At 35.6% G+C, this 119,633-nt stretch overlaps 3 protein-coding genes across 3 annotated transcripts; 1 reads left to right on the top strand and 2 right to left on the bottom strand.

Moving 5' to 3' along the window:
* Positions 1-6,807: 6,807 nt before the first annotated feature.
* On the top strand, positions 6,808-9,788 carry LOC102805998 (epithelial sodium channel subunit gamma-like). Its single transcript, XM_006814554.2, has 4 exons — positions 6,808-6,993; positions 7,121-7,272; positions 7,735-7,823; positions 9,610-9,788. Exons 1-4 carry the CDS (start codon positions 6,808-6,810, stop codon positions 9,786-9,788), a joined length of 606 nt encoding a protein of 201 aa, XP_006814617.2.
* A 22,689-nt stretch (positions 9,789-32,477) lies between these two features.
* LOC144351787 (uncharacterized) lies at positions 32,478-81,135 on the bottom strand. The gene is made up of 4 exons (XM_085507319.1): positions 80,440-81,135; positions 34,704-35,123; positions 32,822-34,451; positions 32,478-32,542 (listed from the first exon to the last, which is right to left on the bottom strand). Exons 1-4 carry the CDS (start codon positions 81,133-81,135, stop codon positions 32,478-32,480), a joined length of 2,811 nt encoding a protein of 936 aa, XP_085363445.1.
* A 40-nt stretch (positions 81,136-81,175) lies between these two features.
* Positions 81,176-109,451, bottom strand: LOC146735013 (uncharacterized). Its single transcript, XM_085507318.1, has 3 exons — positions 109,416-109,451; positions 107,817-109,065; positions 81,176-81,309 (listed from the first exon to the last, which is right to left on the bottom strand). The coding sequence occupies exons 1-3, from the start codon at positions 109,449-109,451 to the stop codon at positions 81,176-81,178; spliced, it is 1,419 nt and encodes a 472-aa protein (XP_085363444.1).
* Between the last annotated feature and the right edge of the window lie 10,182 nt (positions 109,452-119,633).

The following is a 119,633-nucleotide window of genomic DNA, read 5'->3' as shown; positions in this document are numbered from 1 at the left end:
GCACACTTGCAATTTGAAACTGTAGTAAACACGGTTGGCCGAATCGTCCGAATCGCACGGTCCCGTGTCCTCGACCTATAGACCTCTACACGATACCGTGCGGGATCGCATAGGCTAATTGCGTATCTTAAGCAGTGAGATCTGATTGAGCGCGCCTCGAAACAAGACGCCCAATCAGTTTGGACGTACCAAATTATAAAACAAAATTACACTTCCTGTTTTTGTCGCGTTGGAGACATCCTTCCCACACAAAACTGCGTCGATTGCCTGTACCTGACGAGGCTTGAGGCCACTAACAACGAAAACCTTCGCAATTTTATCATCACAAATATCACGATTCATGGGCGCCGCCATTTTGTTCAAAATGAAACGCCAAAGAGGGATTTGTAACACGCAAACTGATTGGACAATGATTAGTCGCAACTGACTACTGGGGGCGCTGTTAGAATATGCATATTTGATGATCGTTCTGCCAAGGTCTGTTTAGAGGCTTGGCCGAATAATTTTAGACCTTGGCTAGCGAAGATGGATTGGCCTTGACAATTACGCTGCACAAGATCGCAAGGCTGGCCAAAGGCAATGGGACGAATTGACTGTGAATCCTGCTAATAGAAACAGATATTTGCTACTTGCGACTTACGATTTGTGACTCCATCATAAGGATTAAAAACAAAATACTTGTTGATATATGATTTATATTCGATAAAAGTCAAACTAAATCTTACCGTTAGGATATTTAATTGGCGGCAGCATGTAAAGATCATAATGTCCTTCTTTTCTATATTTCACCCCTATAGTTGGCATGTCTTTCAATCTTTTAGCATCTTCTGGTGTAAGCTCTGCAAAGGCCTGAGTCTTAGAATATAATGTAACGTCTAACTCCTTGCCAGGTGGTAACAAATGTTTGATTGATGTGAAGGCACCTGTAGTTAACAGCACTTTCCTAGCACGCATGATGTTGCCTTTGTCTGAATCAACTTCATCACATTGCCGACAGTTGATTGGTTACATTCGGTCACATTATTAATGATGTCGTCAATGATGTCACATCCTTGCTGTCGAGCAGCAGTTTGCTGTGATAATACCTGTTTCCTTCCACTGACATATCCAACGAGTTTTACCTCAAGTATGGCCTCGTCGTGTGGGCGTATTGACAAAATAATCATACCGCTCAGCAAGTTTACTTTTATCCAGAATGTCTAATTTCTTTCCAAATCTCTCTGCAATGTTTTTCATAACTGAAATGTAGTGATGTTTATCTTTCACATTAATCGTCATATAGCCAACATCTGTGAAAAAGCGTGTACCTGCAATAAACAATCCTATCAAATCAAACATTGTTTGCCTACAAGAATATGTAATTGTTGCTAAACATTAAACTGTGACTTGTATCAAGTATACTGTGTCTACTAATAAAGCAATATACTATTCAAAATACAAACCAACTTCAACCTGTTTCCTGCATTAAATTAACATAAAATATTATATATAAAATATCTTTAATTAATTAGATATGTTGTACGTAATATTTTCACATATTCAATATATTGTTACATATGTTATTCAAACAGGCTAAATGGTGTTGACGTGGCTGTTCTTATTATGATATTATCATTGCTAGATACATCAGGACATCATGACGAAACAAAATAAATAGCAAGACATACCAGTTTTTTGTTGAATTCCCTCATATCGTGAAATTGATCTGTTACATAACACAGCCCACAATAAATCTGGCGTCATTGTTTTTACTAAACGTCCTTCATCATAATGAGAAGAAAAGATTGTGCGTTCGGGGTTTTCCGCGAGATTCTAAAATGAAATGAATCATTTCAACTCAACGTGCGTCTATTGCTATACTTCATATAACATGATTGGCCCATTTCCACCAATCAGACAGCAGGATGTTAATGTCAACGTAATTTGAAATGTCAACGTCGTCATTTAGAACGGGAATTTGTAGCAAGGAACTGCATAAAACTTTTGTAGCAAACGTCTCATTGATTATATGTAGAATAGAATCTGTAAATAGAGATGATAAAAGTATTCCTGCGTAAAGTGAATGCAATACTATTTGATGTTTACTGAACAGAAAACATATATAAACATACCGAGTTTTACTCTACTGTAAAGTGCTTGATATTCACATATATTCGTTATTTTCACTGTTTGGGGGGAAACGAAAATTGTCCTATATCATTGGAAAATAAGTTCCGCACAAAACAGCAAAAGGAATTCCAGACAAACACACACAATTTCTGTGGCGAGATTGATAATGAAATAAATAATCAACATGATTTCAGATATGTTAGAAGCCCGTGACCTTTGTATAGGTTGCTTATAATTCAATAACCACGGTATGATGAATAGATAACATACGACAGTGAATATGTAATAGGGCGAATACATATCATGATATGGCAAATGAATATCAAAGTATGGTGATGCAATGCATGTCATGATGTGGTGAAAATATACCTTCATATGGTGAATGCACACCACAATATATAGATCAGATACGATATGAATGGATATCATGAAATGCTGTATGAACATTAATATGGGGTGAATGCACATCAGAATATGGTGAATAATGTGATATATGGTGAATTGGTATATGGTGAACTATTTTTGTGTATCAAATGAATTGATACCATACATCATATGTCGGATGATATATATATGTAATTTGATACTAAATGAGGTGGATATCATGATATAGTAAAGGTATATCATGAGATGGTGAATCGATATATATGTAATAACTCAAAATCTTGTATGGGTTGATTGTCATTCATTACCTTGTGTTTTTAACATTGCTACATCAGTGGTTATATGTGTGACAATGAAAACGGTAATGGATATATCAGAATATGATGATTGTACCTCATAATATGGTGAAGGAATATAATACAGTAACAGCGAATGGATAAATGACATCAAAGTATGGTAATGGGATGGATTTCATGACATGGTGAACATATACCACGATATGATGACAATAAACTATGTATCAGATGAAGAGATAACATAATGATACTTCACGAATAAACGAGGAAGCCTGCATTGGAAATAATGGCCTTCCAACCCTAAGCTGTTGACTTCAATTGGTGAAATTGAGAACTGAATAATAGATTGGTTTTACCCAGTAATGAATTGGTTTGTTAATAGAATTGAATGATAAACCAATATTGTGAATGGAAATCATGTGTCTGAATTGCTAAACCAATATTGGGAATGGATATGATATATTGGTAAATTAGTATAACAAGATGTGAAAAGATATGATATGGTGAAGGCAGACATCAAATTAAAACCTTTGATCTCCCATTTGTGCTCAGTACATAGGTTTATAAAAACAACTTACCTGAGGTTCTTTGGGTCCAATTAAGCATATTTTAGCAGATGGTGATATAATAGCTGCAGCAGAACCGATAAGACCAGCTCCAACAATACACAAGTCATATACTACACTAACCATGATTGTGAATCAGAACTCATTGAAAACTGGAAAATACAATTGAATAACACATCTGTATCTCATTATTGAAACCATTGCACATTCAAGACTAGTGTATATTTTTTGGAAATTCAAATTTATATATAATATATAATTTATATATATTTATATATAGAAAATAACTGTTAAGACCTTAGGGCCTTCTATGCGCCATTTGCATATTTATGAGTAAATGGTTTAATTGAGGGCGCTCTCCTCATAACAATAAATTCGTTTAGCAATATTTGATTTCACCCATGTGTCCGTCATATGTTATTATATATAAAGTGATAATTAACGACAGCGGGATGATGTTCTTCACACACATCACACAACACAATTTCCAATTTAATGTTAATAAACAATGTATATTACCCGCATATATTGTATAATACAGCCATATCGAACATTTATGGACTTAATTTGACGATCAAAAATCGCCTGTTTGTTACCTACGACCAAGAAGCCGCAAGAAATGACATTAATGAAACAATAAAAAGATAGACAAGGAATGGTCAGCAACCTATATACAATTTTGAAGACTGAAAGGTCCAGACATTGTTATTCTTGTTACTGGTTACCACACACAATAGTTAAAATTATTAAAATAATCAAAATAAAACCATAACATGTGTGACAATGTTAAAAATAAACAACAAATAAACAAAATTTGGAAATAAATTTGTAATGCAAGACGACAGTCAATACACAAACATAGTACTGTCCTACTTTATCTCTAATTGTTACGTGAACAAACTGAACGCCACATACCTGGTCCAGTTGCACAGACCAGGTGGGACACTACTGGCAATATTTTCTACGCTGCTTTCAACTAACTCACCAAAACCCACCTAATAGTATATACATGTACTACCATAGTATATATAATATTATACCATATGGCAATGAAACTAAAAATTCGCATTCCAGCTCAGCAGCCAATCAGCGACGGTCAAACGCTCAGATGACAATTTCGGTTTCAAATACCCCGGCTTAGTGTTCTATGTTCTTAGCGTGATTAGGTGTTCGCATGCAAGCGATTTTTCCACACAAAAACGACAAATTAGGCCGAATGTTGTTATCGGTTGGCTTAATATAATCCCAACGGACCGTATTTTTGTGAAAGATTGGTATTTGTGTCCTGATTTGTAGGAATCTGAAAAACGCGTTTCACAACTTGTATCTTATTTAGTTGTATGCGTCATTCAAGATGGCGGCCCCCATTTAGTAAATATTGTATTTATTTTATTATCACAGCCTTTTTTACAACAGTAATGTTAAACATGTAAAATCAAATGTCATTATTAATTTAGTTCTGCATGTTGTGAAATTATGTAATCTTATTAATTTATTTTCTGTGAAATGTCAATAATACATTTGATCTGTGTTAGTTTTAGAACGAATCAACTCGGAGAAAAGATACGTATTCACAAAAACATGGACACGTTAAACCAAAGTAAGCCGGTAGAGGGCGTTGTATTCTTCAAAGGTCGCCTGACATGTTTAAAGTAGTTATAATAGATCTTTGTTTGCGCCGATTTTCACACAAAATCATGGTCGGGAATGCTTTTTTCGTGATGAAGAAGAAGCTTATTCAACAATACCTCGCTGTGACGTTCACAATGAGATCGCCTGCACTCTGAACAAATCATATTACTACGTGACTATGGCGGGGAGGGGGTAGTAGAAACCAGAGTGTATGCATGAGTAAACTTGTACCGCTTTTTTGGAAACTGTAGCTGTTACTTTACCTCAAACTGAGCACTCACTGTAACCGGCATTGGCGACTACCCCCCCCCCCCAAGTGGTCGTTTCGCTCCGTCCTGGATTTACCGGTAGTATATGTTGTCATAGTTGAATTCGAACTTGTATTTTTAACCTGTGGCTTATGATGTGTTGTCAATTTGCCAATAACCGAAACACTGTTGTAGTACAAATTCCGGTAAAATACAAGTAGTCCTTAGAGATGAGACGAGTAACGAAAATTACACTTAATATACACTTGGTTATATATCCTGACAACGACGGCAACAGCGCGCGTGTTTGAAAGGAACGAAGGGCTGTACTTTTGATTTATACTGCCGGGTAAAAAGTCGGCTGAGGGAATCGAACCCACAAACTCCATGACTCGAGGGGATTAAGTAATGTGCTTGGCCTTGGAGTAATGAACTCACCCATATAAATAACAGTGAAATACTAGTAAAATATACAGGTTTTACAGACAATTATATAAACAAGTATAGCTGGTTCAGTTTGTGTCACAAACTGATGTGTGTACATTTGTGTGAATGATTGTGTTATTAAAATAGAATATTGAATTAGAAAATAAAACGAAATAAATAAGCGATTTAATAGAATGTCGCGCAAAGTTATGATCGTGTTTCTCGAACGAAGTCTTGAATAATAATAATGAGAAGCGTCTTACCAAAATTTCAATCTTTTGAAAAGCTGGGATAATGTGTCTAGTTTTTTCGATTTTTGAAAAATGAATAAAAAAATAAAAAAAATCCCCTTCTTGCTACTTTAAACCATGGTTCATTTTACAAGCTGTGCACATGATCCGTTTGCACAATGTGATTAGCGTGTTTGTCATTAACCTTATTTATTCAAAATGTATTTATTGAAAACTATGCAGCATTGATGACGAGACCACTCTTTAAGTGAAGCCATTTTCGTTGAAGTCTCTGCAGAAGACGAAAATTCACAAGTAAAAAGTTCAAATTACAGACACATATTCAAAGCAACTAGATTAGACTAACACAGAACCATACGGTATGGTCGAATTGTGGGTTTACATTATTTCAATTTCGAACAATTTCTGACAGGAAATGCGTATTTCACAACATATTGTCACACGTCATCTGAGTTACGAGCTTGGAAACTAAAAGCCGACAATTCATGACCTACACAAGAGACACAATTCCAGTTCGTATTAAACCCCAATTAATTAAAGCATAAACTCGTTTTCTAAGGCATGCCCCATACAGAGTCCCTCACCCCAATCGCATCATACACAACCCATGCTCATTGTTATGGTAATTATAAACATTGTTGCTTTTTTCAGTCATAGAAGATGTTATTGCCGTGGACAAAACTTCACAATTTGTTTGCTGATTTGAAAAAGTATATTACATCAAGGCTGTAGCGGTAGATTTCGGGGAGAGAACAACCGCTCACGGTGTTGGTCAATTCACCGCAGCGACGTCGTTGGTTGTACGATTAATCTAGCACGTCATATGTTTCCTTATGTGGGGAATATTTCTTTGGCAGGGCTCGCTCGAAGTGAAAAATACTTTAATTAGGATGTGATGTACAATATCGCTGTGGTTTTTAGAGGACTTCCATTTCCAGCTGTCATGATATGTAACTTAAATCCGTTACGGCAATCCAAGCTTGGTGACCTGGGAACGGAATATTTAGAGATATTGAGATTTTTAGATTTTGATACCACGGATGACAGCCAATCTTCAGAATTTGACTGGAATGTCAAAATTGTGAGTAATGTCATTGATTGTATATATACCTTAGTCATAGTGGGATGGCGGTGATGTAGACATATTAGTAAGTAGGTTGCCCGTTATAATTGCGTCTCTGGCTAATAACGTATTTTCTCCATGACAGCCTGTTGATGGCGACTGGGACGACGATTCAAATTTCTTCGATGGGTTCGAGGACGAGTACGCAGCCGAGATGAATATTACCAGAATCATGTCAATACTAGATCCAAGTCTAAGAAAATCAGTCGGTCACCAATCCAAAGATTTCATTCAAGGGTATATTTTTAATGGCGGAAAGTGCTCAACTGCATACGTATTTATTACATAATATGCGGCCCGTGTTCCTAAGATGGTTACATGCTATATCATATATGATATAGGTACCTGCACGTTTAATTGTGGCTTCTCGTATTTAAAATGCACAGTAAGTTAAAATCCAACAGTATATGTGAGCAACCTGAACAACAGTGTATTGGACAGCAGCAGCGGTAAATTATGGTAAACCAGCTTAGTGTTATTGGCTACCCTAGGCAAGTTTTGCAAAGATAATATTGATAATTTGTACATTACACGCGTCTCCAGACTCGCGATGAACATGCAACAAACACTTTTTGTCTTTGATTGGTAATAATTAATATAGTTTGCTATTGGTATTTGATTGAGTTCGCCAAAATTGCCACGCAAATTGACATTGTGATCGCATTCATTGACATATTATGTACAATATTTTATTTACAGTAACTTTACGTCAGTACTCAATTCCAAATATGTTAATTGTATTGACGACAGTGAGATCCTCTCGACCGTCCGTTCTGGTCCTACAAGGGGTACATTGTATGTATTCGCTTGAACAAAATATTTCCTACCATACTACGTGTAAAGGAGTTCCAGTCCATTAGATCAAACTATTTTTGGAGTATCAAGGTAGGCCTGCTACAGACACTCGTGTCTTCCCCTGAATATTTACCCAAGCTTCTTTCGTGCATAGATACATCTACATACCTATAAAATATCATTGCAGATCCTTTTAAAGTGCACCAGTCCTTGGACTAATGAAATACGTCATCCACTAGTCCATAATTAACTAATTTATATGTTTTTATTCACATTATGGAGAAAAACAAAATATTTACTTATATTCGAATCTGCACATATAAACGCAGTCCCAGATCCTGCACTATCACCGATTCAACTAATTTTACTATAATAGCAGAATCCATGGCCTGTGTTTTGAGTGGGTAGCCAACAACTGAATGCAAATAACGCCAACTGCCAACAAATGACGCAGCGGATTAATACATGCGTGTACGTAACGTTTATTACGATATTGCACAGGGAGATTGGTCGTACTAAGTGAACGTGCTGCGTAGTGACTCCACGTTATATGTTATATAAATAGCAATGAATATAACTAACATTTGAAGAAAAGGCACTGCGGCATTTGGAAAAATCGTTATAGTTGAAAAAATACCCATTAGATCAGCGGTACTGTCGACAGTCTAGAATAAACCAGTTACTCGATTTCCTTCAGTGCCTCTAGTATGGCGTTTCTATCTATTAGTTGTGCGAGTGCTATCAGTTGCCCCAAAATTACCTGTAAGCTGTATTGCCCCTAGCAGTCTGCCTGTTTACATGTAGTTTCTGTCGGATATGTGTTGTAACAGCCGATGCTTTTGAGTGCTTTGATGCACTGAAGCCAAATACCGTTCACTTTTCAATGGATATTTACTAACGATCAATGTAACCCAACATTCATTCAAGTGATGACAGAATACCTAGGCAATGGATGGTCAGCCATACTTACTCTCGACTTTTGCCAGAGACCAAACATTTTGTTGCATTAAATCAAAGTCCCTCCGAGGGATTGTGATTAAATTAAGGTCCAGCTATATTGTAAGCGGTCTTGGGCGTCATACATTGAATGTCATGAATCATTTTTTATGCGGATTTATAAAAAAAAAATATGGAAGAAAGAACCTAGCGCTTGATTCAAATCCAAAGGATAGACTTTCATTAGCTACTAGTATATAAGCCGTTTGGTAACGCACATTACTAATGAATGGGTTTCATTCAATCATTGGCCGAGATACTGCTATGCACCCGTTAACCACTCCCCCACCCCCGCGATTGTTAGTTATTTCAAATATTTATGTTTCCATGGAATTCACTGCATTAAGAGTGTATAATAAATCATATAGATTATGATTACATGTATAATAATAGTAACTCTGATATTAATATAGAGAAATTCATGTAAATGCTTTGCAGTATTACCCCTGGTTAATTGGTTATATTACCGTCCCTCAACACGGGACGGTGGTTATATGAATCGTTGAAGTCTCGGAGAACATTCAATTTGAGGTGCTCAAGGTACATCGGGGCTCAACACACCTGTAATAATCACTCCCACGTCAGTTACCCATATATTTCTTTGAAGAGAAGCACAGAAGGAATCGAGTGCTCAACAACATAGAACTGACAATATCCAAAACATCAACGTTCTAGCCGCTGTTTCGGGATACTCCCTATGAATTATCCAATGCTGGAATACATTGTTGTCGACAAGTGAGTTTTAAATTATTGTTATTGTCTTGTAACTTCTTATTTCTCTAGGTCTGACTTTGACGTTATTTATAGAACAGGACGAGTATTTGACTGATTATACCGAAAACGCCAGAGCAGTTATTTTCGTCCATCCACATTCAATTGCCGCATTTCCCGAAGAGCAGGGTATTGAAGTCCCACCAGGATTCTCAACGTCAATAGGAGTGAGACTGGTGAGTGTACTTTAATGATATTAACAGCCAATTCCGTGTTTAGTTTTGGTTCCTGTTGGTTTGCATTTGTTGAGCATTTTTTTTATGGGGGGGGGGGGGAGGTCCAAACTTTAAAATCGCCAGACTAAGTTAATGATTTTTTTATATTATACAAAAACAAATTGAATACATTTTTCAACGGGGGTCCGGACCCCAAGAACCCCCCCCCCCATCCCCCAAGATGTTCTCACAAATGTTCTCACTCTTGCCAACATCCGAAAACTACCGATTAATACTCTTATATTCACAATCGACGAGACAACAGTTCCATGCGACGTATACAGCGCGCGTGAAAACACTGTTTGATGACATGAAACTCAAAGATGTGTTGCAGGACGACTGTGATGAATGTGTTCACGCATTCTTTTGATAATTGATAATTTGCATAACCATCCACTGACAAAGAATTTTGCTAATGCTCATAATTAAAATGGCTGTAACACTCCGAAATTTAAACCTATTACTGTTTTGTAAAATATTAAATATAGTGCATAACACGGAAATTCATCACCATGACTGCCTTATTTAGTCTTGCTAAGCATTCGAAAGAGAAAATATTTGTACCTGTTTTCAATATTTTGAAATCGTTTTTGAGTATGTTCCACTATTCACAAAGCTGCAGTAATTTCAACAATCTGTAGCGAAGACTGTTTGACCTTAACCAAAGACATCTTTTTCTAATGTCTTTGCTTTAACATAACTGGATGGAATCAATGTCGCCAACATTGCCAACATTACAACCATCTCAATGAGTATCCAAGTTCACGGCGGATAAAGAGCCCTAGGGTTCCTGGTGGAAATTTGCAATAACCATTTATTATGATACGTTTAGACACGTTTTAAGCATTCAGATTACAAGCTATGATACTATTTTGAAAGTTCGTCGCGTCTCTCCCGGTAAAGGAGATACTCCCATAGTTGAAGTATATCATTTGCACAGCCGAGCTGAACTTTTTAACTCCCATCTTTTAGATTGTTGGCCATTTTAGTAACACAAATGATCATTTCCACCCCAAAATCCAGGGGAGAACCGCACCGGGCGTCCGCCGATAGTTTTGCCACTCACGCGATTCTTCAGCACGCGATAGCGTAATTGAAGGTAGAATTGTAAATCCTGGCAAAACTATTTTGACTTTTGACCACACTGAAATCTGTTGAAAAGCGAAAAAATAATTTCACCATAGAAACTGAAACCAGGGTAATTTTACTGTTTCTTTAAATCTATGTAGTTTTCTTTATATTTCTTGTTACCACGGGACCGTGCGTTATTTATTATGGTAACCCGTATTTGTGACGTCATGGAAAAGTTTTGGTCTCATGATTGACGCCTGTTGAGACGCGCTGCAGTGATTGGCGCGTCCCAGGATGTCACGCCACTCCGCGCGCAAGAGAAGAAGAGGCAGGACAGAGACAAAGATGGCAGCAGCCGAAAGCGGGATTGTGTTGAAACCGTGAACACGAACGTGTTCCGGAAAGCATCAAGTCGGCCTACGAAAAGCTAGGAAAGAACTGAGTTCAGGGTGTTGCAGCCCACGGACGAGTTTATGTTACTCCCGTAAGAAATCAAAGTGACTGTCGAACTTGCTTTGCACCAAATTTGTGGATGTACAGCGTTGGACTGTTTCGTCGATGACCGTATTGATGCGACCCAGGAACTGAACGATAGGCGGTGAGTGATCTTTTGCAACGTATGGCTCAAGGAACTTGCCGTACATCAGATCGTAGAGCCTAGAATCATCGGGAGTAGTTGTGATTTCCTGAGGGTGACCGTGTTCTCTGGCGACGCCATTGCGTCATCGCTGATTATACTTGCCTCGTGGTCAGCGAATTGTAGGGACTGTACAGAACGTTGCGAACTGGTTGGCGATTTTGTTGACATAAGTTTATTATTGTATTACGTATCATTTTATGAGAACTGACGATAGCGGTAAAGCTATTGTGTTCTCGCTGTAAAATTTCTGTAAAGCACGTATTTGACAACATGCACAAATAAATTGTTACCGTGGTTATGAATTGGGTATTGTGCAGAGATGTTTCATTCAAGTTGTACGTGTGTATCAATGTCTTACATTGTGAAGCATTATATGTATGTATCCCAATTTAAAAGGTGATTAAATTCGTTTTCATCTCAATGTGTCAAAGTGATGAAAAGTGATTTGTCCTACACATAGCAATAAACACTAGTTCATTCAACGGAGCTATTCGTCGAAAAATCTGATTCAAAATGAATTTCTTCAGGCACATTTTATAGCGGACTAGAGCCAGAGATTTAAGATGTTAAGATTTTGTTGTTTTATAATTTGGGATATGTTCATTTTTAAGAAAGTGAGAAGAAAATCTCTGTCAATGTATTCAGGATAATAGAGCCAGGAGAAAATTTTCATAGAAATTTCAAATATGTTTGTGATGTTGCGTTTTTGCGTTCATTTCATATATTACAGGCGTCTCAGTTCATGTTTACAACAAGCTCTGATCGATACGTGTTTGTGCTATGAACCAATGTTACCACATTCAGCCGATGTCGAAATGTGCAGCAAGGTATCCGGTGGTAGTAAGTAAATCTAATATTTGCGAGCTCTTACGTCACGTCGCATTTCTGTCCATCATACTTGTTCAGTCTCGTTCGTCATTCAATACTCACTAAAAAGTCCACATCGAATCGTCAAACATAATGTCATGTGCACCAGCAACGCTCAAATGCTCTGTCATAAACAATTATATTTGTCAACATTTAATATTAAGTGTACCATACTCTGGGGGTCGCATACGCGGCCATTGCGTCCTAGGCAACCGTGACAATAACAACACACGCTAATTCACTGGTATACATGTTAGACCAAGAACAAAAAATATGTGTTCCTGTAGCGCGTGGACGCCAGTCCAGAAGGGCTGCCTAAAACTCTTTTTAGCGTATATTTCAACTAACACAAACCAATCTTGGAAATTGCAGCAACGTGTCAAGCAGGTGTCACGAACCAACACACCAGAAATCAGCTAGGCTGCACGGATACATGTCCTCCTTCTTGCAAGTAAGTATATGATCCCGATAACAGACACTACATGTACGAGTATGTATATCAGCTCTACTACGTCATTGCAGTGCGTCATCATTTAAGTACATTGCGTGTTCGACATGATTTCATATTTTGATAGAATGCTGCTCTTGTGTTTTTGACATATTTTACCGTATATATAATCAGTGGCAGTATTTTGCGCAATAATTATTTGTTTTAGTATTCGTGGACTTTAACAGTGGTATCCATAGGCCACAGTGAAAACATGTAAAACTCATTTTAAATAATGTCATTTTTATAATACTTCTAGACTTAAAGTACACTGCAATATGCTATGTATCATTTGTTTGCCCTATGTCATCGATAAACAATTTAATTATTGAGACGTTTCCTACCCATGGATAACAAATTGAATGTTTAAATTTCACAAAACATACAAATCATGTTATTTTCACTCCTTTGTTTACATAAATTTTATCCGAGCCGAATAGTACCCCTTAGTTTTATCATTTTCTCAATCCATGAAATGTCACATATGTGGAAAAGAACATTATTTTTAAAATAATTAACTTTTGAGCAGTGTTTCCTGCACTAAGATCGTTTGTGGGAATTCGACTTATCCAATATATAAGAGCGAACTAATTGTATCACGTTTTGTTGTTGATATAGACGAGATATGTTGTCGAGATATTTTGTTAAAAGAAAAACTGTCGAAAAAAATTACTATTTTGGATCTGTTGCCACAGAAACCCATGTTAAAGTATTATTTTATAAAAAGTTGGGATCGATTTGACTCAAGGTACCTTCAGTTTTTTCAAACTTATTTTTCATAGCATCGTAAATTCAGAAAATCTGTTGTACATAACTACATTTCAAAAAAGTTATTTAAAAAAATACTAAAAAAGCGGATTGCTGAGCAACTTAGGTGGTTAACAAAAAAAGTAGGTACACCCGAATATTCAAAGTCTTGTCACGCTACATCGAGCGAATAGCCATTTATCAATGATCATTATTTACAGTACAATAATACAATGTATAAATAACTACCAAGTGCCCTGTAACCGGCGCACAAAGCCTTGTAGAAAACACCAGAGCTAAAAAAATACAATGAAGGAATAAAAAAAGCCTGGAAATCTACACTCGTCACATGCTGAATGCGCCTGAGGGAGGGTGCCGGGTTTCAACCTAATACATTCTAATTTATCAAAAAATAAAACGTGCTTGCCGAGAGCTCTTGAAATGATACACATTTGCCGAGCTGTTGGCAGTGACGTGGAAACGCCTACACTGACCAAGTCGCACAATACACTACCACAAGCCAATGCGGTATGCCAAATGCGCCCTCTAACAGGTGCCATCAAAACATCTATTTCTGGCTTACGTTGTACCGCAAGAAATACCATTAAGCATCGAGTGAGGTAGATTCTTTTATTGGTGTCATTTGTGTGTTCTAAAAGTGCAAAGGCCACATCGACTTGGTCTTCTATTTATTTTCTCCTCTATTGATGGTTTCCCATATTCCAATACCCGAGACTTTGGGCAGACATCAACTTACACTACACTACATCTTCCCCAGAATCAAAGTTGTTAGCTGAAATGCTTCCATAGAGTGATAGATCGATTGGTTGTCTAAAGTTTTCTGGGCTTAATGTTAGTGTTGAGGAGTAGGTATGAGCAGGGTTTGAGCGCATTACGATGGACTGCTGGCCCTTTGTTATGTGACTAAGGCCGTTTCTTAAGACAAGTACTCGCCTGGAAGTAGTTGATTTGAGTTTGTTTTGAGGTTGTAGTTCTTCTTCTGCCTTAGTCTATCTGGCTTAACCTGTTCGAGTGTTGCTTGTATAAAGTCAGAACGTTTCATTTGACTTTGATAATTAGATACGAACCCTACTGGAAGACGAGGATTGTGATCGAACATTTGGAAGAAATGTGCATACCCTACATACTCGTGAATTGTGCAATTATCTAGAATTGTCCTTGATATTGATCCAGACATCAAAGGCTTCATCAAAATCGAAACTGTATGTCAGGCCCCTTTACAGAAGTCATGGCAAGATCATTAACATAACGAACTATTGATAAATTTGTATGTATTGTTTTAATTAAATTGTACTAAGAAGATCCCTCTCACAACGGACAGTTGAAACTGGACAGGCATATGTTGTGGACCTAGCACACAGAAGGAATCCATCAGTCTACCATCAGGAAACCACTCTTGAAGGTGTTTGAAAATTTCATTTTGAATTTGACAGTGTCTCTGATTTCCAGTGATGTAAACAACGACTTTCCTTCAATTTGTGGCTCACCAGGAATAGAATCTTAAGTTGTTTGAATGTTCTGCTAGGTCATTCTATTTTGCACTTTTTCTGACTTTCCGGAAGTAAGCACATTTATCAGGTTGGCATCGTAACAAAATTTGCAATTAAATAACCCGTTCGTTTTGTCATGCAGTAGACAAGGAGATTCTTCAATCCACCCTCATTGGATAGATCGCAATACATTTCTATTATATTCTTTATTGTGTTTCTGTAATCTAGAACAATTTCTGATTCATCTTCAACAGAATTTCTACACACAACAAATAAAAATAAACCGAGTGTCTAGCAGACGTTTTTGCCTTTTGCTGCCATTGCTGATATGACGACGTCGATTTTAATTCTACTAACGTAACGTCACAACTCTCATGAGACATTACACGAGAACATGACATTTAAACAGAACTCTCGCTCTCTCTCCCCCCCCCCCTCTGCGTGCGTGTGTCTGTTCACCGATATCTAATGAAAATGAAACTTACACCCAGTATATTAATTATTCACTATGTATAATGGGTTCATTTGGTCACATTAATATGCATAAGTGTAATATCTCAAGCACTGTTACAGATAAGGACATGCAACTAGTGCTATAATGGAGACATAACTAATATCTCAGACAAAAGGCAAGTCTGTCGTCATAATAAGACATAATTTTTGCATGAGATTAATACAATTATTGCTTCATGTAAATTGGAGATTAACATTGGAAGTTCTAATATAGTATAACAGCATTCCTTAATTGCACTTCCTGTCTCCAATACTCAATAGGATTTTGGAAGCTTTCTTTGATTATTATTTATTGGCTTCTCTAAAATTTTGTTCACCAGGTTCGTCTTCTAATTCAGACTTTAATTAATGAAAACAAAAACTGTTGAACTGATGGTGCACAATCTGATTAAAATCTGATGTATTGTACGGCGTATATTTTATTTTATATATTTATTTTCCTTTTACAGTTTCAAAACAAAATTTTGTTTATTTTTGTTATGTACTTGTGATTGATATATTTCGTTATATTCGAACATATAGCAAATGATCAGAAAACATTTGTTTTGCTCCAATATTCAGCGTGGACACTATGTGCTGCTGGCCGTTATACAATTTAAAATCAGTTTGAGATTTAATTGTGTATTGTTTACTATAGCTGTTTACAGTTTTCTAATCATTGTGATTTACTTAGTTTTTGTTTCTATTCTAGTTAATTATGCTTAATTATTAGTGTTAGGTGTAATTTTGAAGCGATGACCGAATAAACGAACCTTGACTGGCGAAGATGCATCAAAAAGTGTACAAATTTGTTGGAAATGAAAAAAAAAATATTCAATGTAATGAAAAAAATGTAAAATGCCGTGGAATCTCTTTCGTAAATAAAAAATATACTAGTAATTTTCTATTAATTTATTATGAGTCATAAATTGATTGCCCGTAGTGTATTGCTAAACTGAAAAAACGAATTTCAAAAATGTTAATACCAAAGCGAGAAACTGACACTTTCTCGCAGCTCATCTACATTTAATATAACCCACACCTATTCCCTGGCCAACCTTCATGATTGCGATGAAATGATTGACTTCACAATGAAACAGACATTACACACCAAGATATTTATCCTGTACATTGTAACTGCTTATTAATTATTTACTCCAAAAAGTACGCCGTCGGCCAATATAGTAGGCCAGATGTGATTGGCTGTAGCTTATACGAGATTCGAACGTTATTTATATAGGCATTGGATCAGATCCCAGTTGGCTTTGACGATGAAAACCTTTCCAAAAATTGTCTGCAAATAAATAATAAATTTAAATAAAATGAAATAAAGAAAAGGAAAATGTATATTAAAAAGAAATAATTAAACATAAATTTAAAAAAAAAAAAAACAGTCTTATTTTAATCAGATTGCCTAACAGTATTGCTTATTATTAATAAGAATATATGTAAACTTCAAGTTTGTTTTATCATGAATACATTTGTTACGTACAAATGGACCAAGTTTTCCAGAACACAAGTTGACCTATCATGGTGTCCTTTGACCTGATAGGTAGACAGAGACAGTTTCTGAGCATTCATATGAAAATTTGTGCTTACAACTGGTTTTTAATTCGTGTCGAAAACGTGCACAGAATGGTTGCAAAACGCCGCACCATTATTATCAAAGTTGAAGTGTGAATCATTGAAAACTATGTTGTTTAACAGTTCTTTCACAATGAATTTATCCTGTATTTCTGTATAAACTGTCTCTAACAATTCATTTATTATCGACAGACGTATTATTCCATGTTAAAATATTCCAGGTGTGATCCTGATAAAAGAAAACACGGAAACAATATTAGAATACGAAACTGAATACAAAGAAAGCCTATGTCGATACAGCGCTCAAATTTATCCGTAATTGGAATATTCACTAGTGTGATGGTGCTGTTTCGGGTTCTTTGTTGAACCCTTCATCATTGGAAAAGTACTTGACCAAATCGTTTAATTTATTTAGCTTTCAGAATGTTCGACGTTATTACTTTCATTATACAATTTAGTATAAAAATCGATTAATTCCAAGTTTATGGACCAAATTCGTTGTAACTATGGTATCGTTACCGATAAATTTATGATAGTATTGCTCGTTGTTTAGTTGACGAAGGCTTTCATATATATAGTCAGTTGTTTTCATGATTGCAATGCCAAAACCTTTGTCAAATGGTATTATTACAATTGTGTTATCATGATGTAGTCTATTTATCGATGCTCTTTCGGTAAAAGTCATGTTTTGTTTGGGTTTATTGGTAGTTATATCTCAACTTTGATTGCCTCAATGTAATTTTGGTGTCTGGTGGGTTCCACGTTGATTTCATTTTGAAAGGATGTTGTTGAGATTGTTTATTACGCATTAAATTAAATATTTGATACGCATTCTCCTAGACAGCATATATAGACATGTCTCTGAGCAAAGTGTGATAGGTTGGCTTAGGTGGGAGTTGGTATAAATCTGAGTCCGTTGCCAAGAGCAATGACCTCTGTTGTGGTTAGAATTTTACTCGAAATTCCGAATAAAATTTGAAACCGTGAGAAGTGTCTATTGCGTTTTGTGTTATTGATTGTACGGACACAGTCCATAGTAATAATGGTAGTTCTCTTTTGGGAGGATGTGGTGGCCTTGAAAAGGGCCGCTTGGTTTGTGTGCCGAAGCACTGATTTATTTAAGGCTAGAAGTACGTTTCCTGCCCTTTCGGGATTCCTGCACTCATTTCCTCGATTGTTTGGGGAATTGCCTTAGTTTTCAAACAGCCAGAGCCTGATGTTTTTTTCCAGCCAGGCATTTAATATCGTCCTTCTCCCCCTTTACCAGAATCATCTGGATTTCTTTTAGGTGGGTCGTTAAATAAATATCAAGTAGTTTAGTGTACTGTTTAAAAGCCTGGTTTGTAAGATCGTGATTTGAAAGAAAGAAAACATCCAGGAGATGGACTGATAGCAAAACCCTTCCACGATGTTAATGAGAGCTATTGTACAAGTCAGCCGACAAGTCATCTGCTTTACTTAAAACGGAGGGTCGTCACCTGCGCATGAGCCTTTGCATTTTTAGCGTGTGTTATCGTCGCTTGGGACTCAACAACCCTCCCACTTTAAAATACAGGAAAAAAGTAAATAAAAGAGTTGGCAGAGCCATCTCGATGCTGGAAAAATAAGAGTATTTAAAGGTGTGTTTTGGAGCGATGGATTGGGGAACAGGCAGAAAAGCAATTTCAAAGACTTTGACTTTGTTTTAATGAAAACTTGAAGTATACATGAGGGTACGTATTATTATTTATTTATTTTAGAAACTCAATTTTTTACTGAAGGAATTAAACTAAATTAAATAATCATGTTAGAAATGACTACTGTTTAACTCAGGACGTTTAATTGTACTTAGCGTATGTTACTATGACAATCAACAAATTCAAGAAAAACTGTCGACAATGACTAAATGCATGGTCACAGCCAAATCGCTGTTTAATTAAAATATCAAAGAAAACAGAGAACTCTAAAACATGAAGAGAAACACGAACCATGTAGGCATGTAGGCCAGGCATTACGGCAGCCATGTTTGTTTCACCTCAACTTGAATCAATACAGTATTACCCACGATGCACTGTTCAAATAAGCGTGGGTATGTGGAAGTTCATAGCCACGCGTACTGCGGTCAAGAACGAGGTAAGAAACTACGTGACGAGACCATCCCGATTTGCCGACGATTTCCGGGTTCAGGTGCGTTTCATACAAGAAGATCCATACAAACTACACCGCCGAGTGCAGTAGACATAATCCCGATGGCAATATGAAGTTCAAAGGAAGCTAATACAGTTGATTTATAACAGACGAAGTAAATGGAAATCACTTTTCAGTCCTGTTGAGGCACAAGCGTATTTAAATGAGTTGATAAACAAGAGACGATGGCAGCTCCACGTTGTGGCAGATTTAATACACACTACTACAGTTCGGCTAAAGTTTACAAACACCACGGTCAGTCACACAAAATCCCCCAAATTCAAAATGGATTTTTAAATGCACCGGGGAATACGAGACAAACAATTGTGCATACTTAGATGACGAAAAAAAACAAGGTGAAAATGACAATTTAAGCCTTGCTTACAGATTTTACGGGGCAGATTTACATAATACTACAGTTCGATAACATGGCCAGTCACATAAATCCATCAAAAGGGAACTGCAAGTCGTATAATGCCAAAACATTACCATGATTTCACAACTTTCAAAATACGTTCGCTTTTATCGATGTCCACTGTACAACAGTTTAATGTCTTCCAGTTCGCAAGAACACAAAGCCTAAACTATCAGAAATTCGTAACACATAATTCGAGTGATGGTATAACAAAATAACTCATCATTTGTAAATTCAATCCATCGAAAAAGTATAAAAAACATTTTTATAAACAATTTTTATTATATAAGTACACTTTGAAAAGAAACAAGATTCATAAACATAATCTATTTGAATAAATTCTCACCACAAATTACACAATAATTATTTTGTAATGGAGTTTCTTCACAGCACAAACTATTGGAATCATGCACACGTGTGAGTACTTCAGTAATACATTTTATAGCTACGCCCAAAATAGTCCATCATTTATTGCGCAACTGTGACCACACGACATCATTCTGTTAACGTCCACACAATTTCATAAAATCTCCATGCAATTTTTGACCTTTACACTACAATTTATTCCAGAAAAACAATTTTCTTGGTACATTCCTACATTCTTGCATACTAATGGGGGATTCAGAAACATTCCAAGCTGAACAATTTTCTTGGACTAATAACAAAACTGTCCAATCCTTTCCCAGCAAAAAACAACTGTTGAGTGCAAAAAAAAGAATCTAGAGACAAGGTCTGCCAAAAAAAATTGCATACATACATCAGATAGGGGAAAAATGTAGGCATCTTTTCAATCTTCCTGCCCCCCCCCCCAGGATATCAACAGGGTCGCATTTTAAAAAGGTAAAATTAGTATCAGTAGTTTACCTTATTCAATTCTTCAATAACTAGCCCAATTGCTTCGATATCGATTGGATGGACCTCTGTCAGATTTTTACTTTTTTTGACAATAATTTAATAATTTATTTGATGATACATTTTCATAAATATTTACAAATATCCCTAAATAAACGTATGTCTCCATGAAACCCGGTGTACTGCTGAAGTAATTATATATGTCATCATTTTGAAGCAGTGTACCGTTATGACAATAATTTCTTTCATTTTTTTTCATGCAAGAATTTTGACATTAATTTGACTTAATGCAATTGTTTTTAATTTAAACAGAATACATATACATGTCCTTCTCAATATGGACAAGGACTGTAGTACACTACATAAATATTACACAGAATACATGTACATGTCCACCATAATATGAACACAGACTGTAGTACACTACATAAATATTACACGGAATACATGTACATTCCCATCATAATATGGACACAGACTGTAGTACACTACATAAATATTACACAGAATACATGTACATGTCCATCATAATATTGATACAGAATGTAGTACACTACACAAGTATTACACAGAATACATGTACATGTCCATCATAATATGAACACAGACTGTAGTACACGACATAAATATTACACGGAATACATGTACATGTCCATCATAATATGGAAACAGACTGTAGTACACTACATAGATATTACACAGAATACATGTACATGTCCATCATAATATGGACACAGACTGTAGTACACTACATAAATATTACACAGAATACTTGTACATGTCCATCATAATATGGACACAGACTGTAGTACACTACATAAATATTACACAGAATACTTGTACATGTCCATCATAATATGGACACAGACTGTAGTACACTACATAAATATTACACGGAATACATGTACATGTCCATCATAATATGGACACAGACTGTAGTACACTACATAGATATTACACGGAATACATGTACATGTCCATCATAATATGAACACAGACTGTAGTACACTACATAGATATTACACGGAATACATGTACATGTCCATCATAATATGGACACAGACTGTAGTACACTACATAGATATTACACGGAATACATGTACATGTCCATCATAATATGGACACAGACTGTAGTACACTACATAAATATTACACGGAATACATGTACATGTCCTTCTCAATATAGACACAGACTGTAGTACACTACATAGATATTACACGGAATACATGTACATGTCCACCATAATATGGACACAGACTGTAGTACACTACATAAATATTACACGGAATACATGTACATGTCCACCATAATATGGACACAGACTGTAGTACACTACATAAATATTACACGGAATACATGTACATGTCCACCATAACATGGACACAGACTGTAGTACACTACATAACTATTACACGGAATACATGTACATGTCCTTCTCAATATGGACACAGACTGTAGTACACTACATAGATATTACACGGAATACATGTACATGTCCACCATAATATGGACACAGACTGTAGTACACTACATAAATATTACAAGGAATACATGTACGTGTCCTTCTCAATATGGACACAGACTGTAGTACACTACATAGATATTACACGGAATACATGTACATGTCCACCATAATATGGACACAGACTGTAGTACACTACATAAATATTACACGGAATACATGTACATGTCCACCATAATATGGACACAGACTGTAGAACACTACATAAATATTACACGGAATACATGTACATCATAATATTGATACAGAATGTAGTACACTACATAAGTATTACACAGAATACATGTACATGTCCATCATAATATGGACACAGACTGTAGTACACTACATAAATATTACACGGAATACATGTACATGTCCACCATAATATGGACACAGACTGTAGTACACTACATAAATATTACACGGAATACATGTACATGTCCAGCATATCATGGACACAGACTGTAGTACACTACATAAATATTACACGGAATACATGTACATGTCCATCATAATATGGACACAGACTGTAGTACACTACATAAATATTACACGGAATACATGTACATTGTACATGTCCATCATAATATGGACACAGACTGTAGTACACTACATAAATATTACACAGAATACTTGTACATGTCCATCATAATATGGACACAGACTGTAGTACACTACATAAATATTACACATAATACATGTACATGTCCATCATAATATGGACACAGACTGTAGTACACTCCATAAATATTACACAGAATACATGTACATGTCCATCATAATATGGACACAGACTGTAGTACACTACATAAATATTACACGGAATACATGTACATTGTACATGTCCATCATAATATGGACACAGACTGTAGTACACTACATAAATATTACACAGAATACTTGTACATGTCCATCATAATATGGACACAGACTGTAGTACACTACATAAATATTACACATAATACATGTACATGTCCATCATAATATGGACACAGACTGTAGTACACTACATAAATATTACACGGAATACATGTACATGTCCACCATAACATGGACACAGACTGTAGTACACTACATAACTATTACACGGAATACATGTACATGTCCTTCTCAATATGGACACAGACTGTAGTACACTACATAGATATTACACGGAATACATGTACATGTCCACCATAATATGGACACAGACTGTAGTACACTACATAAATATTACAAGGAATACATGTACATGTCCTTCTCAATATGGACACAGACTGTAGTACACTACATAGATATTACACGGAATACATGTACATGTCCACCATAATATGGACACAGACTGTAGTACACTACATAAATATTACACGGAATACATGTACATGTCCACCATAATATGGACACAGACTGTAGAACACTACATAAATATTACACGGAATACATGTACATCATAATATTGATACAGAATGTAGTACACTACATAAGTATTACACAGAATACATGTACATGTCCATCATAATATGGACACAGACTGTAGTACACTACATAAATATTACACGGAATACATGTACATGTCCACCATAATATGGACACAGACTGTAGTACACTACATAAATATTACACGGAATACATGTACATGTCCAGCATATCATGGACACAGACTGTAGTACACTACATAAATATTACACGGAATACATGTACATGTCCATCATAATATGGACACAGACTGTAGTACACTACATAAATATTACACGGAATACATGTACATTGTACATGTCCATCATAATATGGACACAGACTGTAGTACACTACATAAATATTACACAGAATACTTGTACATGTCCATCATAATATGGACACAGACTGTAGTACACTACATAAATATTACACATAATACATGTACATGTCCATCATAATATGGACACAGACTGTAGTACACTCCATAAATATTACACAGAATACATGTACATGTCCATCATAATATGGACACAGACTGTAGTACACTACATAAATATTACACGGAATACATGTACATTGTACATGTCCATCATAATATGGACACAGACTGTAGTACACTACATAAATATTACACAGAATACTTGTACATGTCCATCATAATATGGACACAGACTGTAGTACACTACATAAATATTACACATAATACATGTACATGTCCATCATAATATGGACACAGACTGTAGTACACTACATAAATATTACACGAAATACATGTACATGTCCTTCTCAATATGGACACAGATTGTAGTACACTACATAAATATAACACAGAATACATGTACATGTCCATCATAATACGGACACAGTCTGTAGTACACTACATAAATATTACACGAAATACATGTATATGTCCATCATAATATGGACACAGACTGTAGTACACTACATAAATATTATACGGAATACGTATGTCCATCATAATATGGACACAGACTGTAGAACACTACATAAATATTACACGGAATACATGTACATGTCCATCATAATATGGACACAGACTGTAGTACACTACATAAATATTACACAGAATACATGTACATGTCCACCATAATATGGACACAGACTGTAGTACACTACATAAATATTACACAGAATACATGTACATGTCCACCATAATATGGACACAGACTGTAGTACACTACATAAATATTATACAGAATACATGTACACCATAATATGGACACAGACTGTAGTACACTACATAGATATTACACTGAATACATGTACATGTCCATCATAATATGGACACAGACTGTAGTACACTACATAAATATTACACGGAATACATGTACATGTCCACCATAATATGGACACAGACTGTAGTACACTACATAAATATTACATAGAATACATGTACATGTCCATCATAATATGGACACAGACTGTAGTACATTACATAAATATTATACGGAATACATGTACATGTCCACCATAATATGGACACAGACTGTAGTACACTACATAAATATTACACGGAATACATGTACATGTCCTTCTCAATATGGACACAGACTGTAGTACACTACATACATATTACACAGAATACTTGTACATGTCCATCATAATATGGACACAGACTGTAGTACACTACATAAATATTACACGGAATACATGTACATGTCCATCATAATATGGACACAGACTGTAGTGCACTACATAAATATTATACAGAATACATGTACACCATAATATGGACACAGACTGTAGTACACTACATAGATATTACACTGAATACATGTACATGTCCATCATAATATGGACACAGACTGTAGTACACTACATAAATATTACACGGAATACATGTACATGTCCACCATAATATGGACACAGACTGTAGTACACTACATAAATATTACATAGAATACATGTACATGTCCATCATAATATGGACACAGACTGTAGTACATTACATAAATATTATACGGAATACATGTACATGTCCACCATAATATGGACACAGACTGTAGTACACTACATAAATATTACACGGAATACATGTACATGTCCTTCTCAATATGGACACAGACTGTAGTACACTACATAGATATTACATAGAATACATGTACATGTCCATCATAATACGGACACAGACTGTAGTACACTCCATATATATTACACAGAATACATGTACATGTCCATCATAATATGGACACAGACTGTAGTACACTACATAAATATTACACAGAATACATGTACATGTCCATCATAATATGGACGCAGACTGTAGTACACTACATAAATATTACACGGAATACATGTACATGTCCATCATAATATGGACACAGACTGTAGTACACTACATATATATTACACAGAATACATGTACATGTCCATCATAATATGGACACAGACTGTAGTACACTACATAAATATTACACGGAATACATGTACATGTCCATCATAATATGGACACAGACTGTAGTACACTACATAAATATTACACAGAATACATGTACATGTACATGTCCATCATAATATGAACACAGACTGTAGTACACTACATAAATATTACACGGAATACATGTACATGTCCATCATAATATGGACGCAGACTGTAGTACACTCCATAAATATTACACAGAATACTTGTACATGTCCATCATAATATGGACACAGACTGTAGTACACTACATAAATATTACACAGAATACATGTCCACCATAATATGGACACAGACTGTAGTACACTGCATAAATTTACACAGAATACATGTACATGTCCACCATAATATGAACACAGACTGTAGTGCACTACATAAGTATTACACGGAATACATGTACATGTCCATCATAATATTGACACAGACTGTAGAACACTACATAAATATTACACGGAATACATGTACATGTCCATCATAATATGGACACAGACTGTAGTACACTACATAAATATTACACAGAATACATGTACATGTCCACCATAATATGGACACAGACTGTAGTACACTACATAAATATTACACAGAATACATGTACATGTCCACCATAATATGGACACAGACTGTAGTACACTACATAAATATTACACAGAATACATGTACATGTCCACCATAATATGGACACAGACTGTAGTACACTACATAAATATTATACAGAATACATGTACACCATAATATGGACACAGACTGTAGTACACTACATAGATATTACACTGAATACATGTACATGTCCATCATAATATGGACACAGACTGTAGTACACTACATAAATATTACACGGAATACATGTACATGTCCACCATAATATGGACACAGACTGTAGTACACTACATAAATATTACATAGAATACATGTACATGTCCATCATAATATGGACACAGACTGTAGTACATTACATAAATATTATACGGAATACATGTACATGTCCACCATAATATGGACACAGACTGTAGTACACTACATACATATTACACAGAATACTTGTACATGTCCATCATAATATGGACACAGACTGTAGTACACTACATAAATATTACACGGAATACATGTACATGTCCATCATAATATGGACACAGACTGTAGTGCACTACATAAATATTATACAGAATACATGTACACCATAATATGGACACAGACTGTAGTACACTACATAGATATTACACTGAATACATGTACATGTCCATCATAATATGGACACAGACTGTAGTACACTACATAAATATTACACGGAATACATGTACATGTCCACCATAATATGGACACAGACTGTAGTACACTACATAAATATTACATAGAATACATGTACATGTCCATCATAATATGGACACAGACTGTAGTACATTACATAAATATTATACGGAATACATGTACATGTCCACCATAATATGGACACAGACTGTAGTACACTACATAAATATTACACGGAATACATGTACATGTCCTTCTCAATATGGACACAGACTGTAGTACACTACATAGATATTACATAGAATACATGTACATGTCCATCATAATACGGACACAGACTGTAGTACACTCCATATATATTACACAGAATACATGTACATGTCCATCATAATATGGACACAGACTGTAGTACACTACATAAATATTACACAGAATACATGTACATGTCCATCATAATATGGACGCAGACTGTAGTACACTACATAAATATTACACGGAATACATGTACATGTCCATCATAATATGGACACAGACTGTAGTACACTACATATATATTACACAGAATACATGTACATGTCCATCATAATATGGACACAGACTGTAGTACACTACATAAATATTACACGGAATACATGTACATGTCCATCATAATATGGACACAGACTGTAGTACACTACATAAATATTACACAGAATACATGTACATGTACATGTCCATCATAATATGAACACAGACTGTAGTACACTACATAAACATTACACGCAATACATGTACATGTCCATCATAATATGGACGCAGACTGTAGTACACTCCATAAATATTACACAGAATACTTGTACATGTCCATCATAATATGGACACAGACTGTAGTACACTACATAAATATTACACAGAATACATGTCCACCATAATATGGACACAGACTGTAGTACACTACATAAATATTACACGGAATACATGTACATGTCCATCATAATATGGACACAGACTGTAGTACACTACATATATATTACGCAGAATACATGTACATGTCCATCATAATATGGACACAGACTGTAGTACACTACATAAATATTACACGGAATACATGTACATGTCCATCATAATATGGACACAGACTGTAGTACACTACATAAATATTACACAGAATACATGTACATGTACATGTCCATCATAATATGAACACAGACTGTAGTACACTACATAAATATTACACGGAATACATGTACATGTCCATCATAATATGGACGCAGACTGTAGTACACTCCATAAATATTACACAGAATACTTGTACATGTCCATCATAATATGGACACAGACTGTAGTACACTACATAAATATTACACAGAATACATGTCCACCATAATATGGACACAGACTGTAGTACACTGCATAAATTTACACAGAATACATGTACATGTCCACCATAATATGAACACAGACTGTAGTGCACTACATAAGTATTACACGGAATACATGTACATGTCCATCATAATATTGACACAGACTGTAGAACACTACATAAATATTACACGGAATACATGTACATGTCCATCATAATATGGACACAGACTGTAGTACACTACATAAATATTACACAGAATACATGTACATGTCCACCATAATATGGACACAGACTGTAGTACACTACATAAATATTACACAGAATACATGTACATGTCCACCATAATATGGACACAGACTGTAGTACACTACATAAATATTACACAGAATACATGTACATGTCCACCATAATATGGACACAGACTGTAGTACACTACATAGATATTACACTGAATACATGTACATGTCCATCATAATATGGACACAGACTGTAGTACACTACATAAATATTACACGGAATACATGTACATGTCCACCATAATATGGACACAGACTGTAGTACACTACATAAATATTACATAGAATACATGTACATGTCCATCATAATATGGACACAGACTGTAGTACATTACATAAATATTATACGGAATACATGTACATGTCCACCATAATATGGACACAGACTGTAGTACACTACATACATATTACACAGAATACTTGTACATGTCCATCATAATATGGACACAGACTGTAGTACACTACATAAATATTACACGGAATACATGTACATGTCCATCATAATATGGACACAGACTGTAGTGCACTACATAAATATTATACAGAATACATGTACACCATAATATGGACACAGACTGTAGTACACTACATAGATATTACACTGAATACATGTACATGTCCATCATAATATGGACACAGACTGTAGTACACTACATAAATATTACACGGAATACATGTACATGTCCACCATAATATGGACACAGACTGTAGTACACTACATAAATATTACATAGAATACATGTACATGTCCATCATAATATGGACACAGACTGTAGTACATTACATAAATATTATACGGAATACATGTACATGTCCACCATAATATGGACACAGACTGTAGTACACTACATAAATATTACACGGAATACATGTACATGTCCTTCTCAATATGGACACAGACTGTAGTACACTACATAGATATTACATAGAATACATGTACATGTCCATCATAATACGGACACAGACTGTAGTACACTCCATATATATTACACAGAATACATGTACATGTCCATCATAATATGGACGCAGACTGTAGTACACTACATAAATATTACACGGAATACATGTACATGTCCATCATAATATGGACACAGACTGTAGTACACTACATATATATTACACAGAATACATGTACATGTCCATCATAATATGGACACAGACTGTAGTACACTACATAAATATTACACGGAATACATGTACATGTCCATCATAATATGGACACAGACTGTAGTACACTACATAAATATTACACAGAATACATGTACATGTACATGTCCATCATAATATGAACACAGACTGTAGTACACTACATAAACATTACACGCAATACATGTACATGTCCATCATAATATGGACGCAGACTGTAGTACACTCCATAAATATTACACAGAATACTTGTACATGTCCATCATAATATGGACACAGACTGTAGTACACTACATAAATATTACACAGAATACATGTCCACCATAATATGGACACAGACTGTAGTACACTGCATAAATTTACACAGAATACATGTACATGTCCACCATAATATGAACACAGACTGTAGTGCACTACATAAGTATTACACGGAATACATGTACATGTCCATCATAATATTGACACAGACTGTAGTACACTACATAGATATTACATAGAATACATGTACATGTCCATCATAATACGGACACAGTCTGTAGTACACTACATAGATATTACACGGAATACATGTACATGTCCATCATAATATGGACACAGACTGTAGTACACTATATCAATATTTCACGGAATACATGTACATGTCCTTCTCAATATGAACACAGACTGTAGTACACTCCATATATATTACACAGAATACATGTACATGTCCATCATAATATGGACACAGACTGTAGTACACTACATAAATATTACACAGAATACATGTACATGTCCATCATAATATGGACGCAGACTGTAGTACACTACATACATATTACACGGAATACATGTACATGTCCATCATAATATGGACACAGACTGTAGTACACTACATAAATATTACACAGAATACATGTACATGTCCATCATAATATGAACACAGACTGTAGTACACTACATAAATATTACACGGAATACATGTACATGTCCATCATAATATGGACACAGACTGTAGTACACTACATAAATATTACACAGAATACATGTACATGTCCCGCATAATATGAACACAGACTGTAGTACACTACATAAATATTACACGGAATACATGTACATGTCCATCATAATATGGACGCAGACTGTAGTACACTACATAAATATTACACAGAATACTTGTACATGTCCATCATAATATGGACACAGACTGTAGTACACTACATAAATATTACACAGAATACATGTACATGTCCACCATAATATGGACACAGACTGTAGTACACTGCATAAATTTACACAGAATACATGTACATGTCCACCATAATATGAACACAGACTGTAGTGTACTACATAAGTATTACACGGAATACATGTACATGTCCATCATAATATTGACACAGACTGTAGTACACTACATAGTTATTACATAGAATACATGTACATGTCCATCATAATACGGACACAGTCTGTAGTACACTACATAAATATTACACAGAATACTTGTACATGTCCATCATAATATGGACACAGACTGTAGTACACTACATAAATATTACACAGAATACATGTCCACCATAATATGGACACAGACTGTAGTACACTGCATAAATTTACACAGAATACATGTACATGTCCACCATAATATGAACACAGACTGTAGTGCACTACATAAGTATTACACGGAATACATGTACATGTCCATCATAATATTGACACAGACTGTAGTACACTACATAGATATTACATAGAATACATGTACATGTCCATCATAATACGGACACAGTCTGTAGTACACTACATAGATATTACACGGAATACATGTACATGTCCATCATAATATGGACACAGACTGTAGTACACTACATAAATATTACACGGAATACATGTACATGTCCTTCTCAATATGGACACAGACTGTAGTACACTACATAGATATTACATAGAATACATGTACATGTCCATCATAATACGGACACAGACTGTAGTACACTCCATAAATATTACACAGAATACATGTACATGTCCATGATAATATGGACACAGACTGTAGTACACTACATAAATATTACACAGAATACATGTACATGTCCATCATAATATGGACGCAGACTGTAGTACACTACATACATATTACACGGAATAAATGTACATGTCCATCATAATATGGACACAGACTGTAGTACACTACATAAATATTACACAGAATACATGTACATGTCCATCATAATGTGAACACAGACTGTAGTACACTACATAAATATTACACAGAATACATGTACATGTCCATCATAATATGAACACAGACTGTAGTACACTACATAAATATTACACAGAATACATGTACATGTCCACCATAATATGGACACAGACTGTAGTACACTGCATAAATTTACACAGAATACATGTACATGTCCACCATAATATGAACACAGACTGTAGTGTACTACATAAGTATTACACGGAATACATGTCCATGTCCATCATAATACGGACACAGTCTGTAGTACACTACATAGATATTACACGGAATACATGTACATGTCCATCATAATATGGACACAGACTGTAGTACACTACATAAGTATTACACAGAATACATGTACATGCCCATCATAATATGGACACAGACTGTAGCACACTACATAAATATAACACGGAATACATGTACATGTCCATCAATCCTTGTTTTTTCTAACTTCCTAATATTGTGACGTTGCTGAACAATATGCACTTTCATGTGTTTTTTCAGACTGCATTTGTTTTTATAAAACTTGTTGCATTCTTTACATTGGTATGATTGCTGACCAGTATGCATTCTCGTGTGTGTTTTCAGATCGCCTTTCTGGGTAAAACACTTGTTGCATTCTTTACATTGGTATGGTTGCTCACCAGTATGTACTCTCATGTGTGTTTTCAGATCGCCTTTCTGGGTAAAACACTTGTTGCATTCTTTACATTGGTATGGTTGTTCACCAGTATGTATTCTCATGTGTGTTTTCAGAGTGCCTTTTGTGGAAAAACACTTGTTGCATTCTTTACATTCGCACGGTTTCCCACCACTATGCACTCTCATGTGTGTTTTTAGATTTCCTTTCTGGGTAAAACACTTGTTGCATTCTTTACATTGGTATGGTTGCTCACCAGTATGTACTCTCATGTGTGTTTTCAGATCGCCTTTCTGGGTAAAACACTTGTTGCATTCTTTACATTGGTATGGTTGTTCACCAGTATGTATTCTCATGTGTGTTTTCAGAGTGCCTTTTGTGGAAAAACACTTGTTGCATTCTTTACATTCGCACGGTTTCCCACCACTATGCACTCTCATGTGTGTTTTTAGATTTCCTTTCTGGGTAAAACACTTGTTGCATTCTTTACATTGGTATGGTTGCTCACCAGTATGTACTCTCATGTGTGTTTTCAGATCGCCTTTCTGGGTAAAACACTTGTTGCATTCTTTACATTGGTATTGTTGTTCACCAGTATGTATTCTCATGTGTGTTTTCAGAGTGCCTTTCGTGGAAAAACACTTGTTGCATTCTTTACATTGGTATGGTTGTTCACCAGTATGTATTCTCATGTGTGTTTTCAGAGTGCCTTTCATGGAAAAACACTTGTTGCATTCTTTACATTCGCATGGTTTCCAAGCTCTATGCCTTCTCATGTGTGTTTTCATATTTCTTTTCTCGGTAAAACACTTGTTGCATTCTTTACATTTGTATGGTTTCTCCCCAGTATGCACTCTAAGGTGTGTTTTCAGGTGGCCCTTTTGAGTAAAACACTTGTTGCATTCTTTACATTGGTATGGTTTTTCACCAGTATGCACACTCATGTGTGTTTTCAGACTGCCTTTCTTGGAAAAACACTTGTTGCATTTCTTACATTGGTATGGCTGCTCACCAGTATGCACTCTCATGTGTGTTTTCAGATTGGTTTTCCAGGTAAAACGTTTATCACAAACTTTACATTGATATGGTTGCTCACCAGTATACACTCTTATGTGTGTTTTCAGGTGGCCTTTCTCGTTAAAACACTTGTTGCATTCTTTACATTGGTTGGGTTGCTCACCAGTATGCACTCTCATGTGTCTTTTCAGGATGCCTTTCCCGGTAAAACATTGTTTGCATTCGTTACGTTGATATGGTTGCTGACCAGTATGCACTCTCATATGTCTTTTCAGATTGCTTTTCATGGTAAAACGCTTGTTGCATTCTTTACCTTGGTATGGTTGCTCCCCAGTATGCATTCTCATGTGTATTTTTATGTGGCCTTTCTGGGTAAAACACTTGTTGCATTCTTTATATTGGTATGGTTGCTCACCAGTATGTACTCTCATGTGTGTTTTCAGATCGCCTCTCTGGGTAAAACACTTGTTGCATTCTTTACATTGGTATGGTTGCTCACCAGTATGTATTCTCATGTCTGTTTTCAGAGTACCTTTTGTGGAAAAACACTTGTTGCATTCTTTACATTCGCATGATTTCCCACCACTATGCACTTTCATGTGTGTTTTCAGATTTCCTTTCTCGGTAAAACACTTGTTACATTCTGTATATTGGTATGATTGCAGACCTCTTTGCACTCTCTTGTGTGTTTTCAGAGTACCTTTCTTGGAAAAACACTTGTTGCATTCTTTACATTCGTATGGTTTCCAAGCACTATGCCTTCTCATGTGTGTTTTCATATTTCTTTTCTCGGTAAAACACTTGTTGCATTCTTTACATTTGTATGGTTTCTCCCCAGTATGCACTCTAAGGTGTGTTTTCAGGTGGCCCTTCTGAGTAAAACACTTGTTGCATTCTTTACATTGGTATGGTTTCTCACCAGTATGCACACTCATGTGTGTTTTCAGACTGCCTTTTATGGTAAAACACTTGTTGCATTCTTTACATTGGTAAGGTTGCTCACCTGTATGCACCCTCATGTGTGTTTTCAGAGTGCCTTTCTTGGAAAAACACTTGATGCATTTTTTACATTGGTATGGTTGCTCACCAGTATGCACTCTCATGTGTGTTTTCAGGTGGCCTTTCTTGATAAAACACTTGTTGCATTCTTTACATTGGTTGGGTTGCTCACCAGTATGCACTCTCATGTTTCTTTTCAGAGTGCCTTCCTCGGTAAAACATTGTTTGCATTCTTTACGTTGATATGGTTGCTCACCAGTATGCATTCTCATGTGTCTTTTCAGGTGGCCTTTCTCGGTAAAACACTTGTTGCATTCTTTACATTGTTTTGGTAGCTCACCAGTATGCATTATCATGTGTTTTTTCAGGTGGCCTTTCTCGGTAAAACACTTGTTGCATCTTTACATTGGTATGGTTGCTCAGTATGCAGACTGTCGTCACTCTGGTATTATTCCTTGTTTGACATATTCCTGGTACTCAACTGTTCACTGAAAATAATAATACATTTCATTTTCTCAGTTTGTATCATATGTCAACTACAACTAAGTGGGTTGAATACGGTCAAATACAATTACTAAAATTGCCAGGTATTTAGCATTTCCAAAATAATGTATAATGAGTGCTTATAGGACGAATTGCATTATTTCAGTACGTTGATCTAAGCATATAGCAGTCATGCTGGGTTCTCATTGAATTGTTCTAAGTTTTAGCAAAATTCACACTTCAGAAAGTAAAGTAAAGTTAAACATTTTACATTTACATGTACACACTATGTTAATTCCACCAATTTATTTCCAGATTTTTAGTAAATTGTGAACAAACAGTGAAACTGTTTATGATGAAATTAATGTCATAATGGTTAAAAACTCAATATAATGAATGTTATTATTTTGAAACCATTGGATAAAATTTTTGAGTAGTGTTTGTGGTGGTTTCACTGGACTTTCAGTTCAGTACAAATGTGTGAGACAAATGTCTAACATCACATCAAGTATACCACCTTATAAACTAAGTAACTGTATGTGATCTCTAATAAACCTTGGTAAGCATTTTCAAAGTCCACGCATGTTATCAATATGGCTCCAAACACAGCATTTGTTAAAAAATAGCCATCAGCAAGCCATTTTTTTGAATCAAATCTAATGACATGCAAAATATGTCCATGTGAAATTTTAGGTCCATAATGGCAGAAATGCTTTTAATTTTGATGAATTTTTAGTAATAAAATGGCCCCCATTCAGCCATTTTGAATTAGATTATGAAACAAATGCACTTACATAAACCCGGTATATGTATAAATGATCTGATATGCGTTTGTGAAGTTTGAATGAAAATAGCATGGAGATGAAATTATAAGTTCTCGTGTCCAGACAGGGTCTAACTAGACTGAATCACTAGAAATGCTGGAATCCACTATAACATAATTTATTTTTCTATTTATTAATAAACCAATGAAATGCTTTAATATTTAATTGAATAAAATATATAAATGGTAGTAAACCTACTATAACTTGATCCCGACTTCTACATGGCATGGAGACGAAATACCAAAAACAAAACAAACTTTGACAAGGTCAAAACTACCACTAATTGGCTAAATGATGCATTTAGTGATTGCCAAGGTTTTGGTAGGCCTGCTTCAAGGTAGGCAAATCTGACTTTGGCTAAGTAAAGTTTGATAGCTGCGTTACTCAAAATGTCACTAATAGCAAAAGTCCTCTGAAATTGTTGGCAAACAGGACAGAGAACATTGAACATTGTGTATTTTAACAAATCTAACACGTGTTTTAAATCTGTCCTGTAATTCTGTCTAGTCTTGGGTGCAATTGCTAATTCCAGAGAGATTTCATTTCTTGGTCTGATTGTGGACAATGTGATATCTCATTTTGCGTTTGGAAAGTATATCTGCAATTTAATTCTGTTTGCCCGGAAGGGAGGCTGCTGACACAATTTTATTGTGCATAGCTGTAACACTCAGGCGCATCAATGAGTATCTGAAAATATGTTGCCCAAGTAATTTCACTGTTGAAGAACATATGAATCCTATTCCAAACTTGTAGAAAATGTTACCACAGTACAAGTTCAAAATGACAGTCCTGGTTTAAGGAAATATGGGGGTGCAGTTTTGATACTTACACTGATAAATACTGCAAATATTATCCAAGGTTTTGTGTTAGCATGATAAATGTTGTCAACATTTGAAGCACACAAAAGGGAGTCTTCGCAGAGAGCCTGTTCTGTATTTATTTATTTATTTATGTGTGTGTGTGTATTCCACTGATATCTCAAGAACAGTATGTTGTTTTTAATGAAACATGGTGCATATATACGCTTGGCTAATCCGCAGATTTGATGTTTTGGTTGAAACCATGCATATTCATTACCTAATTTGCACGATAATTAGCTAATTTTTGGCTATTCCATGACTCTTCTATTGATATCCACAGAGCCATTCATTGGATATGGATGAAACTTGGTACATGTATGCTCTGGACTAATGCACAGATTTGACAAGTTTTGGGTAAAAATCCATGTGAATAATCAACCTAATTTACATAATAATTAGTCAATTGTCGGCTTTTCCACCGATATCTCAGGTACTAATTATCACATTTCACAATGAAACTTACATAGATACATAGGACAATACACAGACAAATATGTGAAATATTGATTACCTAATTTACATAATAATTTTTCAGCTTTTGATATTTCAAGTACTTCATTACTTCATTACTTTTTAATGAAATCGGTACATAGATGCTCTAGAACAATCTGATTAATTTTGGTTAAAATGTGTGCATATTAATCAACTGATTTGAATAATTAGTTAAATTTTGGCTTTTACACTGATCAAAATACTAATCTCAAATACTAATGACCCCATTTTAGTGAGTGGTTCTTGAGAAAAATTTTAAAAATGCTAAAATTGGCTAATTGTTAGGGAAATTAATTGCACAGGTTTAAACCAAAAAATAGTGAGGCCTGCCCAATATCCCCGGGCATCTTTGTAGCAAGTTTCATTATAATATTATAATTGGTTCTTGAGATATCAGTGGAACAGTCACACACACACATATATACAGACACAGTAACTGCAAAGTCTCCCATTAAGTGCTTCGCACAATGGAGTAAAAAAGATGTTAGGAGAGAATCTAGTTTTAGGTTCGGATAGTTACCTCGGCATGGGGTGGGTCGGTGGATCAGTGGGGGTGTACCCTGTTTCTGATTTTGCGAATGGGGGGTCACCCTGTTTTTGATATCAGAACAAAAGATAAAAAAAAATAATCGTACAAATGTGTTCTCAATGATAACTATTACCTATATTGCCTATCAATTTTTTGATGCAAAAAAAAGTTAAAGGCTAAATGAGTCGAAGTTGCCAAATAACTAACAGATTGTGGAATGCGTCTTGAACTAAAATTATACTGTCAATGTGCTGCTGATATCAAACTGTTTTATTTAAAATCTGAAGTCACCATTGTATAAGACTGGATTTATCCAATTATAACAGGAGACGGAAAGACAATACAGCAATTAGTACAAAGAGCTGTGACAGCAAATCCAAAAATTTAAATTTGTGAAAATGCTTATATATAATTAAAATAAATAATGAAAAAATAAATAAATAGTTTTTTTTTTACTTTTAAATATATTTTGCTCTGTAATACACCAAAATCAAATACAAATTTAAGCAAAAATCAAAGTTTCCTTTGTTTTCATAAACACAGAATGTGCTTTGGGTGTAAAGCATTCCTGGTCTATAAGATATGAAAGATATTTTAAATTTCAATTAGTTTTCAAAGACTTCAAACTATAATGATGGGCTGGATCACCCACTTTTCTTTTATTTGATAGGGGTGGGTAAACTGAGATTTATAGCTGACAAAATGGAATCTGCCGGCCCTCTTAGGCCGAAGTAACTGACCAATCCCGTATGTTCACTGTTTACAAAGGCCTACATGTATTACCGATATTCGATAAATTGAGTCATGTACTTGAAGGAGGAAAGTGTCGTGAACTGAACTAAGTTGCGATTTAAATTCAACATACATACATGCTGGTTGGTTTTATCGCAGTTCTTCTGAATGTGACTTTATGAACAACGTACTATTCTCCCTAGAATACAAACATCATGGTGGTACCGCCACAGTGCTTTCGTTTGTCCTCAGACTAATATATAGAATATTAATATGAGGTTTGATCATCATGCCGGTCTTACTATGCCACAGTCTGTCACGGTGATATTGGATTCTGTTTGGATGGTATTTTACAGTTCTCAATAGAAAGAAAACTTCCAAAATATTTGTACGTGCACACGATCCAAACAGTGTGAACATGGACGTAACTTGATAGTACTTCCATGGTGTGATGTTACAGTAGCGCAAGGCAAGTCTAACGACGCCACAGTCTGTCACTGTGTCATTGACGACTTTGAAATTGATAGTTGCTAATAACTTGTGTGAATTTGTAACACTTTATCCTGAAAATATAACAGTTTCCGAAGTCAGTAATTTTACGCGTTGTATAATTAAGTGAATTGAGATAATTATGCAAAAGTTGTGCAAATTGTTACAACCATCTTGGTTTAAACATAGAGAGTATAGTAGATATACTGTCTATGGTTTAAATTTCCCCAGAATCGCCATGCTTGCTTGACAACGCCACGCTCAAAGTCATTACCGCCATGATCGATTTTTGCTTCTTTTCTAGTGTTCGCAGCTGTTGTTCATGGGGCCGTTTTAGGTCTTATGTTTTTCATAACATGGACGTAAGAACTAACTAGAGTAAGAAAAGCACTTAAGCACAGTCACAAAACATGAAAAGAACAAGATCATGTCACACAATCAGTAAATTAAAAAAAAAACTTACCGGTCACTAAATAAGAGCTAGAGAAAAAACGGAGTTATAAAAGAAGCAGACTTGTTAACCAGGAACTGTTACTGATGGGATACAAGCACACAGAAATCCAGTTTGTAAGATGGTTTACAACATTAATCTAAACAATTTGGGTTATGCCATTTATTTATAGGAGTTAGTTCATCCCACCCCGCCTTGGGCTCGTCGAAATTATCGAATGTTTATATTAACTAAACATGAGTAAACAAAATTGAACAATTATTCCATTTAAGTCGACAGTTATTAATTAATTCGGCAAGTCCAAAGGAAGGTAATTCTCATTTTCACATACAGTTACCCTTCATACCCTCTGCTATGAATGGTATGTCCCAGGCTAGACTGTGCGAGCATCGTGGAATGGGGCCATTGGTGACCCGTACTGCTTTGAAAGATGTAAATGTACCAGTTACACGCCTTACAGTTCCTTGGATAATTAGATATTAGTAGAATAGTAATTAATAGAATCACAAGCTGGTTGGCTGGTTGGCTGATTGGCGATCCGCTTCGCTCAACAACAACATGTTTTCGGCCCTTACGTTCAAAAGTCTCCCCTGTATATTTGTTATATCTTAATTACTCACTAATTTATGACTCTTACATTCATATTTTAGCAGGAAGTTGTTTAACTTTATATTATCAACAGATACTGTTGGCGTTTCCTTATTTTTGCGAGACTCTTTAAGTATCTTTTTCGTCAGAAACCCCGTTCTACTTCTTCAAACGTGCGAAAAAAACCGTCGATAATTGACTACTAGTAGGAGGAGTATGAAAATGGCATCATAGGAAAACTTTAAATTTGTCTACCGGAAATCAATGGCCGTTCTGTTGCTGTTGAACCGTCCCGCGAATCTTCCACATAGATTGCTATCTTACATCACTGCGACTAAAAGGTGGGTAGTTATTGCATTCAATTGGCACGGATCTAGAAGCCGTACCTACACACGAATTGGTGACGTCACAAAATACATGACCTTCAGTCGGGGTCGTTTCCTCGGTATATACGAATTGGTATATACAAATTACAATAAAGATACTTAAGACATTACACATAAGGTAAAACAAATCACGTGACAATATAATGATAATAACGGTAATAAATCCTAGCTTAAGGTAGCGAGACTATTATTTGCATACTTTTTTTCATCTTCTAATTGTGACCAAATGACTACAAATAGACCCAGGAAAGTATATATTTTTAGAATCGCCAGACTTCAAGCTTTTCAAAGGTGTGTTTGTCATGCCCGTATCTGCATTCTACGACGCGTTACTCAACCAAAGGTGAAAAATTACTTTTTCTGTAAAAAAAATAATTACGCATTTATGCTGGCGATAACAAGTATTTTTTTTCACTTTTCCTAGTTGTTTAATAGTCTGGTAATTTGAATGTGTCTGGTCAGTTTTATTCAAGCAACACGTTTTAAAAAATAGTGTGCTGAATTTCAATTACTGTTTTAGTCGCATTGCTCCCAACTCAAACCACAATTCGTTGGTAAATAATCAATGAAATAGTTTGTCTGGACACATTCAAGTTCCTCTCACTGTCACCTTAAAGCTGTGAAAATTTGGTGTTAATCCGACGATAATAAGTATACGTTATTTTTTGTTAAAGACCTTGTATTTTGAAAAACATAAACTCCTAGAAAACGTCAATGAAGTAACAGCAAAGATTTTCAAGCTTGTTTATCGGCACAATCAATTTGTTTTCCCATCAAGGTCTTTTTTAACATGTGTAGGGACATCCAGATGTGTAAGGCTATTGGAAACCAAAAAAATAAAGAAATGGGATAGCTATAATTGGATAAATTCGGCATATGAAAACACCAAAATCAATGATTTTTTTCAGTGGCTGTGTGACCTTGTGTCTGACACATTCATATGCAAATAACTAATCTGTGAAACAAATAGGGGCGGAGACAAACCACTCAAATGTTTGGAAACACTCATTGTGTGTCAGATAGCTACTGATAACACATCCTAACATTGCTTTGTCTTGAGTTTATCTTTGAAACTTATAGGCACACAGATTAAACCTGTGTTGTTGATTTTGGAAAACACTAGTGAGGCTGCCTTGCTTCCCTTCAGAAAATCTACATTTTAACCAACTTACATGACATTCTATGTTATGTTGACTTTATCACGTGAAAGTTTATAGTGCATTTCATAAATTAATAAATAAATGTGAAAATCGTAATTTTCAACACAAATAATGGTCTCGCTACCTTAACAGTTGAACAGAAGGCCCATATAGTCAGTCGGGTCACGACGAGGGCCACGCACTCTGTTCCAAAATGGCCGTCTTGTTGAAACTGGGTCATGGCGTGACGGGTGAGGAAGACATCATTAAACACTCTCAAAATCACAATAAAACGGGGAAGTGGTTGCATATTACGGCGTAGCCAACATGGGAAATAAAAAAACGCCCAATACAAACGACATGGGTTCGAATCGCACTAGATACACACTCACCAGAACTGAAGCAATCAGAAACCAGCAATCGTTTTGGCTTTTCCGTTCAACTCATCGGAACACTGGAGTAGTTAGAAAAATGAATACCACTCAACGACCAATGTCGTGGCGTGGTACACAAGCGTGCCATCAAAATAAAAAAAAATTAGCCTGAAAAGACAGTGGGTTCGAGTCCCGCTCAGAGCTACCGTAAAAACGTAAATGAACTGAAATCTCTCAAACCGTAAACAAGTAAGCAAAGAACGTCGCGAAAAAATAATAAACCTAACAAAACTCCACCATACAAAACTGAAAGAATAAATAATAAAATAACTTACGTCTTAAACTGGACGACGCGCAATTTGTTCAACAGTTTCCAGATTGTGACAAGAGATAAACAAGACCCAAGTCAAGGTAAGTTTTGTTAAAGTGTCGATGGCCGCGTTCACTATATTACGAAAACAATTCAGGCAACAGACGAATATCTTCTGTGGTGTTGTGGAATTTATACTGTGTCTGCGGAATTGTTGATTGAGGGTTCGAAGCCAGCAGTTAACATTTTGTTAGAAAGTTTCACAATTTAATCAAATATCTACCAGTATATTTATTTCATTATTTTAACAACTTTCAATAGTAGAAGTTGGTCAAACACGAGTTCTTACACCTAAATAAGTATCAAATATTTGTCGACACATTTATTCTCTCAATTTAACAATTTGTAATTTGTGGAAGTAAATTAAATGCGACTTTTCTAAACCAAAATAAGTCTAAAATATTTGTCCACACATTTAGTCTCTCAATTTAACAACTTGTAATTGCGAGAATTAATCAAACGCGAGCTGTCTACACCAAAATAAGTCTAAAATATTTGTCCGCACATTTATTCTCTCAATTTAACAACTTGTAATGGTGTAAAATAATTAAACGAGAACTGTCTACACCAAAATAAGTCTAAAATATTTGTCCACACATTTATTCTCTCAATTTAACAACTTGTAATTGTGGGAATTAATCAAACGCGAGCTGTCTACACCAAAATAAGTCTAAAATATTTGTCCGCACATTTATTCTTTCAATTTAACAACTTGTAATGGTGTAAAATAATTGAACGATGGCTATCTACACCAAAATAAGTCTAAAATATTTGTCTGCACATTTATTCTCTCAATTTACCAACTTCTAATGGTGTAAAATAATTAAACGAGAACTGTCTACACCAAAATAAGTCTAAAATATTTGTCCACACATTTATTCTCTCAATTTAACAACTTGTAATTGTGGGAATTAATCAAACGCGAGCTGTCTACACCAAAATAAGTCTAAAATATTTGTCTGCACATTTATTCTCTCAATTTAACAACTTCTAATGGTGTAAAATAATTAAATGAGAGCTGTCTACACCAAAATAAGTCTAAAAAATTTGTCCACACATTTATTCTCTCAATTTAACAACTTGTAATTGTGGGAATTAATCAAACGCGAGCTGTCTACACCAAAATAAGTCTAACATATTTGTCTGCACATTTATTCTCTCAATTTAACAACTTGTAATGGTGTAAAATAATTGAACGATGGCTGTCTACACCAAAATAAGTCTAAAATATTTGTCTGCACATTTATTCTCTCAATTTAACAACTTCTAATGGTGTAAAATAATTAAATGAGAGCTGTCTACACCAAAATAAGTCTAAAATATGTGTCCACACATTTATTCTCTCAATTTAACAACTTGTAATTGTGGGAATTAATCAAACGCGAGCTGTCTACACCAAAATAAGTCTAAAATATTTGTCTGCACATTTATTCTCTCAATTTAACAACTTCTAATGGTGTAAAATAATTAAATGAGAGCTGTCTACACCAAAATAAGTCTAAAATATTTGTCCGCACATTTATTCTATCAATTTAACAACTTGTAATTGTGGGAATTAATTAAACGAGAGTTATCTACACCAAAATTAATCTCAAATATTTGTCCACACATTTATTGTGACAATTTAACCACTTGTTAATAGTGGGAATTACTTAAACGCGACTTGTTTAATCAGTTGACATCAATGCAACTTACCCGCAGACAGTGCACAACAGAGTATCATTATTGAGCAATTATAAACAGGAACGTGTCTTGGCATTAGGGTTAGGGTCGGGTCAGGTATGGGCAACGGAATTATTAACAGTAACGTGTCTTGGCATTAGGGTTAGGGTCGGGTCAGGTATGGGCAACACAGATGGCAAACACCCACTTGGCAAAATGTACACGAACGGGTTATGCCATGTATATAGTTTACACAAGTAAAAACACAAAATTGCCGATTTTTGGGACAATTGTAACTCAATTCTAGAAATATGTTTTATTTCTATATATATATATATATATATATATATATATATATATATATATATATATATATATATATATATATACACACACACTACACACTATATACTCTTATCAAATGCAAACACAACCAGTCATTCCATCGTGGTCTTGTGGGTCAGTTCTCTACATAGTGATCAGGAGGACCCGGGTTCAATTCCCTTGCCTGCCCATCTTTTTCTCGCAAACACTATTTGGCAACAAGTAACCTGTAGAATACTGTGTGGGTAATATTTTTTATATTGATTTTTGTTGCATTTGCAGCAAATAGTTACCAAACAATGAGAAATCTATAGGATTGAATATACCCCACAGGTGGCTTCACGTGCATTGTTCATAGTTCATATGGTGCTTACACCAGGATTTAATTACAGCACCTAGGCGGTATGTGGTTACAGCTTAATGTTCGAGTAATCGCAAGAAATTGACATGACAATAGAAATTCATTAAAGACTGCCACTCCCATGCAATTAACAGCGAGTGAAATTCCTGGGATTGAAACATATATTTTGAAGTCACTGATGTAGGCAACGAATAACTGCAAGTTGACATAAAGACGAGGTAGTTTATTTAATCAGTGGTCAACTAGAGGCTGAAATTATAATTAATTTGTTTATTTCAATTTCTCCTGACGTCAAATAGAATACACTGGTGAAACACGGTAGTAACTGTGGGTGAAAGGATGTTTTGGGGTGTAGTTTACATTGTATATGGAGTGGTAGGGTCGGGTGTAATGTGTTCATTTCCAACTATTATGAAGTCACGTAGAATTTCACTTAATTTATTTTTGCTGACATGTTTTCAAGCATTACATGTGAATCTAATTTTCACTGCGCTGTGTCTCAATATAGTATGAGGGAAATGGCATATTCACTGGAATTTATTTCAGGGGAAAAATGTTTTCAGTGATAATGAAGTATTATGACAGATACCCTCCCCGTGGCTTTCATTGCGTGTGGAAGTTATTTTCACGAGTGATGCGGTGTATCCTGCTGCCGTACTTTCACGAGCGAAGCCACGGGGAGGGTGTGGGGTTCTGTTATTATACACATGTCCCATATTTGATTATTTCATATTAAAAAAAGAACGTGCAACAAACCGGGATAGAAATTTAGATCGGGGAACCCAATTGCCATTAATATGCTCCAAGACAGTGCTGCGACTTAGCAACGCTTGTCAGTGTAGAACGCGTGTCGCTGTACGTGTGAAAATAAAATAATCAGACGTCTAATTTAAGTCATTGTCCGAATAAATAACTCGTGGATGTTTAAGCGCGGTGGTCGTAGCACAGCGCGTGTTCGAATTTCATGTAAATAAACAATGTATTTTACACGCGTTGTATACGTCGCTGTGAGTCCCATATCGAACAGGACGCGACACGACGACTGTCGCCCTTTAGTTGGGACCACGACAGAACCAGAACTTAAACTGGGCGACTACGATACACGGTTGATGTTGAAGTTAAAAGTTCCTCCACAGATCTGTACATTGGCAAACATGCCGTGCAACTGCGGTACTCCACTGACGGAATGACTTTCGTTGAAATCGGTCGTCGCTGACTCGTGAGCTGCACACTACAACCTCGTTTGGGATGTTGCTTGCTTGTCGTGGATAGACTGAGTCTTGGTTACCGGTTAAATTTTGCTAATTTGGCGTTGGTAATCTTTATTTGGAACTGAGTAACGCCGCAACGTCGCCAGCAGAAATCTCATGGTATATCGATGTTGATGGTTGCGGCTCCATATTAATCGGAGATTTTACTGCGGGTCCAGGCAGCGGGTGGATCTTCCGAGAGCCCTTCAAGATTTATAAAACTCAGATTCCAGGTGGTCAACAAACATTAAGTTCTCCCAATCCTAGTATTCTATGTGATGTACATCTAACATGCCAAAAATGCTGGTGAACAATTTGAACCTGACAAAAATACTTGAAATAGATACCAGGAAGGGGAGGGGGGGTAAAAGAAAAGTTATATAACATTTGTATTAAAATACACAAGTTTGTCCAACTCCCTGTGATACAACACCTCAGACATAGCTCATTGTACTCGGCTGGAGTGTGGGCAAAAAGTTACTATTTGAATTTTTGATATCTTTTTTCATTAATGAGAAAGTTGACCCCGAAGTTAGAGTAATTGTTCAGCAGGAATGGCTTTTTAACTCTTCTGTGATTTTTTTTTTGGCTTGGCTGATTTTGTCACGGTTCATACTTGACAGGCAGGTCGTACCATCACTAATTGGAAAAACAATCCTGACCCACCGCTACCATGGCAACAGCCAAAGTCTTGTAATAGCAGTGCCCAAATGATCATGCCTTTTATTTTGGCTACGTTGCGCACTGGTAAGAGATCACCGGCGCCGACATTGTTACCACTGTCAACGTAATCCCAACGCAGCTTTGAACTTTGAATAAAATGTAAATGCTGCTTCCAATCTAGAAAATACTATCGCAAAACGATTGGAAATTATACATTTAACGGCTGAATACGTCCTAACAATAAAATAAAGTGACTTCTAATGACTGCCATGTTATTTTGCAAACCTCGTATAAGGTGCCCGGTTTTAGTTATAAACAGACGTTAGCTTCACGTTCATGTCCCTTCCATGATAACAGCCGAAAACATATTGCTTGTTTTTTACCGGTTTTCATTGGCAACCGAAGTATTTTTATTTTGTAAACAAATTTTCGTCTGCTATTTTTATTCAGTTCAAATCGTTCAGCAAAATTTTTGGCATATTAGGTGTACATCACATGGAATACTACGATTGAGAGAACTTGATGTATGTTGACTGATTTTTATCATAGTACGAAGTACCAGGAAGTTACTCAGTTCCAAATAAAGATTACCAACGTCAAATGAGCAACATTTGACTGGTAATCAAGATTCATGTAATCCATGGCTAACAAGCAACATCACAAGCGAAGTTGTAGCATGCAGTAAGTCATCCCGTCAGTGGAGTACCGCAGTAACACGACATGTTTGCCATCAGCATTGTATTCAAACGAATCACGTGGTGTGCCGTTCTCGTTCAAACCCGGGATTCGATCAATAGGAGAGTCCCATTAAAAAAACACATTGCAAATCATGCAAGTTCAACATTTTCAAACCAATATACTAAAACAAAAATGCTCAGAGATGTAAATGAAGGATAGATATTACTTTTCACTATACACATCTCTGTTGATACTATCCCTCACATATTGTACTCCCAATTACTCCTGCGTAAAATGGACTAGCCTCTTCTTGTTGACATTCAGACTAAAATCACGTGACAGGCTGTTAAAATTGGCTGTTGCATACTCTTTCGCCGGTCTGGAAAATGTGTTTAATTAACTCACATTCAAGCAACAATGCAGATTTTCCAGTGGGAGTGAGACTATTCAAACTCTGCCACTAAAAAATAGGGGTGTTTTCAGCAAAAAACGAATAACCCTGGAATACACACAATATACTGAATTTCGGAACAAATTGTGCATTACTTACAGCAGCAGAATACCACAGAAATATCAGACGAAACATGAAAACACTATATATTGTATTTCAGCCTGGACCCTCTATATTGCAATTCAAGGAATTAACCCCATATGTGCATCCATTTCCCACCTTGGTATCATCCACCCCTGAAAACAAACTCTTAATACCACGCTGAAGCGTTTGGTAATAAAGCTAAATATGACAACAAATTATTCAATTTGCATGACTACCCACTTAGCTCAATTGATTTGTACTATGTCAGCAATGTGAGCGATCGCTGGTTCGAATCCAGTATGTTTAGTTAGATTTTTGAATGCTAGTGAAGACAGTGCGCTGGGAACTCAAAGATCGCAAGTTCGAATCATGGATTGGACACTCCTACAAAAGACATGAAAGACGTTAAAAACATGAACAGCTGATTCAAAAACTCAAGTCAGAAAAACAGAACACAAGAATACTACCTCACATGGAAGCCAGTCGAAGTTGACGAAGAACGAACACAGTTGACAGCTGTAGTGCAACAACAGACACGAGGAGCATGGCTGCTCTCCAAATGGGTCCCTTCTTTTGTATCGACCCCCTAATGATTACTGATCCCCCTTTCTAACTCTTCCGCCAAAAATAATATATCGCCCCTTTTAAAATGTATTGACCCACAAATTAATGAATATTCATGAGCACAGAAACTTTACGTCATGAATAAATTAGCATAATTTAAAAAATTGCATAAAGTGTAGGTATGTCTTCTGGAGTCCTGCCCATTCAATTTGTTAACAAACATGTACAAATACTCAATAATGGGAGGTGGGTGTTTCATGATTGTAATCGCTTCGTGGACAGTTGTCGCTGACGCTGGTTCCAGTGCCAAAGACAGAGTGCTCGTTTACTAGTGCAGTGATGTGATGGTGTGAGCTGCAGTCCGGGCGCTATGAATTGGGAGATACAATGTAATCAGCAATCATAACTAGCATATAAATTGTTCATGTTGCTTCTAAAATATGCCAGTACTATTCGAAAATATTGGGTACGTTCAGTGAAGTGAGTGACTCAGGCCGACAAACAGCTTGTCGCAGTTTAGTCGGTCACCACTTATGCTGATCATGGAAGTAAAAAACATCTCCAGTGTTTTTGTAATTTTGGTAATGTGTTTTAAGATATCTGATTTTTTGACTCCCATGTGCGAAGCACAAAATGGGAGTCTTTGCAGTTAGTGTGTCTGTATGTGTGTGTGTGTGTATGTGTGTCCGACTGTTCCACTGCTATCTCAAGAACCATACATCGGTTTTTGATGAAACTTGGTGCATAGATGCTCTGGGCCAATGCGCAGATTTGATTAGGTTTTGGTAAAAATCCATGCTCGTTAATTACCTAATTTGCATGATAATTAGCTAATTTTTAGCTGTTCTATGACTGTTCCACTGATATCTAAAGAACCACTCATTGGATTTTGATGAAACTTGGTACATAGATGCTCTGAACATATGTGCAGATTTGATTAATTTTTGGTAAAAATCCGTGCATATTAATTACCTAATTTACATGATAATTAGCTATTTTTTAGTGGTTCCATGACTGTTCCACTGATATCTAAACAACCACTCATTGGATTTTGATGAAACTTGGTACATAGATGCTCTGAACTAATGCTAGGTTTTGATTAGTTTTTGGTAATAATCCGTGGATACTAATTACCTAATTTGCATAATGATTAGTCAATTTTCGGTTTTTCCACTGATATCTCAAGTACTAATCATCACATTTCAAATGAAACTTGGTACATAGATGTCATACGACACTGCACAGACCTGATAGTTTTTATGGTAATATCAGTACATATTAATTACCTAATTTGCATAATTAATTAATTTTCAGCATTTGATATAAGTAGTTAGCATTACATTTCAATGAAACTTGGTACTTACATACTCAAGGACTATGCAGAGATTGATTGTTTTCGATAAATATTTGTGCATATTAATCACCTAATTTGCATAATTAGTTAATTTTCAGCTTTTCCATGGGTATCTCAAGTACTAATCATCGCATTTCAATGAAACTTGGTACATAGATCCTTTAGGACTATGCAGAGACCTGATTAGTTTTAGGGTAAATAATTGTGCATATTAATTACCTAATTTGCATAATTAATTTTCAGCTTTTCTACTGATATCTAAAGTACTAATCATTTACATTTCAATGAATCTAGAATTATGCAGACCCAATTAGTTTCCTGTAAATATTTGTGCATATTAATCACCTAATTTGCATAATTAACCAACTTTCACACTGATATCTCAGGTACTATACATCACATATCAATGAATGTACATGGATGCTGTAGGACAATAGACAGACCTGAATAATTGTGGGTTACAATCTGTACATATTAATTACCTAATTTGCATAATTAACCAATTTTAAGCTTTCACACTGATATCTAAAGTACCGTAAAAACTCCAAAATTTCGACCGGTTTTAAATAATTGGCGTTAGAAATGTGACATGTTTTTAGAGTCGTGGCCGAGTTGTAACTCAAAATCTAAACAAAGTCATCAATTATGACATCAGTATTATGACAAGCAAAACAAAACATCAAGACGCGCAGAAGAGGTCAGCACAAAACTAATAGGTCAAAAGACAAAGCTGTCTCGCACTACCTAGGAAAACTTGCGAATGTTCGAAGTACAGGTACCCATTGGACAAAAGATACATGGAAGTTTAGCAAACTATCTCCCCGACCCAGTGCAATGTATCCGGTTAGAATCAAAGCTCACGTGTCCCTTATTTGAGGGACCAAATTCTGCCGTAAATTCGCCCTTGGATTAAAAAATAAAATGGGATTTAAGAAAATAAAATGGGACTTTTAAGGTGTATTTTGGCGTCATTTTTCGGACATTTCAATCAATCCTGCCGGCTAAAATAGAGTAAAAGTTTTACCGTAGTCATTGACGTTTGTCTATTCAAGAGTACACGTGTATGATTTTTATCGTGACTAGCGTGAGCGGGTAAGCTTCCTTTCGAGAATGAGCTGTTATCACTGTGAACAATGTTAAATTATTCTTCAGATGACCAGTTTATTTTTTAAAAACAACTAATTTTTTTATTTAAAAAAAAATCATGCCGTTTTCGCATCAAAATCCAAGCCAAAATATCGTACTACAACATCAATCTCTTCGCATTGCGTTCAATAACATTAACATATTTAAATAAGCTATGGTAATTTGAACACGTTGGCATCATCCAGCTTTTTGATTGGTTAATTAGCGATTTGACCTATTTGACCTAAGAGAACATGGCGGATATCCTACAGCATCAAACGTTTATACGAGACCGGAATCATTCGCTTACGATGAAACTTAGTTGACTTTTATTTGTATTTCATAACCATTCAACAAATTTATTTTGTGTACATTATTATAATCACTACTGAGTACAGTAATAATCAACAATTCAGAAACGCAGCATGCCGAGATTTTTGTGTTCGTTTTTATTTGAAACTTCGTTTATTTAGAACATATTTTCGTTACCAATAAAATAAAAATCTCTCAGTCAATCAGAAACCCGGATTCATGCCTTCGAGGAAGGTCCCGTTTGAACGCTCACATCGTTTTTTTTTTCGTTTGGGGGAAAACTAAAACTGGTCGCAATTTTCGAATAAGAATGAGTCGGCAATTTTTAGTGGAGTCGAAAATTTGGAGGTAAATAAAACACCGAAACCCGGCAAATAAATAGGCGAACGAATTTTTAGAGGGGTCGAAATTTTGGAGTTTTCACGGTACTAATTATTCCATTTCAATGAAACTTAGTACAAAGATGCTCTAGGACAATGTACAAACCTAATTAGTTTGGGGTAAAAATCTGTTCATATTAATTCCCTAATAAGCATAATAATTCATAATTTTTTGGTTCTAATCACATTTCAATTAAACTTGGAGACATAGATTTTCTGTTACATTGCGCAGACCTCATTAGTTTTACACTCAAATCTGGTCATATTAATTTTCTGATTTGCATAATTAGTTTTCAGCTAAGTAATTTCGAATTATATTTAATGTGTCTCCAATACTCTCAGCACATGGGAGTTCTTTCTAAGCTTTCTTTGATTAAAATATGCCTGTGCGTCGTACAGCTCCGAACACGAAAATTAGAAGCAGACTGGTAACGCAAGCCCCATCAAGTCATTCCATGTGTGCCTCCAATTGATCGAATGTACAATGATATGCATTATTAACTTCTCAAGATAAATTGATACACTGAAATACCCCTACCCAAAGGAGGGCAAGTATGTTTGAGTTACAAACTTTGAGTTATAAACAAGTCTTATCATAATTTAAAGGTCACTCTGACCTTATTCAAAATTATTTAATTTGTACCCCATAAAAGTATATACTGAACATTACCATATGTTTTGTGTTGTTGATGTAACATTTTCCGTCTGCATTTGATCAAGATCTAAAGAAAAAATATGTTTACTATGAATTTATTATTTTATTCTGTTTTAAAAAGAATGAGAACCTGTTTGTAAATTTTAGATGATAAATTTAATTTAAGAAAAAACACAAACTGTACACACTTTATTCTTTTATCCAAGATTTTGTATGATCATATTTTTATAATTTATACTATTTTGAAGTAGTGTTTTTGAGTGAACTTAAAAAACATTTTTTAGACAAATTTAGAAACAATACAGCAAACGAAACACAGGCGTAACACATATTTACAACAGCATAGTATACAAAACAGAAAATTTTGTATTTAAGTTAAACAATTCTCACATGTTGCGCATCTCCATGCCTGTCATAAAAGTGGTATCTCCCAAGTGCCCGCGGCCTTTGATCTGATTGAGTTTTGTCTAAACAATCATGTACATTTCATGATCGAACTGACCGCTTTTATCGAAGGTTCTAACCGGCAAATCTGCACGTCTGTGTTTCCGTTACTGATTTATCTGCATGATTGGTTGGAACTCCATTGACAATCCCTTTTCACAATGTTTGGTCCAGCATAGTGGTTACAAGTGTACGAACAGTCATATCTCTGCCATTCCTATGCCAATCTTCTCCAAACTGGGTATGATTAGTGTACTTATGGGTCCGGTGCTGACAACATATAGTGTGTGTGCTAATTTGCATATTTGTAAATTGTAATGCTTATGGATGAAGTCATATCTCTGGCATGGCTGATATTCTTCAAACTTAGCCTGATTAATGTAATTATTGATCCGGTGGTGACAATATATAGTGTGTGTGCTAATTTGCATATCTGAATATTATTTGCGTATACATGTACTAATGTTTGTGGACAAAGTCGTATCTGGTGCTTCTATGTTGATCTTCTCCAAACTTGATATGGTTAGTGTACTTATGGTTCCGGTTCTGACAACATATTGTGTGTGTGCTAATTTGCATACGTTTGCATATATTAATGCTTATAGACCAAATTGTGTCTGGCATTGGGCATTCCAGTTTATATCTGCACCCCCCTGTTGATGAGCTTGTGTGTTTACTTCATACAGGGTATAATTTCCATGGGTGTATAAGTCATACAAAGTTTTATTTCCAAATCACCATTCACCATACAGTGATGGAAATCCAAAACTATAGTTCCTACTTATGGTGTTGATGAGTTCCTTTGTGCCACCATACAGAGTAGGATTTCCAAATATAACTCTCATCATATGCTAATTTACTAAGTTCAAAATTTTATATTTGATAATGGAAATCCAAACTAGTCCTGATTCACGGTATTGATGAGCTCATTCGTGCCACTATCCTTATCTAATTTCAGTAATAACTATTTCATACTGGCCCGATTTTTTTACCATATACAGTCAGAATTCCAATTTTTTTTTATCATACAGTCTTGGAAATCCAACCTCATCAACCGGTATGTGGCTAGATAAACTAGGCCATATTTTATTTAGTAGCCATAACTGCCTGGATTTCCAGGATTTTTTTCCATACTTGTCAGGATTTCCAGATTGGAATTCCGGGGTATTTCCCCCATCATACAGTGCTGGAAATCCGACCTCATCAACAGGGGGGTGCAGATATAAACTGGAATGGCCCATTTCTATGCTGACTTTTTCCAAACTGTATTGAATGTCACGCTTATTTTTAAAAATGTTGCTCTCAATTTACAAATTCTCTCCATTCACACTAAAGCTTTTCAGTGTTTAACTTTAATTGCAAGAACAAAGAGTTCAACAATTTCTAGCAACTACATACAGATTTGTTCAGTGTAATCAACCAGATTTAAAAATAGCATACACTGCCTTATAGTCACTGTAATAGCAGTGTAAGGTACCCAAAGCTGTAACTGCTAGTGAATGATTCCAATTTTCCATGAACAGCTTGGGAGTCAACCATCTCTGATGGTTTTCTTGTTTTATTTACATATTAAGACATTTGAACAAAGTGATTTATTGAACTTAACACACAAAATCACCATTACCTGTAAATAGCATTTTATCTATTTGGAAACTGTACATGTATAACTAACCGGATGCAACACATACATGTGCGGTCTGAAGGGATTTAAATTTTGAGCAGTCTGTATGAAAAGGGGGGATGATTTTTAGCATCGCTGTCGACTTTGTCGAGCGGAGCTTATCAAATGAGTGATTGTCCGTCTTCGTCCGTCCGTCGTTCTTGTCAATGTTTTACTTTTTCGACTTCTTTTTGAAAACTACAAGCCTGAATGCTTTGATACTTGGTGTATATGTACCTTGGGTAGATCTCTCTCCGATTTGTTCATTTTGTATTGATATCTTCAATTTTCTAATTTTGGTGAATATTTTTGCCATTTTTGGTAAAAAGTGATATTTTCGACTTCTTGTTAAAAACCACAAGTCCAATTGCTTTGATATTACATATATAGGTACTACATGTGGACCTCTCTCAGATTTGTTCATTTTGTAATGATATCTTTAATTCTCTAATTTTGGTGAATATTTTTGTCAATTTTTGGTAAAAAGTTATATTTTCGGCTTCTTGTTAAAAACCACAAGTCTAATTGCTTTGATATTACATATATAGGCACTACATGTGGACCACTCTCAAATTTGTTCATTTCATGATGACACTTCAATTCTCTAATTTTGATGAATATTTTTATCATTTTTAGTAAAAGTGATATTTTCGACCTCTTGTTAAAAACCACAATCATATATGGTGAAAAATTATATTTTTGAATTCTTGTTGAAAACAAGTCCCATTGCATTGATACTATGCATATTGTTCATTTTCTAATGATATCTTCTGTTCTTTAATTGAAATGTGCATTGCTAACAGCGGAGCTATCTCAACCGAGAGGCTGCTTGTTAAAAACTTCTATCTGAAAAGGGGTTTAGTTTTCTCACTTACAAATGTATTACTACAGCTGCTAACAATATTGTATAATTTTATCTTACCACTTTGTTGTAAATTCATATTTTACCCCATTTATGCATTTTATCGTTTTTTCGGACTGCTATGTTTTTAGTCCCCGTTTGGACGAAGTCTGAAAACGGGGACTTATAATTCGGTCTCCGTCCGTGCGTCTGTGCGTCTGTGCGTCCGTGCGTCCGTCCAGAGTCATATCTCAGAATCCCTTGGACCGATTCCGTTCATTCTTTGTATGTGCCTAGTACTTTATGTGGGACATATGCACATGCAGTTGTTTAGCGATTCAATTCAAAATGGCTGACTGGCAGCCATCTTGTTTTTTGAAAATGTTGTAGTTTGGACATGCTTTGTCAGTTGTCATTCAAACTTGGTACATAGATTATACATATTAGGATACATGTCCATGACGATTTATTTCGCAATTGGATCAAAGATTGTCGACTGGCAGGCATCTTGTTTTTTTTATGCGGTATCTTGGACGTGCTCTGTCAGTTCAAATTCATTCATTCAAATTTCGCACATACATGTACTTCATACATGTTATGATGTATGTCCATGACAATTTTTTTCAAAATCTGGTAAAGGATGGCCGATTGACAGCCGTCTGACTTTTTGGCCTTACTACTATATTTCCACAATTTATGTACCATTTTCATTCGTATTTGGCATACATCATACATATCAAGTGTGTTTCATAACCAGATCAAAGATGGCCGAATAACGGCTGTTTTTATTTTTGGCCATATTACTACTACACGGAACACTTGTTTTGATGTAAATAATCAATCTGTTGCATACGCCACTTGGAACTCAAGTTTCAAGGATACACTCGCGACAACCCCTCCGCTTTAATATGACAAGCACAAAGAGAACTTTGAAAAATTTAACGGGGACTGTGTCATTTTCAATGACTTGTTTTTAATTGTAATTTTATCATTTTATTTTATACCCTATTTATGCATTTCTTTATTGTGTTCTCGTCATTTTTGCAGTGGATTGTTCAATTTTATGTTAAATTTTATATATATATGCTGTGCATGAAAAACCATTTATGGATGTACTGTTTTAAATGAATAAATTACAAATTACAATTACAAATTTTGACCTCAAAACAAATCGATTTGTCCATGGTGTCAGCGATTATTTCCCCCAGCACATTCATCATCCCTATCCAACCAGATCTGGTGCTACTGGTAACTTCCCTTACATGTGTTTAACCATTACACAGCATAGTTTTCAATACGCCACTATTATACATCTGAACTCTGCCCCCCCCCCCCCAACCCTAAAAAGCATGGGCAGTAGAAGCATTTTCAAACAAGAGCTGAAGAAAATGCTTCTCAGTGAGTGATATTTATCTATGTACATAGAGCATATTCATTTTAAAAGTATGCAAATTTGAATACTCTTATTAAATAATTTTAATATCATTCATTCATTGTGATGATTGATTATACTATTTACTGGTTGATCTCATTTATTTAATTCATTACTTTTGTTTGTTTACTGTGACTTTTATGACGACTTAATTTTTTTATTTAATATTAAGGGCCATGGTCTAGACTAGTCCAAATGGACTATTTCCTTGGTCCCCACCAGTATTATATTGTCCCGTACATGAACATGTAAATATTTTGTTTGTATACTGGTGAAATAAATAAATATAAATATAAATCTAGAACCAGTGATCATATTCAGACAAAACTCGACAATCGGATAGTATGGGACAAACGAAAGGTTTTGTTACAACTCTGTGCATATTTAATCAGGAAAATTTGCATTATAATGAATTTTTCTGGTGCTAATATCTCAAAACAAAACCAGAACACTGAAAAATATATTTCTAATAACCGGATGAAATCACAGATAATTTAAGGCACTTATATAAGATCTAACTAGTTGTTGGTGTTAATCTGTGCATAATTAATTCACTTTAACTTATAACTTTTTTTGTATGAATAAATTCTTGTTCCAATTGTACCTTGATAACTAATCTTAATATTTTGGTAGTAAATATGCAGTAACCGTATGTCAACAAGCTATTCTGATATCTGCATTAGGAGCATATATATTGCATGTTTTATATTATATATTTACTTCTCAAGAAAGCTGGCCCAAAATAAAATGTTGTAGTATATTTCTGTACGGTTTAAATTAAGGTTTATTGTACATTTCTTTTTATTCACAGGATAAATGCAGTACACCAATTAACTAAGAAGTTGTAATGAACCTTGCATACATGCAACCTGATATTATTGTTTTGTTTTGCAAATGTGTGTTTAATATTAACTTGAATAAATGATTTTCTCAAATGATACATTTTAGGTGTTTATTTTGTCTACTTCACGAATAGTTCAATAATTTATAAAATATGATGTTCAAAAGTGCTCTCAATAAATGTCTAGTAATATTAATTATAAATAAATGGAAGTTCAAAAGTATCCTATTTACGTTCAAAAGTATACTCGTAATATCGTAATGTTATGTAATAGAAGATTTCAATAAATGTCTACTAATATTAATTATAAATAAATGGAAGTTCAAAAGTATCCTATTTACATTCAAAAGTATACTCGTAATATCGTAATGTTATGTAATAGAAGATTTCAAAAAATGTCTACTAATATTAATTATAAATAAATGGAAGTTCAAAAGTATCCTATATACGTTCAAAAGTATACTCGTAATATCGTAGTGTTATGTAATAGAAGATTTCAATAAATGTCTACTAATATTAATTATAAATAAATGGAAGTTCAAAAGTATCCTATTTACATTCAAAAGTATACTCGTAATATCGTAATGTTATGTAATAGAAGATTTCAATAAATGTCTACTAATATTAGTTATACATAAATGGAAGTTCAAAAGTATCCTATTAACGTTCAAAAGTATACTCGTAATATCGTAATGTTATGTAATAGAAGATTTCAAAACATTTCTACTAATATTAATTTTATAAATAAATGGAAGTTCAAAAGTATCCTATTTACGTTCAAAAGTATACTCGTAATATCGTAATGTTATGTAATAGAAGATTTCAATAAATGTCTACTAATATTAATTATAAATAAATGGAAGTTCAAAAGTATCCTATTTACATTCAAAAGTATACTGGTAATATCTTACAGTTGTGAAATAAAAGATTTCAATAAATGTCTACTAATATTAATTATAAACAAATGGAAGTCACGCGCAAAAAACTGTACCACGCTTGTCAAATTTGGGTCAAATATACAGTACGCTACTATCTTGCCACAGTGGAGTGTTCGGTGACCATTGAATTAGCCCGTGATTCATATTTTATGTGTATTAATTTATTCATCAATTTTCGTGACTGACAGTACTGCCCAAATTTTAGCCAAAAAAACGCAACTGGTGAAACGGAAGAGCATTGCCAGGCGATGGACGCGGGGCTCTTTGGCGACGACCGCATAGAGATCAAAATACGCGTTCTATTTTTACGCATTAAATATGGCTCTTCCATTTCGCCCCCTCCGGAATGTTCTACTTTCACAGCCTAATCGCAGGTTTTTCGAAAAACGTCGAAAAAAAACAAGAATTAGTAGAAATGTTCCTGTTTTGGGCGGATTATTGATGGAGAATAATGTCTTTATTACAAAAATGCTGAAAAACCGTGAGTTGTTGCCTTAGTTATTTTTTTATTGGCGAAAAACTGCGAACTCGGCAAATTTGGTTGCACAACTTCCCTTTATCATATACACCCAGCGACACCGATAAAACTGGTAGGAGGTAATACATTTGGGGCGAAAGTATTCAAAAATCAGTTTTTGGATGTTTCAATGGCAATGGTGGGCCAGGATTGTTTTCCAATTAGTGACGGCACGACCTACCTGTGAAGTATGAACAAAACCGGCCGAGCCGAAACAATCACAGAGGAGTTAAAAGCCGTTGCTGGTGAAAAGTTACCCCAACTTTAGGGTCAAATTTCTCGGTAATGAAAACAGATATCAAAAATTCAAATGGTAACTTTGTGCCCACACTCAAGCTGAGTAGAATGAGCTATGTCTGAAGTGTTTTATCCCAAATTTGTAGGAGGAGATACATTTGGCGCGAAGCTATCCAAAAATCAGTTTTTTGGCTGTTGCTATGGCAACGGTGGGCCAAAAAAAATTTTCAGATTTTTCCTTATAACTAGGGTTAAGGTGTGACCTACCTGCCAAGTTTGAACGAAATCGGCCAAGCCGAAAAAATCACAGAAGAAATAATAGTGAACACTGGAAATGTACACACACAGACACACACACACACAAAACGACAAAAGTGATTATAAGGGCAATCCTAGCGGAGCGGATCGCCAATAATCCTCAACGAACCTTAGCAACCATGGCTAAGATGAGAATAAATAGTGACCGGAATAAACAAATCTCATTAGCGCACATTCGTAAGTAGTTTCCGTGCTAAGCGTGTGATGGCGCTGTTTATTATGTTTCAACGCAAAGGCGGCCATAGTAATCCCCTGGCTGAACGTCAAATGGAGTTGAAATTGAAACATATACTGGTAACTTCAAACGGATTCTGTTTGGATGTCCGTAGCAAGTAGAATAGTGTACAGAAGAGTGTGCTTTGAGACGGCTGAGTCAAACTAGACGATGGATGCACTATTAAAAAGGACGACGGAAGAAGGACTTGGCAAGACAAGTGCGCTAGGTAAAATATTGAGTCCATAATACTGGTACGAGCGCAGGGACTCAGGAACTATAATCATCTGTACGCAGTTCCTATGAGCTAGCTCATATTTTTTTAAACTAAAAAAAAAACAGTCAAACAGAATGAAAAATAAAATCTGAAAAAAATACCAGCTTGAAGAATACTGGTTGCTATTTCAAATTTCGCCAAAGCCATACCTATATTTGGTACTCACTAAAACGAAGAACCGCGAAGGACCGAAGGACTTAAACGGGTGTAATGACTATAAAACGCTGATACAAATAACGTTGTTATACGTTGCATTTGTTCACAAATTATGCAGTGGCGATTAAATGTACAAAAACACCTGAATAAATACATTACATGATACATATAAGAGCAAAGGACCACAATTGTATTATAAATATGAGCGAAGGACCTCGTTTTTATTGTAAATATGACCGAATGACCACGTTTATATTACAAATATGAGCGAAGGACCACGATTACGTGATGAATATGAGCGAAGGACCTCGTTTATATTATAAATATGAGCGAAGGACCACGTTTATATTATAAATATGATCGAAGGACCATGAGTACGTTATAAATATGAGCGAGAGGCTACGATTATATTATAAATATGAGCGAAGGACCATTATTAAGTGATAAATATGAGCTACTATGTCAAACAACTATTGACTTCATGATTAGTTCGAAAGATAATCTTCAGGTTAGGTTTGGATGCAATCAATTTAATGGTCAAAGATTGATTATATGTAACAAGTTATTTCTCGAAAATGTCCACAAATGTGCACGTGCGAGAGGCGTTGTTTAACTGTGTTTATTGGCTATGTCATGCAAATGTTAACAATTGCCTTGTTGCATAGAACACTAGACCATACGCACTTTTATATATTTATATGCAGGAAATCGTGAATGCAGATTTACAGGATATGGGAATGAATTGGCAACAATATATTAACGAAATGCGAAAGCCCGGTGCGTGGGTGACCATATAATGCTCACTGTAGTAGCAATAATGTTGAAAATAAAGTTTAAGATCGTTGCACCAAACTTTACCCGAAAGATATCTCCACCAGAAACCATGATAAAACTATGTATATGGGATATATTCCCCCATTTACATTTCATTTATTTATTCATTACATTTATAGTATATTCCAATATTTTTCAAAACGTATTGGTGTTGATTCATATTTTGTATTGTTTCAGTAGATAAATTCACCACTCATAGATACAATCTACGAAAGGATCCACCAAAGGTGAGACTATCATCTTCTTAAAACTTCATACATTTATATTTCCTATGCTCCTAATAAAATGTAATCACTCCGTGTTGTACTTTACTTTCGTAATAGAAACGATTTTCTATGAGATGATCGAGAGACACTGGAAAAAAACGGGAAAGCGACAAAAAGAAAAATATTTTTAAAAGTATATGTTGCCAATCAATATTAGGTTATGAGAGCTTTATGTTATCGAAATTCGTTAATATTACTTCGGGACACTGATTTCAATAAAACACAACTGATTGAATGAATTATGTGGTGTCTCTAACATTATTTTCAATCATATTATTTTCAGTGTCCCTGGAAATGTCATCGTCATTGGAGAGGATGGTTGAATGTAGGTTCTGGACAAGGTCAAACGTTTGGCGAGTTGCAGTATGTATGTTTGTATTACACTTTTATGTATTGAATGTGAGATCACCGAGAACAAACGTTCCTCCAAGCATTTGTTCACGTTCGAGTCATGGGAAGTAATAATGCGAAACAATTATGTGGTAATCAAATGGTATGTTATTGTTATGATAAAGGATACATCAGGATAAAGGATAGATCAGCCACACATACTAACTTTTATTTATTTATTTTGATAATATTATAATAATAATTGCATGTACATTTAAATTTCAGATTACTCCTGTATGTCGGCCGACAACTAGAAAATTTTTCAAGCGGGTGAATTAATTGATGAGGTATAGTATAACCCATATATCGTCAATCTGAGAGGTTTATGAATGTAATCATTTATTTGATAATAATCATATATATGTCCATTAGATACATCATTTTTTGTCCTGCAGATTATTAATGCGTATACAAAATTGTTAAGGAAATCATTACCGGATGAGGTAAAGTGAAACATATTAAACACCTCTAGTTCAGAGCTCACATTATAGATTGGTATCGATTATTTTGCATCGCTATTTTAGTTATTTAGTTCCTTTATTGAACAGCAACAATTGTATTGTAGATCGCAAACGAAATAGGTGTTAGTAGCACGTTTTTGTTACCCACAGTCGTATCCAACATGGCCTATGATAGCTATATAACACAGGTGAGGGACATTACGTAAAATTCTTTGTTATTTGTGGGTGGTACCGTATTTTAAATCACGTCATTGACAATGTTTTACGACAGGGTTACATCCGTGGTGCAGTCTGTGATTTCTTACAGTTAATGTTGTTAAATGTAACTTTGCATAATCGGAAAGAATACATTGGATACACTGGATACAAGCCGTACGTTTCTCGCTCAGGTTTTTAAAATATACATGCCAATTGTTTTTGAATTCATATGCAATGTTTTGTATAAGAAAAATACTATTATTACATGATGTTGACAAATCTTTAGCTCCGGGTATGTTAAAAATATAAGATAATATATCATCTTAACAAATAATGTAGCTTTAATATTAATAAAGTGTTTTTGTTTGAAAATGTGAAAACAATTATTAATAATATAAAAGACTATTCATACAAAACTTTGGTAATTTTGAATACAAATTATAATATAGTCGTAGCAAATTGTATTTCAGATTATTTTGAAATGGAATTTCCACGTTTATTGGGTATTGTGGTTTGTGCGTGGTTTCGATACTACTTCCATCTGTATTTTGTGACAATATGATTATTACTACAATTTCTAATGGAAGCAGGTGTTTTTCCACGGGTGGGTGATGGATTTTTGACTCACAAATCTATTGTTTTTACGCATATATAGGCAATATTCCAACAAAATGTACGAGGTTGAATAAGTTCTCTTTTCAGGTTATTATTATTATTATTATTATTATTATTATTATTATTATTATTATTATTATGTTCTGTTTTATTTGTCAGCATTATTTTTGTATAAAATGTGTTGTTATTCCTTATCTTTATTCCCACATCCACTCAAACAAATACAAATTATCACGATCCACTAACTCGTTTTTATCTTACCAAGCAATTTAATTTACCACTGAATGTTTTGGTTTGCGCAAAATACGTATGTGCGAGCACAACAAGTAACCAGAAAGGTCAACTAGTGTTCGTAATTTGTTCATTGCTATCGCTTGTAGATAATAATAAACCAATAAACAGGATAATCACTAACGGACTAAGATGCCATTCTACATCTCACTGTTACGCGTGAAGAATCAGTAGAACTGTCAGTCTGGTAAACTAGGCTACAACTAAATGACCGCCCGTGTCTGGCAAACCATTTAGTTCCTTACACCTAAACATAGAGTAATCCGATGTTGTTGTATATTGGATATGTGATGAACGCATGTGATGATAATGACCATTCCAGTCCAAAATATTCCAATTAGCCCAATACACTTTTATTTTATTATTCACAATATAGAGTACGACTATTATTACATCATATAAGTACCAAGATTTGGGTGTGGTTAATGTCAAACCAATTATTTTAGCAATTATTTCAAGCTATGTTATCACGCAGAAGAAGTCCCTGAAGTTCACTGAGCTTCGAGCTTTCACATTTCTAATTTCACTTCGATTGATAAATACAATTCGTAGTATTTGACAACTCCAGTCAACTTATATTCACGAGTTGATTCTAAATGTTGTCGTAATATCTTAACTCTAATATTTTGCATTCTGTATTTTATCACTAGAAATGATTAACGTATTTCTAATTCAGACGGTGTTTAACAGGTAAACATATACAATTTTGCGGCTATACTGTGATTGTGGGAAACAAATTGTTAAATGAAAGTCATTTGTTTATATATATCATTATTCACAACATTTTAAAATCCATCATTATTTGTTATAATAATATATTCACATATACCTATTATTTCACGTTATATTCCAGTTTGATACCCCACATAGACAAAGTATTGGAATGTACTGGGACGGTGAATTGTAATACACATTTAACTAGACATATCAAGGATTTAGAAGAATACAATCAGAACTATAACCGTAAAAGAAACAAAATCACAATAATGTATGGAGTGAAGTATATCTCAAGTAACTATTTTAACACGAACGATATCCAAATAATTTTCAGAAAAATATTTGTTTTAAATTGGCGAAACGTTCGTAACTTATTTTAATGTTTGGGGATCTACGAACATAGTCAAAAAAGCATCTTTCCAACTTTTGAAATAACAATCTCTCTCTTTTTTCCAATGAACAACGTTATTTCATCAGCAATTTGGGAAATAAACCTATTCTCCCAAATAGTATGCATATTTTGTTTAATTAATAATTTCTTAATAGCTAAAGCAAAAGATGGCTTTCCTATCAGTGCAAATTTTTCAGGCTTTGTAAACGATTAGATGACATTTTTAGAATACATTTCCAAAATTTAATACGGATTAGATTTCTGCCAATACTAAATGTTCACCCATAATCGCATTGTTGGTTGTATTTTGCCCCACACCTAATATATATTTACACCACTTTAACTGAACATATTCAATTGGTTTACAATACCGATTTCATATAACTGCCGCTCCATAGTTTAACATTCGTTCACTTTTAGAGTCAAATATTTTTTGTAGTAATTTTGGGGACATTTCGTTACCAATTCCTTTCCTGGCCACGTACGCTGCCCTTGAAGCATTTCCGGCCAACATTGCACATGCCAACTTAAATGAACCATTTTCGGCAAAGACAACACCTAGATATGTATAATTTACAGCAATATCAATTGGATTTCCAAATAGATTAAAATCTAAGTTATCGTCATCACGGTCAACAATATCCTTATTGTAGATAATAATTTCAGTTTTAGTGATGTTTACAAACATTTTCCACGTATAACAATAAAATTCGAATCTGGCAAGTAACAACAGTAAACCCGAAGCACTATCATAAGACATACATAAGACATGTTAGTGGATAATCACCCAAATCAACCCCATTAAACGGTGTTGTACCCCAATCTCAGATGTATAAGTTTTTGTATAACCATGCGATAATTTTACACAATATTTAACCATATTGTACATACTTTGCAAAAGTCAGCCGCTCTTATTCATAATATGATCGTGGTTCGTCGCTCATATTTGTCACGTAATCATGGTCATTCGCTCATATTCACAATAAAAACGAGGTCCTTCGCTCTTATTTTTAATATAAACATGGTCCTCCACTCATATTTATAATGTAATCATGGTCCTTCACTCATATTTAAAATGTACTCATGGTCCTTCGCTCATATTTATATTTATCACGCAATAATGGTCCTTTGCTCATATTTATCACATAATCACAGTCCTTCGCTCATACTTATAATATAATCATAGTCCTTCGCTCTCATTTATAATATAAATGTGGTCCTTCGTTTATATTTATCACGTAACCATGGTCCTTTGCTCATATTTATAATACAAACGTGGTCCTTCGCTCATATTTATCACGTAACCATGGTCCTTTGCTCATATTTATCCCATAATCGTGGTCCTTTGCTCATATTTATAACATAAACGTGGTCCTTCGCTCATATTTATCACGTAATCATGGTCCTTCGCTAATATTTGTAATATAATCGTGGTGTTTCACTCATATTTATTATATAAAATTAATGTGGTCCTTTACTCATATTTATCATATAAAAATGGTTCTTCGCTCATATTTAAAATATAAACATGGTCCTTCGCTCATATTTATGACGTAATGATGGTCCTTTGCTCATATTTATCATATAACTGTGGTCCTTTGCTCATATTTGCCACGTATTCATGGTCCTTCGCTCATATTGATAATATAGTCGTGGTCTTCGCTTTTATTTATAATATAAATGTGGTCCTTCGCTCATATTTATAATATAAACATGGTCCTTCGATCATATTTATAATATAAACACGATCCTTCACTCATATTTATAATATAAACATGATCCTTCGCTCTTATTTAAAATATATACGTGGTACTCGCTCCTATTAGCCAAGTAATCATGGTCATTCTGTCATATTTACAATATAATCGTCGTCCTTAGATCATATTTACAATATAATAATGGACCTTCGGTCATATTTATAATATAAATGTGGTCCTTCTGCTCATATTTATAATACAAACGTGGTTCTTCGCTTATATTTATCACGTAAACATGGTCCTTCGCTCATATTTATAATATAAATGTGGTCTTTCATTCATATTAGCCACGTAATAATGGTCCTTCGCTCATATTTATAATATAAATGTGGTCCTTCGCTCATATTTATAATATAGTCGTGGTCCTTCGGTCATGTTTATAATATAAACGTGGTCCTTCGCTCTCATTTATAATATAAATGTGGTCCTTCGCTCATATTTATGATATAAACGTGGTCCTTCGCTCATATTTATAATATAAACGTCGTCCTTCGCTCATATTTATAATATAAATGTGGTCCTTCGCTCATATTTATCACGTAACCATGGTCCTTTGCTCATATTTATCACATTATCGTGGTCCTTTGCTCATATTTATAATATAAACGTGGTCCTTTGCTCATATTTATAATATAAACGTGGTCCTCATGATTCTTCGCTTATATTGATAATATAATCGTGGTCATTTGCCCTTATTTATGATATAAACGTGGTCCGTCGCTCATATTTATCGCGTAATCATGGTCCTTCGCTAATATTTGTAATATAATCGTGGTGTTTCACTCATATTTATTATATAAATGTGGTCCTTTACTCATATTTATCACATAATAATGGTCCTTCGCTCATATTCAATACATAAACATGGTCCTTCGCTCATATTTATGACGTAATGATGGTCCTTTGCTCATATTTATCACATAATCGTGGTCCTTCGCTCATATTTATAATATAAACGTGGTCCTTCGCTCTTATACACAATTTAATCGTGGTTCTTCGCTCATATTTATTATATAAATGTGGTCCTTTACTCATATTTATCACATAATAATGGTCCTTCGCTCATATGTATAATATAATCATGGACATTCGCTCATATTTATAATATAGTCGTGGTCCTTCGCTCTTATTTATAATATAAATGTGGTCCTTCGCTCATATTTATAATACAAACGTGGTCCTTCGCTTATATTTATCACGAAACCATGGTCCTTCTCTCATATTTATAATATAAACGTGGTCTTTCACTCATATTAGCCACGTAATAATGGTCCTTCGCTCTTATTTATAATATAAACATGGTCCTTCGCTCTTATTTAAAATATAAACGAGGTCCTTCGCTCATGTTAGCCACGCAATCATGGTCATTCTGTCATATTTACAATATAATCGTGGTCCTTCGGTCATGTTTATAATATAATCATGGACCTTTGCTCATATTTATAATATAAACGTGGTCGTTCGGCTCATATTTATAATATAAACATGGTCCTTCGCTCTTATTTAAAATATATACGTGGTCCTTTGCTCATATTAGCCACGTAATCATGGTCATTCGCTCATATTCACAATAAAAACGAGGTCCTTCGCTCTTATTTTTAATATAAACATGGTCCTTCGCTCATATTTAAAATGTACTCATGGTCCTTCGCTCATATTTATATTTATCACGTAATAATGGTCCTTCGCTCATATTTATCACATAATCACAGTCCTTCGCTCATATTTATAATATAAACATGGACCTTCGCTCATATTTATAATATAAACATTGTCCTTCGCTCTTATTTAAAATATAAATGTGGTCCTTCGCTCATATTAGCCACGTAATCATGGTCATTCTGTCATATTTACAATATAATCGTCGTCCTTCGGTCATATTTATAATATAATCATGGACCTTCGGTCATATTTATAATATAAATGTGGTCCTTCGCTCATATTAGCCACGTAATCATGGTCATTCTGTCATATTTACAATATAATCGTCGTCCTTCGGTCATATTTATAATATAATCATGGACCTTCGCTCATATTTATAATATAAACATGGTCCTTCGCTCTTAATTAAAATATATACGTGGTCCTTCGCTCATATTAGCCACGTAATCATGGTCATTCGCTCATATTCACAATAAAAACGAGGTCCTTCTCTCTTATTTTTAATATAAACATGGTCCTTCGCTCATATTTATAATATAATCATGGACATTCGCTCATATTTATAATATAGTCGTGGTCCTTTGGACATGTTTATATTATAAACGTGGTCCTTCGCTCTTATTTAATATAAATGTGGTCCTTCGCTCATATTTATAATACAAACACGGTCCTTCGCTTATATTTATCATGTAACCATTGTCCTTCGCTCATATTTATAATATAAACCTGGTCCTTCGGCCATATTAGCCACGTAATAATGGTCCTTCGCTCATATTTATAATATAAACGTGGTCCGTCGCTCATATTTATAATATAAACGTGGTCCTTCGCTCATATTTATCACGAAATCTAGCCCTTCGCTCATATTTATCATGTATCCATGGTCCTTCGCTCATATTTATAATATAAACGTGGTCCTTCGCTCATATTTATCACGTAATCATGGACCTTCGCTCATATTTATCACGTAATCTAGCCCTTCGCACATATTTATCACGTATCCATGGTCCTTCGCTCATATTTATAATATAAGCGTGGTCCTTCGCTCATATTTATCACGTAATCATGGTCCTTCGCTCATATTTATAATACACTGTGCATCCAAATCTACTGTGCATCAACCTTTACTGTGCATCAATTTCTACTGTGCATCAACCTTGACTGTGCATCAACCTCTACTGTGCATCGATCTCTACTGTGCATCAACCTCCACTGTACATCAACCTCTACTGTGCATCACCCTCTACTGTGCGTCACCCTCTACTGTGCACCACCCTCTACTTGCATCAACATCTACTGTGCATCAACCTCTACTGTGCATCAATCTATAATGTGCATCACCCTCTATTGTGCATCAACCTCTCTTATGCATCACCCTCTACTGTGCATCAATCTCCACTGTGCATCAAACTCTTCTGTGCATCAATCTCGTCTGTGCATCAACTTCTACTGTACATCAACCTCTACTGTGGATCTATCTCTACTGTGTATAAACCTCTACTGTGCATCAACCTCTACTGTACATCAATCTCTACTGTGCCATTTTTTGCTCAGATTGTCAGAAGAATTAATTAATTAATTGATTGAATGATATTTTTATCTCTCATTCAACAGCAATGCCCACTAGACTAGTGTAGAAAGACCAGAAACAAGACATACTGAAACCGATGACTGTCAATGATGAGAAATGTTTCCAGTTATCCAGTAAGTGGGGGTATTGAGAGTATAACAAGAGTTAATCTAAGCATAGTGGCAATTAGCTCTGTGTACAGGTCTGTGAATGTGGATGCGCTCCTATTCATCGGGACCTTATCTGCGCCCAAATATGTGTTGGGGTGGCGTTAGAAGCCCAATGTAAATATCACTCCTACACAGCCATGTACGCAGGGCTAAGTGGCAATGCGATAGACACAAGTCATGTATTCTCTGCTCAGAATGCTGGTGACGATTGTGGTGCGAAAGACTTCACTCGAGCACAAGGACCCATTTCCTGAGAGGCAAGCTATGCTAGTTTTGCAAGGGGAAACAATAAAATGGTATCATCTCCTTCATCATCATCATCATCTACACAACATGAACATGAACACACTGAATTAGAGCCAATGCTTAGGAAGTGGAAATGGGATAAATTATCAGTTTTTAAATACCATGATAGATTAGCATCAAAAGATATACAGAATACAATTAAAGAGTTTAATAACACAATTTTAATTCATAGTGATGTAAATATAGCATCCCAGAAATTTAATCAGCTACTAGAAAGTTCAGCTTCAGGTATTTTTAATAAAACCAATCCCAATAAAAATATTCACAAAAACAAACAAAAAAAGAATCCCCGATGGTTTGATAAACAATGCAACCAGAGTAAACGTGATTTAATGGCTTGTGCAAAGTTGATAAATAAATTTCCATTTGATATGAAACTAAGACAAACTTTTTATTCTAAAAAGAAAAGATTTAAGAAACTTATAAAACAGAAGAAAAACAAAATCCAAGAAAATTATCTTAATAAACTCTTCAACAAAGAAATTCAAAAGAATTTTGGAAAATTATTAAACATATGAAAAATACAGATCAAAATAGTGATAATCCAATTTCAGCAACTAAATGGATGGAGTATTATGCACTAAACACTAAACAATAAAAATAGATGATAATAGTTTCCAGGAAAATATAATGAAAGAATTATTGTGAAAATCCAAAAAAGCACCAGGCTTGGATGGTTTCTGTTTAGAACTATTAAAATACAGCTCAAACTATTTAATTAATTCACTTACCAAATTGTTTAACTTAGTTTTGAGTAGCTCAGTTTTCCCAGATATTTGGAATTTAAGTTGCGTTACTCATCTTTATAAAAAAGGAGACAAATTAGACCCTCAAAATTACAGGGGAATATCAGTTTCAAGTTGTATTGGTAAAGTCTTCTGTTCCATCATAAATAAACGCATAAACTGTTTCATTGAAGAAAATAAAATACTTAAAAACAACCAGGCCGGCTTCAGAAAAAAACACAGAACAACTGATCAAATTTTTTGTACTAAAAATTCAAAAACACATTAAAAATAAACAAAAACTCTATGTTTGTTTTGTAGATTTTGCCAAAGCATTCGACACGGTATAGAGAGTAGGGCTATTCTATAAACTATTAAAAAATAACATTAATGGCAAGATTTACAAAATAATAAAAAACATGTATTCAAAAACAAAAGCTTGCATTAATATAAATAATTATATAACCAAAGAATTCACTATTAATAGAGGAGTAAAACAGGGATGTCTAATTAGCCCAACACTTTTCAACATTTTTATTAATAATTTAAAGGATAGTTTGGATAATGCTAATACTGAACCACCACTCCTGAATAATAACACTGTTAACTCTATTTTATATGCAGATGATTTAGCCCTCACTTCTACTACCCAGGCTGGTCTACAGACATCATTAAATACACTAAATGAATATTGCAATAAGTGGAAATTGAGTGTGAACCTTTCAAAAACTTAAGTTGTTATCTTCGGTTCATCAACATTTAGAAAAAAATACCAATTCAATTTTGGAAATGATAACATTCAAATAACAAACAGTTATACATATCTAGGAATCACAATAAAATCAAATGGGAGTTTTGCTGATATCATGTCAAATTTAGCAGGTAAAGCTGGAAAATCAATTTACATCATGAACAAAGTACTTTTAGGAAATCTAGACATAAAACTAAAAATATAACTATTTAACATTTACATAAAACCAATTTTGCTTTATGGCTCAGAATTATGGGCCCTGGACTTGCAAGACATTCAGGACAATGTTAAATGGGACAAAACATCAATTGAAAAAATCAATATTAAATTCTGCAAACAAATCTTACAAGTAAATAAAAAATCCTGTAACTTAGCATCAAGAGCAGAGGTGGGTAATTATCCACTACTACTCAGTACAAAAGTTCAAGCTATTAATTACTGGTTGCATATAAAGGATCTCTCAGATGATAATCTTACACAACAGGCATACCTAGAACAAACACAACACAATACTATACAATACAAATGGCTAAATGCAATACATACAATATTGAAAGACAATTCACTAAACTTCATAAAAGAAAAAACATTCACTATCAAACAAAAAATCAAATTTTAAAAACTTCCCTTGAAAATAAATATACCAGTTTCTGGAAAGAATTGATTTCAAAAAAAATAGCAAACTGAAAACATATGCTAAATTTAAAACAGAATATATCTTTGAGCCATATTTGAATGAACTTGACACTCATAAAAGGAAAATGTTGACAAAATTTAGAATTAGTAACCACAACTTGGCAATAGAGAAAAGCAGATATTCATTTCCTAAGAAACCTATAAATAAAAGAATATGCAATAACTGTGACACAAATTCAATTGAAGATGAAGAACATTTTCTATTGAATTGCCCAAAATATAACACACACAGGGAAAATTTCATCCAAAAAAGTATGACACTACTTCCATCCAACAATAAAAATATACAGTTCACATATATACTCTCAACCAAAGATCCTGACAAAATTATAGAACTTGCCAATTATATTTACACAACAAAAAGTTTTATTTAACATTTAAATACTAGTTAAGTCCTTTTGTATTGTTTTTTGTGCAAATCTTACATATACCTTGTTATTATTTTAAAACTCTTTTTTGCTGTACTTATCCTATGTAAATCTTTTTACACGGAGGCAATAAAGTTATTATTATTATATCGGTCAACCGTATGCCAAGATAACAGGTTTGAAACATTATGCATGACCCTCTAAAGGTCAAACATCCTGGTACTTCATGAATGACCCCTAAAGGTCAAACATCCTGATACTTCATGCATGACCCCCTAAGGGTCACACATCCTGGTACTTTATACATGTGCCCTAAAAGTCACACATTCTGGTTCTTTTACTGGAGATGAATTCACTGTCAATAGGGATTTCTCAATTACTGCTCTAAAAAGAGCCATGTCTCTTACATACATTGACAGAAACACCAGTTTAACTTATGATGATCGATAACGCTGTCAAATGCTGTCAAGGATAGCTGTATTTAATGATTATTGTATATAATGTGTCTTCATTTCTGGTTCTAACGTATGAAATCGTATCGCTACTGTGGACACCGACGACCGACAAATTGCTGCTTGATTTCTATGGCTCTCCTGACACAAAACAATTGACAAAACAATCCAAAAGAATAAACTACACAACATAGTCAAATCAGGAAGAGAAAAATGTATGGTATTCATGAAAATATAAATACTAAATAAATGTCAGTGGATAAAATATTTGCAAAAAATTAAATCCTGCAGCTGCCAATATTGCAAAATGGGTCAGTCGAGAACTTTAAAGCGCGGTGGTCGTCGCGCTGCGCGTGTTCGAATTTCATTTCAATAAACAATGAATTTTACACGCGTTGTATACGTCGCTATGAATCCCATATCGAACAGGACGCGGCACGGCGACTGCCGCCCTTTAAATCTTATTTATTAGGATTCCTGCGTGAAGTTACAAGGATAGGAACAATGCATTATTTCTGTTCAGGATATGTAATAAATTCTCTTACTTATATTTGATGAGTATTTTTGTGAGTGTACATGTATGAACTAAAATACATGTATATACACTAATTAAAATTATCAAAACTTCAAATGCAAAAGTATATTGTGCAGTGAGGGAATTATCCAGAGTGATTTTGGATTTGTTAAACATTAGCCAAAATGCTCAAAATTGGTGGCGGGAATTAATTACTAAGCCTGTTAGTCATAAACAAGTTGCTCGCCTAATATCGGTATTAAAGATTGGTTTGATTATTTTTCCAATTTGTTTCAAGATAATAACACTGAGTGGGACACTCCTAGTTGCACGGAGTTTTACAATGAAGCGAAAAATGTTGTTGACAATACAAGATCGGCAGTCGATCCTGTTTTAGATAGCCTTACAATTGCGTGGACCACTCTGGATTGTGAAATCACCCTCCGGGAACTTGATAATTCGCTTGTGAAATTAAAAAACAATAAATCCCCTGGTCTAGATGGTCTCCCTTCTGATTTTTTTTAAAAATGCGCCAAGCTAATTAAAAACTTTCATGCTTCTATTATTTAATAAAATTCTTATCACTGATGTTTATTCTGATCAATGGGTTTCGGGTCTAATCTTTCCCCTTCATAAACATAGTTGAACTCTGGTGACCTTGCCCTTTGTTATATAATACAATTCCCTTTAACATATTTGTTTCAATATAAATATACATTGTCATAATTAATTTTGAATACAAACAAGTTTTGGGGTTGAACTAACAGTGGGGAATCAGTCTATCGAATGTCCTTTGAAGATGTAAATATCTTACAAAAACATTTGTGCCTTATTTGTTTAATTATTTTAAGGGACATAATTTCCAGCTTTATTCAAAGTAATTCAGATATTTTAGTATAAAAACAAATGCCTCATTGCAAAAAAAAAGTGCTGCATTTAGACATGAATAGATTCATAAAACATGCAAGATAACAGAAAATCTTAGCTGGCTTTTGTCCAAGTATTTTGTACAGGTGTCTGTCAAAAATTAATGATTCACTGAGACAATTATGAACTGCCTCATTGTGTGACTACTGTATTATATGAAAAGTAAAAAAAAAAAACACCCTTTATGAATAGCTATCATGTTGCAAGCTCTGATAGCTGAAACATATTCCTGCGAGTTTTCATTTGTCGAATGAACTGTTTGTCAAATACAGAATACATATATTTTAGAACAATTTTCTTTTTAAAATGTGGATGAAATGTTTTGCTTTTTATGTATTTTTTATGTATTGTTTTTGATTTGATAACTTTGAACTAAACAGATTTTCTATTAGCTTCAGATCTTGATCAAAGTTTGGCACCCAGTTCATAGGAGTGCTTATTTTGATTTTCTGACATCTTGTTTTCTGTTAAGATTTTATTGGTAGATTTGCAAATGTGTATCAGACTGTGCAACAACTCTCTCCATGAGTTTGCATTGAAATCCAGTTTAGCATATATATACATTACCAAGGATATTATTACAAGATAAATGATTTGCTTCATTGAACACATACAGCAATGCACATTCACACTGGGATCAGTGACCTTTGAATGTGTATCAGGAGTGATCAGTCTAGTAGAAAATACTTTATCAGATTTTCTCAATTTTTGCCTGATATTTTCATACAGGACATCTGTTCTTCATACCCAGGGAAGACTTTATACTCATGAATAAGGTGACCAAGTTTGATAAAGTTTGGAATAGAATTAGTAAAGTTATTGTGCACACAATAACATTATTAACGACGACAACAACAACGACGACGACGACGACGACAACGCCGGACAGAAATTTTTCCCTTAATATACCTTTCCCTTCCATCTTTGATGGTACGGGCACGGTAAAAATGTTTCATACGGCAATGTAAACAATTATAGAGGCATAATTCTGTTGCCTTCCATAGCTAAATTATTATTTCCATATGGCTTTGGTGAGGCCTGGATAAACCAAGGTGTTGGCAATATCGATTTGTTTATTTTGTTGTTTAAAGAAAGGTGTAATAACATTGATATTCAGGAATGGCACACTGATGTAAATAACTCCCCAAAACTTGATATGTATGCTAAATTTAAACAGCTTTTTGGCAAGGAAAAGTACTTAAACTGTATTGATAAACCATATTTTCGAAGAGCTTTGTGTAGGTTCCAAATGTCAATAAATCAATTGAGAATTGAAGCAGATAGGCGATTGAAAAATGAGAAATCAGAGCGTATTTGTATTTTTTGTACTACAAACCAGGTTGAAGATGAATACCACTTTTGTTTAATTTGCCTTTTTTACAGTAATCTGGGAAGAAAATACATCTCCGAATTAATGATTTCATTTCCAACTGTTTTCCAACCAATTTATTCTTTAATGTCCTCAGGCAGTGTTACCGTTATACGTGATCTTTCAAAATTTATGTTCTATGCTATGCAAAGACAAGACCTGAATTGTGATACGAGTTTTCTTGACTAGCCCTCATATGTGTAAATATTTACTTTATATCTGATTTGTACCTAAAGGCCGGTGGCCTATGTACTTGAATAAACGTATTATTATAGTTTAAGTCATAAAAGGTCTATAGAGTTTTACAAATATGTTGGTGTCTTGTGTATTATACCGGTACTATGATTGTAATGATTTGTATTGCTCACCAACATTAACATGAATATTTAAACAATAATGTACTCCCCGGTACATTATTGTTTTATTAGTTTGTTACATTGGCAATACCAGTGAATGTTTATACGTCAAAACTAATATAACTTGGAAGAAACGACCGAATACATTCAACAGTTTCGCGTCTACATTATATGAGCCTTGTAATCTGTATACTATGACAGAACCCCACACCCTCCCCGAGGCTTTCGTTGCGTATGGAAGTTATTTTCACGAGTGGTGTGGTGTATCCTGTGGCCGTACAATTGAGGCTAGATTGCACTATTTCAATACAGGCAATGATTAGAATGATTTTACCATACTCGTCTTGTCCCTCTTTTGGAGCATTGTTATTTTTGAGTTCACGTTCAGCTTAGCGCCCATTCTTTCCATAATGTACCAAATTCCACTGTCTGGTCATGAAGGCTAGACTTTGAGCAGTGTTCTTGAATCCCGGCAATCAAATTGATATAAAACAGCATTGATAAAACAGAATTGAAGATTTTATCACAAGATGAACAAATCTGAGAAAGGTCTATCTGAGGTAACTATATGTATAACATAAATGCAATCAGATTTGCAATTTTTAACCAGAAGTCGAAAATATCACTTTTTACCAAAAAGGACAACAACAATATTCATTAAAATCAAAGAATCGAAAATATAATCAACCGTAGTTTAGGGGGGGGTTCGGTCGAACACCCTGAATTTTGGAAGTGAATAGATTTATGATCGTAGATTAGAACAAAATAAAACAAACAGTATTAATTAAAATAATTATCATCGTTTAAATCACTTGACTCAGTGAGGTATTTATCAGACTCAGTCGAAATTGCATAGTAATGAGCATTTAGGCGGCAACGAGCTTTAAATGTCACGCTGTCTCAGTTACGCTGTCTCAGTTCAACAGCAGGTTGTTATAAATGGGCAAGCTTTTATTCGGTGATTCCGCGATGGTGTAATAAAGATCGCGTTCAAGCAGCTGATGTTAAATATTAAAGCAACATTGAAACACTAATGTAATGGTAGTCTCTCTCTGAAGGATGTGGTGGTCCTGAATAGGTCCGTTTGTCTTGTGCTAGTATTTTCTCAGTTAGTAAAGTGTGGGGTTCGAACGGGATTGAGACGGCAACACGACACTGTACTTTCATATTGGTTCATTAGTTTTGTATTCTTCAAGTTAATGATGGCATACATACATACTGTTTTGTTCGAAGGGTATCGGCCAAATTTAGTCAACTTATTGTAGACCGCTGCTAAACTGCTACTATATGCATATTATTTTACCGCCCTCTAAAAACAGATTTACAGTAAACCAACAAATTTACGTACTGCAAAAAACTTAGTAGTATGCCATTGGTTAGTGCATTTAATTTATTTGATGCAATCATTGTGCCAACTATTTCTTAAGGTAGCGATATGGGGGTACCAAAATTCGGAAATCGAGAGGGTACAGACAACATTTTGCAGATATCTTAGCATTAAAAGTTGTACAACAATGTAGCGAATGTGGAAGGATGCCATTATGCTGTGGTTATTTCAAGCGTTGTATCTTATTTTGGTAAAATTAAATTATAAATAGCTGGAACTCCAAAACATATTATATCATGAATAACATGATTAGACGAGACCGGCAGACTTACTTGCGAAACCCACATGAAAATCTTCTGTTCAAATATGGTTTCGGCATTGCCTGGTTTGAAAAACAAGTTGCAGATACTGCAAATTTCTTAGCGATATTTACTCAAGGAATAAAAAAATTGTTGTCATCAAGAATGGCATGCCTCAATTTCACAATCATCCAGGCTGTGTACTTTCGGAAAAATCAATGTAGTATTATAACCTGGGAGATTTATTGGCAAGCAATTATAGACTAAAATATATACTGACGAGTTTTGGCCGTAAACATAACGTTGAATTAGGCAGACACACAAAAATACAGTTAGATTACAGTTTGCAGTGATACGTTTGAATTTAGCATTATAGAAAATGAAATTCACATTGTTTTTATATGTCCATTTTATAATGATCTAAGGGCTGATCTTTCGTCAATAATTTTATGCAATTATGCTATACTGACAGTCTGGGCTAGTCTGGCGCAGTCGGAGCGATTAATTTGTTTTTGTAGTTTAAATAAAATAAAAAAATTCGCGAATTGCAGGTGTTAGCGCGAAATCACCCGAAATTCATTGCTATTAAATATTCATGAGCACATATTATAATGAGGTGGGAGCGGAAATACGTGCAAAATGGTAAAAAGGTCACACTGCAGACCCAACATGGCGGCACGTTGAAATTCGAGCTTGTCTTAGTTGTCTTTTCTAATTCATCACAATGTGTAAACAAGCAGCCAGTCGGCTGAAGTCGAAAATATCACTTTTTTCAAAAATGACAAAAATATTCACTAAAATTAGAGAATTGAAGATATTATTACAAAATGAACAAATCTGAGAGAGGTTCACATGTAGTACCTATATATGTAATATCAAAGCAATCAGACTTGCGGTTTTTAACGAGAAGTCGAAAATATCATTTTTTACTAAAAATGACAAAAATATTCACCAAAATTATAGAATTGAAGATATCATTACAAAATGAACAAATCTGAGAGAGGTCTACTCAAGGTACATATACACCAAGAATCAAAGCATTCAGGCTTATAGTTTTCAAGAAGAAGTCAAAAAAGTAAAACATTGACATGGACGATGGACGACGACGGACAACGGACGACGACGGACAATCACTCATATGATAAGCTCCGCTCGACAAAGTCGACAGCGGAGCTAAAAAGTAATTCGTACTGTCGTAGAATTGAAAAAAAAATCGGCTGCTACAATCAGCCGACCTCTTCACGGTCAGAGGTCAGTTGAAGAGACGTTGTGATTGGCTTAGATGACTCATTAACATAATTACCTGTTGAAAAATCGGCGGGTTCCTGTAGTGTCGATAGAGGGCCATGCAGAATAAACCAGTCGGTGTGACTTTGCAATTACAGGGGATTTCGCGCTAACACCTCCATTTCGCGATATTTGTTCTTTTATTTAAACTACAAAAACAAATTAATCGCCCCGATTGCACCAGTCTAAGTCTGGGCTTACTTCGTCGCTACACATACTGCCACAACATAAATCAACTAGCTCTGTATCTTTTAAAAGTTTTCAAGCGACGAGATAATAATAAATCCAGTTTAACTTAGTACCATATGTTTACATGGATGTTGTATTGTTTTTAAAACGTGATATGCACTTTTCTACCCATTACATTTTGTACGATGTGGTGAGGCCCTGTACAGAAATAAAATTACATAACTGACTAATACTAAAATGAATAATTGTAGACAGACTTCGACATGAAATTGTGTCATTTTTATGTGCGCTAACATCTGTGAAGAGCGAAAAAGCTCGTGAGTAGCATTCTACCTTAAAATGCTTGGACAATAATGCTAAGATACGTACAGTCTTGTCTTTTTTGTGTACAACATTTTGCCGTAATGGATCAAGGGTGTGTTTGTCTGTGGGTAGGAAATGGCCAAGGACCCCTTCTCTAAAATCGTAAAACAGTTCAAAAATGTTATGTGTAATAACTTGCCAACGTAACACAAAGTAAACCAATTGAATATAAATCGAGAATATAAAAATGTATGTAACAGAGCTCAAACACACTTTTTGAGCATTATAAAATTCACACGTTTCACATCAAATATATGATTTATTGTTGTTTTCGAACACCCTATTCAAAAGTGCTGGCTACGGGCCTGATCACCACGAAATGAACAAACGTGAGAGAGATCTACCTGTAGTATATATATATATATATAGACTTGCGGTTTTCAACAAGAAATCGAAAATATTAATACACTCCTGGAATACACTACATAAATATTACACAGAATACATGTACATGTCCATCATAATATGGACACAGACTGTAGTACACTACATAAATATTACACAGAATAAATTTACACATCCACCATAATATGGACACAGACTGTAGTACACTACATAATATTACACGGAATACATGTACATGTCCATCATAATATGGACACAGACTGTAGTAAACTACACAAATATTACGCGGAATACATGTACATGTCTACCATTCCTTGTTTTTTCTAACTTCCTAATATTGTAACGTTGCTGAACAATATGAACTTTCATGTGTGTTTTTAGGCTGCATTTGTTTTTATAAAACGTTTCACATTCTTTACATTTGTATGGTTGCTGGCTGATATTCATTATCATGTGTCTTTTCAGATTGCTTTTCCTGGTAAAACACTTGTTGCATTCTTTACATTGGTAGGGTTTTTCACCAGTATGCACACTCATGTGTCTTTTCTGACTGCCTTTCGTGGTAAAACACTTGTTGCATTCTTTACATTGGTATGGTTGCTCACCAGTATGCACTCTCATGTGTGTTTTCAGGTGGCTATTCTGGGTAAAATGCTTGTTGCATTCTTTACATTGGTAGGGTTTCTCACCAGTATGCACTCTCATGTGTGTTTTCAGCCTGCTTTCAATGGGGAAACACATGTTGCATTCTTTACATTGGTATAGTTGCTCACCTGTATGCATTCTCATGTGTGTTTTCAGCCTGCTTTTAATGGGGAAACACATGTTGCATTCTTCACATTGGTATAGTTGTTCACCTGTATGCACTCTCATGTGTGTTTTCAGACTGCCTTTCTGCGTAAAACACTTGTTGCATTTTTCACATTGGTATGGTTTATCACCAGTATGCACACTCATGTGTGTTTTCAGGTGGCTTTTCATGGTAAAACACTTGTTACATTCTTTACATTGGTATGGTTTCTCACCAGTATGCACTCTCATGTGTGTTTTCAGACTGTCTTTCCGCGTAAAACACTTGTTGCATTTTTGACATTGGTATGGTTTATCACCAGTGTGCACACTCATGTGTGTTTTCAGGTGGCTTTTCATGGTAAAACACTTGTTACATTCTTTACATTGGTATGGTTGCTCATCTGTATGCACTCTCGTGTGTTTTCAGTGTGGCTTTCACAGTAAAACACTTGTTGCATTCTTTACATTGGTATGGTTGCTCACCAGTATGTACTCTCATGTGTGTTTTCAGACTGCTTTGCATGGTAAAACCTGAAAACAATGTAATTGGAATGTAACTGAATGGAGTTTGAGGGCCATAGAAAATCATTACTGCAATCCAAATTTAGTTTCGCAGGCTGACTTCACTAAACCAGAGTGCCATCAGTGAATATCTGTAAATCTGTTGCCCAATTTCACTGTTGAAGAACATATGAATCCCATTCCAACCTTGTAGAAAATGTTAACACATTGCAAGTTCAAAATGATAGTCTCGGTTTAAGGAAATATGGGGGTACAGTTTTGATACTTACACTGATAAATACTGTAAATATTCTCCCAGGTTTTGTGTTAGCATGATAAATGCTGTCAAAGCATAGATAGCCTGTTCTGTATATATATATACATATATATATGTATGTATGTATGTGTGTGTGTCTGTCCATTCCACTGATATAGTATGTTGGTTTTTAACGAAACATGGTGCATATATACTATGGGCTAATGTGCAGACTTGATTATGTATTTGGTTGAAATCCATGCATATTAATTACATAATTAGCATGATAATTAGCTAATTTTCAGCTGTTCCATGACTGTTCTATTGATATCTAAAGAGCCATTCATTGGATTTTGATGAAACTTGGTACATATATACGCTGGACTAATGCACAGACTTTATAAATTTTTGTTAAAACCCATGTATATTTGCAAAAAATTAGTCAATTATCGGTTTTTCCACTGATATCTCAGGTACTAATCATCACATTTCACAACGAAACTTACATGGATACATAGGACAATGCACTGACAAATATGTGAGATACTAATTAACTAATTTACAATAATTAATCAATTTTCAGCTTTTGATATTTCAAGTACTATTCATCACTTTTCAATGAAACTTGGTACATAGATGCTCTAGAACAATGCAGAGACCTCATTAATTTTGGGTAAAAATGTGTGCATATTAATTAACTAATTTGAATAATTAGTTAATTTTAGCTTTTACACTGATATCGCAAATACTAATTTTAGTGAATGGTTCTTGAGATAAAATTGAAAAATGCTTTAAATTGGCTAAATATTATGCAAATTAGGTAATTAATATGCACATGTTAAACCAAAAAATAACCAGGACTGCACAGTAGCCCTGAGTATCTTTGTACCAAGTTTTATTAAAATCTGATAATTGGTTCTTGAGATATAAGTGGAAAAGTCACCCCCCCCCCACACACACACACACAGACACAGACAGACAGACAGACAGACAGACAGACAGAGTATTAACTGCAAATTCTACCATTGTTTGCTTCGCACAAATGGAGTCAAAAAAGTTTGGGAGAGGATCTAGTTTTATGTTTACTGTATACAAAGCCATACTAGCGATATTCGCATAAATTGAGTTATGTACTTGTGTTAACTGAACTAAGTTGCAATTTAAATTCAACATACATACATGCTGGTTGGTTTTATCGCATTCCCTCCGACTGTGATTTTATGAACAACGTACTATTCTCCCTAGAATACAAACATCATGGTGGTACCGCCACAGTGCTTTCGTTTGTCCTCAGACTAATATATAGAATATTAATATGAGGTTTGATCATCATGCCGGTCTTACAATGCCACAGTCTGTCACTGTGATATTGGATTCTGTTTGGATGGTAATTTACAGTTCGCAATAGAAAGAAAACTTCCAACATATTTGTACGTACACATGATCCAAACAGTGTGATCATGGACGTAACTTGATAGTACGTCCATGGTGTGATGTAGCGCAAGGCAAGTCTGACGACGCCACAGTCTGTCACTGTGCCATTGACGACTTTTTAAATGAAATTGATAGTTGCTAATAACTTGTGTGAAGTTGTAACACTTTCTCTTGAAAATATAACAGTTTTGTAAGTCAAAATTTTACGCATTTTATAATTGAGTAAACTGAAATAAATATGCAAAAAATGTGCAAAATATTACAACCATCTTGGTTTAAACATAGAGTATAGTAGATATACTGTCTATGGTTTGAATTTCCCCGGGATCGCCATGCTTGTTTGACAACGCCACGCTCAAAGTCTTTGCCGCCATGATCGATTTTTGCTCCTTTTCTAGTGTCCGCAGCTGTTGTTCATGGGGCCGTCTGAGGTCTTATGTTTGTCATAACATGGAAAAGCACTTAAGCACAGTCACAAAACATGCTAAGAACAACATCATGTCATACAATAAGTAAATTTAAAACAAAAAACTTACCGGTCACTAAATAAGAGCTAGAGAAAAAACGGAGTTATAAAAGAAGCAGAATTGTTAACCAGGAACTGTTACTGATGGAATACAAGCAAACAGAAATCCAGTTTGTAAGATGGTTTTCAACATTAATCTAAACAATTTGGGTTGTGCCATTTATTTATAGGAGTTAGTTCATCCCACCCCGCCTTGGGCTCGTCGAAATTATCGAATGTTTATATTAACTAAACATAAGTAAAAAAATGAACAATTATTCCATTTAAGTCGACAGCTATTAATTAATTCGGCAAGTCCAAAGGAAGGCAATTCTCATGTTCACATACAGTTACCCTTCATACCCTCTGCTATGAATGGTATGTCCCAGTCTAGACTGTGCGAGTATCGTGAAACGGGGCCGTTGGTGATCCGTACTGCTTTGAAAGATGTAAATGTACCAGTTACACGCCGTTTCCCTTGGATAATTAGTAGAATAGTAATTAATAGAATCACAAGCTGGTTGGCTGATTGGTGATCCGCTCCGCTCAACAACAACATGTTTTCGGCTGTTGCCATGGACGTGAAGCTAACGACACGTCGGTTTATAACTACACCCCCCCCCCAATATATGAAGTTCGCATAGGACATTCAGCCTTCAAAAGTCACATCACTTTATTGCTAGCGCGTCATTTGCTGTTATCATTAATATATTCACGCAAGTTGACCCTTTGACCTAGATTTCTATGACAAACCGTAAGAAGCAGAATACCGCAAATATCCATAGAGTAGTTTTCTATAATTGCTGAAACATTCGTATGTAACGTCGTCGCTGTCAGAGTAGACTGGCAAAGTCGGAACTTTTTTTGTTTTACAAAAAGAAATAATTAATTGTTTTAGTCCTTTTAGCGTGAGCGCGAAAACTAAGCTGACCGCTAAAGAAATTCCGACTCGACGCATTTGCGGACATTTGACTGATAGTAATTATTCATCATGTCATTGTTTATCCATGAGTGGGTTTGTGAAAGTAAACGTGACGTTTTAAAGATTGATTCGATTCGATCGCAGAGATGGATACTTTAACTTTTTTTTAAGCGCAACGGCGATACTTTCATCCATGTTTACTGAAAACAAGTCGATTTAAATGTCCAATGTATATAAGAAGTCTTTCAAAATCGCCGGGACCTCAGAAGTGAAAGGTCACGTACATTAACATCGATAAGAGATGGCGTATATAGCTGCACTTTGATTTTAATTAGCATAATCACCGTAGTTATTTCGCTCCGGTTTTCACTCCAACGCAGGGGGTCGCCAGCAGATGCGTCCAGTCGGGATTTCTTTCGCAGTCACGCTAGTTTTTGTGATTACGTTAAAAAGGCTAAATTGACAATTAATTATATTTTTTCGTAAAACAAAAAAGATGTCCCGAATTTGCGGAGGACAACACTCTATTTGTAGTTTACCATAACAGCCAGTCATATATTTTTGTGGCAGTCTTATGATTGGTTGGTGACACATTCTGAATAGGCCACGCCTCTAACTGTGCCGTGCGTTCCGGCCAACCGTTAATTATTCATAAATGGCGTCAATTTGTTTGGTTATCTTAATTCATTCTGCAGATATCGGTAAAATATAAGTAAGGCTACCAATAAATCTTTACAGAAAACAAGATGTCAGAAAATCAATATAAGCACTCCGATGAACTGGGTGCCAAACTTTGATCAAGATCTGAAGCTAATAGAAAATCTGTTTAGTTCAAAGTTATCAAATCAAAAACAATACATAAAAAATACATAAAAAGCAAAACATTTCATCCACATTTTAAAAAGAAAATTGTTCTAAAATATATGTATTCTGTATTTGACAAACAGTTCATTCGACAAATGAAAACTCACAGGAATATGTTTCAGCTATTAGAACAGAATGATAGAGTTTTTATAATACTAGTTTAAAAACTCACTTCAAACAAAGATTGCAGTGTTTGAAGATGTAGGTTCTCAGGAGGCAACAGTACTGTTGACTTCTCCCTCCGCTGGACACCAACTAACTATTTAAAGCAGAGCTTGCAACATGATAGCTATTCATAAAGGGTGTTTTTTTTTACTTTTAACATAATACAGTAGTCACACAATGAGGCAGTTCATATTTTTGACAGACACCTGTACAAAATACTTGGACAAAAACCAGCTAAGATTTTCTGTTATTTTGCATGTTTTATGAATCTATTCACGACTAAATGCAGCACTTTTTTTTTTGCAATGAGGCATTTGTTTTTATACTAAAATATCTGAATTACTTTGAATAAAGCTGGAAATTATGTCCCTTAAAATAATTAAACAAATAAGGCACCAATGTTTTTGTAAGATATTTACATCTTTAAAGGACATTCGGTAGACTGATTCCCCACTGTTAGTTCAACCCCAAAACTTTGTTGTATTCAAAATTAATTATGACAATGTATATTTATATTGAAACAAACTATGTTAAAGGGAATTATATTATATAACAAAGGGCAAGGTCACCAGAGTTCAACTATGTTTATTGTTAATATTTACCACAGTCTCGGGGAACTATGTATATTCGTAATGGGAATAACGGAACGTAATGTTTTTCTTATATTGTGAAAATCAGATCTATTGTTATATGTGTTGATATCAGTCATTTCATAATTATAAGTGTTGGCAGTATAGGTTTGTTTAAAGATATTCGGTTTATTCTGGAGTGGAAAATAATCATTTTTTGGCCAGTAAACGAAACACATTGAGTGACGTGCCATTATTATATTATTATTATTATTATTATTATTATAAATAAATGGAACAAATATATGTATAGAGATCACAGAAATATTTAATACATAGTCAATTACGTGATATCGCCATTCAGTTGTTTAGCACAGTCCAGTACGTTATTTTAAATTATTTCATTGATTGCTATAGTTAAATGTTTAGAATGTTAAACCATTTGAATCTTTTTTTTTCATATAGACGATCGATGGAATACATCGGTGTATGAACATATTCAGCAACCTGACAAATACAAGTAACTAGACGAAGACAAGCCACAAGACTTTCACAAATATAGATAGAGATCGCTGAGAGTACCGTGGCGCCCAGGTCTCATATTCTCAGTAATCGGAGCACTCCCGAGAGTACAGGTTCTTCACCTCACAAATGTTTGGCATGCATTTGAGGTCAATGGGCAGTATAAAAACATGTTAGATTGGAATTAACTAAACATATACTGTAAGTTTTGCCTATGTTGTCACTATAAATAAAAAATAACGCATTTTTAGAAAATAATGGTAACATTACGAAATCTATCTTACTCTCGGTTCTTTCAGTCAGACGTACTCGAAAACCGTCCAGATAACGCTGACACAATTCACAAAATTTAAATCATTGTCTGAGTGTGTGGCGTGACATATTTTTTAAATAATTAGAATATAATCTTAGTTATTAATTTTAAAGTTTTAATGGGGGTCTTCTTTAAGACGAAGAATTACTGTGATGATTTAAAATGTTGCCACTAATTATTGGACGTCTTTAGAAGACGTAATTAAAAATAAAGTTTTATGATTTGAATGGAACGAATGTTAGTTCCTGATTAATGTTTTTTATGTGTCATACACTTTTTATGTGTACCTAAAAATAAAATATAATAAGCAAAAATGATGGCTTTCGAAAGTCACAATTTTAAAGAAAGTTCTGCTCAAATCTCTAAATGTAATACGAAGAAGTTGATTACATTCGACGCAACAAATATCCTTTTCATCATAAATATGCATAAAATAAATGCATAAATGGATCATCGTTGATTGACTGGTTTCAATCAATTACCGTTGAATTTGTTGCACTATGAACACCAGCATATTCCGGCAATAACATTTGTGCCAACTAAATTATAATATATGTCAGACTTTAAGACTTCCTGTCTTGCCACCGAATCTTAAAACGAAGAACGAATTTCATTTTTACGATTTAAATGGTACGAATTATTATTTATGAGTATGACATCAGGCTGAGTATTCCTACACTCAACAATAAAAAATAATAAAAACACAAAGTTTCGAGTCGTTTAACAATAAAATATTAAAAAAATTATTAAAAATTGAAATGACAAATTCCCCGTTGGTGCCTTTTAAAGTAATCCTTTATGAGCTAAACACCAAACATTCCAAAGAAAAGGATGGAATATGCGTGAAAATAAAAACAAATGGGAAATAAAAATGCAAATACCTATTTAAATTTAATTGAAGTTGGTGTGGTTAGTATGATCACTAGAGTGATGTTTTGCTGGTAGTATGATGACAGATGTAAAACATACATGTCCTATTATTTATTTAGACTGACACTCGGATGACAGGCATGGTGCAAACTAAGTGATTTTGTAGTAAAACCGTCACCGTTCATTCGGCAACCCAGAATTAAGCCATGAAATTAATACAAGTATGAAATTATGTGTGTTTGTGAAGTTAGAATGCAACTGGCCCAGTCATGTCTGAGATACAGGTGCAGACGGATTGAAACTACGTCCGAAACAGGACTAATAAGTCGCGTTTCGAGCCGTGACGTAGACAAGGCTAAGAATGTCCATCAAATCTTTAAAACTACTAACGAACATTACTAGACTAAAAAGATAAAACGTCATGTCCGAATCCGACAAAACAACAAGCGGCGTTCAGGCTACGATGAGCACTGTGACTGTCGCGTCATAATTATCGTAAATCTATTAAAACGCTCTATCGCCGTCTGATCTAGAAGGAATGTTTCAAAGTCAGAGTAGGGCAAGGGGGTAGCTGGTACAGGTTAAATAAAATAAAAACGGCAATTTACGGTTTTACAGGAAATAAAATGAAAATTCCATTTACAGTAAAAAAATAGTTTTTTACACTTTACAGATAAAGCAAATTCCTAATTACATTTTACATTTTTATAATATTTTTGATAATTTGAGTTTCAAAATCAAAATTGGAAATTGCTAGCGAATTACGCCATTTAATTTGAAAAATACTTTATACGCTTACAAGAATGAAATAGCTGATTACATTTTACACCTTGCCCATGTCTACGGATTTACGTTTTTTTTATTTAAATAACATTATTACAAAAATAAAAACAAAGCTTACGAAACTACCCCTTACCGACCCTCAAGTCAGTCGTCCGTAGGCCAACGTCGAAGCAACAAGGTCCCGTTTACGAATAAATTAACTTATTTCCATAATAATCCACAACGAAACTTAGCAACCATGGCTAAGATGTGAATAAATAGTGACCGGGATAAACAAATCTCATGAGCGCAAATTCGAAAGTATTCCTACACTAAGCGTGTGATGGCGTTGTTTATTATGTTTCAACGCAAAGGTGGTCATAGTAATCCCCTGGCTGAACGTCAAATGGAGGCGGATTTGAAATTGAAACATGTACTAGTAACTTCAAACGGATTCTGTTTGTATGTAACCCGTAGAATAGTGTACAGGAGAGTGTGCGTTGAGACGGCTCAGTCAAAATAGACGATGGATGCTGTCACGCCAAACAAGGTGATAGAATGTCATGCAATATCCTGTTCTTTTATATCTGGACCAGTAGAAAGTATAAAAAAAAACTGTGTACAATAAATATATAATACATTTGAATTGGTGAAGTGTCAATATTATACAATTAGTCATTGCAATACATTTCAATAGGTTGTATAGCTCGGGGACTACATTTTGATATCAAGGAGATATGAATACTTATTTGTTCCCAGGAGTCAGAAAATGCTGCTGGCAAACATGATCAATAAAAATATATTCATCTAAGAAATATAACGGCAATAAATGTCAGAAATACAATATATAGAAATATACAAAATAGCTCACCCTGACTAGAACAACTCTAAATTGAGTGAAATACAATGCTCCTCAGCTTCAGGTCGCCATTCACACAGCTCGAGCTCTATATGTCAAATATGTGCAATTGCACACATTTTAGTAGATTATCAAGAAAAATGTGCTTGACTGGCAATAAACTCATAAAAATGGGCATAGAATATATATCAAGAACTTTAGCAATGATATCCGAAGGGGATGTGACATTTAATATAAAGTAGAAGTACAATTCAGAAATGTCAAATTGTATAATTGTCATAGACGATATGCTAAAAGTTCAACACAAATTATAAAAAATTCGAAAATATTTTAAATAACAACTTCAGTAACCTCAATTACAAGGATTAAACTTAGCAGAAAACATCAAATGGTTTTCAAGCTTTGAGTGACTGATAAAGATTACAAACTGGATGAAATTGCAGACAGCAAAAAAAGGGTTTGTAAACAGTTTACAAAATGGCGTCTGTCACATGACCTCAGCAGAAGAAGAGTTTTCTCAAAACTACAAAATACATTGAAATAATACATTACATATCCTCTACAGCAATTAATATTAAAAATAAAGTATTTACAATGCATCTCAATGGTACAAATATGAATATTTAAAGACAATATTAATAAGACTCGAGGGTGAACAGCGCCCTCACTCAAGAAGGGTCAATCGCGCTCTTATACACTCAAGAAGAGTGAACAGCACTCTCACAATGCCTTATTTAAATCAGCGACGAAAGAAGAACTTGGCAAGACGAGTGCGGTAGGTAAAATAGTGAGTCCATAATACTGATATAAACGCAGGGAGTCCAGGAACTATAATCAACTGCACGCAGTCCCAATGAGCAGGTGTATCGGCTGGCTCACATTTTTTTAAACTCGAAAAAATTGTCAAACAGAATGAAAAATAACATGTAAAAAAAATACAAGCTTGAAGAATGTTGGTTACTCTTTCAAATTTCGGCAGAGCCATACCTATATTTTACTGATATTTGCAGAATAAATCAAGAAAACCAGACAAATTGACTCCATTTGTGAATAATTAACGGTTTCCCCGAAAGTATAGATTGGCAACAGTCGGGGAGATTATATTCGTTTATTATATATTTGTCCTGTCTCAAGTAAATTATAGAAATATTTCCACGAAATACCCCACTCACTGTGTCATCTCTAATGTGCACCAATCTCTACTGTGCATCAACCTCTACTGTGCATCAATCTCGACTGCGCATCAACATCTACTGTGCATCAATCTGTACTGTGCATCAACCTCTACTGTGCATCAACTTCTACTCTGCATCAACCTCTACTCTGCATCAATGTCTACTGTGCATCAACCGCTACTGTGCATCAACATCTACTGTGCATCAACCTCTACTGTGCATCAATCTATACTGTGCATCAATCTCAACTGTACATCAAGCTCTACTGTGCATCAACCTCTACTGTACATCAACCTCTACTGTGCATCAATCTCTACTGTGCATCAACCACTACTGTGCATCAATCTCTATTGTGCATCAATCTCTTCTTTGCATCAACCTGTACTGTGCATCAACCACTACTGTACATCAATCTCTACTGTGCATCAACCTCTACAGTGCATCACCCTCTACTGTGCATCAACCTCTACTGTGCATCACCCTCTACTGTGCATCAATCTCTACTGTATATCAGCATCTACTGTGCATCAACCTCTACTGTGCATCACCCTCTACTGTGCATCAATCTCTACTGTATATCAGCATCTACTGTGCATCAACATCCACTGTGCATCAACCACTACTGAGCATCAACATCTACCGTGCATCAATCTATACTGTGCATCAACTTCTACTCAGTATCAACCTCTAATGTCCATCAACCTCCACTGTGTACCAACCTCTACTGTATATCAACCTCTACTGTGCACCAACCTCTACTGTGCATCAACTTCTACTGTGTTTCAACCTCTACTGTGCATCGAGCTCAATTGTGCATCAACTTCTACTGTGCATCAACCTCAACTGTGCATCACCCTATACTGTGCATCAACCTCTACCATGCATCAATTTCTACTGTGCATCAATCTCTACTGTGTATCAACCTCTACTGGGCATCAATCTCTACCGCGCATCTACTGTGCATCAATTTCTACTGTGCATCAATCTCTACTGTGTATCAACCTCTACTGTGCATCAATCTCTACTGTGTATCAACCTCTACTGTGCATCAATATCTACTGCACATCTACTGTGCATAAATCTTTACTGTGCATCAACATCTACTGTGCATCAAACTCTACTTTGCATCTAATATGCATCAATCTCTACTGTGTATCAACCTCTACTGTGCATCAATCTCTACTGCACATCTACTGTGCATAAATCTTTACTGTGCATCAACCTCTACTGTGCATCAATCTCTACTTTGCAATAATCTCTACTGTGAATTAACCTCTACTGTACATCAACCTCTACTGTACATCGACCTCTACTGTGCGTCAACCTCCAATGTGCATCAATCTCTACTGTGCATCAACCTCTACTGTGCATCAACCACTACTGTGCATCAATCTCTACTGTGCGCCAATCTCTATTGTGAATTAACCATTACTGTACATCAATCTCTACAGTACATCGACCACTACTGTGGTCAACCTCTAATGTGCATCAATCTCTACTGTGTATCAACCTCTACTGTGCGTAAACCTCTACTGTGCATCAATCTCTACTGTGCATCAACTTCTACTCAGTATCAACCTCTAATGTCCATCAACCTCCTCTGTGTACCAACCTCTACTGTATATCAACCTCTACTGTGCACCAACCTCTACTGTGCATCAACTTCTACTGTGTTTCAACCTCTACTGTGCATCGAGCTCAATTGTGCATCAACTTCTACTGTGCATCAACCTCAACTGTGCATCACCCTATACTGTGCATCAACCTCTACCATGCATCAATTTCTACTGTGCACCAATCTCTACTGTGTATCAACCTCTACTGGGCATCAATCTCTACCGCGCATCTACTGTGCATCAATTTCTACTGTGCATCAATCTCTACTGTGTATCAACCTCTACTGTGCATCAATCTCTACTGTGTATCAACCTCTACTGTGCATCAATATCTACTGCACATCTACTGTGCATAAATCTTTACTGTGCATCAACATCTACTGTGCATCAACCTCTACTTTGCATCTAATATGCATCAATCTTTGCTGTGCATCAACCTCTACTGTACATCAATCTCTACTTTGCATCAATCTCTACTGTGTATCAACCTTTACTGTGCATCAATCTCTACTGCACATCTACTGTGCATAAATCTTTACTGTGCATCAACCTCTACTGTGCATCAATCTCTACTTTGCATCTAATATGCATCAATCTTTGCTGTACATCAACCTCTACTGTGCATCAATCTCTACTTTGCATCAATCTCTACTGTGAATTAACCTCTACTGTACATCAACCTCTACTGTACATCGACCTCTACTGTGCGTCAACCTCCAATGTGCATCAATCTCTACTGTGCATCAACCTCTACTGTGCATCAACCACTACTGTGCATCAATCTCTACTGTGCGCCAATCTCTATTGTGAATTAACCATTACTGTACATCAATCTCTACAGTACATCGACCACTACTGTGGTCAACCTCTAATGTGCATCAATCTCTACTGTGTATCAACCTCTACTGTGCGTAAACCTCTACTGTGCATCAATCTCTACTGTGCATCAACCTCTACTGTGCATCAACCACTACTGTGCATAAACCTCTATTGTGCGTCAATCTCTACTGCGAATTTACTGTGCATCAATCTTTGATGTGCATCAACCTCTACTGTGCATTAATCTCCAATTTGCATCAATCTCTACCGTACATCAATCTCTACTGTGCATCAACCTATACTGTATATCAACCTCTACTGTGAACCAATCATTACTGTGCATCAACGTATACTGTGCATTAACCTACACTGTGTATTAATCTCTACTGTGCATCAAACTCTACTGTGCATCAACATCTACTGCGTATGAATCTCTACTGTACATCAACCTCTACTGTGCATCAACCTCTACTGTGCATCAACCTCTACTGTGCATCACCCTCTACTGTGTATCAATCTCTACTGTTCATCAACCTCTACTGTGCATCACCTTCTACTGTGCATCAACCTCTACTGTGCTTCACCCTCTACTGTGCATCAATTTCTACCGTACATCAATCTCTACTGTGCATCAACCTATACTGTATATCAACCTCTACTGTGAACCAATCATTACTGTGCATCAACGTATACTGTGCATTAACCTAAACTGTGTATTAATCTCTACTGTGCATCAATCTCTACTGTGCATCAACAGCTACTGCGCATGAATCTCTACTGTACATCAACCTCTACAGTGCATCACCCTCTACTGTGCATCAACCTCTACTGTGCATCACCCTCTACTGTGTATCAATCTCTACTGTTCATCAACCTCTACTGTGCATCACCTTCTACTGTGCATCAACCTCTACTGTGCTTCACCCTCTACTGTGCATCAATCTCTACTGTGCATCAACATCTACTGCGAATCAACATCCACTGTGCATCAACCTCTACTGTGTTTCAACCTCTACTCTGTATCGAGCTCTATTGTGCATCAACTTCTACTGTGCATCAACCTCAACTGTGCATCACCCCCTACTGTGCATCAATCTCCACTGTGTATCAACCTCTACTGGGCACCAATCTCTACCGCGCATCTACTGTGCATCAATCTTTGCAGTGCATCAATCTTTACTGTGCATCAACCTCTACTGTGCATCAACCTCTACTGTGCGCCAATCTCCACTGTGAATTAACCTCTACTGTACATCAACCTCTACTGTACATCGACCTCTACTGTGCATCAACCTCCAAAGTGCATCAATCTCTACTGTGCATCAACCTCTACTGTGCGTCAACCTCTACTGTGCATCAATCTCTACTGTGCATCAAACTCTACTGTGCATCAAGCTCTATTGTGCATCAACTTCTACTGTGCATCAACCTCCACTGTGCATCACCCTCTACCGTGCATCATTTCTAGTATGCATTAATCTTTACTGTGTATCAACCTCTAATGTGCATCAATCTCTACTGTGCGCCAATCTCTACTGTGCATCAACCTCTACTGAGCATCAATATCTACTGCGCCTCTACTGTGCATCATTCTTTGCTGTGCATCAACCTCAACTGTGCACCAGCCTCTACTGCGCATCAACCTCTACCATGCATCAATTTCTACTGTGCATCAACCTCTACTGTGCATCAAGCTCTATTGTGCATCAACCTCCATTGTGCATCAACCTCTACTGTGCATAAACCTCTACTGTGCGTCAATCTCTACTTCGAATTTACTGTGCATCAATCTTTGCTGTGAATCAACCTCTAATGTGCATCAATCTCTACTGTGCATCAACCTCTACTGTGCATCAAGCTTTATTGTGCATCAACCTCCACTGTGCATCAACCTCTACTGTGCATAAACCTCTACTGTGCGTCAATCACTGCTTCGAATTTACTGTGCATCAATCTTTGCTGTGCATCAACCTCTAATGTGCATCAATCTCTACTGTGCATCAACCTCTACTGTGCATCAAGCTCTACTGTGCATCGATCTCTACTGTGTATCAACCTACACTGGGCATCAATCTCTACCGCGCATATACTGTGCATCAATCTTTGCTGTGCATCAATCTTTACTGTGCATCAATCTCTACTGCGTGTCTACTGTGCATCAATCTCTACTTTGCATCTAATATGCATCAATCTTTGCTGTGCATCAACCTCTACTGTGCATCAATCTCTACTTTGCATCAATCTCTACTGTGAATTAACCTCTACTGTAAATCAACCTCTACTGTACATCGACCTCTACTGTGCGTCAACCTCCAATGTGCATCAATCTCTACTGTGCATCAACCTCTACTGTGCATCAACCACTACTGTGCATCAATCTCTACTGTGCGCCAATCTCTATTGTGAATTAACCATTACTGTACATCAATCTCTATTGTGCGTCAATCTCTACTGCGAATTTACTGTGCATCAATCTTTGATGTGCATCAACCTCTACTGTGCATTAATCTCCAATTTGCATCAATCTCTACCGTACATCAATCTCTACTGTGCATCAACCTATACTGTATATCAACCTCTACTGTGAACCAATCATTACTGTGCATCAACGTATACTGTGCATTAACCTACACTGTGTATTAATCTCTACTGTGCATCAAACTCTACTGTGCATCAACATCTACTGCGTATGAATCTCTACTGTACATCAACCTCTACTGTGCATCAACCTCTACTGTGCATCAACCTCTACTGTGCATCACCCTCTACTGTGTATCAATCTCTACTGTTCATAAACCTCTACTGTGCATCACCTTCTACTGTGCATCAACCTCTACTGTGCTCCACCCTCTACTGTGCATCAATTTCTACCGTACATCAATCTCTACTGTGCATCAACCTATACTGTATATCAACCTCTACTGTGAACCAATCATTACTGTGCATCAACGTATACTGTGCATTAACCTAAACTGTGTATTAATCTCTACTGTGCATCAATCTCTACTGTGCATCAACATGTACTGCGCATGAATCTCTACTGTACATCAACCTCTACTGTGCATCACCCTCTACTGTGCATCAACCTCTACTGTGCATCACCCTCTACTGTGTATCAATCTCTACTGTTCATCAACCTCTACTGTGCATCACCTTCTACTGTGCATCAACCTCTACTGTGCTTCACCCTCTACTGTGCATCAATCTCTACTGTGCATCAACATCTACTGCGAATCAACATCCACTGTGCATCAACCTCTACTGTGTTTCAACCTCTACTCTGTATCGAGCTCTATTGTGCATCAACTTCTACTGTGCATCAACCTCAACTGTGCATCACCCTCTACTGTGCATCAATCTCCACTGTGTATCAACCTCTACTGGGCACCAATCTCTACCGCGCATCTACTGTGCATCAATCTTTGCAGTGCATCAATCTTTACTGTGCATCAACCTCTACTGTGCATCAACCTCTACTGTGCGCCAATCTCCACTGTGAATTAACCTCTACTGTACATCAACCTCTACTGTACATCGACCTCTACTGTGCATCAACCTCCAAAGTGCATCAATCTCTACTGTGCATCAACCTCTACTGTGCGTCAACCTCTACTGTGCATCAATCTCTACTGTGCATCAAACTCTACTGTGCATCAAGCTCTATTGTGCATCAACTTCTACTGTGCATCAACCTCCACTGTGCATCACCCTCTACCGTGCATCATTTCTAGTATGCATTAATCTTTACTGTGTATCAACCTCTAATGTGCATCAATCTCTACTGTGCGCCAATCTCTACTGTGCATCAACCTCTACTGAGCATCAATATCTACTGCGCCTCTACTGTGCATCATTCTTTGCTGTGCATCAACCTCAACTGTGCACCAGCCTCTACTGTGCATCAACCTCTACCATGCATCAATTTCTACTGTGCATCAACCTCTACTGTGCATCAAGCTCTATTGTGCATCAACCTCCATTGTGCATCAACCTCTACTGTGCATAAACCTCTACTGTGCGTCAATCTCTACTTCGAATTTACTGTGCATCAATCTTTGCTGTGAATCAACCTCTAATGTGCATCAATCTCTACTGTGCATCAACCTCTACTGTGCATCAAGCTCTATTGTGCATCAACCTCCACTGTGCATCAACCTCTACTGTGCATAAACCTCTACTGTGCGTCAATCTCTGCTTCGAATTTACTGTGCATCAATCTTTGCTGTGCATCAACCTCTCATGTGCATCAATCTCTACTGTGCATCAACCTCTACTGTGCATCAAGCTCTACTGTGCATCGATCTCTACTGTGTATCAACCTACACTGGGCATCAATCTCTACCGCGCATATACTGTGCATCAATCTTTGCTGTGCATCAACCACTACCGTGCATCAATCTCTACTTTGCATCAATCTTTACTGTGAATTAACCTCTACTGTACATCAACCTCTACTGTACATCGACCTCTACTGTGCATCAACCTCCAATGTGCATCAATCTCTACTGTGTATCAACCTCTACTGGGCATCAATCTCTACCGCGCATATACTGTGCATCAATCTTTGCTTTCCATCAATCTTTACTGTGCATCAATCTCTACTGCGTGTCTACTGTGCATCAATCTTTGCTGTGCATCAACCTCTACTGTGCATCAACCTCTACTGCGCATCAATCTCTACTGTGTATCAACCTCTACTATGCATCAATCTCTACTGCGCATCTACTGTGATTCAATCTTTACTGTGCGTCAACCTCTACTGTGCATCAATATCTACTGCACAGTAGAGGTTGATGCACAGTAGAGATTGATGCACATTAGAGGTTGATGCACAGCAAAGATTGATGCACAGTAAATTCGAAGTAGAGATTGACGCACAGTAGAGATTGATGCACAGTAGAGGTTGATGCACAGTGGAGGTTGATGCACAGTAGAGATTGATGCACAGTAGAGGTTGATGCACAGTAGAGGTTGATTTCACAGTAGAGATTCATGCATATTAGAGGTTGACGCACAGTAGAGGTCGATGTACAGTAGAGATTGATGTACAGTTATGGTTAATTCACAGAAGAGATTGGCGCATAGTAGAGATTGATGCACAGTAGAGGTTGATGCACAGCAAAGATTGATACACAGTAGATGCGCGGTAGAGATTGATGGCCAGTAGAGGTTGATACATAGTAGAGATTGATGCACAGTAGATCTTTGCTGTGCATCAACCTCTACTACTGTACATCAACCTCTACTGTACATCGACCTCTACTGTGCATCAAGCTCCAATGTGCATCAATCACTACTGTGCATCAACCTCTACTGTGCGTCAAACTCTACTGTGCATCATCTTCTACTGTGCATCAACCTCTACTGTGTATCAAGCTCTATTGTGCATCAACTTCTACTGTGCATCAACCTCTACTGTGCGCCATTCTCTGCTGTGCATCAACCTCTACTGTGCATCAATATCTACTGCGCCTCTACTGTGAATCAATCTTTGCTGTGCATCAACCTCTACTGTGGATCAATCTCTACTGTGCGCCAATCTCTACTGTGAATTAACCATAACTGTACATCAACCTCTACTGTACATCGACCTCTACTGTTTGTCAACCTCTAATGTGCATCAATCTCTACTGTGCATCAACCTTTACTGTACATCAATATCTACTGCGCCTCTACTGTGAATCAATCTTTGCTGTGCATCAACCTCTACTGTGGATCAATCTCTACTGTGCGCCAATCTCTACTGTTAATTAACCATAACTGTACATCAATCTCTACTGTACATCGACCTCTACTGTGCGTCAACCTCTAATATGCATGAATCTCTACTGTGCATCAACCTCTACTGTGCATCAACCTCTACTGTGCATCAATCTCTACTGTGCATCAACCTCTGCTGTGCATCAACCTCTACTGCGCATAAACCTCTACTGTGCGTCAATCTCTACTGCGAATTTACTGTGCATCAATCTTTGCTGTGCATCAACCTCCAATGTACATCAATCTCTACTGTGCATCAACCTCTACTGTGCACCAAGCTCTATTGTGCATCAACTTCTAATGTGCATCAACCTCCACTGTGCATCACCCTCTACCGTGCATCATTCTAGTATGCATTAATCTTTACTGTGTATCAACCTCTAATGTGCATCACTCTCTACTGTGCGCCAATCTCTACTGTGCATCAACCTCTAATGTACATCAATATCTACTGCGCCTCTACTTTGCATCATTCTTTGCTGTGCATCAACCTCAACTGTGCACCACCCTCTACTGTGCATCAACCTCTACCATGCATCAATTTCTACTGTGCATCAATCTCTACTGTGTATCAACCTCTACTGGGCATCAATCTCTACCGCGCATCTACTGTGCATCAATCTTTGCTGTGCATCAATCTTTACTGTGCATCAATCTCTACTGCGTGTCTACTGTGCATCAATCTTTGCTGTGCATCAACCTCTTCTGTGCATCAACCTCTACTGCGCATCAATCTCTACTGTGCATCAATCTCTACTGTGCATCAATCTCTACTGCGCATCTACTGTGCATCAAGTTTAACTGTGTGTCAACCTCTACTGTGCATCAATCTCTACTTTGCATCTTGTGCATCAATCTTTGCTGTGCATCAACCTCTACTGTGCATCAATCTCTACTTTGCATCAATCTTTACTGTGAATTATCCTCTACTGTACATCAACCTCTACTGTACATCGACCTCTACTGTGCATCAACCTCCAATGTGCATCAATCACTACTGTGCATCAACCTCTACTGTGCGTCAACCTCTACTGTGCATCAATCTCTACTGTGCATCAACCTCTACTGTGTATCAAGCTCTATTGTGCATCAACCTCCACTGTGTGCCATTCTCTGCTGTGCATCAACATCTACTGTGCATCAATATCTACTGCGCCTCTACTGTGCATCAATCTTTGCTGTGCATCAACCTCTACTGTGCATCAATCTCTACTGTGCGCCAATCTCTACTGTGAATTAACCATAACTGTACATCAATCTCTACTGTACATCGACCTCTTCTGTGCGTCAACCTCTAATATGCATGAATCTCTACTGTGCATCAACCTCTACTGTGCATCAATCTCTACTGTGCGCCAATCTCTACTGTGAATTAACTATAACTGTACATCAACCTCTACTGTACATCGACCTCTACTGTGCGTCAACCTCTAATTTGCATCAATCTCTGCTGTGCATCAACCTTTACTGCACATCAATTTTAACTGCGCATCTACTGTGCATTAATCTTTGCTGTGCATCAACCTCTACTGTGCATCAATCTCTGCTGTGCGCCAATCTCTACTGTGAATTAACCATTACTGTACATCAATCTCTACTGTACATCGACCTCTACTGTGGTCAACCTCTAATGTGCATCAATCTCTACTGTGCATCAACCTCTACTGTGGATCAATCTTTGATGTGCATCAACCTCTACTGTGCATCAATCTCTACTGTGCATCAACCTCTACTGTGCATCAATCTCTACTGTGCATCGACCTCTACTGTGCGTCTACCTCTACTGTGCATAAACCTCTACTGTGCGTCAATCTCTACTGCGAATTTACTGTGCATCAATCTTTGCTGTGCATCAACCTCTACTGTGCATCAATCTCTACTGTGCATCAACCTCTACTGTGCATCAATCTTTACTGTGCATCAATCTTTACTGTGCACCAACCTCTACTGTGCATCAATCACTACTGTGCATCAATCTCTACTGTGCATCAATCTTTACTGTGCACCAACCTCTACTGTGCATCAATCTCTACTGTGCATCAATCTTTACTGTGCATCAACCTCTTATTTGCATCAACCTCTACTGTACGTCGATCTCTACTGTGCTCAGATTTTCAGAAAGACAATTAATTAATTAATTGATTTATTGATCGATATTTTTATCTCTCATTCAACAGAAACAAGCCATACTGGCATGAAACCAACAACTCATGTCATGCATTTATTTGTGGTCAATGGTAAAAATTCCTGCATGTGAAATCGATGACTGCCAATGCTGTGAAATCCATCCAGTTATCCAGTAAGTGGGGGTATTGAGAGTATAACAAAAGTTGATAGAAACATAGACGCTGAATCTAAGCATAGTGGCAATGCGAGAGAGACCAATCACGTATTCTTTACTCAGAATGCTGGTGATGATCGTGGTGCACAATCAGTGCGAAACACTTCACTCGAGCGCAAGGACCCAATTCCTGAGAAGCCAGCTGTGCAAGGTCACGCATCCTGGTACTTTATGCATGACCACTAAAGGTCGCACATCGTGTTACTTTATACATGTGCTCTAAAAGTCATACATGCTGGTTCTTTTACTGGAGATGAATTCACTGTCAATAAAGATTTCTCAATTACTGCTCTAAAAAGAGCCATATCTCTTACATACTTTGACAAACACCAGTTTAACTCATGGTGATCGATAACGCTGTCAAATTCTGTCCAGGATAGCTGTATTTAGTGATCATTGTATGGTTATTTGTGGTTTTAACTTTCTGCGTATGAAATCATATCGCTGCTGTGGACAGCCAACATATTTCTGCTGGATTTCCGTGGCTCTCCTGACACAAAACAATCGACAAAACAATCCAAAAGAATAAACTACACAACATAGCCAAATCAGGAAGAGAAAAATGTACGGTATGCATGAAAATATAAATACTAAATAAATGTCAGTGGATAAAATATTTGCAAAAAATTAAATCCTGCAAATGCCAATATTGCAAAATGAGTCAGTCGAGAACTTTAAAGCGCGGTGGTCGTCGCGCTGCGCGTGTTCGAGTTTCATGACAATAAACAATGAATTTTACACGCGTTGTATACGTCGCTATGAGTCCCATATCGAACAGGACGCGGCACGGCGACTACCGCCCTTTAAATCTTATTTATTAGGATTCCTGCGTGAAGTTACAAGGATAGGAACAATGCATTATTTCTGTTCAGGTTATGTAATAAATTCTCTTACTTATATTTGATGAGTATTTTTGTGAGTGTACATGTATGAACTAAAATACATGTATATACACTAATTAAAATTATCAAAACTTCAAATGCAAAAGTATATTATGCAGTGAGGGAATTATCCAGAGTGATTTTGGATTTGTTAAAAATTAGCCAAAATGCTCAAAATTGGTGGCGGGAATTAATTACTAAGCCTGTTAGTCATAAACAAGTTGCTCGCCTGATATCGGTATTAAAGATTGGTTTGATTATTTTTCCAATTTGTTTCAAGATAATACCACTGAGTGGGACACTCCTAGTTGCACGGAGTTTTACAATGAAGCGAAAAATGTTGTTGACAATACAAGATCGACAGTCGATCCTGTTTTAGATAGCCTTACAATTGCGTGTACCACTCTGGATTGTGAAATCACCTTCCGGGAACTTGATAATTCGCTTGTGAAATTAAAAAACAATAAATCCCCTGGTCTAGATGGTCTCCCTTCTGAATTTTTCAAAAATGCGCCAAGCCAATTAAAAACTTTCATGCTTCTACTATTTAATAAAATTCTTATCACTGATGTTTATTCTGATCAATGGGTTTCGGGTCTAATCTTTCCCCTTCATAAAAATGTTTCATACGGCAATGTAAACAATTATAGAGGCATAACTCTGTTGCCTTCCATAGCTAAATTATTATTTTCATATGGCTTTGGTGAGGCCTGGATAAACCAAGGCGTTGGCAATATCAATTTGTTTATTTTGTTGTTTAAAGAAAGGTGAAATAACATTGATATTCAGGAATGGCACACTGATGTAAATAACTCCCCCAAACTTGATATGTATGCTAAATTTAAACAGCTTTTTGGCAAGGAAAAGTACTTAAACTGTATTGATAAACCATATTTTCGAAGAGCTTTGTGTAGGTTCCGAATGTCAATAAATCAATTGAGAATTGAAGCAGATAGGCGATTGAAAAATTAGAGATCAGAGCGTATTCGTATTTTTTGTACTACAAACCAGGTTAAAGATGAATACCACTTTTGTTTAATTTGCCTTTTTTACAGTGATCTGGGAAGAAAATACATCTCCGAATTAATGATTTCATTTCCAACTGTTTTCCAACCAATTTATTCTTTAATGTCCTCAGGCAGTGTTACCGTTATACGTGATCTTTCAAAATTTATTTTCTATGCTATGCAAAGACAAGACCTGAATTGTGATACGAGTTTTCTTGACTAGCCCTCATATGTGTAAATATTTACTTTATATCTGATTTGTACCTAAAGGCCGGTGGCCTATGTACTTGAATAAACGTATTATTATAGTTAGTCATAAAAGGTCTATAGAGTTTTACAAATATGTTGGTGTCTTGTGTATTATACCGGTGCTATGATTGTAATGATTTGTATTGCTCACCAACATTAACATGAATATTTAAACAATAATGTACTCCCGGGTACATTATTGTTTTATTAGTTTGTTACATTGGCAATATCAGTGAATTTTTATACGTCAAAACTAATATAACTTGGAAGAAACGACCGAATACATTCAACAGATTCGCGTCAACATTATATGGGCCTTGTAATCTGTATACTATGACAGAACCCCACACCCTTCCCGTGGCTTTCGTTGCGTATCGAAGTTATTTTCACGAGTAATGCGGTGTATCCTGCGGCCGTACAATTGAGGCTAGATTGCACTATTTCAATACAGGCAATAATTAGAATGATTTTACCTTACTCGTCTCGTCCCTCTTTTGGAGCATTGTTATTTTTGAGTTCACGTTCAGCTAAGCGCCCATTCTTTCCATAATGTACCAAATTCCACTGTTTGGTCATGAAGGCTAGACTCTGAGCAGTGTTCTTGAATCCCGGTAATCAAATTGATATAAAACAGCATTGATAAAACAGAATTGAAGATTTTATCACAAGATGAACAAATCTGAGAACGGTCTATCTGAGGTAACTATATGTATAACATAAAAGCCATCAGATTTGCAATTTTTTACCAGAATTCGAAAATATCACTTTTTACCAAAAAGGACAACAACAATATTCATTAAAATTAAAGAATTGAAAATATAATCACCCGTAGTTTAGGGGGGGTTCGGTCGAACCCCTAAATTTTAGAAGTGAATAGATTTATGATCGTAGATTAGAACAAAATAAAACAAACAGTATTAATTAAAATAATTATCATCGTTTAAATCACTTGACTCAGTGAGGTTTCTATCAGACTCAGTCGAAATTGCATAGTAATGAGCATTTAGGTGGCAACGAGCTTTAAATGTCAATCGTGAAGTTACGCTGTCTCAGTTCAACAACAGGTTGTTATAAATGGGCAAGCTTTTATTCGTTGATTCCGCGATGGTGTAATGAAGATCGCGTTCAAGCAGCTGATGTTAAATATTAAAGCAACATTGAAACACTAATGTAATGGTAGTCTCTCTCTGAAGGATGTGGTGGTCCTGAATAGGTCCGTTTGTCTTGTGCTAGTATATGCTCAGTTAGTAAAGTGTGGGGTTCGAACGGGATTGAGACGGCAACACTACACTGTACTTTCATATTGGTTTATTAGTTTTGTATTCTTCAAGTTAATGATGGCATATATACTGTTTTGTTCGAAGTGTATCGGCTAAATGTAGTCAACTTATTGTAGACCGCTGCTAAACTGCTACTATATGCATATTATTTTACCGCCCTCTAAACACAGATTTACAGTAAACCAAAAAATGTACGTACTGCAAAAAACTTAGTAGTATGCCATTGGTTAGTGCATTTAATTTATTTGATGCAATCATTGTGCCAGCTATTTCTTAAGGTAGCGATGTGGGGGTACTAAAATTCGGAAATCGAGAGGGTACAGACAACATTTTGCAGATATCTTAGCATTAATAGTTGTACAACAATGTAGCGATGTTAGACGAATGTGGAAGGTTGCCATTGTGCTGTGGTTATTTCAAGCGTTGTATCTTATATTGGTAAAATTAAATAATAAATAGCTGGAACCCCAAAACATGTTATATCATGCATAACATGATTAGACAAGACCGACAGACTTACTTGCGAAACCCACATAAAAATCTTCTGTTCAAATATAGTTTCAAAATTGCCTGATTTGAAAAACAAGTTGCAGATACTGCAAATTTCTTAGGGATATTTACTCAAAGAATAAAAACAAGCAGCCTATCGGCTGAGATAGCTCCGCTGTTAGCAATGCACATTTCAATTAAAGAACTGAAAACATCATTAGAAAATGAACAATATGAATAGTATCAAAGCAATCGGACTTACAGTTTTTAACAAGAAGTCGAAAATATCACTTTTTACCAAAAATGTCAAAAATATTCACCAAAATTAGAGAATTAAAGATATCATTACAAAATGAACAAATCTGAGAGAGGTCCACATGTAGTACCTATAGATGTAATATCAAAGCAATTGCACTTGCGGTTTTTAACAAGAAGTCGAAAATATAAGTTTTTACCAAAAATGACAAAAATATTCACCAAAATTAGAGAATTAAAGATATCAACATGAAATGAACAAACCTAAGAGAGGTCTACCCAAGGTACATATACACCAAGTATCAAAGCATTTAGGCTTGAGTTTTCAAGAAGAAGTCGAAAAAGTAAAACATTGACACGGACGACGACGGACGACGGACGACGACGGACAATCACTCATATGATAAGCTCCGCTCGACAAAGTCGACAGCGGAGCTAAAAATTGTTGTCAGCAAGAATGGCATGCCTCAATTTCACAATCATCCAGGCTGTGTACTTTCGGAAAAATCAATGTAGTATTATAACCTGGGAGATTTATTGGCAAGCAATTATAGACTAAAATATATACTGACGAGTTTTCGCTGTTTTGGCCGTAAACATGATGTTGAATTAGGCAGACACACAAAAATAGGGTTAGATTACAGTTTGCAGTGATACGTTTGAATTTAGCATTATAAAAAATGAAATTCACATTGTCTTTATATGTCCATTTTATAATGATCTAAGGGCTGATCTTTCGTCAATAATTTTATGCAATTATGCGATACTGACAGTCTGGGCTAGACTGGCGCAGTCGGAGCGATTAATTTGTTTTTGTAGTTTAAATAAAATAAAAAAATTCGCGAATTGCAGGTGTTAGCGCAAAATCACCACGACTGGTTTAATCTGCAGGAAATTCATTGCTATTAAATATTCATGAGCACATATTATAATGAGATGCGAGCGGAAATACGTGCAACATGGTAAAGGTCACACTGCAGACCCAACATGGCAGCACGTTGAAATTCGAGTTTGTCTTAGTTGTCGTTTCTAATTCATCACAATGTGTAAACAAGCAGCCAGTCGGCTGAGATAGCTCCACTGTTAGCAATGCACATTTCAATTAATATATAGTATCAAAGCAATGGGACTTGCTGTTTCCAACAAGAATTTAAAAATATAACTTTTCACCAAAAATGACAAAAATATTCACCAAAATTAGAGAAAAATAGAGAAATGAAGATATTATTACAAAATGAACAAATCTGAGAGAGGTTCACATGTAGTACCTATATATGTAATATCAAAGCAATTGGACTTGTAGTTTTTAACAAGAAGTCGAAAATATCATTTTTTCCCAAAATGACAAAAATATTCACCAAAATTAGAGAATTGAGGATATCATTACAAAATGAACAAATCTGAGAGAGGTCTACTCAAGGTACATATACACCAAGTATCAAAGCATTCAGGCTTATAGTTTTCAAGAAGAAGTCAAACAAGTAAAACATTGACACGGACGACGGCGGACAACGGACAATCACTCATATGATAAGCTTACAAAGTCGACAGCGGAGCTAAAAATTATCTCGTACTGTCGTAGAATTGAAACAAAAATCGGATGCTACAATCAGCCGACTTCTTCTCGGCCAGAGGTCAGTGGAAGAGACGTTGTGATTGGCTTAGATGATTGTCAATTAGAACACTCATTAACATAATTACCCATTGAAAAATCGACGGGTTCCTGTAGTGTCGATAGAGAGCCATGCAGAATAAACTAGTCGGGGTGATTTCGCAATTACGAGCGAAAAAGCTCGTGAGTAGCATTCTACCTTAAAATGCTTGGACAATAATGCTAAGATACGTACAGTCTTGTCTTTTTTGTGTACAACATTTTGCCGTAATGGATCAAGGGTGTGTTTATCTGTGGGTAGGGAATGGCCTAGGACCCCTTCTCTAAAATGGTAAAATAGTTCAAAAATGTTATGTGGAATAACTTGCCAACGTAACACAAAGTAAACCAATTGAATATAAATCGAATATATAAAAATGTATGTAACAGAGCTCAAACACACTTTTTGAGCATTATAAAATATCAATACACTCATGGCATACACTACATAAATATTACACAGAATACATGTACATGCCCATCATAATATGGACACAGACTGTAGTACACTACATAAATATTACACAGAATACATTTACACATCCACCATAATATGGACACAGACTGTAGTACACTACATCATATTACACGGGATACATCTACATGTCCACCATAATATGGACACAGACTGTAGTAAACTACACAAATATTACGCGGAATACATGTACATGTCTACCATTCCTTGTTTTTTCAAACTTCCTAATATTGTAACGTTGCTGAACAATATGAACTTTCATGTGTGTTTTTAGGCTGCATTTGTTTTTATAAAACTTTTCACATTCTTTACATTTGTATGGTTGCTGGCCGATATTCGTTATCATGTGTGTTTTCAGATTGCTTTTCCAGGTAAAACACTTGTTGCATTCTTTACATTGGTAGGGTTGCTCACCAGTATGCACTCTCATGTGTGTTTTCAGACTGCTTTTCATGGTAAAACACTTGTTGCATTCTTTACATTGGTATGGTTGCTCACCAGTATGCACTCTCATGTGTGTTTTCAGACTGCTTTTCATGGTAAAACACTTGTTGCATTCTTGACATTGGTATGGTTGCACACCAGTATGCACTCTCATGTGTGTTTTCAGACTGCCTTTCCGGGTAAAACACTTGTTGCATTTTTCACATTGGTATAGTTTATCACCAGTATGCACACTCATGTGTGTTTTCAGACTGCTTTTCCTGGTAAAACACTTGTTGCATTCTTTACATTGGTATGGTTGATCACCAGTATGCACTCTCATGTGTGTTTTCAGACTGTATTTCAGGGTAAAACACTTGTTGCATTCTTTACATTGGTATGGTTGCTCACCAGTATGCACTCTCATATGTCTTTTCAGACTGTATTTCATGGTAAAACACTTGTTGCATTCTTTACATTGGTATGGTTGCTCACCAGTATGCACTCTCATGTGTGTTTTCAGACTGCCTTTCTGGATAAAACGCTTGTTGCATTCTTTACATTGGTACGGTTGCTCACAAGTATGCACTCTCATGTGTGTTTTCAGGTTGCCTTTCTGGATAAAACGCTTGTTGCATTCTTTACATTGGTACGGTTGCTCACAAGTATGCACTCTCATGTGTGTTTTCAGGTTGCCTTTCAGGGTAAAACACTTGTTGCATTCTTTACATTGGTACGGCTGCTCACCAGTATGCACTCGCATGTGTGTTTTCAGATTGCCTTTTGTGGTAAAACACTTGTTGCATTCTTTACATTGGTATGGCTGCTCACCAGTATGCACTCTCATGTGTGTTTTCAGACTGCTTTTCATGGTAAAACACTTGTTGCATTCTTTACATTGGTATGGCTGCTCATCTGTATGCACTCCCACGTGTGTTTTCAGATTGTTTTTCCAGGTAAAACGTTTGTCACAAACTTTACATTGATATGGTTGCTCACCAGTATGCTCTCTCATGTGTGTTTTCAGGTAGCCTTTCTTGGTAAAACACTTGTTGCATTCTTTACATTGGTATGGTTGCTCAGCTGTATGCACTCTCATGTGTGTTTTCAGGTGGACTTTCTGCGTAAAACGCTTGTCACAAACTTTACAATGGTATGGTTGCTCACCAGTATGCACTCTCATGTGTCTTTTCAGTACGGCTTTCACAGTAAAACACTTGTCATAGTATTTACATTGGTATTGTTGATCAGTATGCAGACTGACGTCACTCTGGTATTGTTCCTTGTTTGACATATTCCTGGTACTTAACTGTTCAATCGTTCCCTGCAAATAATAATACATTTAATTTCCTCAGTTAGTATTATATGTGAATTAAGTGTCTTGAACAAGGTCAAATACAAGTACTCAAATTGCCAGGTAATTTGCAGTTCCAAAATAATGTATAATGAGTGCTTATGGTACGAATTGCATTAATTCAGGAACTTGATGTAAGCATATAGCGGTCATGCTGGGTTCTCTTTTTTAAAGTGTTAGTAAAATTCATAATTGAGGAAGTAAAGCAAAATATAACAAACAAATTCCATATACATGTACACACTATGTAAATTCTACCAATTTATTTCCAGTTTTTTTGTAAATTGTGAAAAAAACAAAACAGTGAAACTGTTGATCACCTTACCCATTATTAGTGAACTATACTGTTCAGCCATCTTGAATTAGATTATGAAACATATGCTCTTGCATAAACCCGGTATATGTATGTATGATCTGATATGCGTTCATGAAGTTTGAATGAGAATAGCTTGGAGTTGAAATTATAAGTTCTCGTGTTCAGACTGGGTCTAATAAGAATCACCAGAAACGCTGGAATCAACCACCATCCATATAAATAATTTATTTTTCTATTCATTAATGAACTAATGAAATGCAGATTCATTAAAACAATATATATGTATTTATGACGCAATACTTGAAGATGCAAGGTCACAATAACAATATTTATTTAAAACTAAATACATGTAGACTTGTAAAGTGGTAAATACACTTGAAAGAACACATGATGGTGAGTATAACAAGTGTTTTAAATCTGTCCTGTAATTCTGTCTAGTCTTGGGTGCAACTGTTAATTCCAGAGAGATTTCATTTTTTGGTGTGATTGTGGGCACTGTGATATCTCTTTTAGCATTTGGTGCTAGCTTCTAAAACCTCTGAAATTCAAATCATAAAAGTACATCTGCAATTTCATTCTGTTTGCCCGGAAGGTAGGATACTGTCACAATGAAGTTATTGTGCATAGCAAATGCATTGATGGTGTGACAGCAAGATTAAGCCCTTCCTTTCTTGATAATATTGTCGCAGTTAAATTGAATTCTGTGCTCTGATCATTGTCTCCCCATAACATAACGGCAATAACAATTGGATGGTGTTTAAGGGCCATAGAAAATCATTACTGCGATCCAAATTTAGTTTCACAGGCTGACTTCACTAAACCAGAGTGCCATCAGTGAATATCTGTAAATCTGTTGCCCAATTTCACTGTTGAAGAACATATGAATCCCATTCCAACCTTGTAGAAAATGTTAACACATTGCAAGTTCAAAATGACAGTCTCGGTTTAAGGAAATATGGGGGTACAGTTTTGATACTTACACTGATAAATACTGTAAATATTCTCCCAGGTTTTGTGTTAGCATGATAAATGCTGTCAAATACAAAGGAGTCTTTCCAGATAGCCTGTTTTGTATGTATGTATGTATGTATGTATGTATGTATGTATGTATGTATGTATGTATGTGTGTGTGTGTGTGTGTGTGTGTGTGTGTGTGTCTGTCCATTCCACTGATATAGTATGTTGGTTTTAACGAAACACGGTGCATATATACTATGGGCTAATGCGCAGACTTAATTATGTTTTGACTTGATTTTATAAATTTTTGTTAAAACCCATGTATATTTGCAAAAAATTAGTCAATTATCGGTTTTACCACTGATATCTCAGGTACTAATCATCACATTTCACAACGAAACTTACATGAATACATAGGACAATGCACAGACAAATATGTGAGATACTAATTATCTAATTTACATAATTAATCAATTTTCAGCTCGTGATATTTCAAGTACTATTCATCACTTTTCAATGAAACTTGGTACATAGATGCTCTAGAACAATGCAGAGACCTAATTAATTTTGGGTAAAAATGTGTGCATATTAATCAACTAATTTGAATAATTAGTTAATTTTGGCTTTTACACTGATATCGCAAACACTAATACCGATTTTAGTGAATGGTTCTTGCTTAAAATTGGCTAAATAATATGCAAATTAGATAATTATTATGCACAGGTTAAATAAAAAAATAACCAGGTCTGCACAGTAGCCCTGAGCATCTTTGTAACAAGTTTCATTAAAATCTGATAATTGGTTCTTGAGATATCAGTGGAAAAGTCCCCCCCCCCACACACACACACAGACATACACAGTATTGACTGCTAAATCTTCCATTGTGTGATTCACACAATGGAGTCAAAAATAGTTTGGGAGAGGATCTAGTTTTATGTTCACTGTTTACAAAGGCCTACTACCGATACTCGCATAAATTGAGTTGCGATTTAAATTCAACATACATACATGCTGGTTGGTTTTATCGCATTCCCACTGACTGTGATTTTATGAACAACGTACTATTCTCCCTAGAATACAAACATCATGGTGGTACCGCCACAGTGCTTTCGTTTGTCCTCAGACTACTATATAGAATATTAATAGGAAGAAAACTTCCAACATATTTGTACGTACACATGATCCAAACAGTGTGATCATGGACGTAACTTGATAGTACGTCCATGGTTTGATATAGCGCAAGGCAAGTCTGACGACGCCACAGTCTGTCACTGTGCCATTGACGACTTTGAAATTGATAGTTGCTAATAACTTCTGTGAATTTGTAACACTTTATCCTGAAAATATAACAGTTTCCGAAGTCAGTAATTTTACGCCTTGTATAATTGAGTAAATTGAGATAATTATGCAAAAATTGTGCAAATTGTTACAACCATCTTGGTTTAAACATAGAGAGTATAGTAGCTATACTGTCTATGGTTTAAATGTCCCCAGAATCGCCATGCTTGTTTGACAACGCCACGCTGAAAGTCATTACCGCCATGATCTATAGTGTTCGCAGCTGTTGTTCATGGGGCCGTCTTAGGTATTATGTTTTTCATAACATGGACGTAAGAATCAACTAGAGTAAGAAAAGCACTTAAGCACAGTCACAAAACATGCTAAGAACAACATCATGTCACACAATCAGTTAATTTAAAAAAAAACTTACCGGTCACTAAATAATAGCTAGAGAAATAACGGAGGTATAAAAGAAGCAGACTTGTTAACCAGGAACTGTTACTGATGGGATACAAGCACACAGAAATCCAGTTTGTAAGATGGTTTTCAACATTAATCTAAACAATTTGGGTTGTGCCATTTATTTATAGGAGTTAGTTCATCCCACCCCGCCTTGGGCTCGTCGAAATTATCGAATGTTTTTATTAACTAAACATGAGTAAAAAAATGAACAATTATTCCATTTAAGTCGACAGTTATTAATTAATTCGGCAAGTCCAAAGGAAGGTAATTCTCATTTTCACATACAGTTACTCTTCATACCCTCTGCTATGAATGGTATATCCCAGTCTAGACTGTGCGAGCAACGTGAAACGGGGCCGTTGGTGATCCGTACTGCTTTGAAAGATGTAAATGTACCAGTTACACGCAGTTTTCCTTGGATAATTAGATATTAGTAGAATAGTAATTAATAGAATCACAAGCTGGTTGGCTGATTGGCGATCCGCTCCGCTCAACAACAACATGTTTTCGGCTGTTGTCATGGACGTGAAGCTAACAACACGTCGGTTTATAAGTACACCCTCCAATATATGAAGTTCGCAAAGAACATTCAGCCTTCAAAAGTCACATCACTTTATTGCAAGCGCGTCATTTGCTATTATCATCATTATATTCACGCAAGTTGACCTTTTGACCTAGATTTCTATGACAAACCGTAAGAAGCAGAATACCGCAAATATCCATAGAGTAGTTTTCTATAATTGCTGAAACATTCGTATGTAACGTCGTCGCTGTCAGAGTAGACTGGCAAAGTCGGGACTTCTTTTTTGTTTTCCAGAAAGAAATAATTAATTGTTTTAGCCGTTTTAGCGTGAGCGCGAAAACTAAGCTGACCGCTAAGAAATCCCGACTGGACGCATCTGCGGACATTTGACTGATATTAATTATTCGTGATGTCATTGTTTATCCATGAGTGGGTTTGTGAAAGTAAACGTGACGTTTTAAAGATTGATTCGATTCGATCAGAGAGATGGATACATTAACTTTTTTTAAGCGCAACGGCGATACTTTCATCCATGTTTACTGAAAACAAGTCGATTTAAATGTCCAATGTATGTAAGTTGTCTTTCAAAATCGCCGGGACCTCAGAAGTGAAAGGTCACGTACATTAACATAGATAAGAGATGGCGTATACAGCTGCACTTTGATTTTAATTAGCATATTCCCCGGAGTGATTTCGCTCCGGTTTTCACTTCAACGCAGGGGGTCGCCTGCAGATGCGTCCAGTCGGGATTTCTTTCGCAGTCACGCCAGTTTTTGTGATTACGTTAAAAAAGGCTAAATTAGCAATTAATTATATTTTTTCGCAAAACAAAAAAGAAGTCCCGAATTTGCGGTGGACAACTCTCTGTGTGGAGTTTACCATAACAGCCAGTCACATATTTTGGTGACAGTCTTATGTGTTGACACATTCTGAATAGGCCATGCCAACTGTGCCGTGCATTCCGGCCAATTATTCATAAATGGAGTCAATTTGTTTGGTTTTCTTAATTTATTCTGCAAATATAGGTAAGGCTTTGGCGAAATTTAAAAGAGCAACTAATATTTTTCAACCTGGTATTTTTTATACATTTTATTTTTCATTCTGTTCGTCTGTTTTTTTTTCAGTTATATGAGCTCGCTGGAGCCTTCATCCCTTGTCTATTCCTTACACTAGATACAAGACCGTTCATAGGGACTGCACTGTGTACTATTGATTATGCTTCCTGGGCACCCTGTGGTCTAAATATTTATGAATTGTTTTGTGATTGGTGTTGACTTCGGACTTCTGTGAACTTACCTTGCAATTTGTGTAATAAGTGAACAGTCAATATGTTGCGACCATGTGTTTTTAATATGATGTCTCAATTATTAAAAAACACGATAACTCGAATCACACATTGAATTTTTGCTGTTTTTCGCTCTTAATTATTTGTATTATCCAATCAAACACCGTGACCCAACGCGTTCACCCTAATTTCAACGAATGCCGAAACGTTTCTGTCGCGTACCTTTCAGCCTCGGACGTTTCGGCCAAGGGTTTCCAGGCGGACGCTTCGGTCAGTGGCTCACTTCTGTAAAATAAATAATCTTCAGTATTTTAAATTAGCGTTATATGTGTTGATATCAGTCATTTCATAATTATAAGTGTTGGCAGTATAGGTTTGTTTAAAGATATTCGGTTTATTCTGGAGTGGAAAATAATCATTTTTTGGCAAGTAAACGAAACACATTGAGTGACGTGCCATTATTATTATATTATTATTATTATTATTATTATTATTATTATTATTATTTAAAATAAATGGAACAAATATATGTATAGAGATCACAGAAATATTTAATACATAGTCAATTACGTGATATCGCCATACAGTTGTTTAGCACAGTCCAGTACGTTATTTTTAACTATTTCTCTATTTCATTGATTGCTATAGTTCAATGTTTAGAATGTTAAACCATTTGAATCTTCTTTTTTTTTTATATAGACGATCGATGGAATACATCGGTGTATGAACATATTCAGTAACCTGACAAATACAAGTAACTAGAAGACAAACCACAAGACTTTCACAAACTTGGACAAAAATCGAAATATAGATAGAGATCGCTGAGAGTACCGTGGCAATGGATGTCGGCACTTCAACCGAATTCATCGACCACAATACAAATTACTCTGATTGTGCAGTACACAGTTGATCGCAGCGACCAGCTACGCCAAAAAAGGGTATATTTCGTATGTAACGAAAAGTCGCCGGCGGTAATTAGTGCAAGTCGCGCCCAGGTCTCATATTCTCAGTCATCGGAGCACTCCCGAGAGTACAAGTTCTTCACCTCACAAATGTTTGGCATGTATTTGAGGTCAATGGGCAGTACAAAAACATGTTAGATTGGAATTAACTAAACATACACTGTCAGTTTCGCCTATTTTGTCACCATAAATAAAAAATAGCGCATTTTTAGAAAATAATGGAAACATTACGAAATTTATCTTACTATCGGGCCTTTCAGTCAGACCACAGGTAGTTATGTCAATTCGTTCTTCCATCATTACTTTAAAGACTTCCTGTCTTGCCACCGAATCTTAAAACGAAGAACGAATTTCATTTTTTACGATTTTAAATGGCACGAATTATTATTTCTGAGTATGACATCAGGCTGAGTATTCCTACACTCAGCAATAAAAAATAATGAAAACACAAAGTTTCGAGTCGTTTAACAATAAAATATTAAACAAATTATTAAAAATTAAAATGTCAAATTCCCCGTTGGTATCTTTTTAAAGTAATCCTTTATGAGCTAAACACCATACATCATAAAGAAAAGGATGCAATATGCGTGAAAATAAATAAAAAATGGTAAATAAAAATGCAAAGACCTATTTAAATGCACTAATTGAAGTAGGTGTGGTTAGTATGATCACTAGAGTGATGTATTTCTGGTAGTATGATGACAGATGTAACACATACATGTCCTATTATTTATTTAGACTGACACTCGGATGACAGGCATGGTGCAAACTAAGTGATTTTGTAGTAAAACCGTCACATTCATTCGGCAATCCAGAATTACACCATGAAATTAATAAAAGTATGAAATTTTGTGTGTGTGTAAAGTTAGAATGCAACCAGTCCAGTCATGTCTGAGAAACAGATTCAGACGGGCGCACAGATTGAAAATACGTCCGCAAGTGGACGAATAAGCCGCGTTTCAATCCGTGACGTACACAAGGCTAAGAAAGTCCATCAAATATTTAAAACTACTAAAAAAATTAAACGAACATTACTAGACTAAATAGATAAAACGTCATGTCCGAATCCGACAAAACAACAAGCGGCGTTCAGGTTACAATGGGCACTGTGACGGTCGCGTCATAATAAGCGTAAATCCATTAAAACGCTATATCGCCGTCTGATCAAGAAGAAACGTTTCGAAGTCAGAGGGGCAAAGGGGTAGCTGGTACAGGTTACAGGAAATAAAAACGGCATTTTGCATTTTTACAGTAAATAAAATGAAAATTCCATTTACATTAAAAATAGGTTTCTACACTTCACAGATAAAGCAAATTCATAATTACATTTTCATAATATTATTGATAATTTTAGTTTAAAAATCAAAATTGGAAATTGCTAGCGAGTTGCGCCATTTAATTTGAAAAATACTTTATACGCTTACAAAAATAAAAATAGCTGATTACATTTTACACCTTGCCCATGTCTACGGATTTACGTTTTTTTATTTATTTAAATTTCATTATTACGAAAATAAAAACAATTGATTACAGTTTACGAAACTACCCCTTGCCGACCTTCAAGTCAGTCGTCTGTAGGCCAACGTCGAAGCAACAATGCCCCGTTTACGAATAGATGAACTCATCTCATAATAATCCTCAACGAAACTTAGCAACCATGGCTAAGATGAGAATAAATAGTGACCGGAATAAACAAATCTCATTAGCGCACATTCGTAAGTAGTTTCCGTGCTAAGCGTGTGATGGCGCTGTTTATTATGTTTCAACGCAAAGGCGGCCATAGTAATCCTCTGGCTGAACGTCAAATGGAGTTGAAATTGAAACATATACTGGTAACTTCAAACGGATTCTGTTTGGATGTCCGTAGCAAGTAGAATAGTGTACAGAAGAGTGTGCTTTGAGACGGCTGAGTCAAACTAGACGATGGATGCACTATTAAAAAGGACGACGGAAGAAGGACTTGGCAAGACAAGTGCGCTAGGTAAAATATTGAGTCCATAATACTGGTACGAGCGCAGGGACTCAGGAACTATAATCATCTGTACGCAGTTCCTATGAGCTAGCTCATATTTTTTTAAACTAAAAAAAAAACAGTCAAACAGAATGAAAAATAAAATCTGAAAAAAAATACCAGCTTGAAGAATACTGGTTGCTATTTCAAATTTCGCCAAAGCCATACCTATATTTGGTACTCACTAAAACGAAGAACCGCGAAGGACCGAAGGACTTAAACGGGTGTAATGACTATAAAACGCTGATACAAATAACGTTGTTATACGTTGCATTTGTTCACAGATTATGCAGTGGCGATTAAATGTACCAAAACACCTGAATAAATACATTACATGATACATATAAAAGCAAAGGACCACAATTGTATTATAAATATGAGCGAAGGACCTCGTTTTTATTGTAAATATGACCGAATGACCACGTTTATATTACAAATATGAGCGAAGGACCACGATTACGTGATGAATATGAGCGAAGGACCTCGTTTATATTATAAATATGAGCGAAGGACCACGTTTATATTATAAATATGATCGAAGGACCACGTTTATATTATAAATATGATCGAAGGACCACGTTTATATTATAAATATGAGCGAAGGACCACGTTTATATTATAAATATGAGCGAAGGACCACGTTTATATTATAAATATGATCGAAGGACCATGAGTACGTTATAAATATGAGCGAGAGGCTACGATTATATTATAAATATGAGCGAAGGACCATTATTAAGTGATAAATATGAGCTACTATGCCAAACAACTATTGACTTCATGATTAGTTCGAAAGATAATCTTCAGGTTAGGTTTGGATGCAATCAATTTAATGGTCAAAGATTGATTATATGTAACAAGTTATTTCTCGAAAATGTCCACAAATGTGCACGTGCGAGAGGCGTTGTTTAACTGTGTTTATTGGCTATGTCATGCAAATGTTAACAATTGCCTTGTTGCATAGAACACTAGACCATACGCACTTTTATATATTTATATGCAGGAAATCGTGAATGCAGATTTACAGGATATGGGAATGAATTGGCAACAATATATTAACGAAATGCGAAAGCCCGGTGCGTGGGTGACCATATAATGCTCACTGTAGTAGCAATAATGTTGAAAATAAAGTTTAAGATCGTTGCACCAAACTTTACCCGAAAGATATCTCCACCAGAAACCATGATAAAACTATGTATATGGGATATATTCCCCCATTTACATTTCATTTATTTATTCATTACATTTATAGTATATTCCAATATTTTTCAAAACGTATTGGTGTTGATTCATATTTTGTATTGTTTCAGTAGATAAATTCACCACTCATAGATACAATCTACGAAAGGGTCCACCAAAGGTGAGACTATCATCTTCTTAAAACTTCATACATTTATATTTCCTATGCTCCTAATAAAATGTAATCACTCCGTGTTGTACTTTACTTTCGTAATAGAAACGATTTTCTATGAGATGATCGAGAGACACTGGAAAAAAACGGGAAAGCGACAAAAAGAAAAATATTTTTAAAAGTATATGTTGCCAATCAATATTAGGTTATGAGAGCTTTATGTTATCGAAATTCGTTAATATTACTTCGGGACACTGATTTCAATAAAACACAACTGATTGAATGAATTATGTGGTGTCTCTAACATTATTTTCAATCATATTATTTTCAGTGTCCCTGGAAATGTCATCGTCATTGGAGAGGATGGTTGAATGTAGGTTCTGGACAAGGTCAAACGTTTGGCGAGTTGCAGTATGTATGTTTGTATTACACTTTTATGTATTGAATGTGAGATCACCGAGAACAAACGTTCCTCCAAGCATTTGTTCACGTTCGAGTCATGGGAAGTAATAATGCGAAACAATTATGTGGTAATCAAATGGTATGTTATTGTTATGATAAAGGATACATCAGGATAAAGGATAGATCAGCCACACATACTAACTTTTATTTATTTATTTTGATAATATTATAATAATAATTGCATGTACATTTAAATTTCAGATTACTCCTGTATGTCGGCCGACAACTAGAAAATTTTTTCAAGCGGGTGAATTAAATGATGAGGTATAGTATAACCCATATATCGTCAATCTGAGAGGTTTATGAATGTAATCATTTATTTGATAATAATCATATATATGTCCATTAGATACATCATTTTTTGTCCTGCAGATTTTAATGCGTATACAAAATTGTTAAGGAAATCATTACCGGATGAGGTAAAGTGAAACATATTAAACACCTCTAGTTCAGAGCTCACATTATAGATTGGTATCGATTATTTTGCATCGCTATTTTAGTTATTTAGTTCCTTTATTGAACAGCAACAATTGTATTGTAGATCGCAAACGAAATAGGTGTTAGTAGCACGTTTTTGTTACCCACAGTCGTATCCAACATGGCCTATGATAGCTATATAACACAGGTGAGGGACATTACGTAAAATTCTTTGTTATTTGTGGGTGGTACCGTATTTTAAATCACGTCATTGACAATGTTTTACGACAGGGTTACATCCGTGGTGCAGTCTGTGATTTCTTACAGTTAATGTTGTTAAATGTGACTTTGCATAATCGGAAAGAATACATTGGATACACTGGATACTAGCCGTACGTTTCTCGCTCAGGTTTTTAAAATATACATGCCAATTGTTTTTTAATTCATATACAATGTTTTGTATAAGAAAAATACTATTATTACATGATGTTGACAAATCTTTAGCTCCGGG

This window comes from Saccoglossus kowalevskii, chromosome 13, assembly GCF_978046115.1.
Source record: "Saccoglossus kowalevskii chromosome 13, keSacKowa6.1, whole genome shotgun sequence".
NCBI lineage: Eukaryota > Metazoa > Hemichordata > Enteropneusta > Harrimaniidae > Saccoglossus > Saccoglossus kowalevskii.
Note: the sequence above shows the minus strand (reverse complement) of the source record. Positions and strands in the feature narration are given on the sequence as shown.

Bases quoted from the DNA above. Each gene is read 5' to 3' on its own strand.
- LOC102805998 (XM_006814554.2), top strand. From the start codon at position 6,808: ATGTACAATATCGCTGTGGTTTTTAGAGGACTTCCATTTCCAGCTGTC. The intron at 7,273-7,734 runs GTATATTTTTAA...TTTTATTTACAG, and splicing joins TCCAAAGATTTCATTCAAGG to TAACTTTACGTCAGTACTCA. The intron at 7,824-9,609 runs GTACATTGTATG...TTATTTCTCTAG, and splicing joins CCGTTCTGGTCCTACAAGGG to GTCTGACTTTGACGTTATTT.
- LOC144351787 (XM_085507319.1), bottom strand. From the start codon at position 81,135: ATGAAAAGCCACCTGAAAACACACATGAGTGTGCACACTGGTGATAAA. The intron at 35,124-80,439 runs ATGATAATGAAT...CTGAAAAGAAAC, and splicing joins AAAGCAATCTGAAAAGACAC to ATGAGAGTGCATACTGGTGA. The intron at 34,452-34,703 runs ATGAGAAGGCAT...CTGAAAACAGAC, and splicing joins AAAGAAATATGAAAACACAC to ATGAGAATACATACTGGTGA.
- LOC146735013 (XM_085507318.1), bottom strand. From the start codon at position 109,451: ATGGCTGAACAGTATAGTTCACTAATAATGGGTAAG. The intron at 109,066-109,415 runs GTGATCAACAGT...TATTATTTGCAG, and splicing joins GTTCACTAATAATGGGTAAG to GGAACGATTGAACAGTTAAG. The intron at 81,310-107,816 runs GTGAGCAACCAT...CATTGTTTTCAG, and splicing joins ACACATGAGAGTGCATACTG to GTTTTACCATGCAAAGCAGT.